Source organism: Cryptomeria japonica, chromosome 3 (assembly GCF_030272615.1).
Source record: "Cryptomeria japonica chromosome 3, Sugi_1.0, whole genome shotgun sequence".
NCBI classification, from domain to species: Eukaryota; Viridiplantae; Streptophyta; class Pinopsida; order Cupressales; family Cupressaceae; genus Cryptomeria; species Cryptomeria japonica.
Window position 1 is genome coordinate 952,107,012 of NC_081407.1, and position 144,179 is coordinate 952,251,190.

Below are 144,179 nucleotides of genomic sequence, written 5' to 3' on the forward strand. Positions count from 1 at the left end.
GGTTTTCATGTGAAAAATCTCAGTGTTCATATGGTGGTTGATTTGTTTATATGTGGATTTGATATCTTTACATTGCTTACATATTGATGAACACATGAATGAGTAGTTTGGTAAATCTGCTTTAAGTGATTGATTGAGTAGCTACCGGTACTGGTTATGAACTATTTTTAGATTGGTGAAAGATTTTAATTTATTGTTTTACTGATTCACACCCCCCCCCCTCTTAGTAACAACCAGATCCTCACAATAATAGAATTATTATATCAAGTTGCCTGTATAAACTTGCTATATCAAAATCCATATAAGGAGCACTCAGGTCAGCTTGAATCATTATGTGAAGTTTCTTGTATTTTCTTACAACATTTAAAATCTCAATGATTAAATCAAGCACTATTATAAGAAAGCATGTGAGGAATAGCAGTATCATTAAGTTAGATCATTTTAAATTAGTTCATTATCATCTGCATTATAAGCATTCGTTATCAGTTGCATTATAAGCATTTCATTCAACATCAACAGTCAAAATAAAGATTGAGTATATTTGGACAAACAAAAACAATTGCATTAAGGATTGCATTAATGTCATTTGCATTGATCATATCATTATTAGTTGTATTAGCTTCATTTCTCATTATCATCTTTTGCATCCAATTATCATTAGTTTCATTTTTTATTAATCCTATTATTATTTCATTATTGTTTATATCTCATCATAATCATTATAAGCATTTACATTTACATCCATAGTCATCAAATAAAAAATCAAATGCATTTCAAGTAAATCATTTCATCATCTTATCATTGCATGCGTATACATCAAGAAATAGAAATAAACATCCATTTGCATATATAATCATTTTCATATAGGTCAAGTAAATCATTTCATATTTTCATCATTTTTATATGGATCATGTCAAATATATATAAATATCATCATCACATCATATAGATCATTGTCATATCATCAAGATTAAATCATGGAATATAAAGGAAAGGAAGGATCATCATTACATCATCCATGAAATCACTGCATATATAGATAAGTAAAGCATCATCCATTTAATAAATGCATATAGGTCATCACCATCATAGTAGAATGCATAATAAATCATGAATCATTAGTATCATATAACGTCCATGACTGCATATCATCATAAAACAATTAAAAGTCCAAGTATACAATGATATCAAAGAAATAATCAATAACATACAAATGTCTCATAATATCCAATCAAATCTCATGGCTTCCCTATACCACTCTCTCTTGACTATGTCTATTTCTATGGCTGTGGGCGAGACGATCCTCCAGATGGCCCCGCTCCTCGATCCCTATTCCTCTGAGGAGGCCCCATAACCCCACCACTTCTAGTATCCATCCTTCCAGATACATGAGTAGTCACATAGCTCCCTACTCTCTGGATCTCAGAGACCAGATACTCATATCATCGCTACCAATACGTTATCTCCTTCCCAACCCGGTACAATGCTCTAATAGTATCAGTTGAGAGAGTGCCAAAACCAACCTGCTGAATATGATCCAAAGTAGCTTGTGTATCCTGGTATCTCCTAACAACTCTGTCTCTCTCAATAGTGAGCATCTGAACCTGTGCCCTGAGCTGATCAATCTATGCTCTAAGGTCATCCTGATGTGGCACATCCTGCTGAGGTATATTCTGCATGGCATCATCACCACCTCCCTCTCCACCTGTTGGAGTCTCCACCCGAGTAGCTCTTATAATACACTACGGAATGAGGGGCACATGATCCTCTGAATCCTCCTCCCCCTCATCCCAACCACCCCGAGTTGTAATCACCCCTGAATCTGGACGAATCTGACCAAAATCAATCCCTCTCCCTCGACCTCTGACCAATCCTCTGCCTTTTCCTAGTCCTCGAGAGGGTAATTCTCTCGTTGCTCCAAACCCTCCTCTGCCTGCATCTCTCCCTGCCATAGGAAGTGGCCTCCTAACTCTCCCAACCTATCCAAAAGGTCCTCCTCGGACTCTCACCTGGCCTCCCCTCCGTCCTCATCTCCCTCCTCGACCATCTCCACCCTCATCCCCCCCATCTCCTCTGGCCTCTCGTGCAACTCTAAGCCTCTGTCACCATCGTCGGACAACAAGATCATCTGAATCATCCTCCTAATCTCCTGAGCTAGGAGGAGGGTCTACAAGATCAATAATGCACGAAAAGGGGTGTGCAAGAAGGTACTGAGTGTAATATGTTATAATCCCTACATCCAAAATGTGTGATCTCAAATCATATGCTACAATCGAAACAACCAAAAACTCTGCATATGCTATCTCAAAAGATAATGACGGCCCCCAATCTCGCCTATCCTTGTATCATCATGCATACATGGCAACACCAGAAGGCATGTGTTGAATAATACCAAACTGCCTCAAAATGTGACCAAATAATTGTCTCTCAATGATATAAGGAGTGCGGCCAATCAAATACCTACTTTGCAAAATCAATGGCAACATCTGAGTGTCCATATATGGCCTCCAAATCATAGTGTCCATAGAATCTAAAACCCATCGCCAAAACTCAAGCTTACCCAGCTTAGGCTGAGTAATGATACCTCTATACAAATATACAAATGGCTAGCCATCACTGTGAACTCTATCATGAATAGGTCGGGTAACAACAATGTGCTCCCAACACCAGACCTGAAGCAATGTGCATCCAAACGAGAGACTAGCTCCGCCATCATAAACAACCTGATGTAGATCATGATATAAATGCGCAAGCATACACACCCCCCATGCATACCGAGTACGATGTTACATCATGCTCTGCAAGATCCCTCCCCATCCAATGACAAAACCTAGAGATCTCCTATCGGGACAAATAAACCCGCTAATCAAGCCTACAAGAACCACCAAGAGAGTCTCATAATGCACGATCATGTCCTCCCATCGAATCTCTCCCCCATCAATAATCTCATCACCAAACACTATCATGCATGCCTTAGTCCCACGAAGATCTTGGTGATCGTACTGGAAGAACTCACCAGTCATAGGGATGTGGACGATCCTATAGACATCCTCGAGCGTCACACTAATCTCACCAGTGGGTAGGTGAAATGTGTTATGCTCACTGTGCCATCTTTTAGCTAATGTAGTTAATAAACCCCTATTATGTGTAATATCTGGCATGCATAAGAGGTGATGCAATCCACAGGCATCAATATGTCTAATATTGTCCTAAGTCAACTCTGGGACTAAATGACGCATTGCCAAAAAAATCCCGACACTAGAGAACATCTAGTTTCTCCTATTTAATCATACAAGTTTTCTATCAATCAAATCAACATTCACTCAAATCTTTTCTATCAAGCAAATCAAGCTATCACTCAAATGATCAGCAAATCAAGCTCTTCATCAAGACTAAATTAGTCTCTTCGAGCTTCTATCAAACAATGAACCAGGAAAACAAACATCAATCTTATCGATTAAAATGTCTATCAATCAAATCAATAATCTATCTATTCAATCAATCAATAATCAAATCAATTGTCAGTCAATCTATCCAAAATCACACATTAATCATCTAATCAAATTCATCTGATTGAATTTTAACATTGCCAAAATCATGAAAATTCAATTTTGAACAAAAGCTCTATCCTATTCAACACATGCACTAAAAACTAACAAAAGTGTTAAACCATAAGTAAAATACGTGAATATAACAAGCAAACGCGCTAAAACAGGTGAATGCGCTAACATAGCAATCAAAAGCACCAATGTATTACGCACATGCGCTAATCAATCATTTGCGTTAACATTCCTAACAAAAGCGAACAAAAAGGATGAAAGCGCTAAACTTTAAAAAACGCTAACCTAATCAACAGATGCGCTAACATTGCAAACAAAAGCGAGAAAACAGAGTGCGGAAACCGTAAAACTTTTACATCTATCCTAAATCATGCGTAAATCACAGAAAATCGTACGAAAATAAAAAACCAAGATCAGGATAGGTCACTCACTGGTGGGTCGTACTCAACAGGTCTCTGGTATCGACAAACATGCTCCAATCGATGTCTCTTGATCGAGATCACCATTTTGCCAGCTCAGCACTCCAATTTCTTTTCTCTCCAAAAGCTGACAAATAAAATTGACCTGGGTTAATTTTATTATTACCTTTTTTTATTTTTGATGGGGTAAATTAATTATTTCAAAAGTGGGGCAATTTTATTTTTTTTCAAAAATGAATTTAATTGAGAGGCCTATGTTTAATCAAATATTTTCAATCAATTATCGTGAGATCAATCGCTTAATGAAAAAAATTCAACAATTTCACGATCAATCTCCCGGGGGGGCACACAATCAGGATTTTTATCTTCGTTAGGCGCATTATCGAGACTTGATTTAATCTTTGAAACAATGTTGTCTCAACATCATTTCAAAGAGGGGCAAAATGTATACACATAAAATTGGCTATGAGCAATTAAATAAATATTTTATATTTATTTAATGATTATTCTTCTATTAAATAGTTAATTTGAAAAGATTAATTTATTTAATTCATTTCATATTCTTCTATTGATTAAGTTAATTGAAACATTTTATTAATTAATTCATTTATCTTTTCTTCTAATCAATTAATTAAATATCTAATATTTAATTATTCTTCTATCCACTATCTTATAGTCTTCTCAATTAAATAATTCCTTAATTATTTAATCTCCCTTTTCCAACTCCCCTCATCTCCACATCACTTCTTCTTTGCCAACTCATCAATCATGTGGCTAAAGATATTAATATTTTTAATATTAATGTATCATTATCTTCAACATTCATTCTATTCTTCAAGTAATGTGTACGTACACACATTCCTCAACCTTCCTATATTCTCTCTAACCTTCCTACATCTTTGGAGGAAGTTGAGTCCACTTGTCCTCTTATCCCTAAATCTTCTCCAACTATCCTATATTCTCCCAGTCTTTATTCTTAGTCAAGGTGAGATGAATAATGTTTGCCCTCTCGGGTAAACGGTTAAATGCAGAAAGTAAATGCACAGAACATAATGGAAATATATTAAATAACCAGCCTCTGTATTAATTCCACAGTCCATGTACAATAAGTGCTTATAACATTACATCTGACACGACTAACCTGATGCTGATTCTCTAAGAAGGAAAGGTAGTGCAATATATAACAGCCGAAGGGGTGCGACACAACCGTCGCGACTCCAACTACCTACCCGTCGGCTAACTAACTGAGCGTCGTAACTCATTATTACCAACGATAACATAAACATAATATGACAATATAACATAATGATTATTCTCGGCAACATCATCCCCCCCAAGAAAAGAAGTCGACTCCAATGACTTAATACAAAATAGAGATGAACGGCAGAAACTACTGACGCCAATCGGGCCCAGATCTTATACACTTGCTGCGACCTCGCCTAAAAACCCTTTTCTGCTACCATCCGATGCTCAAGTGTGGATTTCACCAATATTGCTTCCTTTGCCATCACAGTCCTCCTGTGCCTAACCCAAACTTGTCTGCAAAACACATTTTTCAGTCTCAGCTTCCACCAACTGCTACTCAATTGATACTATCTCCCTAGCCAATTTGTCCTCGATAGCCACCTATGATACTCTCCCAGCATCCAACTCCAGGGTACGTTGAACTGAGTCTCACGCGACTATTGCCTCCAACCTAGTGGTCAGCTCCTCCCGAGCCCTCTGTGCATCCACCAAGGCAACCTCACGTCCAGCCGAGACATACTCCGAGTTCCTCAAAGCGTACCAGTCATGCCTGGAGGTGGCCACAATCCGCTGGCACAAATGCTAGGAGACACCTCAAATCCTCCATCACACTCCCCAAAGGCTAAAAACTGAACTGAATAACTCCCTTGTGTCATACAACTGCGTGGACCTGCAATGCCTTCCCTCAAACTCTGTTTGTTCCCAACCTCCAAATCCGTCTCCCTCTACGACTTATGGCTTCCCGCCAATAGTTAGTTGCAGGTTTCTTTCTCACAGTACGGACAACCACAACACTTCTCGTGGTCTTCTGTAGCTCAACATAAACTGGGGGTTTGGGGGCAACGCCCCCAGCAGGGTCGAGGGGCAGCGCCCTCGCCGCCAACACCAATTTACAACCCTCAGAACCATACGAAAGTCCATGGCGCACAACATTTTTGTGATATTTTAAGATACCAAAAACCCTTCTTTTCCACTTTGAATTTCCAGTGTCCTTAAAACCCTTCTTTTCCACTTTGAATTTCCAGTGTCCTGGCTTCAAACTCCAGCAAATCATTTTTCAATCCGTCATCGTCATTTTTTTTTATTTTAGGCACTGTAATGTCCCCGATGGCACCCCGGCCATACAACCCCCCTATACGGTCAACAATAGCACTGACACCTCCAATCGTGCGACCACCTTCTCATGCGGTCGATTATCGTACGGACACACCTCTGGTCAACAACAGCACTGGCACCTCCAATCGTGCGGCTGCTTGGTCTACCTGTGGCGGTTGTTGTGCCCTTACGTGGCTGTGTGGATTGTGTGGACTTGGTCTCTTTTTTTCTTTTTCCTTTTGCGGCTGCTCCGTGTAACCCTTGCTGTGCGTGTTGATCGGGTCGTGCAGTGCGTCTTCCTCCTCCTTTATCCCTTGCTATGCGGTGTGCAGTGTTGTGCGGTGGTCGGTGCGGTGTGCGGTGGTGGTTTCATGTCTCGGCAATAACCTTCGATGGCTCCCACCGCACGGTGTGACTGCCGCACGATGGTGTCACCATCGGTGGTTCCACCGCACGGTGGTGTCACCGTCGGTGATTCCACCGCACAGTGGTGCCACCGCACGGTGGTGTCACCATTGATGGTTCCACCGCACGGTGGTATCACCATCGGTGGTTCCATCGCACGGTGGTGTCACCGTCGTGGTTCCACCGCACGGTGGCCATTTTCCCTTTTTTCTTTTTTTTTGACCGTACAGTCGTTGTCGTACGACCGTGCGATTTTTTTCAAAAAAAAAATTTTAAAAATAAATTTTTGATCGTACGATCGCCTGTCGTACGACCGTACGTTTCTTTCTTTCTTCCAACAGTACGGTCATCTGTCGTACGGCCCCGTACGGTGGTGTTTTTTTCCACATAATTTTTTTTTTATAAGTTGTCTAGAGAGTCTTCGGCTCGGGTCCCTTGTCTCTGGGATCACCCTTCATCCTTCTCGATTTTCCTCACCCAAAAGTCTCCTGCTTTTGTCCCGTGCCTCTCGAGTTGCTTGCCCAGCCTCTTAGGTCCCCTTCCATCCTCTCGGGTCCCCCTTCAGGCTCTCGAGTGTCCGTCCGGCCTCTCGGGTCCCCTGCGCACTTCGCGTGGTAGGGTTTCAATTTGGGCCCGTTGGTGGCAAGTCTATTTTCAATGGCCATCGGAAGACCTGGAACCACAAATTCTACAGGGACCATGACCTCCTTCCCGTACATAAGAAGAAGAAGAATAATAAAGAGTTTGAAGACTGCAGTCTTCCATACAAGGTTCCAATCGTTGCCAACACTCTTCGGATTATCTACGTCGCCAGGGTTTGGGGCGTCTCCCTTACAATATTCTTTGTATTTCGGCAGGTACACCTCTGTTGGTTGCTCTGGTTCCTCTACTTCGAGTCTGTAGCTTTGGAACATTTCATAATCCTCCATTTGCCAATGGAAGAGCCCATTAAGTGAGCATACCTCATCTTCAGAACATCCCTCCAATTTGAGCACCCCTTCACTGTTCGGCTCCATCGCGTTCTTGCCCTTGCTTTCATCGGGACCCCCTTCCCCTTTATTAGAGTCCTCTGAGTCCGAGTCTGAAGAGGCGAGCTCTTCGCCGACATCTTGGGTGTGTAGGTCAATGGTATATTTCCACCCTCCCTTCTCCATGGAAAGTGTATTTTTCTTCCAGTTGTGGTTTACCCTCGCGTTGATCAACCATGCTCTCTCCCCAGGATGGTGTCATAGCCTTTCTTCTTCGAGGGAATAACCACAAAATCTAACAAGAATGGTTGCGTACCAATTGTCACTTGTTGGGCCATCAACAGGCCAAGTGGCTTAATGCCGTGTTGGTCCGCTCCCACCAGGTTGAATGTGGGTGGCCATAGGGTGGGCTTCCCTAGCCACTTCCATGTTTCTTCTGGTAGTACATTCACCCCAGATCCTCCGTCCACAATGGTGTCCTTCAGAATGGTCCCACGGATACCCATTTCTACCACAGCTGGGTGTCTACCACTGCTCATGGCTAGTAACATCGAGTCAGTCGAAGGGTTGACGGAAACCTCCACCTGTGGTGTACTCTTCAAAGCGGTGGCGGGAACCCCTACCTGTGGTGCACTCGACGATGCGGTGGCGGGAACCCCTACTTGTGGTGCACTCGACGATGCGGTGCTTTGCACATTGGTGAGGATGGCAGTCCTCAATTGTGGCATAGAGTCTAGAAGGTCTTTTACCTTTATCGACACCTCTATCTGCAAGATTTGCCCAATGATGTTATTTTCCGCTTCCGTACGGGATGATGTACTCGCCACCTCGTTGTCCCGTCGTTCGGTTGTCATCTCACGTTCAATATTGGCCTTTGCCTCCCGTAATCTCTCTTTCTCCGTACGGGGGTCGAGATAAGTGGCTTTTTTCATCTGGGCGCGGGTGATCGTCAGTACTTCTTTCTCACCAGTCTTCTCAGCCTTCTCAATGTTGAGGAGATTAACCCCTGCCTGCGGGCAATTTGCGTCCTCATGGTCGCCTGGCCCACACCAACGGCAGAGGTGCTGAGGGGTGGCTTCCTTCGTGCAATCATGAGCGAAGTGCCCCCACTGATTACAGGCCCTACATTGGATAATTGGCCGGCCCTTGGTGTCATACTGGATACAGCTTCCGTTATTGTTATTGTTGCTATTCCTTCCGTCGCTGCGTCTGTTGTCCCGGTATCCTCCAGATGATGCCGTTGTGTTAGTATGTTGGCCGGTACCCGCTGGTGCGGATGTTCTGGCCTGCTCCGTGAACAACACCTGGTTCATTTGCGTACCTCGGGTTTTCATGTTGTATGGGCACTCCTTGGTGGAGTGTCCCATCACTTGGCAAATCTCACAGAATGCCTTCTTTTGGCAAGTACCCTTTGTGTGCCCTTCCTCTTTGCACTCAGTGCACCATATGTCCCCTTCGTTCCGACAAGTGCTTCTCATTATTTTGAATTCCTTTCTCATTCGCTCCATGTCTTTCTGGAGCGCTTGCACCCATTTGCCAGCCTCGTCATCGCTGCTGCTTTCCTGTGAAGAGTCATTGTCCTCAGATGAGGATTTATTACTCTTCTTCTTCTTTGATGTTTTGTGTTCGCTCTCCAAGTCCATCGCCCCATTATAAGCATCGTCATATGACGTCGGGGGTACAATTTTCATCTTCCTCCGTAGGGAGGATTTCAGCCCTTCCACGAACCATCGTTTCTTCAATCCATCTGCGGGTTAGCTTTCCATTTTACTCAAGAGTTCTTTCAGCCTCCGACTGTATGCCCATACTGTCTCCCTGGTACCTTGTTTGGTACTGTATATCTCCGTTACAATTTCATTGTCATCACGGAGCAACCGAAACTCCCCCATGAATTACTTTTGTAGATTGGCCCACGTGGCCACTTTTTGCTTGTCCACATCAGAGTACCAATCTATGGCAACTCCTCATAACGTGGCTGGGAATTGTTGTACCCAGTCATCCTGGTCTGTTACTCCGTTGGCGTACCAAATGGTTTCACATGTACGACAGTGCCGTAAGGGGTCTTCCTTGCCCTCCCCTGTGAACTTTGGCAATTTTTGTTTACTCGCCATCCCACCGCTGGGTCTCACTCCTCTAATTCCTTGTGTGCTTGTACCTGGTGATCCTTCGCCTCCTGCAACTGAACCTCCACTCGTGGGTCCTCCAAAAAAAGTTGCTGACACCAAACCAAACAAATTGCCTCCCATACGGTACCCTTGTGCTCCCTCGGCACCTTCGGTCGTACCGCCACCTTCCGTTGTCTCCCTCCGATTGTCCTCTGAAATGGACAAATTCTTTAGCAAGTCTCTGGTAGCGTCAATCAGGTTTAGACTTCGCCTTGTTTGTTCCACCAACTCTTCACGACTTCTTACCCTACGGTGGTATTCTGGTGAACTGTAGAGTTCTCCTTCGGCACCCTCCGTGACTCCTTCTGGCAGCCCTACAACAGTGTAGATAGTGTAGTTCTCTCCGTCTATCTCTGCCTCCGCAACCTCCGTGACACCTCCTGGGTTCCCTTTGGGCAACCCCTCGGCCGGTCGTCCCTTGGCAAGCTGCCTTAGCCTACGCCTTCGTTCTATCTGCTGTCTGAGATTCAACGCGGTTTGTGCCACTTCCCATTCGTCACTCTGTATCTTTTTATTTTTGTCCTTATTTAGTCTATTGGGCATAAGTCACTTCCATACACAGCAAACACACGCCATGTACACAAAAAAACTTTTATTATTTTTATTTTTATTTTGCCTTTCGGCCACAATTTATATCAGCAGTGTGTCGGGATTATTACAAGGTTCAATTTCCTCCTGGCCTGGCGCCATCTCGTTCCGTTACCTGTCGGCTGTTCTCTTCGTAGCGTTGCAGGATTTGTTGTTGTCGCTCTTCCTGAGCAATCTCCTCCAGGCGGGCTTGTTGTGCTAGCGATGCCTATGCAAGCAACTGGGGGAGGTGGTTCATCAACCGGTCTACTGCCAGGCTAACCTCCAGTGCTATCCACGCGGCACTTGGTGGGATTTCTGCCTCCGTCGCTTCTCGTCGAACGTATGTCTGAATGGCTACCTGGAGCAAAATTGAAAATTCTTGCGTTGCTGTGTCTTCTCCTGTGTAAAGTTTTGTTCGCGCGTCGTCGGCCTCCGGGTTTACTTCACCAATGGGTAGGCCCATTGTGTCTGTGCGCCATCCGTGTCTTCCGTTCCCAAGTTCGTCTAGGCAACGGCGCCAAATGTTTGCCCTCTCGGGTAAACGGTTAAATGCAGAAAGTAAATGCATAGAACATAATGGAAATATATTAAATAACCAGCCTCTGTATTAATTCCACAGTCCATGTACAATAAGTGCTTATAACATTACATCTGACACGACTAACCTGATGCTGATTCTCTAAGAAGGAAAGGTAGTGCAATATATAATAGCTGAAGGGGTGCGACACAACCGTCGCGACTCCAACTACCTACCTGTCGGCTAACTAACTGAGCGTCGTAACTCGTTATTACCAACGACAACATAAACATAATATGACAATCTTTTCCTCCATCTTGTACGTGTAGGAGGAAAATCTTCCACCTTTCTATCTCACATCTCATCCTCTTGCTCATATCCATCCAAATTGCAAGATTTAATCATGATCGTTAATCTCTGCCACCTAAGCTGATGCACTAAAAAATCTATAAATAGAGGTCTCCTAAGCCATTTTTGAAACTAATAGCTAATCTTACAGTCATTCTAGGAGTCTTTATCTTTGCATCCGTGAGTTCATGTGCTTAGCGTTTTTAGTTGTTTTTAAGCAATTTAGCATAAATAATTATCATTAATTTAGCTTTGCATATCATAACAATTACCAGTCCATTCCACACTTGCCATCTTGGAAGCTACTAGTGCTTGTCTGAGACAAAAATCGTTTGCAACCAAGAACAATGGGGTTAGGACACAATGAGACATAAATCATGAAGGTATATTCTTTTATTTGTTTTTTTATTTCATGTTGTTTCATTGGTTGAAACTTAAGTTATATTTGTATAATAGACTAATGAGTTTGTAGGTTTAATCTCTGAGGTGAAACTTAAGTGGATATACATTGTATTGGCTATACATTTTGACTTAGGAACCTAAGTTGCATAGAAAAGAGGAATGAATCAAAAATCTAATATGCTAATATTGTATAAGAATACATAAGATAGATAGGATGGACAAAATGAATTAATGAAATGGAGACAACGGTAGGGAGGGAGGGAGAGGGGGAGGGAGAGAAGGGATGGGTAAGAGTGAGACATATAGAGAGAGAGAGAGAGGATGGATCAAAGGGAGGATTAGATAGGTGATAAAAAGAGTAGAGAGGGAAGGAGAGAGGGGGAGGTGGAGAGAGAGAGTTTATGAGAGGGAGAGAGAGAGAGAGAGGAAGAGTTAGGTAGAGATATAGTGTGAGAGGTGAGAAAAAGATTAGAGAGGCAAGGAGGGAGAAAGAGGTAGAGAGATAGAGAGAGGGTGTGTTGGAAGGAGGGAGGGATAGTTAGATAGAGTAATTAGAGAAAGATGGACTGAGAGATATAGGTAGAGAGGAGAAACATTATAAAGATCGAGAGGGTGTAGAGAGTGAGTGAAAGGTAGGGAGGGAGGGAGATGAAGGTAGGGAGTGGGTTGTAAGAGAGAGAGAGAGAGAGAGAGAGAGAGAGAGAGAGAGAGAGAGAGAGAGAGAGAGAGAGAGAGAGAGAGGTAGAGAGAGACATGAGAAAAAGAGTGGATATGTTAGGAGGGGGAGAGAGACATAAAGAATTAGAGAGGCAAAGAGGGAGAGAGTTAGAGAGGGAGAGATCTAGAGAGAGGTGAGAAAAAGAGTATAGAGGGACGGAGGGATGGAGTGAGTGGTAGGGAGGGAGATATAAATAAATAGAGAGTTAGAGTTAGGTAAAGCGAAATATAGAGATGCGAGAAAAATAGTAGAGGGAAGGAGTCAAGGAGAGAGAGGCGAGGATGGAGAGATAGAGAGAGGTGAGAAAAAGAGTAGAAAGAGGAGGGAGGGAGGAAGAGAAATATATAGAGAGAGCTATATAGAGAGACTTAGAGAGATAAAGACGAAGATAGAGGTAGAGAGGTGGAAAAAGAGTAGAGAGGGAAAGAGGGAGGAAGGGAGTGGTAGAGCTTGAGAGAACGAGAAAGTTAGAGAGATAGGGAGGTAGAGAGAGGAAGGGAAAGAGGGGTTTGGTAAGAGAGAGATAAAAGGAGATAAGGGTTAGAGGGAGGGAGGGAGAGATAGATATAGAGGGGGAGAGTTATATAGAGATATATGTGAGAAAGAGTGGAGAAAGAGATGTTTTTTAATTTTATGAAACATCATATTTCATGTTCCACAAAATGCGATCGCATTTAGTGGAACATGAAATACATCATACTTCATGTTCCACAAACATGCTAGCGTTATGTAATACATGAAATGCACTCATGTTTTGTGTTACACAAAATGCAAGTGTGTTTTGTGTTAAAAGATTTCCCTCCTTTTTTGGTTTGTAATGATACGAATGTGATACCAAAAATTCTTATCTTCTATCTTAAATTTGATAGCCATTTACCAAAATATTTAACATAATATTAAACATGATATTAAAATTTAATAATAAATATAAATATTCACATATGAAATACAAATGATGTTTTTTTTAAGTAAATTATCTTTTTGAGACTTTTATAGTATGATTTAATTACTATAAGAGTAAAAGAGAATAAATAAATATTAAATTTTACTAAGACAATGAAAATTATATAGAGTGAGCTGAAAAGGAACAAAGAAAAAAAATTAGGGTAGTCATTTTTTAATTTGTTTACAATTACAAGGAGTATTAACTCCAAAGTAAAATAAAATAGTTTTGTATTTTTATTTATTTATCAATATATTAGTTTAAATTGGAGTTTGTCTCAATTGGCTTCGATAATCAGATTTGAAGTGTCGGGAGCGAATTTTCGGAGGAGCGAATTTAGGCTTTTTTGTGCGTCATGCATGAGAACATGTTGTGGGGTGATGAAGCGGTGACAGACCCACTTCCCCCCAAGGATCCATTTGGCCATAATTCTGATCATGTGCCTCAATGGGTATTTTGAGGCGAGAAGTGGGTGGATATGGCAGGCAGACATGTGATTTCTTTTGTGGTTTCCTCTGGCCTTCCTCGCTTTGGTGCTTCCGATGGTATTGAGGGTTTGTCTTGGGGTAAACATTTCAGGCGAGATTGTTGCGATTTCCCTTCCTCTGTTTCAAGGGTTTTTTCTTCAGCGGGGGGAGCGGGGCCAACAAATGGGCTCCAAGGCTTTGGGTGCTCGGCGAGTAGGCAAACGGATTGCAAATGCTAGGGCTTCCCAACTCGAAACTAAGGCACGATAGGAAACGGTGAATAAGGCAAAATCAGGTGTTCCATCGCCGAAGCCAATTTTGGGGGAATTTGCTCGCCCTCTGCCTAACCTTGAACTGTCGTCACAGTTGCACTCTATTTGGCTTCTGGTTCCCTTGATTGACGCCTCTAATACTGTTTTGGGAAAGAAGGCTCGTGATCTTCAGGCTTTGGTAGTTATTATTCAGGTTTGAGGTGATTCCATTCCTCTTTCAAACCTCCAGTGTAAGATTCATGCACACTGGAATGGTACCCTATACTTTCAATTTTTATCCGCAAATTCTTTTATTATTGTGTTTCATTCTGCTGAAACTAGGGATAAGGCTCCGAGTGTTCCATTTTTTTGGCTTGGTAAAAACTTGATTTTTGTGGAAACTTGGAAACCTTTTTTGATCCCTTTGGGGTTTCTTCTAAACAGGCCCCTTCCTAGTTTAAACTCCCTATATTGCCTTCCGAATTTGTTGAATCTGATATTTTAAAAAGGATTGGGGACTCTTTTGGTAAATTTTTGTTGTCACATTTGGTTTTCGAGGATGGTTTTTTTGTGGTCAAAATTTGTGTCTTACTTGTTGTGAATGTTTCTCCTCCTAGAACTTGTAATATTCGGTCCTCCTCTGGTATTTGGCGTCAAGGCCTTGTTAGGGACTCGGTGGAGTTTGGTTGCACTTCTGTTGTTATGGATTCACCTTTGTTTTTTGATATGAAGAAGATTAAATTTGTTTCAAGAGCCATTGATTCCTCAATTGATAAAAATATTGATTTTTTCTCTTGGAATAAGGTTCAAGTAGGGGTTAAAGAGTCTCATATTGCTTCTATTATTCCCCCTTTGGATAAAAATGTCTCATTTGGGTTTATTTCAGATTTTCCTAATTTCTATGTTCCTTCTCCTGTTGAGGGCTTTGATAATGTTTCTGGTTTGGATGTGGATATTGTTAATTGTTTGCCGAATGATGATAATTTTTATTTGCTTTCTCGGGGTTTGGAGAAACATAAGAGGGTTGCGAAGGATACTCCTTTGTCTGGTAAGAAGATTGGTGAGCACCCCCAAGAGGTTGATAATTCTATTATTGTTTTGGATGACCATATTATTGCTCAGGTGCAAGATATTGTTAACAATAGTAATATTGCTCTAAACTCTATTTTAGCTGATGGAGTAATTACTTCGATTTCAGCTGACTTAGGCGGATTGGAGAATGACTTAGCAGCTTTCCCTACAAATAACTCTTTTGAACTTCTTAATTCGGAGAGGGCACTGGTTTCGTCAATTCTTTGGGTTCCTTCGAATTCCACTGAACTTGGATCAAGATAAGGATAAGGCATCTATTGATACTGCACCTCTTGGGTTCAATGGTTTACCCTAGATTCAGTTCCCCCTTTCTCTTGCTTCTCCTTTTACTGCTCCTGGTAAGAGGGGCCAGAAGCCTAAGCATGTCAAGACTCAGCTAGAAATTGATGTGGGCATTCAATCAACCCTTCTTTCTTCTTTGGAGTCTTCCAAAAAGAAGCAGTCAAAAAAGCCTTTTAGCCTGCTGGTTACAAGAGCCTTGGCCTCTAAAAGGAGTCTTCATAAGGCGTTTATTGAGGGAAAGGTCTCTCAGGATTCTTTTTGTAAAAAGAGGGGAGTTGAAGCCTCCCCTCTAGGTCAATGAAGATTATATCTTGGAATGTTAGGGGCTTAAATGCCCCTAACAAAAGACGTTTGATTAAGTCTCAATTGGACTTAATGAAGTGTGATATTGTGATGGTGCAAGAAAATAAGTTAAATTTATCATCTGCAGATTTGTTATTTTCATCCTGGAAATATTGGAATTATTGTGCTTCATCCTCGTTAGGGGCTTCAGGTGGACTTGCTTTCCTTTGGAAGGATTCTAGTGTGGAGTTCTCTTTGGTTGCCTCCTCATCCAATTGGATGCTTGGACTTGTTAAGAGTAGGGTATCAAATTCTAAATTTTGGCTTTTTAATGTATATGGCCCTGTTGGGGTAATGGAAAAAAGGAAACTCTGGGAGAACTTAGCCTTAGTGGCTTCTCCTTTGCTGGATGCCTTCTTGATTTTTGGGGGTGATTTTAATGCTATTTCTTGTCTTGATGAGAAGGTTGGGGGGATCATTCCTAATAAACATATTATTTCAGATTTTTGTCACTTTATCAGTAACTTGAACTTGGTAGATTGTAAACCTCTCAATGGTCCTTTCACATGGACCAACATGCAGAGAGATTTCTATCAAATTGCTGAAAGACTGGATCGATTTTTGGTATCTGAAAATTGGTCTAATTCTGATCAGGATTTTGTTTCCTCAATTCTTCCCTTCACTGGGTCGGATCATTTTCCTATAATGTTTTCTCTTCTTTAGGATAGGGCTCCTAGGAAACTTCCTTTCAAGTTTGAACCAATGTGGTTTAGGGATCAATCTTTTTTGCCTTTGTTAAAACAATGGTGGTTGTCTGCTCCGCATATTTCTGGGTCAAGGAAGTATCAGATTGTTAAAAAATCGGCTTATTTAAAAAATAAGATTAGAATTTGGAATTCTTTACACTAAGAATATTTTTGGTGAAAAGGCTAGGATTTAGGAAGAAATGGAGCAGGTTAATAAGCGTATTCCTAGTTCGGGTATGTCCTCTGTGACCTATGATAGGCTTAAATTTTTTAACTTTCAATTGGGTGAGGTCTTGGCAAGGGAAGAATCTTATTGGAGGCAGAAGTCTAGGGATCTTTGGTTATCAGAGGGTGATAGAAAAACCAAATTCTTCCATTCTTCTACTAAGCTTAAAAGGAAACACAATAAAATTTCGCATATTGTTGATTCTAATGGAAGGAGTTTGCTAGATGAGGATGATATTTCCTTTGAAGTCGTTAGGTTTTTTAAATCTCTGCTTTCAAATGAGCTTGTATCCTTAGACAATTCTTTTGTTAATTCGGTCCCCCCTCTAGTGAGTCAGGAGGATAATAAGATTCTTATGGCTCCCTTCTCTTTGGAGGAGCTAAAAGGGCTAGTCTTTTCCATGCACCCGGAAAAGGCTCCGGGTCCGGATGGTTTTACGACTTTATTCTTTTAGAAGTGTTGGGATTTTATGGGGAAGGATGTCCTGCTAGCCTTGGAAGAGTCTAGGAGGAATAAAACGATTTTGAAAGAACTTAATGCTACTCTCATTTCTATTATTTTGAAAGTGGATAATCCTAGCTCCTTTTCTGATTTTCGTCCTATTGCCCTTTGTACTACTTTATATAAGTTTTTTACCAAGGCAATTTTAGTTAGGCTGGCTAGGCTCCTTCCCTAGATAGTTTTCACGGAGCAAGGTGGCTTTGTTCTTGGTAGGGTAACCTCGAAAGGTGCGATTGTAGCTCATGATATTCTGCACTCCATCTCGTGTCCAAAGACTTTGACTATGATTCTTAAACTAGACATGCTTAAAGCTTGTGATCGTGTTAAATGGCAGTCCCTTGTTGTTGTATTGAATCGCTTTGAGTTTGCGCATTATTGGATTAAATGGGTGTTTTCTTGCATATCTTCTGCCTGTTTCTCAATATCAATTAATGGCTCTCCTTCAAGGGTTTTTTCTTCCTCTCGGGGGGTTAGGCAAGGGGATCCTCTCTCTCAATTTCTGTTTATACTTTTGGCAGAGGCATTAAGTAGGGTCATTTCTAATGCTACAACATCTAGCCTGTGGTCTAGCATCAAAATTGATGGGTATCCTTCTTCACAATCCAACTACCTTTTTGCGGATGATACACTTTTGTTTGGTGCTGCCTCTTTGAAAGAAGCTAGAATTATAAAGAAAATTATTTCTGAATACTCTTCTTTTTCTGGTCAGAAAGTTAATGAGTTGAAGTCTAAGGTTTGTCTCCCCCCTGGTTAGGAATAGACTCACTCAATTTTGGGGTTTCCAAGTGGGGGAATTTCCTTTTAAGTACCCAGGCATTCCTTTTTTCGTTGGCTCGGATAAGGTCTCCTTTTGGGATAAAGTGGTTCATGCGATTTCATCTAGAATTTCTTCCTAGAATCATAAGTGGCTCACGTTGGCTAGTAAGATTCTTTTAATTAATGCCATCCCTACATATTTGATGTCTATTTTGAAGGCTCCCCCTAAAGTTGTCCAGGATCTTAAGGTATCCTTAAGGTCCTTTCTTTGGAATGATAACGTTGGGGGCAGGAAGAAGCTTCCTTTTCTAGCATGGGATAAAGTTTGTCATCCTAAAGATCTGGGAGTAGCGGGTATCCATGATTTAGTAGCTAGATGGAAGGATATTCCTCCTCTGCACATTGACAATGATCTTAGAGTTGCTTTTGAGGTAGAGCTCCAGAAAAGATCCCTTGTGTTTCAAGATAAAGAGGATACTTTGGTTTGGACTAAGAGTGCCTTAGGCTCTTATTCAGTAAAGGAGGGGTATAATTCTTTGTCTCAGACTTCCTCGTCCTCTTCCTCTTGGCCCGCTAAGCTTTTTTGGCACCCGATTTGCCTTCCTAAAGCATGGTCTTTTGCTTGGTTGGTAGTTCAGGATAGAGTTCTCACTGGGATGAGATTGGATAGGCTTGGGATTACTATGGTTTTCCCTTGTGTTTTATGTGGATATTGTATGGAAACCATGGATCATATTTTTTCTGCTTTGTCCTTTTTCTCTGGATTGTTGGTATTGGCTATTTAGAATGCTTGGCTGGTCTTCTACTATTAGCCCTAATTTATTGTCACATTTCATGGCTTGGCCCTTATTGTACTCATCCTCTTTTTATTCATCTCTTTGGATTGTGGCACCTTCTATTGTAGTTTGGAGCATCTAGTTGGAAAGGAATTCCAGGATTTTTAAACATAAATCAGCCGCACTTGAAGAAGTTCTTGACAAGATCTGATCCTCCATTTCTGAGGTGGTTCTTTCTTACATCTATAAAAATTTGGATCATTTGAGGTCATTTTCTCACTGGGATAATTGGGTAACCTGGAAGTGGTGCTCACTTCGTGTGACGCCTTCTCATGGGGCCTTAACAGCTAGATTATCTTCTCTTGTCAAATGTAAGATGGCCAAATGGAGGCCTCCCCCCCAATTCTCCTTCAAATTAAATTTTGATGGGGCTTCTAAGGGTAATTCGAGGAAATCTGGAATTGGAGTGGTGATTTTTTATCATACTTCTAAGATTATTAAAGTTCTGGGAAAATATATTGGTGTGAGCTCTAATAATGTAGCAGAATCTCAGGCGTTATCTTTTGGTCTTGATCTTTCCATCTCTTTGAATATTAAAGACATTGGCATTGAAGGGGACTCATTGTTGGTTTTTCGGGCGGTCTCTGCCAATAAATGTATCTCTTGGCATCTACAATACTTGTTAGAGCGTATTCTTGTTCAATTGGAGTGTTTTTCTACCTTCACTATATCCCATTTTTATAGGGAGATTAATGTTATTGTGGATTTTTTGGCCAATAGGGATGATGTTGAGGGTGCTGAGTTCTTAGAGGTTCTCCCTTCAGACATTCCAACCTCTTGCATTAGGATTCTTTCCTAAAGAGAGAGTTGGGTCTTTCTTTGTAGCCTTCCTCATATTCCTTGCTGGATGTGGTTTTTCTTTCGCATATGTCAGCAGTGAGGGTGTTGCCTTTCCTTATGACAACATCTTTGTTGTTGGTATATTCGGTAAGTATCTCCTCATGGAGCCTGGAGGATGTGGTGGCTGCTCTTGCTTGATCTGTATCTTTTATATTTTGGCCTTTTCTTAAAGAGAGTCGGACCTTGCATTGTAGTCTTCTTCATACTCCTTGCTAGGTGTGGTTTTTCTTTCGCATATGTTAGCAGGGAGGATGTTGTCTTGCCTTATGGCAACATCTTTGTTGCTAGTATATTCGGTAAGTTTATCCTCATGGAGCATGGAGGACGAAGAGGCTACTCTTGCTATGACATGTATCTTTCCTTTTTTTGCATTGGCTTTGTGCTTTGGATAAATTTGGCCCTTTGTTGGGTTTATGTGATTTTGGTGGCCGCATGGCAATATTGGCTCAAACCATTCTTTGATTGGAAATATTAATTTATGTTCTTTTTGGTTGTCCATGGTTTTGTCTGGGCACAAATTGATTATTTTAAAATTTTAGGTTGGCGGGAGGTTTGGGAGCATATTGTTATTATGACTCTTTTTGCAGTTTGGTAATGTGATTGGTAATCATGTCTCTTAGTTGGTTGGTTTCTGTATAATTGCTCGGCTTCACTCTGTTCACTTGCACGTTATATGTTGATGTGTTGGTAGTTTTTTCGTTTGGTGCTTTGGTAATGAGTAGGGGATGAGCTTCTAATTTATGATTTCACCTCATCATTGGTTGATCATCATTCTTTGATCTTTTGCTTTCCTCTAGTCATTATGGTTGCTCACTCCTCTTGCGAGTTGCATGTTTATCATGTTTTGGAGTGGGTTATCATTCTTTCGATGAGTCTTCGTGGCTTGGGGATGGTTGTTTCCATTTCTTTTGTATATATTTGTGGATGGCCAATGTTCTTCTTGTATTCATTGTTTCTTTGGTATTGGTATTCCCTCAAAAAGATGATTTGTTTTGTTTAGAGAGGATTTGTTAAAATTGGTGGTTGGTAGTTGTCCTTGAGAAATTGGAAAATGCAGATAGACTGGTGTTTGAGATGGGCTCTCATCCTTCTGCTACTTTTTTGGTTGCTGTTGTGGATTACTCTATGGCTTGGTCTTATTCTGGTTCCTCGGGGTCTTCTGCATCCTTCCCTTCTCCTTATCTGGATTGATGCTTTGCAAAAAGGATTAGAAAATTTGTTCGATGACAACACACACAAGAGAACAAGAAACAAACGTTAGTGTTAGCAACAAAAGATTATCCTAAATAGGCATATCAAGAGAGATATTAAGCATGAAATAGAAAGCATACAAACATAGAATAGATAAACTATACTCCTCCAAATGCTAATCAAGATGCTCATAGTTGCAACTCCCTTGTTCCTCTCCTCTTCAAGTTCCACATGAGTGTAGCTCTCAGCTTTTAGCACCAGCCATGGATGCCATATGGAGATTCAAGATGGTTGAATATGATAAGCAAATGCTATGCAAGTGTAGATAGTGATGCTATGAAAAATCTGTTAGGTCCCGGAGACAACTGAGAGGGGGGGGGGGGGGGTGAATCAGTTGTCAACTAAATTTAAACCAAAAACAACTTAACCAACTTAATGGTAAACTAGTTAAGTATGCCGGTAGACAATGTTAATAGTTAATTGCTATACCGGTAAAGATTATGCATGAAACATACACACAAAGTCATCCACAACACATAACACTAATATTTGTACGTGGAAACTCTGTAAGGGGGAAAAACCACGATGGAAACCTTACCCACAATCAGATGATACTATTGCAGATAGTAAGTGTACATAAATGGGGTCTACACATGCAGAAAGGCCAACAACCTAGAGCTCACTGCTCAATCACAAAATGGGAGTCACACTGACTACAGATGGATGGTTAAATCCAATAAGAATGTATTGCACAAAATAGCATCTTCATATGCTGGATTCAGTACCGATGTAATGCTGATATGTTTTCACAAAAACCTAGCTTCACCTTCAAATGATGTCTTCGTGTATAGCTCTGCTTAATCTCACATATACCTTCACACAATTCTTTTTCGCATTCCACATTCGATCTTACAAATAAGATCTTACATTTATACCATAACCTAAGACCAATTTTAGTAGGTCGGCTCTACAAGATATTACAATAAAAACATTTTACAAACAATATAATATCTGATGCAATAACCAATTAAACATGTCGGCTTAATGCATTTACAACAATAATAAATCATTTCCATAGCGTGCCATACGAATCTAGAAAAGATAAACCTGTCGGTGTAACCCTAGGTAATCTTGGACCTATTTGTCGGTAAAAGCAAATATGCAAATATGAATATACCAATGATTAATTCTTCAAAACAAAGTGTCCACATGATGTCTTCAACATTACCAAGTGTCTTCCATATCATTCCAAGTGCTGGTGATCATTATATCCTGCTGGTGAACTATATACCAATAACTGTGCAATAGTTACTTGCTTGCCGGTGAATGCTGCTGGATCTCCAAAGTGCTAGTGTTTTAGTAGGTGTTGACATCAATGACAAAACCAGACCAAAATACCAACAATCTCCCCCTTTGGCATTGATGGCAACACAAGGTGGAAAAACCATCAAAGTGCCAAAACAGAAATACCAAATACCAAAAACCAACAATCTCTCCTAAACAACAATCTCTCCCCCTGGGAGCAATATGTGTTATCCAAAGTTTTTCAATATCAATCTCTCGTCAAAAGATAATGTGTTTTTCCATAGATATCTCTTCCCCTTTGACATCAAATGCCAAAGTTATAATAAAATCAAGTTCATATACAAAATACCAATCAATTCAATATACCAACTACTCCCCCTGAGAAGTAGCTTCCTCATCAAAGACCGGAGTAAAAGATTTGTCTGTTAATTCTGCCGGTTGATGACAATCATCAACTGTCTAAGTCTCTACCGGTGGTGGTATGACTCCAAGCTGATCTCTGAGATATTCAAAAGTCTCCTTAGGCAAAGATTTTGTGAAAATATCTGCAAGTTGTTCTTTAGTATTCACATAAACCAGTTTTATCTCCTTTTCTTCAACTTTTTCCCTTCGAAAATTTAGTTTGATAGAAACATGTTTTGTTTTAGAATGTAATATCGGATTCTTAGATATATCAATTGCTGTAGTGTTATCACAATAGATAGTAATAGGTTCCTTGCAATTTACCTTTATGTCTTTCAACATTTGCTTAAGCCATAGTACCTGTGTACAGTTAGTTGCTGCTGCAACATATTCTGATTATGTTGTTGATAAAGATGTACAACTCTGTTTCTTACTCAACCAAGTAACTAATCTCTTTCCAAGAAAGAATGCTCCGCCGGTGGTGCTTTTTCTATCATCCACATCTCCTGCCCAATTTGCATTTGTGTATGCACATAGATCAAAATTTTCATCTCTAGGATACCATAATCCAAGATTTGCAGTGCCTTGTAAGTACCGGAAAATCCTTTTTACTACTGATTCACGATTTTCTCTAGGATTACTTTGAAATCTTGAAACAATACATACTCCATTCATAATATCAGGTCTGGTTTGTGTCAAATACAGTAAACCTCCTATCATAGATTTGTATCTAGTTGGATTAACAGGTGTAGATTCATCCCTTTGAGATAATTTGTCATTTGTAGTCATAGGTGTGCTTACTGGTTTAGAGTTCTCCATCCCAAATTTCTTTAGTAACTCTTTTAAGTATTTGGACTGACTCAAGAATATACCTTTGTCAGTTTGTGAAATCTGCAATCCTAAAAATAATTTTATTTCTCCAATCATAGACATTTCAAATTCTTGCTGCATTTTAATAGAATTTTTTTTACATAATCCATCTTCTCCTCCAAAGATTATATCATCAATGAATACTTCTATAATCAAGATGTCATCATTAGTTATTTTGTAATATAAATTGCTGTCTGCATTTCCTTTAGTAAAACCAATCTTTAAAAGATACTTATCCAATCTTGCATACCAAGCTCTTGGGGCTTGTTTCAGTCCATACATAGCTTTTCTTAACCTGCAAACCATATCATTGTCATCTGTCAAAGAAAATCCATCAGGTTGTTCAATATAGACTTCCTCTTCAAGATCTCCATTCAAGAATGCACATTCAATATCCATTTGATAGACTTTGTAGTTCTTGTGAGCTGCAAAAGCCAAGAATAATCTGACTGCCTCAATTCTAGCTACCGGTGCAAAGGTTTCATTGTAATCAACTCCCTCTTTCTGAGAATATCCCTTACACACTAGTCTTGCTTTATTTCTGACAACCTTACCATCTTCATCAAGTTATTTTCTAAATACCCATTTAGTTCCAATTACATTTTTATCTTTAGGCCGGGGAACTAATGTCCAAGTGTTGTTTTTCTCAATTTGTTCTAATTCTTCTTCCATAGCTTTAATCCAAAATTTGTCTTCACATGCCTCATTAATAGATGATGGTTCAATTTGAGAAATAGGACATACCTCTTCATTTGCCAATCTTCCTCTTGTCATAACTCCTTTAAATTTGTTTCCAATTATCTGATCTTCAGAATGATTCAATCTTACATACCGGGGTGTCTTAGTTTGTTGTTGTTCTTCAATTACTGTGGAATCCTTAGATGGTACCGGGGTAACTGGATCTTCATTCTGTATTGGTGGATTTAGAGTAGGTTCATTTGTCAAAATTTCTGTTACCGGTTCAGAGTCTATATACCTTGAAGTTCCTTTGAATTGTTCATCAATCTTTACATTTGTACTCTCAACAATTTTTTGCAATCTCTTGTTAAAACATCTATATGCCTTGCTCTTAGATGAATAACTAAGAAATATCCCTTCATCACTTCTAGGATCAAATTTGCCAACATACTCATCTCTTCTGATATAACATTTACTTCCAAAAATTCTGAAATACTTAAGAGTGGGAGTATTACCAAACCATAATTCATGAGGGGTCTTACCAGTTTCACCTTTGATGTGAACTTTATTGAATGTATAGACCGATGTGCTGACTGCTTCTCTCTAATATACATGTGGTAAATTTGCTTTAGATAACGTACTTCTTGCTGCATCCAAGATAGTTTTGTTTTTCCTTTCAACAACTCCATTCTGCTGTGGTGTCCGAGGTGCTGATAGCTGTCTTCTGATTCCAATCACTTCACAAAATGTATTAAAGTCCTTAGATGCGAATCACCTCCTTGATCTGATCTTAAACATTTGATTTTCTTACCGGTTTCATTTTCAACCATTGCTTTGAACAGTTTGAACTTTCCAAGTGCTTTTGATTTTTCTCTGAGAAAAGTAACCCAACACATTCTAGAACAATCATCAATAATTAGCATGAAATATCTATCACCTTGTAAGCTTTTAGTTCTATCTGGACCACATAAATTAGTGTGAATCAAATCAAGAGCATTATTTGATTTTTCTGGAATACTTTTGAAACTAGCTCTAACTTGTTTTCCAAATTGACATTCCTTACATATTGTATTCTGAGGTTTGACAATTTTAGGTAGATCTCTAACTGCCTTAGAAGTACTGATCTTTACCATGCAATCAAAATTTACATGACAGAGTCTCTTATGCCATAACCAACTTTCATCTATATGTGCAATCAAGCATGTCTTTTCACTGTTATTCAAATGAAAGATATTACCTCTAGTCTAATTACCGGTTGCAATTTCTAAACCAGTTCTATTCATGATTTTGCATTTTCCATTTTTAAATTGTAACTGAAATCCTTTCTCAACCAATTGACCAACACTTAAAAGATTATGCTTTAATCCTTCAACATAGTAGACATTGTCAATGTTATGCCCACCATCAAGAGATATTGTACCCTTACCTTTGATTGAACAGGCTTTGTCATCTCCAAATCTTACTAAACCTCCATTGTATTCTTGAAAGTTCAAGAATTTACCTTTGTCTCCTGTCATATGATGTGAGCATCTTGAGTCAATGATCCATTCATCCTTTACTTCAACTTTAGCTGCTAGGGCTTGTTCTACCGGTTGAGCAGTAGGTACCAGTTGATCTTCTGTTATAGCAACAAAAACCCATCCATTGTCTGTCAGATCCTCATCAGAATCAGTAGTCACACCTTCATCAGTAATGTAACAAGATTTGTCTTTATTCTTCTTAAATATGTATCTCTGATATTCAGGATTAGGCTTATATGTTCTTCTAGCTTCTTCTCTTAGTCTAGCATGTCCATCAGGGCATCTCAAAGCCATATGACCAATCTTATTGCAGTTAAAACATTTAAAGGGTGCTTTACCTTCATACTTACTTCCAACTGGACCTTTAGGCATTTTCCTTGCAAATAGTGCTTCAAGTTCTTCATTCTCCTTCCTAGTTTCTTCAAGTCCTCTTGCATAAAAGCTTTCCAATCTGATTTGTCAAATGATGGAGCAGATGATGTTGATGCTTTAAAGGCCAAATTTGTCTTTATAGTAGCAACATGACCAAATTCCTCAATTTCAAAAGCTGAAAGTTTTCCAATCAATGTATCCCTAGTTACTGATGTATTAGGCATTGTTCTCAACTCATTTATAGCAGTAACCTTCATTTTGTATGCCGGTGGCAATCCTCTTAAATTTTTTGAAACAATTTCATCCTCACTTAAGGTTCCTCCACAACATTTAATACCCAAAACAATTTCATTTACTCTTTCCATAAAAGCAGAAATCCTTTCATCTTCTTCCATTTTCAGATGTTCATACCTGACTCGGAAGCTTTCAAGTTTTGCAATTTTGACTGTGGAATCTCCTTCATTCAATGTTTCCAAATGATCCCAAATAGCTTTAGTAGTAGACCTATCTAATAATCCCATGATTTGTTGATATGATAATACACTCAAAAGTGCTTCTCTTGCTTTGCAATCATTTTCCTCATCTTTTGTCAAGTTAGCAGGACTAGGTTGACCAAGTACAGTAGCAGTATAACCATTCTTTGTAACATCCTAGATGTCCTTACCAATGCAATTCAGATGTGTCTCCATTCTGATCTTCCATATCCCATAGTTGGTTCCATCAAGTTTAGGACTGTCCTTCCTGAAATAATTACTAGACATTGGATCTCCTCAAGTTGTTAAACTTCTGCAAAAGAGGACTATGTTTTGATACCAATCGTTAGGTCTCGGAGATAACTGAGAGGGGGGGGGTGAATTAGTTGTCAACTAAATTCAAACCAAAAACAACTTAACCAACTTAAAGGTAAACTAGTTAAGTATGCCGGTAGACAGTGTTAACAGTTAATTGCTATACCGGTAAAGATTATGCATGAAACATACACACAAAGTCATCCACAACACATAACACTAATATTTGTACGTGGAAACTCTGTAAGGGGGAAAAACCACGATGGAAACCTTACCCACAATCAGATGATACTATTGCAGATAGTAAGTGTACATAAATGGGGTCTACACATGTAGAAAGGCCAACAACCTAGAGCTCACTGCTCAATCACAAAATGGGAGTCACACTGACTACAAATGGATGGTTAAATCCAATAAGAATGTACTGCACAAAATAGCATCTTCATATGCTGGATTTAGTACCGGTGTAATGCTAATATGCTTTCACAAAAACCTAGCTTCACCTTCAAATGATGTCTTCGTGTATAGCTCTGCTTAATCTCACATATACCTTCACACAATTCTTTTTCTCATTTCACATTCGATCTTACAAATAAGATCTTACATTTATACCATAACTTAAGACCAATTTTAGTAGGTTGGCTCTACAAGATATTACAATAAAAATATTTTACAAATAATATAATATCCGATGCAATAACCGATTAAACATGTTGGCTTAATGCATTTACAACAATAATAAATCATTTCCATAGCGTGCCATATGGATCTGGAAAAGATAAACCTGCCGGTGTAACCTTAGGTAACCATGGACCTATTTGCCGGTAAAAACAAATATGCAAATATGAATATACCAATGATTAATTCTTCAAAACAAAGTGTCCACACGATGTCTTCGACATTACCAAGTGTCTTCCATATCATTCCAATTGTCGGTGATCATTATATCCTGTCGGTGAACTATATACCAGTAACTGTGCAATAGTTACTTGCTTGCCGGTGAATGCTGCTGGATCTCCAAAGTGCTAGTGTTTTAGTAGGTGTTGACATAAATGACAAAACCATACCAAAATACCAACAAAATCTCTATGCTAATACCAGTATAACAACAATACTCTAATGCTTCCTTCTTTGCTTGAGGAGAATGGTTCTATTTATAGAAGAAATGGGGAAATGATGGGTTAAGATTGAGTAATCTTAACAAGGGTTAGGATTGAAAGATATTCAATCCATGTGAAAGTTTCAACCCAATCCCATGTTGACAAGTGTCACCATGAGGAGGCTTGAGAGGAGAGATAAGGAGTATTAAATGCTTGAGGGGACATGATGGTTACCCTAGGGGGTTGGGTTAGGGTTAGGTTAATGGATATTCCTTTTATCCAAGGGATAAATGAATGTGCAAGGGTTAAATGGTTACCTTAGTCAAAGAAATAAATGCTGAAGAGACCCATGAGTGAAAAGGATGGTTAAGTTAGAGGAAATTCTCTAACCAAAGGTAAAAGGTGAGTTAACCATAAATGGTTATGTAAGATCCTTTAATGGTTTGGAAGACTTTAGAGATTAACCATTTGAAGACATAAAGCTTTTAATGGTTATTGAAGACTTTGGAGGTTTTTGAGAAGTGACTTCCTTTTATTTAAGAATGTGACAATGATTAGGATAGGATTAGGCTAATTAGAAGGAGTTAGAAGAATCTAGAAGGGATTTAGGCATGCAAGTGAATTTTGTAGGAGAATGCAAGTGGGGGGAATTTTGGGATTTTCAATTGAAATAAAATCATTTATTTCAATTAAATGGTGTAATTTGCATTTGGATAAATATTTAAATAAATATTAATTTATTTAAATGTGAATGTGAATTTTGGATTTTATTTAAATAAATCTTAATTTATTTACATGAGAAAAAGGAAGATAAAACATTAAATGCTTGAATACTTTGAGGGAAACCATTAAAGGCTTGAGAAGACTCTAGAAAGAAGTCATTAAGTTTGAAGACTTTAAGGGAAACCATTAAAGACTTAAGAAGACTCTAGAAGGAAGCCATTAAGTTTGAAGACTTTAAAGGAAACCATTAAAAGTTTCAAGTGGGTGAGGATAAATAGGATTTTAAATAAATAATTTATTTATTTAAAATAGTTGTGCAACTTGCATTTGTAGGAAAATGCAAGTGGGTGGGCAATAAAGGTGATTTAAATAAATGTTAATTTATTTAAATGTGAGAGATGAGATTTTGGGGGATTTAAATAAATATTAATTTATTTAAATGTGAGAGAATATTTAATTAAATAAATATGATTTATTTATTTAATTAATGGTTTGAATTTGGTTAAGTAATTAAATCAAATAATTTGAATAATTTATTTAATTAATAGGAGAAGAGGGTTAAAATGAATTAATTAAATATTAATTTAATTAATTATTGATTGATGGTTAAATAATCAAATAAATACTAAATATTCATTTAATTAAGTGGACAGATTTATGTGACTACATGAATTATTCTATATTTGCTCACAATATTTGTTTTGGCAGGTTCACTTATCGTAGGTTCTCTTCTGGTTGTTGGTTTCATTCTAATCAAAGGGTTGGAGACTTGTGCTTCTTAGACAGGGTTGATCCAGTTTTGATTTGTTTGGGATTGGTGCACTTTTGAGGGATGTTTCATTTTCACAAGTTCTCTTTTGTATGCCTCTTAAGGCAACTTCCTTTATATCTAATGTGGTTGGTTATGTAATTGGGAAGGTTTTCTTGGGGCCTATGGACTTTTTTGTAATGGGTAGATAGGCTTATGTTTTCTTGATCATTATTGAAGGGTTTTCTTATTGGTTCTTTGCATTCAGTGCTCTTTGAATTAGACACATGTAAAAAAAATAAAAAATTATTAATACATTTCAGTGGTCTTATCCACTTTTATCAAAAAAATAAAAATATATTAGTTTAAATTGATAATTCTTTTAATTACTCAAAAAGTTAAATGTATGAAGTAAAAACATATTTGTTTTTAAGAAATCATTATACATGAATGTAAGATACGAAGATATACTATAAATAATTTATTAGTTGGTAATAAATGAACCACTGAGAGATTTAGAATAAAAATAGTTTGATCAAATTTTATAATATTTATTTTTTCTCAAATTTCTATTAGATAAAAGTTGTGAACTAGTGTGATATAAGTTATGATAGACTTTTTAACTTTTTTTCCCCCATTTTGACTATAAAAAGTTTAATAATGCACACTTATTAGTTCCTCATACTTATACATTCATTTTCTTTCAACAATTTAACCAATCATAGCACATAATAAAAAAGTTTGAACAAATTTTTTATAGTTATATTTAATTTTTTTAATTTTAATTGATTGCAAAAATATCATTTATTTGTCTTTCTATTGGTTTATATTATAAATAGTAAGGACAAAAATAAAAAATCTTTTTTAAATAAATAATATGTCTTAAACCATTTAATTCATCAATCAAATGTCAATTCTATTTATGACTTGAATGACATATATCACTATTGTACATTTGTCATTTCTTGACGTTAGTTTATATTTATTTATTGGCTTCTTTTAGAAATGGTCATTTCAAAATTAATTTGTTGTTTAATTTTTATAATAAAGTTGTAATGTTCCAATTTTTGTGTTTAAATTGTTAACCTTATTAATTTATTGAATGACAATAAATAGTGTTATAGATATGACACGGTGACAAAATAATTTAATTCAAAAGTTATTTCTACTTACAATTTAACAATTTGAAATTATTATTTTTATTGATCACAGGTGAATGACATGAAAAAAATCATTTTGTTAATTTCAATTCATCCACCATCTACATATGATTTTTTCATTATATTTTTTAATATATTAAATTATTTTGGTTATATTTATATTCTAATATCTTGTCATATTTGCTATTTTATTGGTGTAATAACTGGATGCTTGTTGTGTCTTCTTCCAATTATTTGATGCTTGTTGTGTCTTCTTCCAATTATTTGATGCTTGTTGTGTCTTCTTACTCCTCTTCGATGTCTGTTGTGTCTTCTTTGTGGCTCAAATGAGATGATTTCATGTTTTTTTGTATGATTTAAATGTAATATTTGTTGGTGTGGCCTTTTTAATGTTTGTACGCTTGCCATTTTGAATTTTGAATGTTCATTGAATTTGTAGTGCCAATTTGATTTCACCATTTATTTATGAGTTGATTGGTTTTTAATGGAAAATGGTGGCCTTATACATTTTTGTTGTTGATGCAGGTGGGAGAGGTGGTGAAGTGACCAATAGATGCGCGTTGAGGTGACCAATAGGTGTGTTGCAAAGTTAGATCTAGATGGGACAAAGGGCTTAATAACATGTGGACTTGGTCATGTAATTGTAGGTACATATCGTCTTAGTTGTAGGGTGTAGTTACCTACAATGGGCAAGTTTTGTGTCAGTGGTCTTTCACATGGAAGTCTATTTTTGATACTTTGGTTTATTAGTAGGGTGGCGGGCCTTAGATGATAGTAAATGTGCTACTTAATTTTGGTTTATGTGGTCACGCATAAGTTATACATAGGGCTCACTGATGTGCATGACAAAAGTGATATGAACAAATGGTGTTTGATTGAGTCCTACATGTTTGACTGCTTTGTTTTGTACTCAATGTACAATTATATATATCAAATATTAACCCAAATGCGTACAAATGAAATCTGATTTATAATTGGGTTGAAATTGATTGACTTTTGGATAATAAGCTGACACGTATTGTGTGATCAGGTGTACCCTGTGAGCCCCTAACCACCCTAGTACCATTGCATGTTTAGGACCCCACACATGTAATGGCTCCTCTCCCTTAGTAAAGACAAAAATCAAAATTTTCTTTAAAAAAAATAAAATGTCTTATCCATTTAATTCATCGAATTAGATGTCAATTGTATTTATGACTTGAACCACATATCACTATTGTATATGCCATATATTGACTTTATTTTGTATTTATTTATTGGTGGCTTTCAGAAATGGTCATTTCAAAATTAATTTGTCATTTAATTTTTATAAAAAAGTTGTAATGTTTCAAATTTTGTGCTTAAATGGTTAACCTTGTTAATTTCTTGAATGATAGTGAATAGTGTTATAGATATGACATGGTGGCAAAATAATTTAATTTAAAAGTTATTTCTACCTACAATTTAACAATTTGAAATAATTTTTTTATTGATCAAAGCTGAATTACATGATAGAAAGTTTTTTTGTTAAATTCAATTCAACCACCATCTACATATGAATTTTTTCATTATATAATTTTAAATTATTTTGGTTTTATTTATATTCTAATATTTTTATTATCATATTTGTATACTTTTATTGGTGTATCATCTTTTGGGATTTTGATCCTCAAAAGTTAAAAATTTAATTTTTTTTCCCCTAATCTTTGGACTATTTGAAAAAAGTAGTGATTTCTAACAAAGTAGTAAGCAAATCGTTCTTTGCACTTGGTAGAACTAATTAAATCTTCAAACTAACACAAACAATCACACTACTAATGGAATGTATCTCTCGTTTTCATGTCATTTTTTAATTTTATTTATTGTCTTATTCAATAAATGACATTAGTTTTGTGGACCATTGAATGCAATCTATTTTTTTATTATATTTGAGTCAATTTTAACTCATTGAAAATGAAAGAGAAAAAAACACAAGATATTGTGATTAAAATAATAACAATAAAATAATTACATCTATTAGTAAAAAATATTTTAATTTTAATTTTTTTATTGGTTGAAGCCGATGAGGCGTACATACCTTACCCCCTTTGTGGGATTTGAACTTGTGACCTCTCTTTCAAGAGCACAAGTTCTCCACCACTAGGCCAACTCAGGTTGCACCATTTTTAAAAAATTAATAATAAGAATAAAAAATATTTATTTTTTATCTATTTATACCTATTTTAACATATAGAATTAAAAAAATTGAGCAACAATCCTATAGTTTACAATTTTTTTATTTATTTTAAATAATTGTAAAATAATCATTTATCTTTTCTTTTATCGATTCATATGGGATATAATCATATATTAAAAAAAAACCTTAAATTAATCTTTTTTAAAGCACATGTTTATTTAATCTTATGCATTAAATCAAATTTCATGTATTTTAATGATTCTAATGACATGAGCACTATTATATACATCATAATAGTCACTCTCTATATCACAAGATAAATTAATGTGAAAATAAAATTTAATACATCACATTAGTCACTTTCAAGTTAATGTGAAAAAAAATAAAAATACATTATAGAAGTCACTTTCTTGTGACAAGGTAAGTTAATGTGAAAATAAATTTTTTCCTTCATAAAATTAATTTAAAATATTTTATCACTCAATTTATTAAATAAAATAAAATTCATTGCACTCACTACAACATAAAAAGAATTGACATCTTGTTAAAACTGTAGATGATATTTTAAGTACATATATTTAAGAAACACCAAACATCAAGAGATCTCACTCATGTCTTATAATTTTAAATACATATATTTAAGAAACACCAAACATCAAGAGATCTCACTCATGTCTTATAATTTTAAATAGACACATTTACAATATCTACACTAATTTTTCCAAAAGGTTGTTTAATTTAATTGAACCCAATTGAAAACGGTGATGATATGTTTCTTAATTAGACTTAAATTCTTGAAAGTGCAATAAATAAAAATAATTGAATAATTCAAACACCTAATATTAACTAATCATTAGAACAACATAAAATTATTATAAAACTATATTTTATAAAAAATAATATACATTTCAAATACAGTTTTATACAATAATAACAAATAAAATACAGAACAGATAAAGTTTTAGTCTGTCACCCAGCAGATAAAATACATAATAGCAGGTGCATAATTAAGAAAGAAGAGCTGTAAAAAGCTTTGAGCATATTGAATTTCTTTTGTGAGTGAGCCATTGATCCAGTCAGTAACACAAAGAGTTTCTTGATAATGGCGTTTTAACGACCAGGGTTGACGTGGAAATCCGTACAGTGTTTTTCATTTCCTCAGCGATAAATTCGCCGATAGGTAGTAAATTCTTGGAGCTTGAGCAAATCGCCGTCATCCACCTCAGACATCTGAATTAAATATTTCTAACTTCTCACAGAAAACTGTGGAATTCGGAAATAAATTCCGCAACGATCAGAACCGCTAGGCGACGAAGATTATAAAGTCAAAACATTAAAAATGATGCAGCCTGAATTCTCTTTCCTACGTGGCCTCTGGAAAAAGCTCAGCTTTAGCGGTGAGGGAGGGAAAAGCACGAAGAGGATTTTTTTCTCAAGACATGGAGGCGTAGCCGCCACGTCGCACGTAAGTACAAAGAGTAATCAAGATATTATAAATCTACTATTGGCTCTTGAAACTTGATTCACGACATTTCCTTGCCTTGAATGTTGAGACAGATGTCTGTCACACAAATCTGCTCTTCTGTTTACGGAGAGCCTATTATGTAGAGTTATTTAATGCCTGACACACAATCGCGCTTTGGCTTTTACGGAGCGCCTGTTATTTAGTATTATTTTATTTATCCGGACTTACACAGCCAATTTCACAGGAGCTTCTGTAATCTTTAGCTTTAATGGAAGCTTGCTCTTCTCATGCATGTCGCGGGTTCAATTCCTTGTATCAGAGTTGACGAGGTACACATATATACACAGCTTCCTTGTGAAATGTATAGATACTTTGAGATGTAATGTGAATGAATCTTGTTATTGTGAGGGTTTGAGGTTGGCTTTTCTTGATTGAGGGACATTGTGGAAATGGAATGCTTTTTCTGAATCCTGGCGTTGGAAATGAGATTGTCAAGTCTGAAGATAAGGCTGGGAAAATTAGAGAGCTCATCATCAAGATTTTAAATAATCTCTCTGTATATCTGGAAGTTTGAAAGACAGAGTCCGATAAATAATTTTTGAGCTTGTAGACATTGAAATTCTTCTATTCTATTATTTCGTTATAGAGGTCAGTTGTACTGATTTCAGTCCAGATTTTGTGCCTGACTTCCTTTTATTGTACGCTGTTTCATTATTTGATTGTAAGTTCCCTGTTCCATAATGAAATGCTTATCTGTTTAGACTTCTTCGTTTCTGTATAGAAAATGCTCTTATCCGCTCCTGGGATGCATAGAATATTCATATCCTCTCTTATTATAGCAAAGGTGAAGGTCGTTAAGCTAACGGACCGTTCATGCGTTGAGACCCTCTCTTAGTAGAAGAGCTTTTTTGAACTCGTTAATCTGTTGTTATAATTCCTCTTTGACGCTGCCCATATACTTTTCTCACATCTAAGTTTCTGTATATTTTACTTCCCTCTGTTTTCTGTCCACGTGCCGTAAGTGGGCTTGAATTCGGTAAAATAGAAGTGCCATTTCTTTTCTACATGATTTCGCCATTGTATTCTAAATTTGTTATTCAATATTTATTTTGATATCTTGCTTAGTGTTTGGGCATTTGTTCCAGCTATTCGTCCATCTGCTATTGTTTTGTTTCGTCCACGTGCCTTTTCTCTCCGTTGTTATATTTCATCCAATTGCCTTTTCTCCTGTGTAATTATTCTTCAAAAATGAATGGGCGGAGGGCAGACAATTGGGATGGAAATTTAGATACAAATTGTGTCAGGGTTCTGAAACATCAAAATATCCAGAAAAGGTGGAGCACCAACCTGAAATTTAATTGTGTCCTTTCATAACTGGCCAAATGGATAAGGTTGAAGATGAAGAGATGCATTCCGAGCAGGCAAAGGTATGTGAATTTTACGGCCTCGAGAGCCCAGGCGATCCTGATGGTGCTGGGCAAATTTATCCCTTACAGAGCCCTCCTGAGCCACACAGCAGTGCAAGAAACTTATCTTCAATTAAGCCGGACGAAAACCAGTTTGGTTTTATCGAGCGTGGCTCGAACCTAGGTCTCAAAGAAGACGAAACAGAGTCGGGTGGTGTGACTCTGAGACAATGGCTGACAAGGCCACATAGGATTGTGAATAGATTTCAATGCCTGCTCATATTTGCGCAGGTGGTAGAGGTCATAAATGCTGCACATTCTCGAGGACTGGTCCTGGAAAACTTACGACCCTCATGCTTACGGATATCTTCTTTCAGTCGAGTTTCCATAACTGAATTTGTAAAGAGTTCAGAAAACATTGTTTACAATGGAAGGGTTCAAGGGCATGCACAACCAGATCGAAGCAGGGCAGTGCAAAAGTCTAGCCGTGATTTTGGACAATACCGAAGAGGACACCAAACATTAAACCTGAATGCTTATTATGATGGGAATCATGATAAGAATGCTACTTCAGTTGCAATGGCATCTTCTTCCCGTGCAATGCTTATGAAAAAAAGTCCAGAAGCAAGGGACATGGAGGTTGAACATGATGAAGAAAGCAATCCAGAGAAATATGGCTCCTTTCAACCAAATCAAATTTCGCATATGGAGCTTACTTGGTATACCATTCCAGAGGAACAAATGGGGGTACCCCGCTCATTTTCTTCAAATGTATACTCTCTGGGACTTCTCTTTTTTGAGGTACTTGACGTTGATTTACTTTGAATTGGTTTTTATTATTCTATGTGTACAATAAATGCCAGAACAAGCAACAAAAGTTTCCATTTGTAAACATTGCAAATTATATAGCCATGGGTTTGGTTGTCAAAAAATTCTGCTTCTAGAAAAGGGGGGAAAAACAAACCTTCTACATGTGGAATTTTAAAAAATGTAAGAATTGCATGGTTTCTTCAATCTGATTTTTTTTGTCGTTCCCAGCTATTCTGTACATTTAGCTCAGACGAGGAGCAATGGAGAATCATGTCAGATTTAAGGCATCGCATACCACCTCCTCACTTGCTTCGGAAGTGGCCTAAGGAGATTACATTTTGCTTATTGTTGCTTCACCCCGAACCAAACCAACGCCCAAAACTAAGGTTAGTAGTATTAACTAATGGTTCATATCTGTTGTTTTGTTATTGATTTGAAAACTCCAAGAATTGTGTAGTTTCTGTCTTGTCGATCTTCATGATGATTAATTGTGAGTGTTCTTGAGATTCTTGGGGTTCGGGTGCTATTTCCACAAGGAACTACTGTTTGGTGCTCATTGGGTTATTCTGTGGTGGATCAAATCGTTGTATAAGTTTGGGAACCGTCGGATCCATAATTATACTATCCCTACCTTGGTATTGGTGATACCCTCCCCAACCAGCCCTAAGGAGGTACACAACAACTAGAGTGTTTTCAAGTAGCATTGTGGGGTAGCTTTTCCATTGTGCAACAACCATTGGGGAGCTGCCAAGTTGAAAGAGACATGGTTTCCATTACCCTATTGGTAGCCGGGCTCTAACACTTCAAATTTTTTATTTAGCTGCAATAACATACTTTTGGTAAAGTCTATTCCTTCCCATCCTCACCCTTTCATTTTGTTAACTAATAATAATTGTTTGAGAGTTCCTGCCTTTTGTAAGAGCTAGTATATTAGTCCTCAAGTGTGTAAGAGTGTAACAAGGTGTCTAATTGAGGTTATTCTTCTGTCAACTTACTTTGGTTGCATGTCTCGCATTGAGATGCCTAATTTCCGTAAACTCAGTTGATCCGAGACAAAATTTCGTGTGCACTGTGATTAGCTATCAGTTTTCAGATTTAAATGCATTTGAATAGCTTGTTTTTCTTTTTGGATATAACATTTATCAGCTTGATTTATGATGACAAGTTGGTCAGATCTCTAACTTTAGGGTTTAGAAGATCAGCATGAAGGCAACATGGACTCCAAAAGAGGTAACCGTTATTATGAAAGAACTAGTGGCTGTAGATCATTCGAGACAAGAAAATTTACTTTTGATGAGAAAAGTAAGAGGCCTGTTCCGTATTTATGCCGAATTGAGAAAACCAAATGAGGAATCAATTGATTTAGTGCTTGTATTGATTTGGAATGTTGGATTTTGCAAATTGTGCATTCTTTAGAGGTAGTTGAAGGAATTAGGACGAGTATTTGGATGGGGATTTTGTTGTTTAGATTTTGTTTACTCATCATGTCTCATGTTATGTGGAATTTGATTTGAAGGCTATAAATTCATATATTATTTTTAACTTTTTGGTTCAAGAGGAAGAATAATTGCTTAGCCTTGGAGGTTTAACAAAAGAGGAAATATGCTTTCATGTCAAATTGAGGTGATATTAAGGGTATGAAATGAGAGCTAACTAGTCTAACTAGTATAGCTATCTTGAATACATTTATCTATTTAATATGTTGAGAAGTATTAGCTTACAGCTGTTTTATTTACTTAAGAGTCATTTTGTTGTACTTAAGAACTATTTTATTTACTACATACATACATGGACACAAATTTTAATTTGTAGTTAAGAAATATTTTAATTTATCTATATTGTTTACTTTTGTATTTTATTTTTTAATTTTACTTATTCAATAACCACCATTCATTATTTGGGTAATTCTTTTGTTTTATTTTTATTTTGAAATCATTAGTGTGAGAACTCATTAACCTTGTTTGATCATATATATGGGCTTTCATATAGTCTCTTAAACATTTCTCAAATATTCTCGAGGCATGTTATGTTTAGATTTAAATGGTATAGATCAAAAGGATGATTCAATATAAACAAAAGTTTGCTCAATTTATACATAAGAAAAAGGATATCATACTTGTATTTCTTTACAATCTAAAATTTCTATCACAGGGGAAAAAATGGGCAGTAGTGGGTCTAGTCTTCACACTCAATTGTGACTCTCCACTTAGCCTAGAAGATTGTGCTTGTGGCTCCACCTTGTTGCTAGATGGAAATGACTCTTGTGCTACATCAGTTATATCCAATGATAATCCAACCATCCTTGCTTTTGCTTCACCTACATCATTCATAGACCGCCTCTTGAAATTAGCAATCTTATCCTCTATAAATAAGGAGGGCTCATCATCTTACAGGATCCAGTCACTACAAGGATCAATGTCATCCAAATTAATAGGTTGCCTTGATTTGTCCTCCGCATTTTTTGTACAAAGCCAAAGGTTGTAATGCACAAAAAATAGGTCATTGAGATGTTGATGGGTCAACTTATTATGTTTCTTTGTGTGAATGGCATTAAATAAACTCTAGTTGCACTTTATAGCTAGAAGCACTACAAAGCTGAGACAAATTGAGAGGGCAAGCTGTTGGAGTATTTCCACCCCAGTCTTCCCACTAAGAATCTACAAATAAGATATTCAAGAGTTTGTAAATAAATAATATTCTATTGATAATTGTTATTTGTAACTTGCAAGATATAAGACTTTACTTTTCTTTACCTTGTGTCTACGTGGATCTTCCTTGGATAGCTAATGGTGAAAAAAGAGCCTCTCCCTAGCTTGCTTATAATTGGCAACTTTGAAACGATGAGGTCCCTCATCTCAACTTCAAGTGCCATTCTCTTAATGCATGTGGAGAGGCCCTCCATAACCTCTCCATTGGAATTTGTGAATCTATTGAAGAAGAAAAACTTGAGGTTGAAGTAGTATTCCACTACATGAATGGGTTGGTGGTTGATTTTTCACCTCCAATCAATGTATCTCATATAGGGACAAATCTACTTGCATCTCCTCTATGGTAGTTTTGGATGGCCTCTTAAATGCATCTTGTCAGCTCCCCATCCACCAAGTGTAAAACCCTCATTTGTGGCTCTAATACTTACAAAGTACTAGCAAATTAAAGTTACGATTTACAATGAAAGTAATATTTCTTTTCTTGACAATCTCTAAAGCTCTCTTGGCAAGGACATCATCAAAAACTATTTTTGAGGTCCTCTCTCCATTAGACTTCTTTGAATATGTTGATTCTAGCCATGCATGATTTACAAACAGTTGTTTCAAGGGAAACAATAAACTAGAAATACTTTGCAATGCTAGAAAATTAGTTTCGAACCTTGTGAGACTTAATCACACAAGCTCTTTCCCTTTGGGTGATCTCTCATCAAGTTAAAAACCCATGGGCAAAATTCTAAACATATTTTGTTATATTCCTTGCATCTTCTACAATTGGTCTCACCTAATCAATTTTTCCAATGTCCTCCAAAAGACAGTCAAGGCAATGGGCTGCACAAGGAGCCCAAAAGAGTGCTGGATGCCTCTTATGAAATAATTGTTCAATCACATGTATGCTGTTGCACTGCTAGTAACAACTTACACAACATATTGTATGCCTACATCTTAAACAACCTCCTCCAATATCAACCTCAGTTTTTGAATTCTTTATTTTGTTGGAGGCATCAATTGACTTCAAATAATCAACTCACCATTTGAAGCCACTGAAAAATTGAATGTGCAGATCCTTCCATTTGTCCACCTACGGAAAGAATTGTGCATCCAAATTTTCGCCATTGCTTTTTTTAATCTTTCACAATTTCTTTTTATGTTTACAACATCTTTGAGCAACTCGCCACTTAATTCTCTTGGAGAGGGTGCCTTGTACCCCTTCATTGAAACTATCAATGCTATTGCCAGATACTCCTAATATGGACTCTTTGCCATGTTGAAGGGAAGGTTGTAATACCAAAAAAATTTGCGCATGCCTTATATTTCTTTGCGTACTTCCCTATTCTATCTTGTATCTTTTAATGAAGGTTGTGCTTCATGTACGTTTCTAGGCACAAATAATCCCTATGATTGAGCTCTACTTAGGCTAGATGAGGTGCATGTGCCATGTATAGATTGCGATTAGAGCCCACAGTGCCTATCACATCTACATTGGATTCTATTGGCAAATTAGGAGCAATGGCTGCTTCTATGGTTGCTTGGTTTTTGACCCTCTCCAATTTCTTTTCATTTATTGATGCAAGAAGTGACATCAATCTCTCGTTTCACATCATTTGGGGCCACTGCATGTGGCTTGGAATTGCGATTAGGAATGCTTGAAACATGGTATTTGAGGCAATTGAAGCCTTCACTAAGCTTCTTTGAGCACCAGGTACAAATCACACTCCCTACTGTAGGTGCCATTACGACATATTTTCAAGTGGGGCCACTACTTCCAGATCCCACATGCTAAGTCTAAACTTGATGCAAAGTTAGTTGCCATTGTATAGCAACTTTAAATATTGATAAGAACAAAAAAAGTCTTGTTTACAAAAAATATATCAATTTGAACATGGATTTTAACAAAACTCATGAAAAGTTTAAATGCTTTTGAAATAATTAAATGTAATATGGTAATATGGAATTTGAATTAATAAATTAGATAAAACATCTTTTAACCCTAAAAAGTAAATTCTATATTCCAAAAAAAAGTTATTTAAATTAAGTGTAAATCATTTAAATTTTAATAAATAAACAAATTTACATAAACTGAATCAATTCAATGCAATGAAATATGTAAATTTTACATTCGTAAAAAATTGGAAACCATATATGTAAATTTTAATGCTTGAAAACAAAGGAAAACAAATGAACTAACTTGATGCAAATAAGAAATTGTAAAAAATTGCTCTTCAAATCCCCCAATTTTTTTTTCCAATTTCCTCTAGAATGCTCTAATGCTATTGTGTGTGTTCAACATGGGAGAATGAGGGTTTTAAAGGAAAAAGAACATGTTTTTCCTAAGTCTACCACAATAATTTAACAAGTCAAATTTGTTGACAAACTTGGACAAGTTTTTTTTGTAAAACTTGGGGTTGAAATCTGGCAAGTTAACCTTGCGATTACTTGGCAATAGAAAAACTTAGAAGTCTGAGTTTCCAATCTATGGTTGTCACTATGGAAAATTCACGATTTAAGTCAGCAGTTTTAGTGTCTATTATAGATCACACTTTCTATTTTTATAAAAAGCTACTTTTTGCTTTTTGTTGAGTTTTGAATTGAGGAGAGAACTTAGAAGTGTTGGAATCAGGGATCACTGAGAGGGGGGGGGGGGGGTGAATTAGTGATCTACTGTTTAGCAGATTTTCAAACTTAACTTTCAACCATCGGAAAGCAATACTTGAAACTAAAATGCAGAAACATAAAACAAACAACCACAAGATCATAACACCGGTATTTTTACGTGGAAACCCAAATGGGAAAAACCGCAGTGGGATTTGAACCCACAATATTATTCCACTATGCCCAGTAGCAAAATAATATTACAAAATGGGAATGCACAGGCATTCAGGCACACTGCCTAGAGCTCACTGCTCAATTACAATAACCTGGAAGGCTACAACCCTTAGGGAAGTCTCTTTGACTTACAAAGTTGATACAATAATGAATTACAATAATTGAACTCTGAAATAGCATCTGCAATGCTTGGATGAGTTCCGATTAAGTGCTGAATATACTGACTGGAGCACCTTCATTGTTCTACTCTGTTCTGCCCTGTTCTTTGTCTCAGTCAGCTATCGGATCAAGAATGTGCACGTGAAGCTGCGCCAAAACGGAATCTCGACCACCTCTCGCTCGCATACAATCGCACCATATATCAAAAAGATCACCCACTCCAAACTTATATAGCGGCAACCACAAAATAGATCATTTACCATGTCGGCCTGAAGATGTAACGCGTAGTCACATGTCGACTAGATCCGATCCAAAAAGATAAGTGCGGATCACCAAAACAATAACAAAATGATGTGTCTATGTCAGCCCAATCATCCCAAACACGCTTCAATGCACCGCAGTCATCGGAAAGCTTCCGAGCCCAAAAATGCTCTATTCTTCCTGAAATACTGGTTAATTAGCTACCGGTTTACACCTGCTTCCGGATAAGAAGAATTACGACCACTGGATCAAATCTCTATGAAGAGTTGCCATCAATGATAACCCTAAACCAATAATCAGCCACCGGAAACCACTAGAGACCACCGAATGAGTGTCAATTGCCAACAAGAAGCCCAATAATCTAACTTTCTATTTTTTCTACCTTTTTAGAGAATGGTAGGGGATGCTAGGAATTAAAGTTTGAGAAAGTATGTTGAAGCTTCATCACTTGAAAGTGAAATTCAAAAGGAAGAAACCTAATGGGAAAAGGAAATTTCATTAAAGTTAGTTGACAAAGTGTTAAAAAATTTAAAATGGAAGAAAGTAAAACAAAGTTTAAGGTTTTGAAGTTAATTTTCTTCAAATTGGCAAAAAGTAGAGATTTCTTCACAACAAGCCAAGCTGTGTAGTTTTCCTCATGATTTTCCATGCTCAAAACTTCCACTTCTTGGCAAGATTAGTTTAAAAGTTACACTTCTTGGCTACAATCAGGAAAACCTCCACTTGGCATTGAGTTTCAAAGGTTCAACTTGGCATTAAGTGATCGAAACCACCACTTGGTGTCAAGTGGAGAATTTTTCACTTGGCATCAACATTAAGGATCTCCACAACTTGATGCCTATGTCAAAAATTTCCACTTGGCACCTATCAATTGAAAGTTATAGTAATGAAGAGAAGCTTAACTTCTTGGCAGGATGTACCAAAAAATCTTGTTCTTAGCATTAATTTCCAAAAGGTCTATTGGTGATATGAGTTGTAGTCCCCCAAATGCCTAAGGTTTGATAATCTCTCAAGCACCAAGGGTGTCAAATTTGGGAAGATCACAAACTTGAATTCAGGTTGGGCAGAATAGGGGTCAAACTGAACTCCGAAGCCTCCAACCTTTTGTCTAGTCAAATTTTAGGTTGAATCACTTGGACTTCGGCGCTAGGCACTAGTGTCTTGCCTTTTTCTGTTGAATTTTGTTTCACTAGGCTTGTCTTTGTTTGCATTGTGCTTCTATGTACTTTGTTTGAACTTGAAACCTGTTTCCAAGCTTGTATTTGCACAAAAGAGGAGAAAATGGTGTTTGGGCTATATAGGGGCTTGTCTTAGTCAAACCATGGGTTGGAATTAACCCTACAACAATGATGATAAAGAAATAGAAGTCTTAAATGAAATGCTTGAATGGAAATGCTTATTTGAAATTATTATATTTTCAATTGATGATGTAATGCTCTTAGGATAAGTCCTCCATGTGTTGATGCAATAACATGATAAACATCTTAAAATCCATCATAAATTCATCATGAAAACATTATTGAAGATGCCTTGTTGTAGCTTGCCGCTCCTTGAGCTCAGATCTGCTCTTGAAGAATAATAATTTCTCTTGAGTTGGAATGATAGCATAATGATGAGATATGAAGAAATGAGTTAGGAATGACATCTTATATAGGGATCTCAAGGTAAAATCACCTTTTGGCCAACTTAGAATAATCATTTTTTTGCATTGAATATAGATGTGGAAATGGAAAGGCAGACATATTATCCTCTCGAAATTTTGGCCAAAAAGCATTGGACATTGTGAGGTGATTGCCATTGTCTCGACAAAAGAGGCCCAAACTTTTAGGGTTGGGAGATAATAGGGCCTTGATACTAGAACTGTAATTTATATGAAAAATGACAATATTTAAGTGGGGGAAAAAGTGCAATGAACTTTAAAATGGCATAGGACCCATATAAGCTTAAAATGAAATAAGATAGAGGGCACACTTAAAATAAGGGCCCAAATAATAAAGTGTTGATGTATTAAAGTGAAATAGGACTCATAATATTGAATCAAATATTAATTTAATACAATAAAAGGTCCTATAATTAAAGGAGTACAATTTACGACACTATTGGTTACAAATGTTATTAAAAACTTAGGATAAACCATATCGTTACAACATCAAAATATCTTTACCTAGAACTAGAATTGTGAACTCTCTAGTTCCGTTGTGCGCTTGTTGTTGCTATATCCTCCTCAATCCAATTTGTTATCCCCCCTCGAAAATGAAAACTTGTTTTGCCTATATCCCATAGTAGGTCGCATTCAAGGGGAGACATGCACTTTGATTTGCCATCATAAAAGAAACCTGCAATTGTTGCTATTGTATTCTAATGCCCATGCCTTCCTGTCAAAGTTCATAGTCATTTCTACCTCTGAGAAAATGCCCCATCATGTCCTCGTTATACCTGTGGATTATAGGAGCCTAAACCCACCTATATAAGTTGTGCTTGGTCTTTATGGCACTCAAAGGAGGGATGGGTTGGTGGATGAACAGCAATGGGTAGGCAGGCGAGTTACACTGCATTTTGTCCTCAATCTATTCAAAATGCTCTTGAAATCATATTGACATTCTGTAATGTCCCCATTTTTAGCAATATTAATTTGTGAACTTTTGTCTAGTTTTCAAGTTCACCCTTAAGAAGCTTGGTGTGTGGTGGGGAGGACTCCAAACTTCTTGGAGTGTTTTGGGTTGGTAAATAGTGAGCTTGGTTCTTAGAAATGAGCTCAGTTAGCAATATGGATCCTCACGTCATTTTCAAAAGTGATTTCCAACATTTCATGTGCTCTCCAAACTTCTTGGAGGAGCAGTCTATTTTTAGTAAGTCACTTGGTTTGCTCCAATCATTATCCTACATCTTCAGTTTCATCTCGACGTGATCATAGTTTGATTCAAATGCAGTTTTATTCTTTCAACAACTTGGGTAAGCTATTGAGTTATTATTTAGTAAATTCATTTAAGTTGTTTAATGTTGTGAAAGATTATCATTAAAAGGACAATTTAGGTGCAATAGATCGTTGGAAAGTGTTAAGTTGTATTTTAAGATGGATGCCTAGCCTTGGGGGTCCTTTGTCATGAAAAATAATACTATTTTTCCTAAAGGGTCTTTGTGAGGGAAAATGAGAAATAAATTGAATATTTCCTTCAAAAAAAGCTATATAAGGAGGTGTTGGTGCTCATTTTGAGGGAAACTTGTGAATGATATAGTTATGTTGTTTGAATGGTCTTGAGTTCTTTCAAAGTTTATTGAGGACAAAAACACTCTTGAGGCTGCTGGTTTTGGGGATGAAAACCCTTTTAGCTGATTTGAGTTGTTTCATATAGGAATCACCATTGAGATGCAAAGGGAAGTTTCAGATTTGGTTGCATTCATGGAATATTTAGATATGTTTTGAATCTTTAGTGTTTTTTATGTTGTTTGTGAGAGATTTGCTGAAGCTTTGATGGGCGATTTGGAGATGTTTTATTGTTGTGGGGCCATACCATTTTGAGGGCGTAATAATCACTCTTAATTATTTTTTTGAATTTTTTACCAGATTAACAACAACATGCACTTGCAAATTAAAGGTTAACTGCTGTTACAAGGTCTGTTATAACAAATTCAACATTCTTTTAGTTTCTGGTATAAGAATCATGTTGGATAAGCATTCATAAGATGCAATTACATATAACAGAGGTACACATGGCACTCCACATGAGAAGTACCTTGGATATGATGATAAAGTCACATGCTGCAGGTCTGAAATTGAATGTAGAATACTGTAGCAGAGATATAGCTTGCTTCTCACAGGTCTAGTTAGCCCAAATCCATCAAATCCGACTTCCAAACAAGTGAAACACTCACCCAAATGACTTAAATCAGCAAGACAATGATCCAACAAGTCCTTAAAAAGTCTTTCATTGTCAAGGTATCGAAAGGGACATGGCTGTCAATGATTTTCAGTCATACATGGGACCGATTTGGCATCTTTTCTGGACATTAAACCTATCAAATACAACATCAAACTGTCATCAAGGTTACCCTACACTGTCACAATGCCCTACAAACACACCAAACAGTGTTTCAGAGGCTACCAAACACGAAGAAACTGGTCTGATATATAAATCTAAGCGTTATCAGGTCTGATAATGGAATGTTACAGTCCCAAACAGCAATGGTAACCTCTGATAACCACCTTCAAACATGCATAAAACACCTCCAAATGGTCACCACTCACCAAATATAAACCCAACTTGTAGTGGGTATTGTAGTTGCAGTGTAGAGAGCACTGTAGCAAGTACTGTAGCTACACTATAGCTTGCAACTTTTGTGCCTTTTTTCTCCAAATACCCTCTATAATTTGCTAAACCAATATTACCAAAAAAATCTTCAATTTGGAAACAGAATGCAAACTTGGAAATATCATTTAAACACAAACCTCCATGAACAGCATAAGACACAAATATTCTAAATCGAATATTCAACTCCAATGTGAATCTTGTATGGATCTGCCATAAACCAGCCAGGGAGGATTATTCGCCACCGAAACTAGCAAACTCAATAGGGTTTTGTCCTCAGGTGTTTGAGAAGAACACAAGTTCTCTCCATATTGTAGAAGCAAAATCATATTCATCCACAACAAATAATGAGTTCTCAACATCCTTTTATAACTTCTTGAAGAAATAAACTATTACTTTTTCCTTAATTGCTCCAAACCTCCTTTTATAAAATGAATAAATTAATTTAAGGAGCCCTTTTCACCTTTTTGAGGAATAATAATGTTTTCTCATGAATAAAGTCCCTTTTCCAAGGTGTCCATTAGAAATAACTTTTTAACACCTTTAAAATGCTTGCAAGGAAGTAGTGTGGATGAAGAAGTTTAGTGATACTATTGGTTTTGAGTGTCATGCAGTGGTGTGTGATGTCCTCATCAGTGACTTAGAACAGAAACACATAATGTATAGTTGTGTGATCAAGGGTGGCAGTCTTGATCAATCAAAGTAGTCAAAAGTAGAAATAATAAAAGCACATAGTAGGAATAATAGGTTATTTAGTTGTATAGTTCATAAAATGATAAAAATAAACAGGGATTAAATGCTTAATCAGCAAGTCATAAAGACTTGCAAACATCCACGGCATACATAGCTGATCTTTCATCAAAGACGCTTCCAAGAATATGCAATAATAAGATCCAAGTCTGATGATCATAAGGTGATTCAAAGTCATCACCAAGACCACAAGAAGAAGATAACAATTACCATCGATCTGATTACTCAGTAATATTCATATGAAGAATGATAACATTTGATATCTTGAGATAAATTGGTCGTCATCAAGAGAGTAACAAACAGGATTATTGCTTTGAAGGAAGATTTGCTAATCATTAGTTACTCTTGACGATTAAGAGAAATACAGATCGATGATCAGTAAACAGGAATATCACTTAGATTATAAGCATCAAGATATCCATGACTAATCAATGATTAGTCTTGATAATCGATAAGCAAAGATTATCACCAAACAAATACTTATCAAGGAATTCAATCATCAACTAACCATTCCATTGGTTAGTTATTCAAATCATAATTAGGTTAATCAACTCTGATTGACAAATCCTCAAAAATGAACAAGATGAAATCATGAGGAAGGAAACCGATTTGTTAATAATGAAGGAGTACGATTAGTGGAGCAAATATAAGACATGGCTTTAACATCGTGCCTTCTCACGTCATAAGCAAAGTATAAAATCAAGTTCCAAACATTCTCAAGAACATAGATGTATTTTAATCTCTTTTGTATATATCCTATTGGATAGCTTGATTTGAGCATTTGACCCCGAGTCAAGAATCGGTTGCATAAGGAATACATTTAATATCAGAGAAGGCATCCCCGTTAATGCAAGCATATAAGACCAATCAGAAATATCTACATCTTCATTACCATTGTGAAGATAATAAGGCAAAAGGCCCAATATTGTAGCATGTAACAATCAGATCATTTATCAGACAAGGCTCATTTCATCACATGGTTAAACTGTCATACTCTGGAACAGTATTATTGTCATCATTGCATACTTAGAAAGTTGTATCAGACATAGCTTCAGTCCTTATTTCTACAAAGGATTAAGCAGTAATATTCATAGCATATTTAATTTAGTGTATATCAGACATTGCTACTCATTTAACATATATATATATATATATATATATATATATATATATATATATATATATATATATATATATATATATATATATATATATATATATATATATATATATATATATATATATATATCGGAACTGGCAATTGATATCTTGGGTAACATCTTTACTTGATTCTAATTGCAATTATTTGATATTGTAAGAAGTCAGAATTAGGTTAATTGCCCCGGCTTTCCGAGATAGCCAAAAAGGGGACATTACAAGTGGTATCAGAGTATTACATTTTGTGGTTATGTTGCATTGTTCCTAAAAAGGGACATTACATGGTGAAATATAATTCACATAGTGCAATTTGTTTGGCAAGAAATATTGTTTACCATTCTAGAACATAGCACATTGATGTTCATTACATTTTTTGAGGGAGATTGTTGAGAGCAGGAAAGTCTAGATGGAAAAAATTGACACACACATAAATATTGTTTATTCTTTGACAAAATATGTAAGTATTCTTAAGTTCATGTGTTGCAAAGATGAGATGGGATTGTCCCATTCCCGAGCATGAGGTTAACTTTTTGGATTGTATGACACAATCTCTCTTGCAATAATTATCAAAGGGGAGAATGTTGGGACTTGGGTGATATTCACCTATAGAGAGTTTTTGAAGGGAGAGTTTGTCTACACAATACAATGTGGTGAGTTTCAAATGTTATGATACAACATATGTATTGGCTTACATGTTATAGAAGATGACACAAGGTATCACAAATAGCCTAAAATGATGTTGTGTGTATGTGCTATTGCAAGCATGGAGTTGATAGTAGTAGCTATATAGGAAAATATGAACTCATGGACAATGTTAAGTAACTATTGATTCATAGCTTGCAACAATGGCTATACATGCAAGGTGATTATCCACATGGAGACATGTTTGTTCATATGTGCAGTATGTTGATGTCATAATATGGTCAGAATGTAGTTGAAGGACTTTTGGTGTACCATATGTTGGTTGGACAATTAGATGCTTGGGAGTCTCCTTTATAAGTTTATATGTATCATCTCATGGGAAGGCACCAATGTTGCACAGTTGTACAAACTAAAAGGGTGGCATTGGATTGAACATTGTTGGTGTAATAATATAGAGTGATTGCATAAGAATATATTGTTGATTGAGTTTTTGTAAAAGGAAAGGCCTTGTTGTATTGAATTCTTGATTTTGATTAATATAACTAAGAATGCCTTTTGAATTATAAACGACAGGCCAAAATTGGGGTAGAAAATAAGAAAGATTTAATATTAATAACTGCAGTGTCATAGATTGTAACGCTTTACAATTTCATGCTCCTTTTTGGGCCCTTACTTTAGTGTGCCCGTTTTCCTATATCATTTCAAGCGTCATAGATTGTAACGCTTTACAATTTCATGCTCCTTTTTGGGCCCTTACTTTAGTGTGCCCGTTTTCCTATATCATTTCAAGCTTATTTGGGGTTTTATCCTATTTTAAATTTCAAAGCACTTTATTGCCCACTAGAATGTCGCCAATCCTAATATAAATTCTAGATTTACTATTAGGGTCTTAATTTTCTTGCTTTGCTTAAAATTTGGGCATATTTTGTCAGGACTATGTGGCTAACTTTGTGGCTGAAATTTCGAGAGAGTAACATGTTTGCCTTAACATTACCGAATCTGGTCTTGAAATTGGGATATGACTGTTGTAAGTCGGCCTAAAATACAAATTAGCTTGAGAACCTTATATAAGGCATCATTCCTAATTCATTATATCATCTCATCTTTACAATTCAAAAGAAAATATTCTTCCTCAAGAGCAGATCTGAGTATAAGGAGCATGAAGCTACAACAAGGTTGTCTTCAATTATGTTTTGATGATGGATTTTGTTATGATTTATCCTGTTATTGCATCAACATTTGGAGTACTTATCCTAAAAGAATTGCATCATCAATCAAAGGTATAATCATTTCAATTCAGCATTTCCATTCAAGAATTTCATTTCAGATTTACTCTCTTCCCTACCAGGGGTAAGCTCTCTTTTTCACCATCATTGTTGTAGGGTTAATTCCAACTCAAGGTTTGACTTCCCAAGCTCACATACAACCCAACACCACCTTCTCCCCCTTTTGCAGTTTCAGAAACAAGTCTCAATTTAAGTTTGAAGATACAGAAGCACTCAGGTCTCAAAATCAAAACTTCTCAAACAATTTCATCAAAAAGGGCCTGAACAATGGCAACAAGCGCCCGTGTCCTTTGGACTAGAATTCAGAGAGAAGACAATACAAAAACTCAAGATATTAGATTCTCCTTCCATACTTTGCTGTGTATCTGACAGGACTAGGGCGCCTAGCTACAATTTCCAAGCATTTTGGGGTTTTCTTTTTGTTACAGGTTCTTTTTTGCATCCCCTTCCTAGTTTTGTACGCTATCAGTTCATTTCTAGTTTTGCAATTGTCTGTTCATGCTGTCTATTGCATCATTTAACCTATTTTTGCATCTATCTCATCCAATCAATTAAATCAAAAGAGAACAATCAATTATTGTGCCCAACTCTCCCAAGGGTTTCAAGTTGGGCTTATTTGGTTGTGAAATATCCTCTGTCCTATAATGACTGAGAACAAGGATTATTTGCTGCCCAAAACTGCGTGTTATGCTGTTATGTGTTTGTGTGTTATGCTGACAGAGTGTCTCAGTAATTTTCAGTCTGATATAAAGATCTTCAAACATAGACTTCTCATGAATTATCAACCATAAAAGCCTCCTAATATGTTGGTCAATCATTAAAGATGTATTTTCTATTAAATTAAAGAGTTCTATGCTATTTTAGACACATTTACATACTCCAACAGCTTGCTGTAATTTTGACAAACAGTTGACATGAGTCCTCAGACAAGCATGATATATAAATGCAACCTTATTTTCTTTTCTTTCATTCAAAAGGAGGTTTCAATAAGTTCTTACAACGATCATGAAATGACCCAAACTCAACCTGTTATGGACTTATAAATTCCGAGTACAAGGACAGCCATGATTGCATACATAAATATCATCATATACTCATTGAAAGACAACACCAAAAGAACCTGGTAGTGACGCCTTGATGCAAGGATGAAGAAGCAATCAATATCCTATGTGTTGAGCCAATTCCACCATCAAATGAAAGGTTCCCAAAATCGCCCCTGCTGCTGCTGATGGAAGTCTGATGCATTAATGATGACAGCAACTAGTCCCCAAACTCTTCTCTAAAATGTTCGCCTTCCCTACACAAATATAGCGATATCTTCATTGATGAGATTGGATGCTAATTGAGTGTCATATGAGCAAAATCGAGGTTATGGGCTGACTGCACGATTTTTGTTTTCAGACTGATATGGCATCACTAATCACCTTCAAAATGTCTCAAACAGAATCGCCTAACTCCTCCAAGAACATTGCTGGCCTTAGTGTGAGTGTTTGATGAGTAAATGATGAAATTTGACTCAAGTCGAGGGTTTGGAGGCAAAATACGAACTTGACTTCAGACCTGCTACACACCACAGCAACTCACAAAATCTTTCTTCAAATTACTTTCCAATAGGATCGCCTTTATCTCCTATATCCAGCGCTGTCCTCCTAACTGTGATACAAAGCTGCAGTGATGGAATATGTAGCAAATCGTAGGCTTGTAGCTGAAGGTTCGATTTGATCTCAGATCTGAAAACTTACCAATCTTCACTCAACTCCACCTCCAATCATCTACTAATGGATTTGCCTTTTTGCTTCAAATAAAAAATCAATGCAAATGGGCACTCAGTCTGAAAAACTGCGTATACCATGAATACCCATACACCATGAAAGAGTAACAAACTCGATGAGCACACTTATGAAGACTGATTTGTCTCCCTCCCTAACTTGCAACCCCTCGGGAGGTCTTTCACTCCCTCAGTTATGCTATCTATGGGAGTTCTCGTTTCCCAAGACAAAGTCTGCAGACACCTCTCAGCTCCACAAAACCCAAATCAATTCAACTATCAACTCCTGGCTCATTAGAAGCTCAACTTGATCTCCTTAAATACTTTTTTCACCCCAACATCCAGAAGCTTCTAGAAGTGACTTTATGAAATAATATTTAATTAGTCACTTTTATTAAATTAATTAAATATGAAGTCATCTTTTAATTTTAATTTATTTGATAACGTTATAAATAATTAACTTAATATTATTAATTAAAATAATTAATCAAGCTATCCATAAAATATATCAATAATGTCGACAACTTAATTAATTAAAATTAATTAATTAATTCTTCTTCAAAATGGGGGCATTACAGGTTGTTCTCCAATGTAATTTATGGGATTGGGTTTGATTCCTAGTTTGTATGTCTCAGCTAGTGAACCCCATTTCCACCACATTACAATAACTATATTTGAGTTTGGTCCAAGTGTCAATCCGAAGGCATAAACTTGCGAAAGGTGTTGTGGCTATATGTGCAAGGGCCGTAGGTAGTGAGGTGAGTTGTGGATGAAATGCAGCTAAATACATCAACTAAAATTGCTATAGGAATTATATGGTAAAAACTGCTATAAAAATTGCTGCAATAGTCTGCTATATGACAAACCAACAACAGGAACAAAAATTAATTTGTAGCAGAAATTAAACCCAGAACTTAAAGTCAAAGTGCAATATGACATGAATAATAATCAATTAGTTCAATTCTGACAATTCATAGTTAAATTGTAAATAGTAGATGTAAACAATACCCACAAACAATGCATAAGCAACTTCTACGGATTCAATCAAAACAGAAATATTAACACATTGCTAAAAACAACAAAGATCACCAGACGTTCCAAGAAGTGGGCCCTGCCTCCTCAGTCCGCCTAGTATTGAAATTAAGAACACTCTTTTACTCTTTTTCGATCAAACGAAAAGTCTTTTTATTTCTCCAAAAACTTAGTTACTTCTATATCCTTTCTTATGCCCAGCTCTCGCTGTATATAATAAATTGGCGTAACAAATTTCAGGCTGTTTGCTATTTTACTCCACCATTTTATCGCTGCCTCTCATTCCTCAGCATGTCATTAATAACAAAATGAAGGTTGTGTTCTATTTTCATGCCATACCTTTTGATACATGGTTTATAGTTTATGGCTTCCCACAAATATAGGGATATGCAGGTGTACAATAATTTCAAATAATAATTTGTTTTATCCTTGCAACCTGTCATGTCCCCTCCTTGATTGTCATATATATATATATATATATCAATTATTGTTATTAATTAATATAATAATTACCAAATAATGACTATTTGAAATTTATTTATTTATTTAATTAATATTTATTAATGTTTATTACTAGTAATATCTTGAAATATTCAAATAAAAAATAAATTAATATTATATTATAAACATAATTTGATGGAAAAATTGACATTGATGACAAAGAAGATTGTATGCTTACTATGTTCCGAGGATGCCTTACACATACATATGCAGTAATATATATGCGGTGATAAAATCAGTATACTGTATAGTGATAACAGCAAACAGTGGTCAAACTAGTGATAAATATAGGTGACAAAAACAAATAATAATATATTTCATAATATTTGAAAGATATTCGTATAAATAAGATTCCTCTTCACTTTCTACGGTGGATGCAAAGACTGTCAAAACTGACATGGAAACAGTGGAAAGCCACGTCTTAAGAGTCTTAGCATGGTCAAAGTTGGTTGAAGATCGGTGGTAACCAAAAACCAAAGTCTAAGATCTTTGATAAAAACAAAGGAAATATACTTATCGTGGTCAAAACATAAATCGCATAAGATTGAAGTTGCTTTTCTCCTATGCGCTGATAATTACAAATCATTCCATGAATCGTTTTTTAACTAATAGTTATGAATAGCAGCGATGCGTTTATAAAAAGTTAGAAGGGACTTGACTCTTCATGAAAAGGTAAGGAAGAGTACATGTATATATTCAGATTTCGGTCCCAAGGAGGGGAGGAGATAGAGAATAATACAATTCTGAAAAAATATATTTTAGACGGGAATAAATGAATCGAACAGCAGAATAAAGAGACCAAAGATCTATACAAATCAGATCAGAACTATTATTAATTATAGGCAGTAACATCCTTGTTCTTGGTGGTATGCATGGGGTGTGCTTAATATGTTTGCTGAATATATAAAGTCTGATAATATTCTTATGCAGAATTTAATAATAATATAAATGTAGATAGTAATACAATAGTTATATATATAGATATTAATATAATAATTATAATTATTATAATATTTTTTTTAGAAATTAATCTGCAGTAATGCATAATAATTTATACAATTAGTAATTAATAAATATGTAAATGATTTATTATGAATCGGAATAAAATTAATTATTTAGTATGATAGGGTTAATTATCCATTGGGGTAGATGAACAATTTACTTAGTAGCTAATTGATCGATTGAACTATGGAATATCACCGATTCACATTAAAATAGACATGTCTTCTAATCAACCCAGTTTAAGTCCATAAGTATATTGAAATAGCTTAATTATGGTTAAAACAAGCCTAAACCTAGTAGGGGACATTACACAATCAAATACCATATGCAGATTTATTTTTGGCCTGTGGATATAACAATAAAAGAATTATTTATGATCTAGAAATTGCTTCTTTCCTCCAATAGAATGCTGCAAATTATTTTCCATGCTGGAAGGATAATGCTTGTTAGTAAATACAACCCAATAATTAGTTTTCGCATTTTACTAGAAAACTAAATTAAATATCTTATGTATATTTAACCATATGCAGCATAAAGGTGGTAAAATGGTATGGAAATGGAATATAAAATTGGGTACAAAGGCATATGAATATGGCATAAATGTTAGTGTAGGTTTTTATTTTCTCTTATGTTAGGGAATAATTATTTCTCCTACACATTATTAAGCTCGCTTAGGTTATAATATAATGGTTAGGGTGAGGACATGTGGCAGAATCCTACATTCACATTTGTCATTCACACCCACATTTGGGTGGTTGAATGTCACACCCTCTTTTGGATTTATTTGCCACCTCCCCATAACCATTTCGTGTCTTTACCTGAGTTGGCATTTACTAAGTAGGTAAAAATCCCTCCTATTTTGGGCTACAAGGAGTTATTATTCCTCTTGGTTTCATATGCCCATATTTTCTTATATAAACAAGCCCTCACCTCTCCCTATATGAAGTGCTGAGATGAGAACACTAGCTCAGATTGTGAGACTAGTTTAGTGCTAGGAGAGTGTTGAGTTTTGTTCATCTCTTCGATTCTTGTCTTGCTTTCCTTCAGTCACATTGATCCTGGGTGGCTTTACAGCTAAATTTAACATGGTATTAGAGCTAGCTGTGAGTTGTAGGTTAGCAGTTTTTTGAGAATCTAGAGTCATTCATCCTTGATAGCAAAGTATGCTCTTCTCTCGCATTCGATGATAGCATTGAGAATCATAAAATATTGAAGGAATTACAGCTTCTGGGGGGTTCCTATTTCTTGCTTATTAGTGTAGGTGTTTTGGAGCTGCCTGGAACAAATCTGAGTTCACCATTGAGTCCAAAGCAGCCGAGAAAGTCAGATTTGCCTTTTGTTTCGTCCATATTGGATACCATATGCGAAATTGGTGAAGGTGTGAACCAGAGGTTTCCTTAGCTGATCTGGAGGGTAGCTGATTTTTTGGAGCATTTTGAGGTCAAACAGATAGTGCCATTGTGTCTAGAAGGCCCAAAAACGCTATGATTGACTATCAATTTTGGTGATAGTCAAAATTTGAAGCAAAATTTTTTTAGCGGATGAGCCCTATGGCCCACCTGCCTAATACGAATTTCGTGCTCTTCGCAGTGAAGTAATCAAATTTTGCTCAAGTGGTCCTAGTTTTTCAAAAATTCAGTTTTCTCATTAGAACTGAAGGGCATTCCTCATTTTTTCAACTTCAAACATATGTAACTTTCACATATGACCTCGGATCGAGGTGATTCTTTTTTTGAAAGTTGATATTTTTCTAAGCACTACACATTGGTGCTAATTTGAGGTTCTCTTCTTGAGATTTAATTGTACTTTTAGTATTTGAGTCCACATTTGGACATTGTAAAACTCTGGAAAACAACTCCAGCGTTGTAAAAGCACTGATTTATAAAGTGCCAAATCATTTTTTGTTGGGGGGATTCTTGATTGAGTGAAAAAGGGGGGGTCTCTCTTGTGTTTGTGTTTTATGATCTGCTTACTTGTGTTCTTCTTTTCCTGTTCACATGGATCATTCTAAGCTTCCTTTGCTAACACCTTATAATCATGCAACTTTGCATCAACATGCTTGGAATGCACTAATGCAACTTGGGTACACTCCATGTGTTGAACAAAAGGTAGCTGAACCTAAGGAAGATAAGGAAAAGATAAAATGGATGCTTGAACAAACTCAAGCTCTTGGATGTCTTCGTAGTTTTGTTTCCCTTGATCTAATGTTTCAGACTGAAGCATGTAAAACTTCACATGAAGCTTGGGAAAAGTTAAAAACACTGTATGGTACAACTGATGAAGTTAGAGGCTAGTAGATTGATAATGATTTGATGAGCCTTGATCCAAAGAACTTTGACAACATCCAAGATTTCATAACAAAAGTTAATGATTTGAGAGCACAATGTAAAGAATGTGGCATTGAGAAAAAGGACATTCAGTTGGTCTATAACGTATTGAACAAACTGGGTCCTGAATATGCATCTTTTGTTTCTAGCTTTCATACTCATAGGCTAACTATGGGATCGGCTTATGTTAATCCTTCATTTGCATCTTTTTCTGAGATGTTGATACATGAACACCAAAAGCTTCTTTCTATGGGTCTCATCAAGCCATCAAATAATCAAGCCTTGCTGGTTGGTCAACCTAAGGGACAGAAAGAGTCAGGACAATCTGACAAGAAACAAAAGAAATTAAAGCCAAAGCCACATACAGACCAAGCACAGAATAAATAATCTTCAAAAGGTGATTCATCTAAGAAGGAGAAGTCTACTTGCTCATATTGCAGAAGGACTGGACATGAAGAACATTTTTGTTATAAGGACATTGATGAGCTGAAACATCTTCTTAAGAAAAATAACATTGATCTTCCTTCTAGAATGTCTAAGTCAAGTTCTTCTTCCAATTCAAAATAGTCAGGATCGACTAAGGTAAAAGGTCATGTAGGACTTGCTTCTAAAGAAGCTAAAGGTAAAGGTAAAGCTCCTTTTTCTACTACAAGTTGTGAATCAAGGAGATGGCTCCTAGATTCAAGAGCTTCTCATCATATGGCTTCTACACAGTCTATATTCTCTTCTTTTGAGCCTTGTGCCATGCCACCTATTTCTGATGGGCAACAACACTTACATGAGTGTAATTGGGAAAGGTTCTAATGATATTGGGGATGTGTTGTGACCATTTCACACATCGCCACATTTAAAATGGGGACCCCCTCTTTTTGCTCGTTTTTGCTCGCCTTTCGCTTTGCTTTTTAGGGTTTTGGTAGTTCGTCAGTTGTCTGGATTTAGGGTCAAGCCTTAGGGTTTCCGTTACTGTCTTTTCAGGCCAGAGTCCAGTCAGTCTTGAGAGCTTTTTAAGCTTCCTTTTGTAGGATGCAATTTTGAATGGAATGAATTCGCCAGAATGGTCTATTTTCAATTGGAATTTTGAGTGCATAGTCTTAATTTGTCTTAAGTGTTGATGATGAAAATGTGAATTTTATTCAATTGAGTAATTTTGACCCAAATTTTGAGTTTTTTGATTTCTGATCCTGGGCATGGGGAATGATTTGTTTTTGCCTTGTGAAGTGATTAAACTTGTGAAATCATGATATTTTGTCCTGTAGGAGCAAAATCGCTCCTGTCCCTCAGTGAAGGACCGGAGCTCGTTTTCAAAAATCTTACTATCTCTGCAGGATCAAGATGATTTTTCGAATGGAAGTAGTAAAGAAAGGCGTGATCTTTCCGTTGAGTATAAATTGAAGAATTTCACGAACACAGAAATGCCTCAGGAAGCAAAATCGCTCCTGTCCCTCAGTGAAGGACCGGAGCTTAAAATCAAACATCACCTCGTCCTTGCAGGATTTTAACAACTTGACAATTTGGAGAGATCCAAGGGAGTGCATTTTACCAGATGAATATAATTTGAAGGCACAAACATGAAGAAAAGTGGACCAGAATGCCAAGATCGCTCCTGTCCCTCAGTTAGAGACCAGGGCGAAATCCATTGTAGCTCTCGTCCCTCTCCCAGGGACCAGAGCGAAATTCTTCATAAGGCAAAATTCAGGCAAAGATCAAGCAAGTTTTAGGTTTGAGGCAAGCAAAGACAATGAATTGAACCCGTTGAAGACAAATTGAAGATTACAAAACATCTACAAGGGACCCAAATGCCTAAGTTCGCTCCTGTCCCTCAGTCAGGGACCAGAGCGATTTTTACCTTAGACAAATTTCTTGCCAAGTAAGAGCAAATTCCAAGGCATGGATGAGTGAAATGGAGCACTACAAGACCATTGAAGATAATTTTTTAGCAAAGTGAGATGAAGCCTACAAGAGCAAGATCGCTCCTGTCCCTCAGTCAGGGACCAGGGCGATATGATGGTTATATTGCCTTTCCTCCAAGTTCAAGACACTCCAAGACGAAGTACAAGGTGGTGAGGACGTTTTAAGGCATCTCAATGAAGAACGAAGTCTCCAAAGTCGCCAATGTTGAAGGAATTACACCAAGACACCCAGTTCGCTCCTGTCCCTCAGGCAGAGGACCAGAGCGAAATTTTCATAAAGGCCTAGATTTTGAAAGTTTAACAAGTATTTAGCGACCAAGAAGGATCAAAGGACTTCATTTTACACGATGAAAGTAATGGCAAGTTGTTAAAAGCAAGCATGAGCCCAGGACATTGAAGTTCGCTCCTGTCCCTCAGTCAGGGACCAGAGCGATATTTACCATATTGACCAAATCCTTCAAAAGATCACGTTAAGTCAAGGTTATGTGAGATGATAAAAGGTCTAAGGTGTCTTAAGAAGATGATATACAAAGGTTTCAAACGTCAAATGACTATCAATTGAGCCAAGGAAGCTATATCGCTCCTGTCCCTTAGTCAGGGACCAGGGCGATTTTCACAGGATCCTTCATTTTCCTTCAAAATCAAGACAAGGCAAGGATAGGCAAGATCAAGGACATCATTTAGGAAGCAATGAACGAAGAACAAAGGTTGAAAGATGGCGAGTTTTGACTAGAACATGGAGATCGCTCCTGTCCCTCACCAAGGGACCAGGGCGATAATCCTCCAAACATCTATATGCCTTGTGGAAGTCAAGTGAAACAAGCGTGGAATGGAGAAACTATGTCATTGCTTGCCATATAAAGAGGATTGGTGATTAAAGAAGCGAGATCAAGGAGAGAAACACCAGGATCGCTCCTGTCCCTCACCAAGGGACCAGGGCGATATTTGCTAAAACACTTGTTATCCTTCGAAGATCATGTCAAAGCAAAGTTACAAAGGGTTTAAAACGTCGTTTGGAAGGCAATGAACGAGGAGTTAAAATCAAGAACGAAGAATTTCAAGTAAGAACATAGGGATCGCTCCTGTCCCTCTCCAAGGGACCAGAGCGATATCACCTCAAGAGGCACTCATTTGCAAAGTCAAGTCACCCAAGTTCGAAATTCATAGCAAAAACGCCAGTTTCAACGTAAGGATGGAGACTTTGAACGTCAAAAAGCAAGAATCAAGACCAAGTTGATAGATCGCTCCTGTCCCTCAGTCAGGGACCAGGGCGATGAGGTTTGTATTTTTTCATCTTCAAATTTTGGCACCAAAGCAAACATTTTTTTGAATTTATTTTAAATGCTAAATTCGATAAATTAAAAAATTCAATTAAAATAGCATTTAAAATTTGCGCAAGATATTAATTAATTATTTTTGCCTTGTAAAAAATCGAATTTGTTAAATTAAAAAACAAAGGCAATTATAATTAATTATTAATTAATTTAATCAAAGGGAGCGCTTGGATTGAAAGGTCGGCCTTATTATTTATTTAAAAATCATTTTAATTACCTTATTTTTACCAAGTCGGCCTCAAGGTAATTGTGGTGTGAGCGCTTATAAAGGGTGGTGAAGATTTTCATTTTCACATTATCATTTTATCATCCACATTCAAGTGCGATTTGGAGTATCCAAAGGTGGTGCGAAATTATCATTCAAGAGGAGGTGCGAGTGGTGTTCAAGGTGCGAATTTCATCAAAGGAAGGCGTAAACATCATCTAAGGAGTGCGAACGTGAAGTTTGAATTAAGGCGAAAGACATTGAAGAATACGTCAAAGACTCCAAGGGTGGCGAAGTTGATAAGAAGGACGTTTGTTTGAAGATCACGTTGAAGGCTTCTAACGTTAATTTTGCCTAGGCGAATTCCATTTGTTTTGCATTCTAGAGTTAGCTCTCTAGTGAGGTATGGCGATATGGTTTTATTGTTTTAATTTTGAATTGTTGATCGTCATAGCTTAAATTTTGAATTTTGAAATTTTGAATTCCAGTTGCTCAATCGTTTTTAGGAAATGATAACTCAAAGACTTATCATGAAGTTTCCTAAAATTAATCTAATCTATGTTATGCATTGCAATATCTAGTTACTTATTATGAAATGTTGTGTAGGTATGGCGACCCCGAAGGCGGGAGCATCCACCAGTCGTCCAGCTCTCATGAAGGAAGATCAAAAGACCGAAGAAGTGGAGACGAAGATCGTGTCGAAATGGAGCAACATTGGAGATTCCAACTTGGGTAACTTCAGCACGAAGAAGTTTCGAGAGGTCCCTTACATTGGCAAGCCATCACCTGTCGCCCGGAGAATAATCGAGAGTGGCATCATTAAGGCGGCCGGCTTTCCTCCAGCTGTTCAGTGCCATGAGTTGATAATCGAGTGTGCTCGTCATTATGATCCTCAGTCCAGAACGATCGTGTCCAAGGAAGGAAACACTTTGGCGTATCTTTCAGAGGGAGCTATAAGTGAAGCTTTCCATCTTCCAGAGCACAGAGATATGGTCTACAAGAGCATAGAAGGAGCCAGGTCAATGTATGAAGATGATCCAGATGCTTGCCTAAGCATTATTAACAAGAGCTGGTTACTCAAGAGTCGTCCTCGCCTGAGCAAGGTACCGAACACACCACACAGGATTGATTTCCAGGAGGAGTACAGAGATTTGATCACAATGCTCAACCGAGTTACAGGAGCCCCTCACGCCTTCTATTTTGAGAAGTGGATGTTCTACTTCATCCAGGTGATCGTTCAAGGGAAAGGAACAATTCATTGGGCTAGAATGATTAGCCATTGCTTGGACGTACAGTTGAGGAGACTCAAAGCTACCAAGTCCTTCCACATGAGTTCATACGTCATCTATGCCTTGATCAGGAGCTTCGAGTACGCAGGACTACCTCACAGAGGAGTGATTGGAAGAGGACCCGGCGAGGTCAGAGTTTGTGATTCCTATGTTCACTTGCATCATCCGCCAGGAAGCAACTACAAGTTAGTTAATGATACCTTCACTATGAACATCACAAGGACGTTGCAAGGCAGGATTCACAACAGATTATCTCAGGATGCACAGGAGCTAGTAAAGAGGTACGGTGCTTGGTTTATCCAATTTCCGAAGTTTACTTATATTAGAGTTCATGGATGTCCTTCACCTCCATACATGTTGCCAAGATATCCGACAGATAGAATTGTGTTACTTGAGGTAACAAGACAGTTGGCAGCTTATTCAAAGGCATTCAGACACAGACATGGAAATGGAGTTCCGGTACCTATCATATTGGGCAATTCAGTTGAGGTATGTCCTAATGCTTTAGCCATGGATGACGCAGAGAAGGAGTTAGCTTTGTATTCTTTTTCATTCTTTGCTTTGAGGGAGAGTTTTGATCCACATGGATATATAGAGGAGACAGTCGGTAGGAAGTTTAAGCATGAGTTTCAGATTGAAGATTTTATGATGAATCTCTTGGATGATCTTGAAGTAAAAAGAAAGATGCATTCTAGATTGCCTTTGGATTTCATCAGGAAATGCAAGATTTACAGAGTGGCCGACCAAGCACAGGACAGTGGCAGACATCTCCAGTCATCCTATGATCGAGAAAGCAAATCAGTAAGGTTAGATTGGAATGAGCCCGAGGTCGTGGATCTAGATGCTTTGATGGCTCCGGTCTTGTCTTGTACTCGCAGATGGGTTGATGTGCAGCATCAGAAGTTGAGAGAGCAAGGCATAGCTATGACTTTCACTTTGGAAGAGAAACCAGCCGAAGGTGGAGCTAGTGTAAGCGAAGGTAATCCTAATCCCAGAAATGCAAATGAAGGCAACCTTCAAAGTGCAAGTGAAGGCGATCTCCATCCAAGAGGCTCGAAGAGGAAAGAGAGACCTGGAAAGAGAGAATCTTCCAAGAAGAAACAAGAGGCCAACCGAGATCGTTCATCCGGTACATCTTCTCGACAAGAGAAAAGGACACTTGAAGTAGAGGAGTCTATGGAGTCTATGGTTCAGAATGATAAAGAAGGGCAGGTACCTCAAGGGTCGCCAAGTGGATCTCTCCAAGATTATGAGTTACATGAAGACAAGAATAATGATGAAGTAACATCTCCTCACAGAGAAGAAGAAATATTGCATAAGGAGATTCAGGTTAGAGAGACAAGATCAGCCATTCCAGATTGGTTGAAGGAAAGATTAACAAAGGTGATTGTGATCGAGGACGAAGACAATGTGATTGATTTAGAGAGCCTTGTTGGACATTCCCAGGAAGTGACAGAGAAGAGAAAGGCTACCAAGATGTCCAGAATGATTAGAGATGAGACTGGATCCAGAAAACTGCAAATAGCTACACCGGCAGTAGACAAATATGAAGGTGAGATCCTAGCAGAGGAATATGATATACAGACTTTTGAGCTAGGACCATCCACAGCTGAGCAGACACTAGATGATGCCACCGATTCATTTGAGGCATTGAAAGACAAGCTTAGAGAAGAAATGGAGAAGAATAGAAAGCTTGAGAGAGGTCGGTGCATGGAGGACTTATTTCAGTCATCTCAATGAACCTTTGGGACGTCAGGATCCAGCTAGATCACCAGTGCAGGCACTTCCACTTCAATCAATTAATGAGGTAGAAAGATTCAGGAATATGGTACAGCGTACAAGTACTTGGATGGATAAATCTCATACAGTTGCCGTAGAATTTGTAACAAGGATGATGAAGACTATTCATAGGGCTATTCAGGTTCTTGAGATCATCCACAATTTGATGATAACGGTAGCCGCTTTTGCTCATACCAAGGATGTTATCATTCCTGTCTTGAAAGTAATTAGACAAACATCAAGGAAGGTCTTAGCGCAGGAAAAGATTATGGATGGAGGACCTCACAGTTTGCTTCAATGGTCAACCTTACTTCATATGAAGAGTGTTTTCTTTGAGGACATCAGTACTAGATGTAGCCAAGTGGAGGAGGTGATCAATCCGATCCAGGACAGAGTATTTGAGGTACTTCGTACCATTCTTGGCAGGAGGATCGAGGTCGAGACAGATGTGGATATGCAGGAATTAGAGGATAGAATCAAGGTCATCTTTTGTAAGGACGCTAATATCACAGACGAGCAATATGATCAGATGTTTGCTACCATGCTCCTGATTGAAAGAACAAAGGAACTTGAATCTTCATGGGACGCAGCTCTTCTAGATGCATTCGATCAGGTCATCCACTTGGAAGAAAGTATGAAGAATCTTCCCGAGTTTCCAATTGCAGAGATCGAAGGAATCGTATCAAGATTCATTGCATATGCTAAAAAAGAGAATTGGAAAGGGAATAAGATTCTAGATGAGAGGTTGTTATAGATGACATGGCACCTTAATTGTCATTGGTTTATGTCTCCTAGGTTTTTGTGCCAAATTTAATATTTGGCTATGCATTTAATATTGTTCAGTAAAAATTAGGCCATTTGTAACAAACCCTAATTAGGGTTTAGGTGTCATGATCTTGACCGTTGATCTGCTTTCAATCTGGACCATTCATTGTAATTGAGGATGCTATTTATACCCTCATTTTCATTTCATTTGTAATAGAGATAGTTAAGAGATTAGAGAGAAAGTTTGATGTATTAGAGAGATTAGAGTTAGAAGCAATTTTACTTTTGTAGCAAGATTGAGTTTGAGGAAAGGAATTCAAACAAGTGTTGTATATGATGACTTTGAAATCAATGAAATATTGAAGTTATGGTGTTTTGTTGCAACTTTCTTGGTTATCTTCATGGTTGTTCAATTTACTTGAATCATGCTCAATCAAAGTAGTGTGTTAATTCGAAGGACATAGTGTGAGACTTGATCTTTGGTAGGATTCGCTTTCCATACCACTAGCTTCTTGCTGATTGTAGGAACGCCTTGCGTGGTCAACTGGAGATATTTGAATCACTTAACCTTCAATCATTATTATATCTTGGATATGTACCTTCGTGGTAGTGTCTTTGATCTTTGATGCATTGAAAATCATTTCGTTACCTTAGAAGATTGCACCAATTTCAATTAAGTTGTTATTTTATGGCGAAATTGAAGTTGGTAGAATCTTGCCAAGTCTTGTCTACATGAAGTCATTCTTAGGGTTAGAATAGATTAGATCTCTTGTAAACCCTATCCTTTTGTTATTTTTTGAAACCTTCTTTAGTTTAGTAAGACTTTTGGAGTGTAAGGCCCCTTAAGAACACAACAAATCACATCATACCGCTGGAGCTTATCCACACGTAGAGACCCTACTAACCAGAACATTGGAGTCATCCTAACTGATCCTTCATGCGAATCTTCAGCAGTTAGAGACTTTATTCAAGAGAGGATAAGATGCCTTTAGGTATTTTATTCTGTGTATGATGGTGTACAAAATACACGTCAACAGGATGACACTTCAATGATGTGTTGTGCGTACCTCATTTGTCAAACAACCTTCTTTCCATCTATCAAATCACCCATGGTGGAACAAGGAAGTTGTGGAATTCACACCTGATTTAGTCATCATTCGTGACATGGAAAGTAGAGATATAATTGCTACTGGGATGGTGGATCATGCATCTCGGTTATATACCTTTTCAGAATTTGCACCCGATCATGGTTCTGATCCTTTGGTTGTTGATCACACTCGTAGTGTGAATTTTGATTTTGAGGAGAACTTTGGTTACTTGAATCTGGGTATTCTCACATCAGATCTAGTTGAAAAATTGATTGCTCAAATAATTGGATAATCTATTCAACAATATACAAGCGTATATATAGAGATTACAAGACGACGTTCTAAATTAAGAACAAGTCGTTTAAAGTGAACTACTAAAAAGCTAAACGCTAAATAAAGCTTAAAAGCAAATTAACTAAAAAGAAAAAGCTAAACGCTAAATAAAGCTTAAAAGCTAATTAACTAAAAAGCTAAATGACCATTAAACAAGGAACTAAATATAGGTGACTAAAATATAATTAAATATTCTACTACCCTCCCTTAATGGTCATTCTATCTACTAACTACCCTACAGAAGACATTGCAAGTCTTTTGATCACAAACGAAAAGAACACTCTGCTGTGGTGGAGACCCTCCCTGGACCTGAAAAGTGTTAATGACCAAGAATACCATAATCCATCCAACCTGATGTTGGGTAACCAAACTGAAACCTGAAACCATGATTGTGAGGAAAAATCAGCAAACCCTCCAAAGCTGAAGATACAAATCATCATTTTTTGTGGAAAAAAAATGGTAAAAAAACCTGAAACGTCGCGTGGTAAAACCCCAAAACATCACACGGTAAAACACTAGTCATCATGCGGCAGGACACCAGACATCACATGGCATAACATCAAACATCACATGGCAAAACAACAGACATCATGTGATAAAACAACAAACCTCACGCGACAAAATAGCAGACATCACGTGGTAAAACAACACCCTGATTTTTGAGGAAAAAATCAAGTAAAACCCTCCCATGATTTTTTGTGGAGAAAAATCAGAAAACCCATTCGATGACAAAATCAAAAAGCATAGAAGGCTGACTTCTCTTTAGAACGCTTTGCAACATGAGCTTGCACTTGCTCCTGAGACCCTCCCCGGTTGGACTTCTGATCAACCAACCTCTTTCTACAGAACTTTTGGATATGCCCAGGTCCACCACAATAGTGACATGTGAATCTCTGCATGAACCTCTCCTTAGAGTTGTGCTGCCCTTTCTGCTGTGCGTACTCACCTTTGCCCTTGTCCTTGGCAGTAAAAGCTTGTTCCGCACTAACATTGTTACTACCAGACTGCTGCTTCCATCTATCTTGTTGTAGAAGCTTGGTGCAAAGATCAGGAAACTTCAGATCAACACTAGTAGAAGAGATATTAAGCGTGTCAATGAAATGCTCGTAAGAGTGAGGAAAAATTTTCAGCGTGATCACTACCATATCCTCTTCCACCATGGTTCGACCGATAGCTTCCAACTGGTCACGGATCTCCTTGATCTTCGTAAGATGTACCTGGATAGATGTCTTGTCATCCATCATGATAGAAAACAACATATTCTTCAGAAAGAAAGCTTGGCTCTTGTCGGACGTTTCATGAAGATCCTTCAAGAGATCCTAGATCTCTTTAGTTGTTTTACCTGAAAGCACCTGAGGGAGTTGATCATCTGTGACGGATAACTTGATAAGCATGGCAACCTCTCGATTCTTCACATCATGTTTGTCTTGATCATCACCTGTTGTTGTAGGACGAGATTCCTTGCCGAAAACAATCTGATCAAGACAACGATACTAAAAAATGGAGAGCATCCGCTCCTTCCAGGTATTATAATTCTACCCATTGAACTCTTGACTGCTCTCCAACATGTCATTGGTCAAAGATGCCATTCTAGAAATTGAGGTCAACTCTAGTCAACCCTGTGAAGGCATGAAAATCAAGGCAGAAGCTGCTGATGAAAAATCAGAAGAGAACTAGTCGGCTCAAAATTTGAGCACTGAACCCAAGGCACAAATTCTGGAAAACCCAGAAAACTAATGTTCTAAAAACCCAGAATAGTTCGTAGGAAAAACTCTGATTTTCCGAGAAAAATCTACAAAAGCCCATTTTGTCTCTGTAAATTCAAAAAAGATTATTGGTAGAAAAAAAGGTTGATTTTTCTTGAATTCCTAGCCAGATAAGAACCAAAAAATCTTGCCAAAAATAGCGAAACCCTAGGAGAGGATTACAGAACCACGTAGAATCAGAAATTTTCCAGCAAAAACCCCATATTTTTCTATGCAAAAATCGTGGGGAAAAAAAAAAACGAGTGCAGAAGTCACTATGCCAAAAATGAACACAGAGAAAAGCCCTTTTCGCACCCAAAAAAAAATCATGAATTGAACGTAAAAAATTGCCTTAACCCTCCAAAAATCGAGTGAAATTCGCGAAAAAAAACCGAGGCGGGAGAAAACGCAGGGAAATGCGATTTTCGGTAAAAATCGCATGGAAATACCAGATGTTGGCGCCAAAAATCTGCAGAGAGCACTCCTGCTGCCCAGAAGACCCTAAAAAACGCAAAAAATAAATGTTGCGGTGCCAAAAACATGTAAATCGTGAAAAATAAAAATCGCGTCGTTGTGCTGGTTAAAAAATCTGAAACAATCTGCCGCCGTCGGAAGGCACATGAAAACGCAAAAAAATTGTGTGGGAACCCTCGGCTCAGGATGTGCAAAAAAATAAATTATGCGCCTTCAAAAAACCTTGCCGGAACGTGCAATAAATTTTGCCCAGAATAAAAACTTTAAATTTGATTTTTTTTTCATAAAAAAACTCTTAAAAAAACTTCTGGAAATTAAATCCAAGTAATCGGGCACAAAATTTTTGATGGCTCGTTACCCGCTCTGATACCATGAAAAATTGATTGCTCAAATAATTGGATAATCTATTCAACAATATACAAGCGTATATATAGAGATTACAAGACAACGTTCTAAATTAAGAACAAGTCGTTTAAAGTGAACTACTAAAAAGCTAAACGCTAAATAAAGCTTAAAAGCTAATTAACTAAAAAGCGAAATGACCATTAAACAAGGAACTAAATATAGGTGATTAAAATATAATTAAATATTCTAATACTAGTTCTTGAACCTTGTATTCCTTCTCCTCCATCTACTGTTGCTTCCGAGGATACTTGTGTTGCTACATTCATGGCTACTTGTGATTCAATGCAACAAGATATACATTGTCTTCTAGATCTGGTTTCTTGGGATGACCACTTGATAGACATTGCAGGTTTTTTTGTGGAGTCTCATATTTCAGACTTGGGAGACACTATTCAGGGTATTCATCTTCTCTTTGATGAAGTTGATTCTTCTTCGGTTGTTGTGGAGGAACCTTTGGATCCTCTTGTTCATTCTCCACATGAGAATTCATCACAGTTTGACATGAGTGAGGATACTATTGAGCAGCATTTGGAGGAGGCGTCTTTATCTTCAAAGGAGATTCAAGAGTCTTTGGATCTTTTTCGACATACATCTCTACTAGGTTTTGGATTGGCATCTTCATCAGTGTGGTCTAGAATGCCTTTTGAATGTGATAGCTTTCGACATCGACATGGAGATACCTGAGCAGTATTCACAGACTTCATTCATTTTGCACTTTCTTCCTTCATATTCCTTTCAAGAATGGGAAGATAGTCTACATGCACCTTTGGTTTTATTTCTTCCCAAGGGGAGGAATGTTGTTTGTAGTATCCCGGATAATTTTTTTTTTGGTTTTAGGAGCAATAAGAATTATCAACCAACACATAACCCGTTAAGGTTAGAAAGCATAAACCCAAAGCTTGCTGAAAATGCAACCCTTCCACTTTCTGATCACCAAGTGCCCAATGTGGGAAGGTGAGAGCATACGGTGAAGAAGGGATCGTTAGATCACAAATCTGTTGGAATGATAAAGTAAATACAATACTGGGCGGCAATCCAACCCCTTCCGCTTATCCAACAGGAAAGCAAGAAACTTGGCGGTGAACCAACCAAGAGAAACATACAACAGACACAAATTACTCAACCGCAATATTTCAGCGGGAGGACTGAATTACAAAATACTCAACTCAACCGCTTATGCAATGGGAGGACTGAATTACAATTTAATAGATGTAGGTGGCAAGTCTGCCTCTTCTACTTTTCAACGGGATGAGAGATTACTATCCAGAATGGGTTAGTAGTACTACTACTTAACCTTACAATGAAAGGGAAAGTGAGAGAAGAAGAATAATGCTGAACATAAAGATAATGATCATGAAACTCTTCTAACATAAAAAAACAGCAGGCTAGAAACGCATAACCAGCAGGCTAGAAACACATAACCAGCAGCCTATGAACTCACTAAATCACTCATATCTCCCTCAATACTCACTCAAAACACCCCAAATCACTCCCAAACTAACACTATAACAGCAGCGACTAAAAAAAACCAAATGGACGCCATAAAAAACACCCACATTATTTGGCATGCATCCCAATGCACCCTCAAAACCCCACGCCTAGCTAAGAAATTTCGATTTGCTTTAATAAATTCAATACTCCATGAAAGGTGCCACAAACTTATAGTATTAATCGCCAGCAGCAGGAAGGATGAATGAGCCGATACCCAGAATGACCAGACACTCAGGTAGAGAGGTGTGATAAAAAATGTGCTTCAGCCACAGGGAAACCAGCAACTCCAGAAATCACCCCAAACACCAAAAAGACTAAGATATGCACTAAAAGCATGGTAGATTACAGCACACAGCTAGGTACTATATTTCAAGTACGAAACTGGAAAGCACTAGGGAACCGAACTCCGAAGCCTCAAAGTTCTGACGCCAATTCGGTAGCATAACAATGCAAATTTTCAAGATGTCAGAATGAGAGCCCAAGGCTCATATTTATAACTCCACGCCTTCCCAAATGCAAATGCAAATGGCGCCAAACTTCATTCAAATTCAACTTCATTTCGCCTTATGTCTCCCCACTAACTTGGCGCCCACTTACCTTTTCTAAGCAAGTTCGAACTTCCTCATGGTGGCGTCTTTTTTGCAATAATAAACATTAGACCAAAGATGTTTAATCCCCTAAATGGCCACCACAAATTCGCCCTCTGACATAGGAGATAATCATATGAATATTAATTAATTATTTTTCCTAAGTCTCTCCACAATAAATCAGTAACTGCAAATATTTAAATATTAAACCTTTGACAAGGATATAATATTTAATTAAATTACTTATGACTCCCATACTGATCATTAACAGAAACCAGGATGAAGCGGAGTGAAGAAGACCCACGAACTGCTACAAGACCAGGACCCTGTCCACTGCCAAAAATAGAAATACTCCATATTGCCACTTACTAAAAATAGCAAGTCATGAACTATTGCTCCGAAAAGCATGATCTTCGCATCCAGGGACAGAGCATGGAAAGCTCAGTAGGACAGTATCATCAAAACAACCAACCCCTAACTTACTAAAATTAGTAAATTCTCGCCTCATCAATGTTTGAAACCCTAATTCTTCATTCCACATAGCCTACGGGTCTCAGGAACAGGCCAATGGACCATTGAAAGTACATCATTGAGAAGGGGACATTACATTGTTCGACAATTGTGGTCCATCTTCTACATCCTGTTTCGAGCATCAACCATTGGTAAAGTTGATTACTTTTGGGAAGGCTACATAGTCTTTCTTATCCTTTCTATCTTAGAGAGGATTTCTTCCTTGCATGGGATTCTTTCTTGTGTTGGGAAACTTGTTGTATTTTCTCTCTTTTGGGGAGGAGTTTTGTCCCATTGGGTTTTCTCCTTTTCTCTGTTTGTGAGAGATTGCTTTGTACATGGGTACCTAACATGGTCTTGTATCCGGGACCCATCTTTGTGTGTTACACCCACCTAAGCTACGCTTAAGGGGGGGTGTTAGTGTAGGTTTTTATTTTCTCTTATGTTAGGGAATAATTATTTCTCCTACACATTATTAAGCTTGCGTAGGTTATAATATAATGGTTAGGGTGAGGACATGTGGCAGAATCCTACATTCACATGTGTCATTCACACCCACATTTGGGTGGTTGAATGTCACACCCTCTTTTGGATTTATTTGCCACCTCCCCATTGTTTGCCCTCTAGGGTAAACGGTTAAATGCAGAAAGTAAATGCACAGAACATAACGGAAATATATTAAATAACTAGCCTCCGTATTAATTCCACAGTCCATGTACAATAAGTGCTTATAACATTACATTTGACATGACTAACATGATCCTACTTCGAAGAAAAGGTACACAATATATAATACCCGAAGGGGTGCGACACAACTGTTGCGACTCCAACTACCTACCTGTCAGCCAACTAACTGACCGCCGTAACTCATTATTACCGACGACAACATAAACATAGTATAACAACATAACATAATGATTATTCCCGTCAACATCATCCCCCCCAAGAAAAGAAGTCGACTCCGATGACTTAATACAAAATAGAGATGAACGACAGGAACTACTGACGCCAGTCGGGCCCGGATCTTATACACTTGCTGCATCCTCGCCTGAAAACCCTTTTCTGCTACCATCCGATGCTCAAGTGCGGATTTCACCAATATTGCTTCCTTTGCCATCACAGTCCTCCTGTGCCTAACCCAAACTTGTCTGCAAAACACGTTCTTCAGTCTCAGCTTCCACCAACTGCTACTCAATTGATACTGTCTCCCTAGCCAATTTGTCCTCGATAGCCACCCGTGCTGCTCTCCCGGCATCCAACTCCTGGGTACACTGAACTAAGTCTCACGCGACTATTGCCTCCAACCTGGTGGTCAGCTCCTCCCGAGCCCTCTGTGCATCCACCAAGGCAACCTCACGTCTAGCCGAGACATACTCCGAGTTCCTCAAAGCGGACCAGTCATGCCTGGAGGTGGCCACAATCCGCTGGCACAAATGCTAGGAGACACCTCAAATCCTCCATCACACTCCCCAAAGGCTAAAAACTGAACTGAATAACTCCTTGGTGTCATACAACTGCACGGACATGCAATGCCTTCCGTCAAACTCTGTTTGTTCCCAACCTCCAAATCCGTCTCCCTCTACGGCTTATGGCTTCCCTGCCAATGCTTAGCTGCGGGCTGCTTCTTCACAATACGGACAACCACAACACTTCCCGTGGTCTTCTGTAGCTCAAAATAAACTGGGGGTCTGGGGGCAACGCCCCCAGCGGGGTCGAGGGGCAGCGCCCCTCGCGGGGTCTGGGGCAGCGCCCCAGTGGGGTCGAGGGGCAGTGCCCCTCGCGGGGTCCACTTTACAACCTTCAGAACCCCACGAAAGTCCATGGCGCACATCATTTCTGTGATATTTTATGATGTCAAAACCCTTCTTCTACACTCCAATATTTTCAGTGTCTAGGCTCTAGACTCCAGCAAAGCATTTTAAATCTGGCCGTCGTCGTTTTTTTTTTTTTTTTAAGGCACTGTAATGTCCCCGATGGCACCCCGGCCATACAACCTCCCTGTACGGTCAACAACAGCACTAGCACCTCCAATCGTGCGGTCGACACCCTTCTTATCGTACGGACACACCTCCGGTCAACAACACCACTCCAATCGTGCGGCTGCTTGGTCTACCTGTGGCGGTCGTTTTGCCCTTACGTGGCTGTGTGGATTGTGCGGGCTCCCGCTCTCCCTAAGCGGCGGATCAATCTGTAAGAACCCTCGACCCCATCCGTCCGCTTCACTCCCTGCGGTAGCTCGTGGGTTGTGTGTATTGATCGGGCCGTGCGGTGCGTCCCTTTCCTTGGTTGCGCGGTGATGTGCCTTCGGCCGTGTTCGGTGTCTTCTTCCTCCGCGGGGTTTTATTGCCAAGGTCGGCTGTGCGGTGTGGTGGCTTCTTCCTTTCCTCGGCGGTGTGCGGCGTGGTGTCTTCTTCCTCTCCTCGGTGTGCGGCGTGGTGTCTTCGTGCGACGTTTTATATCCTTGCGCGGCCTTTGGTGGCTCCCACCGCACGGTGTGACCACCGCACAATGGTTCCACCGCACGGTGGTGTCACCTTGTCACCTTGGTCCCACCGTACGGTGGCCATTTTCCCCCTTTTTTTTTTTTGACCGTACGGTCGCTGTCGTACGACCGTGCGATTTTTTTTTCAATTTTTTTTTTTTTGAAGTTGTCTAGAGAGTCTTCGGCTTGGGTCCCCTGTCTCTGGGATCGCCCTTCATCCTTCTCGGTTTTTCTCGCCCAAAAGTCTCCTGCTTTTGTCCCGTGCCTCTCGAGTTGCTTGCCCGGCCTCTTAGGTCCCCTTCCATCCTCTCGGGTCCCCCTTCGGGCTCTCGGGTGTCCGTCCGGCCTCTCGGGTCCCCTGCGCACTTCGCGTGGTAGGGTTTCAATTTGGGCCCGTTAGTGGCAAGTCTATTTTCAATGGCCATCGGAAGACCTGGAACCACAAATTCTACAGGGACCGCGACCTCCTTCCCGTACATAAGAAGAAGAAGAATAATAAAGATTTTGAAGACTGTGGTCTTCCATACAGGGTTCCAATTGTTGCCGACACTCTTCGGATTATTTACGTCGCTAGGGTTTGGGGCGTCTCCCTTCCAATATTCTCTGTATTCCGGCAGGTACACCTCTGTTGGTTGCTCTGGTTCCTCTACTTCGAGCCTATAGCTTTGGAACATTTCGTAATCCTCCATTTGCCAATGGAAGAGCCCGTTAAATGAGCATACCTCATCTTCAGAACATCCCTCCAATTCGAGCACCCCTTCACTGTTCGGCTCCATCGCATTCTTGCCCTTGCTTTCATCGGGACCCTCTTCCCTTTTATTAGAGTCCTCTGAGTCCGAGTCTGAAGAGGCGAGCTCTTCGCCGACATCTTGGGTGTGTAGGTCAATGGTATATTTCCGCCCTCCCTTCTCCATGGAAAGTGTATTTTTCTTCCAGTTGTGGTTTACCTTCGCGTTGATCAACCACGCTCTCCCCAGGATGGCGTCATAGCCTTTCTTCTTCGAGGGAATAACCACGAAATCTAACAAGAATGGTTGCGTACCAATTGTCACTTGCTGGGCCATCAACAAGCCGAGTGGCTTAATGCCGTGTTGGTCCGCTCCCACCAGGTTGAATGTGGGTGGCCATAGGGTGGGCTTCCCTAGCCGCTTCCATGTTTCTTCTGGTAGTACATTCACCCCAGATCCACTGTCCACAATGATGTCCTTCAGAATGGTCCCACGGATACCCATTTCTACCACAGCTGGGTGTCTACCACTGCTCAAGGCTAGTAACATCGGGTCAGTCGAAGGGCTGACGGAAACGTCCACCTGTGGTGTACTCTTCGAAGCGGTGGCGGGAACCCCTACCTGTGGTGCACTCGACGATGCGGTGGCGGGAACCCGTACCTGTGGTGCACTCGACGCTGCGGTGCTTTGCACATTGGTGAGGATGGAAGTCCTCAATTGTGGCATAGAGTCTAGAAGGTCTTTTACCTTTATCGGTACCTCCATCTGCAAGATTTGCCCAATGATGTTATTTTCCGCTTCCGTACGGGATGATGTACTCGCCACCTCGTTGTCCCGTCGTTCGGTCGTCATCTCACGTTCAATATTGGCCTTTGCCTCCCGTAATCTCTCCTTCTCCGTACGGGGGTCGAGATAAGTGGCTTTTTTCATCTGGGTGCGGGTGATCGCCAGTACTTCTTTCTCACCAGTCTTCTCAGCCTTCTCAATGTTGAGGAGATTAACCCCTGCCTGTGGGCAATTTGCGTCCTCATGGTCGCCTGGCCCACACCAACGGCAGAGGTGCTGAGGGGTGGCTTCCTTCGTGCAATCACGGGCGAAGTGCCCCCACTGATTACAGGCCCTACATTGGATAATCGGGCGTCCCTTCGCATCGTATTGGACCCTGTTTCTGGTGGAATTATTATTATTCCCCCGTCCGCCTCGTCGGTTTCCTCGGTAGCCTCCGGAAGATGCATTATTGTTTGAATCCGATGTGGAGGGCTGCTCCTGGGCAAAGAGCACTTGCTGGTTACGTGCCTTCAGATTGTATGGGCATTCCTTCGTAGAATGTCCCATGATCTGGCAGATGTCACAGAATGCCTTCTTGGGACAGGCACCCTTTGTGTGGCCGCTCTCCTTACAATCCGTGCACCACAGTTTGTCCTCCTTGCTTGTGGTCCCCTTCATTGTCTTAAACTCTTTTAACATCCGTTCCATATCCTTCTGAAGGGCCGTGACTTTCTTCTTCGGCTTCTCATCACTGCTACTCTCCTCTTCCGATGTATCATCTTCAGAGGATGACGAAGATCTATTCTTCTTCTTTTTGGCCGTCTTATTTTCACTTTCCAAGTCCATGGCCCGGTTGTATGCATCATCGTAGGATGTCGGAGGCACGATTTTCATCTTTCGTCGTAGCTTAGGGTTCAAACCCTCGACAAACCACCGCTTTTTTAAGCCATCAGCCGGTTGGCTTTCCATCTTTCCGACTAATTCCTTCAGCCGGCGGCCATACGCCCGTACGGTCTCCTGCTTTCCTTGCTTTGTTCCATAGATTTCGGAGACTATCTCATTATCATCTCGGAGAAGCCGAAATTCCTTCTCGAATGCTTTCTTCAGTTCATCCCACGTAGTTACCCCGGTTTTATCCAAGTCTGAATACCAGTCAATAGCCACTCCTCTCAGTGTGGCGGGGAACTGCTTCATCCATTCATCCTGGTCAGTCACCCCGTTGGCTGTCCAGATGGTTTCGCATGTACGGCAATGCCGTGCGGGATCATCTTTGCTATCCTCTGTGAACTTTGGCAATTTTTGTTTACTCGCCATCCCACCACTGGGTTTCGCTCCTCTAATTCCTTGTGTGCTTGTACCTGGCGATCCTCCGCCTCCTGCAATTGAACCTCCACTCGTGGGTCCTGCGGAAAAAGTTGCTGACACCGAACCAAACAAATTGCCTCCCGTACGGTACCCTTGTGCTCCCTCGGCACCTTCAGTCGTACCGTCACCTTCCGTTGTCTCCCTCCGGTTGTCCTCTGAAATGGACAAATTATTTAGCAAGTCTCTGGTAGCGTCGATCAGGTTTAGACTTCGCCTTGTTTGTTCCACCAACTCTTCGCGGCTTCTTACCCTACGGTGGTATTTTGGCGAACTGTAGAGTTCTCCTTCGACACCCTCCGTGACTCTTTCTGGCAGCCCTACAACAGTGTAGACAGTGTAGTTCTCTCCGTCTATCTCTGCCTCCGCAACCTCCGTGACACCTCCTGGGTTCCCTTCGGGCAACCCCTCGGCCGGTCGTCCCTCGGCAAGCTGCCTTAGCCTACGCCTTCGTTCTATCTGCTGTTTGAGATTCAACGCGGTTTGTGCCACTTCCCATTCGTCACTCTGTATCTTTTTATTTTTGTCCTTATTTAGTCTATTGGGCATAAGTCAAAGGTTCAATTTCCTCCTGGCCTGGCGCCATCTCATTTCGTTTCCCGTCGGCTGTTCTCTTCGTAGCGTTGCAGGATTTGTTGTCGTCGCTCTTCTTGGGCAATCTCCTCCAGGCGGGCCTGTTGTGCCAGCGATGCCTCTGCAAGCAACTGGGGGAGGTGGTTCATCAACCGGTTTACTGCCGGGCTAACCTCTAGCGCTGTCCACACGGCACTTGGTGGGATTTCTACCTCCGCCGCTTCTCGTCGAACGTATGTCTGAATGGCTACCTGGAGCAAAATTGAAAATTCTCGCGTTGCCGTGTCTTCTCCTGTATAAAATTCTGTCCGCGCGTCATCGGCCTCTGGGTTTACTTCACCAACGAGTAGGCCCATTGTGTCTGTGCGCCATCCGTGTCTTCCGTTCCCGAGTTCGTCTAGGCAGCGGCGCCAAATGTTTGCCCTCTAGGGTAAACGGTTAAATGCAGAAAGTAAATGCACAGAACATAACGGAAATATATTAAATAACCAGCCTCCGTATTAATTCCACAGTCCATGTACAATAAGTGCTTATAACATTACATCTGACATGACTAACATGATCCTACTTCGAAGAAAAGGTACACAATATATAATACCCGAAGGGGTGCGACACAACCGTCGCGACTCCAACTACCTACCCGTCAGCCAACTAACTGACCGCCGTAACTCATTATTACCGACGACAACATAAACATAGTATAACAACATAACATAATGATTATTCCCGTCAACACCCATAACCATTTCTTGTCTTTACCTGAGTTGGCTGCAATGTCCCTAGTGGGACGTTGTCTATCCGAAGCTTAAGACTTGCAAACAAACGTTAGTGCTCCAATAAATATGAAAGATAAGTAAACATGTGTATTTAAATATGCTATTTATACTAGTAGTAAAGGCATGTTATTCTATACATTCAATAATTAAATACTCATTGTTTGAATGCTAACTACGAAAAATGGAAACATTACTTAGGTTGATTTTTCCTTGATTGACCCAACCCTCTATTGAGAACTCTTTTTCAGTTAGGACAATCCAGGTAATATCCGCCTAAGGTCTCTATAGGATCTCTATTAATGAGTGAACTTATTAATGCTCTCAAAACTTGGCAGAGATCCCACCCCTGTCCAAGCTTCTCTATCTCTAACATATGCACATGTTTAATCTCTACAATATAAATATTGCCTCTAAGAGATTCATTACGAATCTCTCTCTAGATTCCTGAATTGGAACCATGACATTCAAGGAATGCCCTCTAGCCTTTTGTTTTGTGAATTCTCTTAAGAGAACTCGATATTTCTGTAATAATCCCTAATTCTACTCTATCCCCCCTGAAATTATCCTTTATTAATCTTGGAATGATTGTATCTGCTTAATGCAGTATGCACTATAAAATTTTATGAGTAACAGTGAGTCTGGAGATGGCGTACCCCCTTGTTATTCTCTGGCGTTTACACCCTATGTGTCTTCTTCTGCAGTTTATTGGAGACGCAGGGCATAGGTGTGACCACGCACTCCTTGCTTGTCCGCCTATATGCTGGCCGCGTGGTTTGCGTGGAGTTCTTTCTCCCGAATATCCCTGGCTAACGTGATGACCTCCTCCGCTATGTGCGCTTCTTCACGTTCCTGTCTCCTACGTACAGCAACGGCGGCGTTTACTGGTCTGCCTGTGTGCGAGGATACACGCAAACCCCAAGCTGTGACGCTGGTAGTATTCCTTGGTTTCTCTAACTCGCTCTCCTACCCCCTCCCTTCCCTCTTCGTTCGTGCTTATATGTTTGCGTTATTAATCGTGACTTTTGGAAGTCATGTTTGGGTTTTTTTTTGTATCTTTGCTATTTTATTATTTAATCTTTTTATCATTTTATTATTTGGGTATGCTTAATTAAGAAAATCATGATTTTTAATAATAATTATTATTTACCCATATTGTCTAAGAACGATTATTTATCAAGCAATTTATGATTAAATATATAATATTCATTATTTACTAGATTGTATAAAAAAAATGATTTTATTATTTATCATTTATTATTTTACACATTAATTAATATATAACATTTATTACTTGATTTATAATAATAATACTTTATTATCTATCATTTATTAATATTTAATACTAATTCATGATTAATGATTTATTATTTTCTTTGTCAATGAACAATGTGTCTTTGATAATTTAAGTCTCCGGGTATATTTATTAATCGGGGGTCATTAATCAAGGGTCATTGCAGTCCTTCCCTCCCGAATTTGCTTGTCCTCAAGCATTTTAAGAGCCTCTTCCTTCTCCCAAGTAGCATCTTCATTGGAAAGTCCCTTCCATTTGATTAGGACCTCTTTCACTGTTCGGTTCCTCAACTTTTTTTTTTCTAGTATCCATGATGATTTCTGGCTCTAGAATAAGTTGTCCCTCATCGTCGAGTGGGGGCAAAGTTTCACATGGTACCACTTGTTGTCCCAAAACTCTTTTCAATCTGGATACGTGAAATACATTATGAATTCGGTTGTCTTTGGGAAGCTCTAGTTCATAGGCCACTTCTCCTACCTTCCGTGTTACACGGTACGGTCCATAGAATCGGGGTTTGAGTTTCTCTGTCCCATTCTTCTTGATGGATGTCTGTTTATATGGTTGCAATCGTAAGAAGACTAGATCCCCTATTTCAAATGATCTCTCTACTCGTTTTTTGTCTGCATAGAATTTTTGCTGATTTTGGGCATGATGTAAATTGTCTCTGAGTGCCTTCATGAGGTCAATATTCTTTTGGATAAACTCTTGAGAGCTAGGTACTTTGCTATCTTGGGTGTTCAATCCTCCAAAAGATGGGGCCTCATAACTGTAGAGTACTTTGAATGGACTCATCCCTATAGACAAATGGTGGGTGGTATTATAACAATATTCTCCTAGATGCAACCATCTAATCCAACTTGTTTGTTGGCCCGTGACATAGTTCCTTAAGTACCCTTCTATCCATTTATTTACTATTTCTGTCTGCCCGTCAGTCTGGGGGTGATAACTGGTACTTGGTGTTAATGTTGTTCCTGCTAATCTGAAGAGTTCCTGCCAGAACTTGCTAAGGAATTTACTATCTCTATCACTCGCAATATTCTGGGGAAGTCCGTGGAGGCGGAAGACTTCTCTAAAGAATAGGTATGCTATTTGCTGTGCTTTAAACTCTGAGGAGGTAGGAAAAAAGTGAGCATATTTTGTGAGTCTATCCACCACTACATAAATGCTGTCTTTTCCCTGAACTTTGGGTAATCCTGTTATAAAATCCATAGATATACTTTCCCATTTCTGGCTTGGGATAGGGAGTGGCTGTAATAGTCCTGGCGGGTGTGATAATTCTGTTTTATTCTGTTGACATGTCATACATTCCCGTACATATTTGTAAACGTCCTTTTTTAGTCCTTTCCATGAGTATTTTTCTCTTATATGTTTGTATGTTTTATAGTACCCTTGGTGTCCCGCTAGAGGGCTGTCGTGATACTCCCTTAGAATGGTGTCTTTTATTTTGGATTGGGGGGTTAGATATATCCTACCTTTGTAAAGGATAACACCATCCCAAACTCTAAATTCTTCGCTAGGCATTTTGCCTTCCATGATCTCGGCGGTCAGGGGGTCTTTGGCATATTCTGCTATTATATCTTTTTTCCAATCCTTTGTAATTTTAGTGATAATGTTGATGTGAGGTCGTCGGGACAAGGCGTCTGCGGCTCCGTTATTCACCCCTTTAACATACTCTATGTCAAAATCATATGCTTGGACCTTGCTCACACATTTTTGTTGTCTATCATTTAGGTCCCTCTGGCTCAGGAAGAAGCACAAGCTGTTATGGTTTGTTTTCACTAGGAACTTCCCACATACTAGGTACTGCCGAAACTTTGCTAAGGCGTGCATTATGGCCAGCATTTCTTTATCATAGATGGAATAATGTTTCTCTGTTTCTGTGAGCTTGCGGCTTTCGAAGGCTATCGGGTGTTTTCTTTGCATAAGAACGGCCCTTATACCTTACCCTGATGCATCACACTGTAGTTCAAATGGTATGGAGAAGTCAGGGATGGCCAATACTGGGCATGAACTCATGGCTTCCTGGAGTTGTTCAAAGGCTTGTTGGGCTCTGTCACACCATGAAAAAGCCCCCTTTTTGGTCAGGTCTGTGAGTGGGGCTGCTATCTTGGAGAATCCTTTTACGAATCGTCGGTAATAACTGCACAAACCCACAAAACCTCTAAGTTGTGTAAGAGTTTTGGGCCTGGGCCATTCTTGGATGGCTCTGATTTTTTCTTCATCCACACTCTCCCCTTCTGCATTAATTTTACGTCCTAGGTAGAGTATTTCTTTAAGGCCAAACTCACATTTCGAGATTTTGGCATATAGTGACTTTGTCTCTAGTATATTCAGCACTTCCTCAATATGTTTGAGATGTTCCTCCCATGTTTTGCTGTAAATGAGAATGTCGTCAAAAAATATAAGCAAAAACTTTCTTAATTGTTGCCTAAAGGTGTGATTCATACAAGATTGAAAGGTGGCTGGAGCGTTCGTAAGTCCAAAGGGGAGCACTAAAAATTCGAAATGCCCATAATGACATCTAAATGCTGTTTTCTGCACATCTTCCTCTCTCATTCTGATTTGATGGTACCCTGATCTTAAATCAATCTTGGAAAAATAACAAGCTCCATGTAGTTCATCCATCAGCTCGTCGATCCTAGGAATAGGATATCTATTTTTTATGGTTTTTTTATTTAAGGCTCTATAATCAATACACATCCTCATGGTTCCATCTTTTTTTTTACTAACACCACTGATGAGGCAAAAGGACTGCTGCTGGGCTGAATGTGACCTATTTCTATTAGTTCCTTAATAGTTTTCTCAATCTCCTCTTTAAACTTGTGGGGGTGTCTATAAGGTGTGGTAATCACGGGTTTTGCTCCTTCTTCTAATTCAATAGAATGTTCAAAACCTCTTTTCGGGGGAAGGCCGGGTGGAATGTCTCCAAAAACTTTTTTGTACCTTTCAAAGATGGGCTGGACATCTATATGAATTCCCTGTTCTCCTGAAGGAATTTTTCCTAGTATCATACATTGGGCTACCCATTCACCTTGATCATGTCTAAGGATTTGTTCAATTTTATTACAAGAAACTAGCTTGGGACACCCATCCGGCATGCCTCTTAAGATTACTTGTTTCCCTTCATGTTCGAAACATAACTCTAAATTAGGGCAATCCATAACAAACCGCCCCAAACAATTTATCCACGACATTCCAAGGATAACATCATTTTGTATGTTTGCTACATAAAAATCTCTTTTGATCGTATGTTTCCCAAAAGTGATTTCTACTTGAGGTACTATCTTTGTACATTGATTTATGGATCCATTTGCGAAGGTGACCTTAAATCCTGGAAAGTTCTGGGTTTTCAGTCTTCTCTTTGCCACCAAGTGTTGGCTAATGAAATCATGCGAAGCGCCTGTGTCTACTAAGGCAACCACTTTCTGTCCTTTAAGAGTTCCCTTAATTCGGAAAGGTCTATTCATGTTTTGAGTGATGACTGCCAGTGATCCCTCTATTTCGTTGGTCCTAGACCTCTTGCTCAATTCTTCTATCTGGTTTACTCTGCCTCTCTTACATTGATGCCCTTTTTCCCAAGGCTCTCTACATTTGACATTTGAAACATAAATTTTTCTTCATTAATTCATCCCTCTTTTGGCACCTATGTCCTGCACTCCAGGGCTCCATACATAAATAACATGGTTTCTCTAAATTGTTTTTGCTTGAATCATCTCTTCGGTAGGATGGTTTGGAGGGGTAGACTTTTGTCTTTTCCTTGGATTGGTTAGACTCAACCCTTCTTGCTTTTTTGATAGCCTCAGCTAAATTTTGGGGTTCGAATGGTTTCACTACATTTTTGGTTAGGTCTTTGAGTCCTTCTATAAACATGTGAGTTAGCCGCTTCTGGGATAGGTCAGGAATCATAACTGATAATTCTTGGAATTTGCTAATAAATTCATCCACTGTGCCCCTTTGTTTGAGGAGCACTAATTCTTGAAAATACCATTTGGAGTCTTTTTCGTCAAATCTGCTGGTCAGTTTCTGAGAGAATTCTCCGTAGGTGTTAATACTTTGATGACCTAGGGAAATAAGTCCATTATGCCACCATTCGTGAGCTGCTCCTTCTAGATGGAGAATCACAAATTGGAGGGCATTCTCTTTTGTCATGGGGCTTAGGGTAAAATAGGTATTTAGTTTTTGTAACCATGCATGGGCTGTGAGTTTCCCTGATCCGTCAAAATTGGGAAGGGATACTTTATTCACTTTGTGTTGGAGTCCTTTATCCTTATGCTTCCGGGGTGCTTCCCTACGCTTGTCTTCACAGAAATCTCTAAAGGATACTACTTCCCTGATATGAGGGTCTAGATCGGCATATGCTCTGGCAATGTCCTCGGTGCTAATTCTGTGTTGTTCTACTCCCTCCTCTTCCGGAGATGGTTCATTGTGAGGTAAGAATTGTGGTTGAGGCACCTTGGACGTTGAACATTCATTATTATTTTCTGAATGATTAGAGTTAGTATCTCTTTTATTGGTGGTATGCCCTTTATTGGTTGAGTTCCCCATAGATTTTAAAGCTTGTAGGATGGCCTGATTGGATTCTTTCATTTCCTTAATCAGGGTGTGATTTGTTTGTTCCAAATAAGATCTCATCTCATTGGCGAATTCGTTCATGTTGGGTTTCTTCTTCCTCTGGTAGACTAACATAAACTCCACAGGATGGCAGGATTTATGCTCTGATACCTCTATAATGTCCCTAGTGGGACGTTGTCTATCCGAAGCTTAAGACGTGCAAACAAACGTTAGTGCTCCAACAAATATGAAAGATAAGTAAACATGTGTATTTAAATATGCTATTTATACTAGTAGTAAAGGCATGTTATTCTATACATTCAATAATTAAATGCTCATTGTTGAATGCTAACTACGAAAAATGGAAACATTACTTAGGTTGATTTTTCCTTGATTGATCCAACCCTCTATTGAGAACTCTTTCTCAGTTAGGACCCCCCAGGTAATATCCGCCTAAGGTCTCTATAGGATCTCTATTAATGAGTGAACTCATTAATGCTCTCAAAACTTGGCAGAGATCCCACCCCTGTCCAAGCTTCTCTATCTCTAACATATGCACATGTTTAATCTCTACAATGTAAATATTGCCTCTGAGATTCATTACGAATCTCTCTCTGGATTCCTGAATTGGAACCATGACATTCAAGGAATGCCCTCTAGCCTTTTGTTTTGTGAATTCTCTTAAGAGAACTCGATATTTCTGTAATAATCCCTAATTCTACTCTATCCCCCCTGAAATTATCCTTTATTAATCTTGGAATGATTGTATCTGCTTAATGCGGTATGCACTATAAAATTTTATGAGTAACAGTGAGTCTGGAGATGGCGTACCCCCTTGTTATTCTCTGGCGTTTACACCCTGCGTGTCTTCTTCTGCAGTTTATTGGAGACGCAGGGCATAGGTGTGACCACACACTCCTTGCTTGTCCGCCTGTATGCTGGCTGCGTGGTTTGCGTGGAGTTCTTTCTCTCGAATATCCCTGGCTAACGTGATGACCTCCTCCGCTATGTGCGCTTCTTCACGTTCCTGTCTCCTGCATACAGCAACGACGACGTTTACTGGTCTGCCTGTGTGCGAGGATACACGCAAACCCCAAGCTGTGACGCCGGTGGTATTCCCTGGTTTCTCTAACTCGCTCTCCTACCCCCTCCCTTCCCTCTTCGTCCATGCTTATATGTTTGCGTTATTAGTCGTGACTTTTGGAAGTCACGTTTGGGTTTTTTTTGTATCTTTGCTATTTTATTATTTAATCTTTTTATCATTTTATTATTTGGGTATGCTTAATTAAGAAAATCATGATTTTTAATAATAATTATTATTTACCCATATTGTCTAAGAATGATTATTTATCAAGCAATTTATGATTAAATATATAATATTCATTATTTACTAGATTGTATAAAAAAAATGATTTTATTATTTATCATTTATTATTTTACACATTAATTAATATATAACATTTATTACTTGATTTATAATAATAATACTTTATTATCTATCATTTATTAATATTTAATACTAATTCATGATTAATGATTTATTATTTTCTTTGTCAATGAACAATGTGTCTTTGATAATTTAAGTCTCCGGGTATATTTATTAATCGGGGGTCATTAATCAAGGGTCATTGCATTGGCATAACCATGTACTTGGCATTTACCAAGTAGGTAAAACTCCCTCCTATTTTGGGCTACAGGGAGTTATTATTCCTCTTGGTTTTATATGCCCATATTTTCTTATATAAACAAGCCCTCACCTCTCCCTATACGAAGTGCTGAGATGAGAACACTAGCTCAGATTGTGAGACTAGTTCAGTGCTAGGAGAGTGCTGAGTTTTGTTCATCTCTTCGATTCTTGTCTTGCTTTCCCTCAGTCACATTGATCTTGGGTGGCTTCACAGCTAAATTTAACAATAAAATGGTTAATGAATGGCTCTCATCAGTGGGTATTCTCCAAGAAGAGTTTCCCATATAAAATTTTGTCTGGTGTAATCTTGTGTATGCATACTATTCCATTTACCTATGTGAATTTTGTCAGATAGATTTTAACAAATACTATTGACTACTTTTGTGTCAACCCACCCTACTCAATTTTTTTTTTTGCAATATAAAGATGCAATGCAATGTTTTCAACACTTTTTAATTGGCCCAGGTCTCAAAATGTGCTAGGTGAGACCATACAATGCCTCCAACCACACAGCTAATCTAGATGAATGCAATTACATATAAAATAGTGGCAAGATGATTAGAATATGCAGGTGGTAGAACCAGCCTAATCAACACCTCTTTTGCTGATTGCATGGTATGTCACACGGGCAGCAAAGCCAACCTATCAACACATCCTTGGTGGATTGTGTGTATGTGTAATGTCCCCTAATGGGAATTTCCTTAATTTAATCTTGAGACAACAAATCTAACTTAAGGTTAGAATTGTAATATAAAATTTACCCAAACTGATGACATTTTATTATGATATTTAACTTAAAATTTTAAGAATAGTTCCAAAGATAGAACTTATCTTCCCAATTAATGCTATCATTTCTCTTCTTCTATATTTGTCCAATGTCTTTCCTTTATATCTTCAAAATCCTCCTCCTTTAACTCAGCATCAATACTGCATAATTCTCCTTCTATATTTGCATATATCTTCCTTGTCAATTCTTCATACAGAGTGCTTTATATATGACCATCTTGTACTGTTCTGTACAAAACTGATACGACCACTTCAGACCTATTCCTTTGAGATATGCATATACTACTTTCAAATCTGCCTGTTCATGTTCATATGTCTGTTCGTATTCCTCCCTTGCTTGAATGAGTTTGAACTTCTTATATATCTAGCAATACCGAAGAGATTGCACCCTTTGACTGTTAAAGAGACACATCTTTTCCAAATTGCTCCTCTTCATAATAATCAATTTGTTAATGATTGTTTGTTATTTCTTAATTGCTGCCACCCATAACTACTGTAGTAATTACTTTCACAAATTGGCTTAGCATGCAAATCACACCTTTCATCCTCAAAAGACATCTGTTATCTCTAGAACCCAAACACTACTCCTTATACTCTATGTTACTGCTTGTTAAGGAATTCCTTAGCCACACGTTAATTTCTGTTACATTGTATCTGATCGCAATCCTTACGTTCATGAGAGAATAGTGGACACTGTCTCTGCTGATTTAGTACCTTAGTCTCATGTGTCTATGACCTCACTGGAGAGTGGATATACCCCCTTCACCTGGCTTCCTTCAATTCTGCTTTTGTCAAATAAGAATGATAAAATCCAATGATATCTTGGCAACAAGTATCGATCCATATGAAATAGCTTGGGCATTGTATAGTTACACCCCTTTGGGAAGGGACACATCTTTATATATCTCTTAATCATACCTTCCTGTTATTCAAGGACATTGGTTACTCATACAAATCATGCTTTTATTCTTAATCGTACCCCTTTTAACATCTATCTTCATTTTATTTCGAACTGATTATTAATCCATCTCTTAATTCCCGTGATAATGTTAATTCTTTATGAAAATTGATGCTATGTATATAGTGATTGTTGCCCTTAATCATTGGATGCTGGTCAGCTCCCTTTTTTTATTGATATTATCAATCCCGCAGCACTTTACTGAGGCATCAACATTATAATCGTTCCCAGCTATATAGTCGCTGTTCTGAATCACTGCTTATTATATTACCTGGCCTTTGAACTGTTGTCTAAAATATCTTATCAAATGATCGATGGGATGCAGCTCGCCTGTTTTCTCTTGCAGTGTTCTTTCCAGAATCAATTGTCTGTCCCCAAAGAACAATGATGATACTGCCTGTAACTTAATAACCGTTCTGATCTGATATGGTCTGTGGTGACTCCTCTATTCTCCGCTATATCCTCTTAATGGATGATCTCCAACCTCCTTATGTATGTCTTCCTTATGTGACCATTCAGTTATGGAAGCAACTCTTATAAGAAAGTTGTGTCTCTTCTTAATGAACAGGAGACTTTTTTTTAATCACATCCCTTATTATTATGAATCGATCCTTAAATATTGGTAACTAACAATTCATCTACCATTAATTATTGATTCTTTAGAGAATCGTTTATCATTAACCTGTCATCTTTTTGCTAGCAATTTATATGTAATCTGCTGATCATAACTGCTGTTATGTACCATGGGACAATGATTTATTCTCTGTTGTTTATGACTATTGCATATTATATGAAAGGAAATTCGATCCTATTTCTCCAATACTCTCGATTAGTATGTATCTTCAAACTGTTACTTAATCTCTGTACTCTTTTTTCATTAGCTCAAACAAGTCTAACTCAATCAAATAAGTTTATATCTTTAATTTATATTTCAATATATACTTTGCCAATAGAGTTGTCTTGCTATTGTCTCCAATGAATCACTATGTAAGGCTGACCTATTGCTTAAGTTTTGCAGACTTATAATCATATATAAAGATAATACAAGGAGCTTTCTCAATATCAACAATACTTGATGAGGTTCAGTTTGGGGACATCACAGTATGCAATGCAAAGCCATTGGTAGAATTTCTAAGCTTGACTTAGACCAAATTGTCGATAATGCCAACTTGTTCATGCCAAAACAAGTGGAATGAAAATGCTATAATTCTTGGCATTAAAACATCAAACCCACAATATTAAAATGCATTCAAATGATAGAATTTGGTGGTGCTATCATTTGGGGGTTTACAAATATATTTAAAATGCATTACAAATTGACATTTCAAGAAGCAAATTGTTATATTAAATTGATATAAAGTTTGGTTACAAGATCAAATTATTGCAGCATCCAGAACTTCACAGCTAGCATACCCAACACATACATAAACCGTTAAACTATAACAATTGCAAGAAATAACTCCAAACATACTAAAATAAATATTATATCAGATTGATAATACTTTCAAATGTGCACGTCTGAAAGAAGGTATTTCGTTGCTAGTACAAATACAACAGATACAAAGACAACCAAATTCACCCAAAACACTAGTGTCCATCTTGTTAATGATTTGCAGCATCAATTACCCATCAGCTGCCTAAATACCAGTCATTATGAACATCCAAATAGGGGTGATTCATCTCCCAAACTCCCACACCCTTCATTAGGTGTACAACCTCAATGACAAAACACCACACTCTTCCAAATTGGTATGTCCTGCATCAATTAACAGTGACAGTAGCAAACTCATAATAATTTAGAATTTAATAGCAGATTAGCAATAGCCAACTAATGGGTATGACCGACAGCCATATGGTACAACCTCCATTTGAAGGTCTTCTTCATATTCCCAACTTGTACGACCTGCAATAGATTGTTATTTGAAACCAAACACCAAGGAAAATAGTATCAACAAACTCTAAACATCTATGCCATCTGGTATGCCTAGTATAGGATCTTGTATGGTAGTACAACTAGCAAGAATGGTATGTCCTGCCACCCAACTCAAAATCTTCCTCGAAATCCTTCAAAAATGCCACTAAAATATTAAAAAGGAAAAAAATTGAAACAATTTAAAATATATCAGAGGAATCCATCTTCAAAAACCAAACAATAAAAGCTCCACTTTCAGCATAGTTTTGACTTCAAGTGAAATCACCAAATACAACCAGCAGGGTTTTCGTTCTTGAAATTGGTATGTCTAGAGGGATTTTGCTTTCAAGAAGTAAGAAACTCAAGTCTCTTCAATGAAAAATGTAGATACAATATTCAGTCTATCCCTTCTCTACACAAGTCCTTTAATAGGCACTTCAGGGCAACCAAATAATTACCCTTTTAAAAATTTAGTTTTCCCCCAAAATTAATAAAATAAAGTGACTTTTCAAGATTTTTAAATTAAATCACTTTTTAATTCTCCATTTCAATATCACTTTTTAATAATAACCTTTTAAATCACTTGTACTCCACGCCTAGTACTAACATGTTTTGGCCCTCTTTTTAGAACAATTTTTGACATAGGCCACCCTTCTTTAAAATAAATAAATAAATCAATAAACAAACATGGTTTGTTTTTTCAAAATAAAATCACCTTAAAACAAATTACTTTTATCCACACATCACAAGGTCTTTGAAAAAGTTGGAGCTTCCAAGGATGTTGGAAATCTCCAAGAATGTCAAAATTGCACCCGACAAGAATTATTGGACTCCTCTTAGTCTCTTGAACTCACCGCCATTGTCATAATTCCTTTCTGAATAAGTTGCCATTCTCCAAGAATCTTGGAACTTTCCAAAAATGTTGGAATAGACCGAAAAAGGGACATTACCACATAATTCCTTTTTGAATAATCTTAATTTTTTTAATTCTAGTATATGCATCATTTGCAATAGGGGCACAAATTCCCAAAAGGTTAATCATATAATCCTGAAGCTAAATAGATTTATCATCTTGCAATACTTGAATCATCTTAGCTCCCTCTTGTTTCTTGTCATGCTGGACAATTTTTTCTCATAACTCATGACAATCTTTAGTTTTGTGTGCTTTTGTGCATTGACCACTTTGTGGAAACTTAGGACAATTTCTATAAATGTGATCAATTCCCTCATACTTAAAATACTCTTTTTACGTTTGTTTGCATCTTTTCCACCATTTCCTCTTCCATAGTACTTTCCCTCAAAAATTGCTCGTCATCCTATTAGACCAAAGTAATGATTATGATTGTGATATTGCAATTGATTTAATTTACCATAATTGTTTGCACTTATTGATGCAACTTGGTTTTTTGAGTTGGTACATCGAGGAAAATTAAATTGTTGCACACAATGCATCTCTTCTAGCATGCAACAATCGATAATTTCATGAGCTGGATTGCCACATAATTTGCACCATACAAGTACCTTAATCAATTTCACTTTTTAGTGTATAGGACATTGCTTTGTATCATGCTCCACCTTACATCTTTCACAAGCCATTGTTATTGCTTTTACATGCTTTCTTGTACCATTAGCCTTTGTATGTCCTCCCTAGCAATCCGTACACCATAGTCTAGTTTAATTTTGAACCATTGTGTTGATGCGTGTTTTGTGACACTTGCCTACACAAAATAAAATACTAAGTATTCTATCCTCTCTTGAACAAGGAAACCTCAAATGCTAAACTATGTGATCAAATAAGGCAACCCCAAGGTTTACAATGCGACTTTGCAATGGATAGACTCAATGAATGATGTGATTTGCTGTTTACACAAAGGGACTTACACTTTTCACTAGAACTGGAATAATAAACTCGTTCAAACTTCAAATAAAAGTCAAAAGGATAAGGTTAGAGAAATCTAATGTAAGAACCTAAGGACAATGATGATAATGGATAGTGCTTTGATAGACGGATTCCTTATGGAACTACTTTCTACTTAACCAAAGATAGCTCACAACGCCATAGAAAGAGTGCAATCTTCTAAGGTAGTGAAAGATTTTCATATTGCAAACATCCATTCAAATACCCAGTGATACCGCAATCCAAATGAATATCAACAATTTATTGTTAAAATGAGGTTCATACTAAACATACACTGCAATTTACAATCAACAAACTGCAAATGGTATGAACCAAGGAATTCATCACATATCTTCACATTTCTCCATCATAATCAATGAACTTTAACTAAAACTTGAGAAGTAGAAACCATGCAAAATGGTGAAACAACACACAAAGTATTGGCAACAATTTCTGATCTCCTCCTCCTATTACTACTTCTCCCACTTCTAACTATTAACTATTAACCTTTACAAATGAAAAGGCCAAGCCTCTTATAGACTTTGAGTTACAAAATGAAGGGCCTGGATTAATTTTAAATCAATGGCCAAGATAATTCTATGAAACCCTAAAGTGAGGTAGTTACAACTACCACCCCCTTAGATTTAATTCCTCCAATGAGGAAATTACAAGTCCTTAAATACACATCCTTTTGAGGAAAAGGACCAATGAAAATTAACATAGCCCTAATGGCACAATTTACAAGGAGTAGATGATGACATTTCATTCAATGCGTCCACATGTCCACTTGTTCTCCTTTGGATGAGTCCGGTTCAATGAATCTGGACATATTGACCTTGAACCATTTGATTGGTTGAAGATGAGTAGATGCCACCTCAGCTTTCATATCTTGTAAACTTTCATCTCCTTGCATTTCTAACAATATCTCTTGATACTCAACATATGTCTCCATCGGATGAGTTTCCAACTTTGATTGACTCTTCTAAAGCTATCTTGTCCTTAGGTTTCATCTCTTTTGTACTTTATCTTCATCTTTGGAATCCTTCATGATGTCTTGATATCTTCGATATCCTTGATCTTCTAGTCATTTTCCTCCATCATAGGCAATCCTTCTTTGGTGATCTTGAATGTCTAGGCCTTGCTATCTTCTTGAATGTTTCGATGTTGTCTCGCCATCCTCTTTCCTTGGATATCCTTGGCCTTGATTTATCACATAGTTGTTGACTTGAACCTTGATTTCACTTGCGTCATTGTTATATCTTCCATGTTTGAATTGCATTGCTGAAGTTGTGATGTCCTTCTCCTTGTTATCCTCTTTCTCCATCATCCCATACAGTTCCTTGCACCACATGAAAAAAAAGAACTTTGAATTTCAATTATGAATAGACTCGTAAATCAATTCCAAAATTATTTAAGTGAAATGCAAGAAATTCAAGATGAGGAAATGAAAGTTCAAACATCTTACATTCCTATTTCCTCTTGAATCATACTTCAAGAGAAACTGTAAAACAAATTGTTCTTTAACGAAACAAACTCATTTGGATTTTACAAATTTCATCAATATTGGTTCATAAGAAGATTCACAAACCCCTTTAAAACCCTTTCTTTCACCATTTTGCAGAAAATTGAACCTTAATATAGTCTGATTTTCATCCTAATGATTTGGACATGGCACCTTCAGACTTGGAAATTCTAGAAATGGGGTTTAGATCTGGAAAATGCCTAAGCTAGTGAGGAAATCCACTCAAATCTGCTTATAAATTGCATGTATTTCCTTCAAAAAGTTACCTTCCTTCAGCCTTTTCCTCTTTACAACTCTTGGCTACTTAGGTCTCAGACCTGATTTTCCTCACAAATTTGTACCTCTGGTGGAGAAATTTTCTCTCATTCTGCTCCTTAATTTGCTGATCTGCCTTTGCTAGTATTCGCTCTTTTGCTCTTGAATTGTTTGCACTGAATTGTGAGGAAGTAATTCTTAGTTCTTGTTCTTATATACGCTCCACCCTTTCTCTTGCAAGGTTGGGCAAGGAGACTCGTAGTTTTCATTGTTTTATCATTAAAATTTCACCATATTTGGATTACAAGTTGGCCTTCTTTCTCTTACCACATGTTTGCCTTGTCTGTACACGTTTTTGAAAGGGGTTTTTAAACTTTTAACCAAATCGGCCTTCAATTGTTCCACACGTTTTGGGAAGGATTTAATCCAAGCCAACCTGGACCTATTCCTTGGCGGGATTCATACTTATACAAGGATTCTTAAGCGCATTTTGGAGGTGATCAGATTCTGCTAGGCACGATTTTACCTTGTGCAAGGACCTCTGAGTGTGTTTTTCATGTGTTCAAGGACTCTTGAGCAGGTTTTAAGGTTGTGCAAGGACTGTCCAGTGCATTTTAGACCTAGACAAGGACTGTCCAGCACATTTGAGGGGTGGACAAGGACTATATGGCACATTTTCACCTTGTGCATGGATTTTGCATGAAATTTCCCTCTAAATCTTGGATTTTTTGGAAGAAATCCAAGAGGATTTGAGCACATAAAACACAGATTTTTCCTTTTTTCCAATCCAAATTTTATGCTTGACAAGGATTTTCCATAAAATTCCAAGGGAAATTGAATCTTGAGAGAGATAATCACCTTGGATTTCACATTTCAATTTTAGATCTTAACTAAGGATTTTTTTGAATAAACCACATTTCAATTCCGGATTTTGAAGGGGAAACTTGATGATGTCTTGGATTTTTCTTGCACTTCTTGGTGGAATCACGACTCAAACTTGGAACTCTCAAAGGGAAATTCGACCTCCTGGCGAAATTTTAGAATGAAATCCAAACTTCAAGCATGGATTTTGAAAGGGAAATTCAATCTAGACAAGGAGAATCCAAGGAAAAATCGAACCTGTTGTGGATTTTGCATGAGAATTTCAACTTTATCCAAGGGTTTTGAAGTTATTCTTAAAATCTTCCCTTATTTTCCTTCTTGTCAATGTTGGAAATCCAACCTTGACAAGAAATTTTCTTGTCTTGATATTACATCTTTGGATTTTCATTATTTTTCTTTAACAACATTTTTGACTTTGTGAAGTCTCTCACAATTTTGCCCTCAAATCCCAATCTTGAAGTTCACTCATGGATTTTGGACTTGAATTCCTAACTTGACCTACCCGATACTACCTTGATCATACCTTTTCCAAGGACAAACCTTTGCACTCTAACTCATTTCATGGATTGATCACTATTTTCTCCCAAACTATCAAGACATTACTACCTTCCCCAAGAGCTACCTGACTGAAGCTACTGCCAAGCTAAGCAAAACTAAGCCAAGCAAAACTAAGCCAAAACGACTAAACTACCAAGCGAAAAAGGGGGGTCCCCATTTGCAATAGGGCGTGTGTGTTTACAACACAACACATTGTAGATAATTGCTGCAATTGTGAAGCCATGTTTAGAATTTGTGCTTCCCAAAATAGGTTTACTCCAATGTTGAAACTTCCATCTATTTCCATTTTTAATGTAGCTTCCAAAGCTTCCATCTAATTTGTGTAGACCTTTGAGGTAGAGAAGTTCAATAAGGAGTTTGTAATCTTTTAATAAGCCATTGTGTGTGTTGCATTGGGTGGAGCTCGTAAGAAATTTCGACACTAAAGTCTTGCATCATATGCCTTTACGCTTTTAGATAACTCTTGTTTACTTTCAAATTCCTTTAGAAATGTTGCTTTTAATTAGTCATAATCCATTGTCGATTGGGTGGATTATATTTCCAATTCCAAGTGTGCGCATGATCAATCAAAGTAGTAGCAAATGGACTAGCTTGTAATTTATATGCAACACTTTTGTCCCTACACAATAATTCACACTTGTAGATATATTTATGTGTTTTCTATTCCTTGATACTTTAGCATTTCATTGACATCTCGGAATGCACATGTGCTAGTGGTTGAATTGAACTATTTGTGGAACATATATTATAGGGGCTGTAGTAATAGTTGGTCCCTAAATACTTTGCATAACTTGACTTGAACCTTGTACAATTGACATAGACACCACTGGAGGATTGGTTGCAACAATTAAGGACTATGGAAAATAAGAAACAAGTGTTACGTTTGTTGCTTTGTTAGTTAGAGCTATGGCATATCTTGGTTAGATTTTTGAGCACTTACATTGAAACCAATTTGTATTTCAGCCATAATTTGTGTATATCTCAAGCTTGACATACTTCTTGTGCTGAAGGGAATTTCTCCTAGGTATGTACCTCTACTTGTCATAATTGTTGTCCAAACACTGAAACTTTATATGGAATGACTTGTTCCATTACATCCTCACCTCCCAACTAATATGGAAAACAAATTCTATAATTTCTCAGTTTTAAGAAAAAATGATTTTTGAACAATTAGCCTAGTTTTTGAGTTCACTCAAAGGCTAATTGGTAAGGGGAGGAATCCAAATTTCTTGGAGAGCATAATATTGATCTTGCAGAGTTGTTGTTCATGGCAGTGAGCTCAGTAGGTCTTGGTGACCATTGTGTTGCCTTCAGAATTGATTTGTGACCTTGTGGGGGCTCTCCAAACTTCTTGGAGAAGTTTTCTATTTTTAGAAAGTCACCCAATTGCCTCTGATCATCGTCCTATGTCTTTAGGACCACCTTGGTATGATTAGAATGAAAAGTTATAAAAGGAGGATGACAGCTCATTTCGAGGGTTAGCCATGAAATGTTTATTTTTTTGTTGTTGGACAGAACCTTAGTTCTTTCATTATTTCTCAAGGACAAAAAGCCTCCCAGAATTGCTGGTTTCTAGGACGTAAACCCCCCAATTGGTTAAAGTAGTTTCATATAGAGATCACAGTTAGTTGCAGAGAAGAGTTTCAGTTATTGGGTTGCAAGTATGGAGATTTTTAATGTGTTTTGAGTGATTAGTTTGTTAATATGTGTTTTTGAGCATTCAGTTTGTTGAAGTTTTTGGAGACAAGAAAGGCCGTACCATTCCTCATAGGTAGGTTGTCCCTTGCCTGCAAGTAATATCCATTGAGGGCTGTACCTATTTAGAATTTTTGGAGTGTTATTCCTTGCTGCTATCAATCCATCTACAGTTCACAGAGTCCTGGAAGAGCAGATTGAATGAGAATGTGAGCCATACCATATGCTAGTTTGTGGCTGTGGAGGGGGTGTGAGAGTTTCTTGACCCAAGTGCTTCTCTTTTTTAGCTTGTTCCCTGCTGAATTATGGTGCCCAGCTTCCTAGAGATTAGTGACATCCATTTTGGATTGTGTTGATGGTGTTTTTATGCACTATGCAACACAAAATAAAATACTAAATTTTCTATCCTCTCTTGAGCAAAGACTCCCTAAATGCTAAGCTATGTGATCAAATGGGATGACTCCAAGGTTCTTGATGTTAGGTCTTGACGTGCTCTTGGATAGACTCAGTTGTTTGATGTGATATTGCTAGAATCATAGGGTGGACTTATGTTGAATGCTCGAATGCTTGGATATTGCTGAAACATGGAAATTAACTTGATTTGAAAAAAAGGAAAAAGGATGAGGGTTGAGAGAGATCTAATCTACTCCTAAGAATGCAAGAGCAATGGACAATCTTTGGTGGAACTCAACTAAACTTTGCTTTGACATGAAGTTAACATCTCTACAAGGCTAGTGTGATCTTCTAGGTATAGCTTTATGATTTTCAATCACTACCACAAGCATAGACACCTTCAAGTTGAAGCATATCAATGATGAAATAGTAATTGAAGTTAAGCTTGGCTAAGATGGATCCAGTTGACTACACAAGACACTTTACAATCAGCAAGGTGCTAGTAGTATGGATGTACGAATTTCACCATTGATCATACACAAAAATCTTCCATTCATCTAACAACATGAAAATTAAATGAGAAGTAGAGACCATGCAAATTGTCGAATCAACATATGAATTTCACAATATCTTCAATGAAGTTTACATGCTTCTTACAACAATGTTTTGGCAACAATCTTTGCCTTCTCTTCCTACTCTACTCTAACTGCTTGTTGTTCAACTATTCTTGAACTACTATCTATTATCTGCTCACTATTAACTTTTACAAATGAAAGAGTGGAGCCTTATATAGTGCTCTCATTACAATTGAGTGGCTCAGATTGATTCACAATCAACGGCCAAAATTGAAAGATAGAAACCCTAATTAGGGTTTGTTACACCCATTGCAAAACATTTAATGCTTGACCAATGACAAAATTACATTTGATGGGACACATGTCCTTTTTTGAAAATTTGACCAATAGATGACGATGGTAGGTGCATCGAACTCTGTGCCCACATGTGGTAGTTATCCTCTTTGATGGATGAGTCAGGTACATTGAATTAGGACACCTTAGCTTGAAATGATATGATTGGATAAGTGATGACTAGGCGCCACCTTAGTTTGCTTGATCATTGTAACTCATCACAAGTTTTAATTGTAAATGAATGAGGCATATCTCTTCTTGATCAGTTCATCTCCTTGTTTGGGAATTCCGCCTTAGTGCTGCATTTGATGTAGATCTCGTGATGCTTATGCTTGATCCTTCCTTCTTGCCTTGAATGCATTGATCCTACTCCTTCTTGTGTGTTCTTGCTTGAAGTTCGTTATGATGATCCCATCAGCTGCCTTGTATGAGCTTGAGGCTTGAAGTGCTGCAATGTCTTCCTTGGGCTCTTGTCTTTGCTTATGAGGTGAAATCTTGACGTTGTATGTGAGCTGATGAGCCCTCCACGCCTTGAAGTCTTGACTCTCTTCACATTCCTTTGCATGTTTATCCTACTTGCATCAAACCTGGAAACAAACATAATTTGAATCAAGACATTGCAAAAAAGTACTTAATCAAACTTCTGACTACCTTCTCTAAATCTGGAAATGAATTTTCTGATCATAGAAACATCTGATTTTGAGTCTGATTTCTCTCCTTATATGCCTGATTTGATCAATTCACTGATGTGGGAAGTCAATTCGCTATGCTCTAAAGACTTTGCCTTAACCAAAATCATCTTCAACAATGAATGAATTCGCTGTGGTTTGCAATAACAATCTTGGCGATATCTGGTTAGAAGTGGAATCACTGCCTTTGATAACAATTTTGCTGCTAATTGGGATAACTCTCAAATTGGTTCATATTGTTGATCAAATGCAATGATCAACTTACCTTTATAGTCGCTGCAAGGGAAATCGTACCTCATCACAAGACCGACTTGTGATCATAATTAAATGATTTGCAAATAAAAACAAAAGGCCGACCTGAATCTTTGATTCAAAATTTTAAATGAAACGTCTTTCTTCCATCATGGTGGGGTCCAATCAAAGCAGCGTTCATATCAAATAGATATCCCTTGCAAATCGCATTCATTAAATCTCACTCTTGAGGTAGTATTGGAGGTAGCATTGGCTAGGACGCACCCTGTCATTGCCAAGGGAGGTCCTAAATCCTTAAGTCGCTGATTGTCATTGCCTAAGGACGGTATCAATTCCTTAAGTCGCACATTGTCATTGCCTAGGAAAGTATCCAGTCATTGCCAAGGGACGGATGCTGAAGCTAAAATCGCTGATTTCCATTGCCAAGGGAATTCCACCAAGGCTAAAGTCATTGATATCCATTGCCAAAGGATGGAAATGCCTTAGGTATCTAAGCAAAGGACGTCTAAGATGGTTATATCGCACTTCTAGACCCCAAAGGAAATGAAATCTGACTCTTTGAAACTTGATTGAAAAAATAAAATCCCTTAGTTCGTTGATCTTGACCATCAAAGCAAATGAAACATCTTAAGTCGCTGATCTAGGCAATCAAAGGAAATGACCAAAATGCTCATTTGGGGGGGAAAGGAAGTGCTCCAAAAGTTTAAGTTTCACTGTCTTAATCCATTTGCTCCAAGCTTCTCATGAGAATTTGAACTTCAGCTCCTTCCTTAGAATATTGACTCTCCAAAACAAATCTGTCTTAGCCAAATTTGCACTTCAACTCTGATTTTGCAAGCAAAAGATTATGATTATCATGAATCATAAAACTACCAACGACTAAGCTAAGACAAAAACTACCAACGACTGAGCTAAGACAACTAACCTAGCAAGCAAAAAAGTGGGGGTCCCCATTTGCAATGGGGCGAAATGTGAAAACGTCACAACAGGTTGAACTTTTGACTTTGGCATGATCTTAAGGGGGTTGTATAGTCCATAGAACCTGTTTTACCAGTTGGTAATCCTCTGTCTCAGACCTGCATTCATTTATTATTTAATGAACACCAGCTTGTTATGGGCTCATTTTCAGTGACAGTTCGAAGATTTTTGAGGAATTTGATGATATCCTTTTAGTCATTGCAATTTGGGTATGAATTATGCTTCCATTTGTGTCCTGTGCATCACCAGCAAGTACCCCAGTCTGATTTGACAGATAAACAGCAGCACGAAGGGTGTTAAGTATTGCACTTCATTTGTACAAGGTATCTTGTTGTTCTTTCTTAGTTGGGTTCGTTTGTTCATGATATTTGACACTATTGTGGAGTGTTCAAGCAATTTTACTATTATCAACACTTTATATCAGCAGTTATTCCTCTTATGTGGTGTTATGATGCAGATGAACTAATCTTGTAATACTTCAGATGGTTATATCACCAAAGATTTGTCATCTCTATGCATTTTATATTGTATACATTGAATGGTAGTACTGCTAATGGGTTTGATTAGTGCTCATTGATGTATGTACTTACCCCACTAAACAAGCGTGGTTACTTTTGTATTTTGCTTTCCCACTTTATAAGTGGAAGTGCCCTTTATTTCTCACTGAATAAATGGATGATTTGTAATTGCACTCAACTGAATAAGTGTGTAAAGTTCTTTTAGTATTGCATAAGCACTCTCTTGAATAAGTGAGATTGGTTGGTTTGCTGACTAGTGCATTTCCTTTTTAGCTGTAGCATTCTGGTAATTGTATAATCTTGAACACCGTATGCTCTCACCCTGCCCATCTTGGGAACTGGATGATCAGAAAGTGAAAAAGATGTTGCATTGCATCTTACTTTCAGTTGGAAGTTATTTCTAAAAAATAAAATAAGGGTGTATATTACAAACTCCTTCCTAATTCCATTCAAATAAAAATGATATGTGAGCATTCTTTATTTTAATCATAAATGCAAGACTTGCAGAGTACTTGCCGAGTCTTGAAAAACAGGTGAGTTTTTCTGCTCAACAAGTATTTACGCCAAAAACTTGCTAAGTCCCTGGCAAAAATTCGGCTGCGTTAAAAAAAAGAGGCCCAAATGCGTAAAAAAATTATCTAATTTTTTTTTTCAAGTCATTCTTTTATCAAAATATATACATGAAATATAACATTTAAGTATAAGTCACATTTTAATATTTCTTTTTCCTTTCTTATACTTAAATGTTATATTTCATGTATATATTGATAGGATGTTTGAGAGTGGTTTCAGACTCTAGGAGTTATAATGCAAATTATAGGTTTTAGAAGATATTATAAATATTTAGACAGTCAAATTTCAGTAATCATTAGGCTCCTATCAACATTCTCTTGCTCTCTCTATCTCACTCACTTTATCTGTCCCAAATTCTAGAGCTATCTATCTCCCTACCACTCTTCCTCTATCCCTTCTCTCTACCGCTCTCTATCTCTCTCTCTCCTCTCTCCCCCAAGATCTAGACCTATCTCTCTACCTCTCTCTCATGCTCAAAGCCCCGCGAGGGGTGTTACCCTCAACCTCATTTTGGTGAGGTGGAGGAGCCACATCGGACTCCTAGGACTAGACTCTCTAGTTCAACCTTCCCCTAGTTTTTCACTAGAGCTGGGAAGAGGAAGATGTAAACTGTTTTGATGTAGTATTTACTTTTAGTTTTACAAAAACAATTTGCTATTTTCATTTTGTTTCAAACTATCAGTCATCAGCATTCCACATGAGGATGCCATTTTGTACCCAATTTCCATTTAAATCAATCAAATATAGGTAGATTTATCATGTGTCTTTTATGTACTCATTTATTGACTCATTGGATGCATTTCCTCATTGAATTTTGCAAAAAAAAAATGCATTTCTAATGAAATTTAAGCATTTTTTTAAGTTGCTGAGTTTTTGTCGAGTTTTCACCAGGTTGCATTTTCGGGCCTTGTTGAGTGTTTGCTGAGACTGAGTTTTCCAACTATGAGATTAATAATTACTTGGTATATTTTTGTGCAATTCCTCATTTCCCAACCAACATATATCTTCTCCTTCAATGCCACTCATTCATATCTTGGAAAATGTGGATGTGGTATCCCTCTATTGGTATTATTTCAAGAATCTCCCCTTTTTCTCTAGGTCTTCATGATTTCTTGTAATATCCATTGCTCATCATAATCCACTTTTGCCAAAAAAGCGGAATGCTTTTTTTCTTTACGAAACTAATATTTCCTCCTTTTCACTTAATCCTTGTTCATTTTGATTTTTTAATTCTGCACCTTTGTTATACCAACGTGCTATTCAACACAACTCTTAGTACAAAAGAATTTTAGTCTTCCATCTCTAAATTTTCAATTCCTAGACACGTCATCAACTTCTTTATGTAAAGAGAAATGGAATAGATAAATCTACCTCTTTGTTTTGTCAAGAACTGAAAACTGCATTCTCTAGACATCAAAATATAGGAACCATAACCTCTAACAGATAGCTTTTCAACACACTTAAATCAACAACTCTGGTCCATTCTTCATCAAGTTTACTTGACCTTTGTATCATGTGCTCCATAAATATTTTTGCCTAAAATTTCTACAATTATTTTGACTATATGCAAGAGTCAAGTCAAATATTACCTTAGATAATTCAACAAAGAAAATTGCATATAAGGGATCATAAATCTCCCTTTCTAATTGTATTTTAGGCTTCAACTTTTGTCCAACAACATATTTGCTTAGCAAATTCCATAAAATCTTTCTGGAACCAAGCTTTGACCCTATTTAACAACAAATAATCCATACATCTTTGCTTCCATTTTACTTTTGACACACTTATTTTTTGATCTCAACTTATCTTACAAAATTTTAGGACACAGCGCCCAAACATTCCTGCATATCCCTTTGTCTTTACAATCTCGAGCAAAGTCATTAGATTGTTTATAAATTTATCAAATGCTTTACATCACACCCTTATAAAACTCTTGATCTTCATTTCTATCTATGTTCTTCTCAACCTTTACTTGTTTACATCAACTTTTATGAGAATATAAATTTAGACTACATGCATATTTTCTTTATATTTCCACCATGACACATGCAGCTTCAAACTTTTTGATCAAACTTTGACAATTTCCTCTACTTGGTGCCTAGGGTTGAAAAGATCCAACATGGAATAGAATAGAACATTTTTAATTGTTAATCAAAGATGGAATGGAGAAAAATTGACTTCCCAAGTTTTCTTGGACGCCATGGAAGGGTAAAACCAGTTCCAAAGCATAGAATTTGCCTATTTAGGCATGAAGCTTGACTTCATGCTTTACATTTTCAAAATCTTCTTGCTAACATGTCAAATAGAATTGTCACATCTAGTCTTTTTGCATGTTTAAGAAGGAATCCATTCCAGAAATTAGAGGTAGTGGTGATCAAGGCGGCTTCATCAAATTTTCATAATACTTAGTGCTTTGTCATCACTTTTCAAGTACAAGCTTGACTGTTGACAATTAAACCAACAAATTTTGGTGCCACTCAAGATATCCAAGAGGAAACAATAGTGATGATCATTTCTTGTCAAAATCTTACTGTATGTAATCCTTCGAGCATAAATTTGATTGTTTGTAGGTTTGTTGTTCAAGTTTTAGCACCATACAAGGAAAAGGACACAACAAGGTGTTAATGCCTATTCCACATTGGTTATACTAGTTTCCAGCAATTTCATGCTTGCCAAATCATTACTACAAGGATTGGACTTGAAAAAGATTCCTTTCTAGTCTGTTAATATGGCGATTTTATATTGGCACAATCATTATTTTTGAGTTGTGATAGTGAAGGAGGGTGTTTGAAATCATGATCTGTATGAAGACATTACACAACCTGAGGAATCATTGATAGATGGCTCATTTCATGTCTAGACATCCATAAAAAGGTAGGTAACACAAGGATGAGTGCCTAAGTTCTATTTTCGTGTTAGTGTCATAATTCTTTCACTTTGTCAGCCTTGAGATAGTTCCACTTTTTGACAACCAATGCCCCAAATCTCCAACTAGTGCGAAGTTTTATTAAACTTGTTCTTTTTGGCTTTAGTGTCATGAAATCTCCACTTGACATTAATGAACCAAAACTTTTAGCAAAAAGCGAATGGGCAACTGAATAAACTAGGGACCAAAATGTCATGTTTTCTCGTTAAAATGAACTGGAAAACAAAACAAAAGTGGTGCCCAAGTGAAAGATGAATATCAAATAAATTAAAATAAAGGAGAAAAAATGATGAATCTAAGCCCTCCTTCAAAGTGACGCCCAAGATGAAACATATCAACATTTTATGATTTTCAAGAGTAGATGAAGATTAGTTGAAGCAAATTAAAGACAAAATCAGAAGATTAGAGCCCTTGATTCTAATGGATGCTTAAGATGAGAAGTAGAAATACAAAGAAAGTAATATTCTATATTATTTTTAGAGGATGAGGATAGAATTGCTTTCAAAGCAATTATTTTTTATTATTTTTGAATCTTCAAGAAGCTACAATTGGAAGGTTATAGATGTGTCATTTCAACATATAATGTAATGAGAATTGATGCTAGACTGATGTGAAAATTGTCATTCAAGTTCAGAGGTAACTAAATTGTTAAGCATTTGTGTATATGAAGTTGAAGCTTGCTAATGTTGTAATGTTCCCTTCCTAAACACTTCAGCATGGTGGACGGTTAGCCTATTTCCTGTAGGCTAATGAGTTTGGGTTAGGGGATTCATGCTGACAATTTAATCCAGCTTTTGGCAATGAAAATTGTTTTATTGAGCTCGGGCGGTTGAGATGTGAATGACATCCTGTTCTAAGTGGTTTTGGATAGTTTTCCAATACTATGTTTAGTAAGTGTTAGGTTAGAGTCTTAGACACTGACTGGGTCAGTTGACAGTGTTTCTATCTTGGGAATGTCGGTGGATACATAAGATGTTGATATTTCGGGTTTTAATGCAGTCTAGTGTATTTAGTTTAAATAACGATTACGTGAAAAAGTTAAATTAAATATTTAATTTAACTTTATTTTTATTTAATTTATTTAATATTTGACTATATGAGTGCCCAAGTTAAAATTAATTTAACGTGATTTTGTTATCTGGGTATTTCTTTTTTGATGAAACATTGGATTTTCAGTTATGGGTATAAATCTGAAATATCATTAGTAGCGAGGTTTTCTAAATATTGTGATTTTGTACGTTATTTCATTCTCTATATTGCTGCAAGTGTGATTGTTGCAAAATAAACCCTCTCTACATTTTTGTCTATTTCTTTATAAACAACTCAAACAGGAAACCAAACATAAAAAACATGGGTGTATATTACATATGTTGCCAAGATTTCTATTCAATTCCAATCCCTAGTGTTATTATTATTGAAGGAAGAATCTAATTAATAAGAAGATCAGTTTACTTTGTGTGATATCAATGTTTGAATCCTTGAAGCAACTTTGAAAGTTTCTTGATAATTAATTATCTTCATCCATTCTTTTTCTAGTCATTATTTTCATGTGTTATGCTTTCCTAAATATAAAATTAATTATTGATATAACTTCAAAGATCTTTGTTATAATTTTTGGATAAGTGTTATTATTTATGTTTTATCTATCATAAATTGAGAAACCTCGTATTATAACCTCTAAGATTAAGAGATATAGGTCAACTTTGTCTTAAATGATTTCATCATTATGCATAACCCCGAAGAACAAATAATGCATCGTATACAATAGTACGGTCGTTTATTGTTTTAGATTTAAGAGTAGACTAAATCAAGGAGCATTCCTTGTGAATTTGAAGAGAGGATTCTCTCATCCACTATATTGTCTTGTGTTGTCACAAAAGTGACAAATTGAAGTGCAGCTAATCCTTAACGTGGTTTGAGCATTTCCTTGACCTTTTTTCATCATTCATTAGTTGTCTTTGGTCTTCCCCTAAAGTGGACTTGTTTTCAAGGTACACTTTCTTGCTTCTTATGGTTTAGGTGACCACCCAAGACCCACACCTACCAGCTATTGTTAAGTTTGGGCAATGATATCATCTGAATAAAATCGAAGTCATCGGGTTCTCCCCTTAAGGGTCCCAATCCCATACTCAACTGGACCAGGCTTTGCAGTGGCCTAGGAGCGGACAGGGAGCATCCTTGCTGCCTCAGGAATTGAATATGTCTGCAGTTTTGATTCAGGGAATATGCTCGATTGATTAATCATATACAGGGAAGCAATGTACGAAAAAATTGAACTGAAGACAGCTAACTTGGAGAAATATTTCAAGGATAGAAACATTTTTTATTTCTTTGCATATTCTGTTTGGGGCTTCAAAGTAAACAGTGATCTCTAATTTCTCAATATATTCCATGTTGGCACCAAGAATATCATGTATTATGTTTTGAGTATTGTAATCATGTGCCAACAATAGGATAGGATAATCATGTGCTAGAATTAGAAGAAAGTGTGCAGGAACAAGGATAGACATCCTAGAAGGATACTTTTTAGTGCAGGATAGGATTGATAGCTAGATATAGCACAAAGTGAGCAGTGATCTGTAATTTTTTAAGATATTAGTGGGTGCCAAAATTATTATGTATCATGTCTTGAATATTGTTATCATGAACCGAGAATAAGAGAGGATAAGCACCTGCTACAATTAGAAGAAAATGCACAAGAACAAGCATGGATGTCCGAGAAGGACATGGCTTGCCCATAATGTTTTTAAGCTTGCAGGATAAGATTGATAGCTAGCTTTTACACAAAGCATGTACTAAAAATAGTTTCAAGCAAAGCAATCCTATTATAGACTTAGTTGGCGTTGGGGACAAGTGCCTATATAAACCCCATCTGCCAACATTTCTAAGAGAATTTCCCTTCTTTCTTTAGGGTTTTCTCTTTTGGTTCCCATTGATCTGCTTTGTCAATCATGGACAACTAATACAATTTATTTCTATCTAGTTTATATTACAAGGTTTATCATTTCTAGCAAGCTCAAGCTACAAATCCTCTTTCCCTGAAATATCTCTTACCACTCTCTATTTTGTCCTATTTATTCTAACCCACTTTAATAACGTATATAATGGTTATGGTTTTCTTTCCTGAATCTATGCTAGTATGTATTCATTTCTTGTGAATAATGGGGTCACCTGTATAATCATCCTGACTGCCCGTATAATTCTATTGCAGTCTGCCAAGTTTAGAATGTGACAGATTTCCAGTCATATCAGGAGTAATGCCTCTTGCTGCATGTTTATTATTCTGTATGTCTTTCTATGATTTCTATTTGTCATTAAATTGTTCTCCATTATTTGTTTTACCCTGTCTGCCCATATGTCTATGGGTGGGTTTCATGCTTAACTGCTTAATTTTAATTGTGTACCTACTGTTCCATTTAATTCTTGCTGCATGTTATTATTACGTGCAATTCCTAGAAATGAAAGTATGTCTTTCCATGATTTCTGTTTGCTGTTGAAGTATTCTCCATTATTTGGTTTCCCCTGTCTGCCCAAATGTTAATGGGTGGATTTGTGCTCCTGCTGTTATATTTGATTATTCCCAAACCTTTAACAGCAACCTTAGTATAATAATCATTGAAAATGATTTAGGTATACCGTAGTAAAAAATAAAACCTGAGAAATCAGTACTATATATCTTCCCTAGACTATGGCCGTGCATCTGACTGGAAAACAATAAAACTATTCCTCTTTTTTGATTGTGTTGTTAAAAACTAAGAAAATAAAAATATTCCTTTATAGTAATAATTTCATCAATTATATTTATTCAAATTTCCTGAACATATGATTAGAATCTTTTCTGTTTTTAGTGCATCGAATCATGTTGTGGACGAGTTTGAAGTTCTATAAATTGTTCTGCACAGTGAAGTATTGCAAAGTGAAATCATGAACGAAGCTAGAGAGATTCTTTTGGAATGGAAAGCAGCTGGGAAGTTACAGGAGGAAATAGCAGATAGAGAATTATTGCTGGATTTTCTGATTCAAGTTCAACAGCAGAAGCAAGAAACAGCTGAAAAGTTGTATGAGGCAGTTGCTTGTGTGACATCAGACATTGAGGTTGTTCTGCATCAGCAGTCTTCTCTAAAGCATAAAGGTGTAAAACCTTTTGACTTTACAAAAGAAAAGCTTCTGCTAAAAAGGGGTAAGAAACCTAGCTGTTTATCTCCCCATATTGAACAAAATGATGGAACAAATATCACCAATCGAACCAATATGCTGAATATTTTTCCAGATAAAACTGGAAAAACAATTATGCTTGGAAAACGGTTTCAGAAAGGATGCGAAAATGATGGTATGAATATTGGGAAGAAGCTGGGAAAGTCAAATTTGCAAAGTGAGAGTAAAGGAGATTTTATAGAGAGAAGTGATCGCATGCTGAAAGATTTCAAGGAATTAGAGAAAGTCTACTTTTCGACCAGAGGCATGGAAAAGCAGCTTGCAAGTGATTCGTCAGGAAAATGCTTTAAAAGTAGCTTGGGGCAAGGACCTGTAATTAGGACTGGAGGATCCAATATAAGCCTGGTGAACAGCCTAGCTAGTATTTCACATCCAAGTGGAGGAAGTAAGACCGGTCGGCTTGGCTCTTTCTTTGACAGCTTGTGCAAATACTTGCGGTTCAGCAAATTTAAAGTCAAAGCAACTTTAAGGCAAGGGGACTTGCTCAACTCTTCTAGTTTAGTTTGTTCCCTAAGCTTTGACCGAGATAAAGAGTACTTTGCAACTGCAGGTGTAAGCAAGAAAATCAAAGTGTTTGATTGTGATACAGTTTTGGATGAGGTTCTGGATATACATTATCCCGTTACTGAGATGACAAGCAGATCAAAACTAAGCAGTATATGTTGGAATAGCTATATAAAAAATCAGATTGCATCGAGTTGCTTTGATGGTATGGTACAGGTAAGACTCAAAAGCTACTTGTCTAATTTTACATGTAGAAAATAGTGTGTTGTTATTGTGGAACCTCTTCATTGTCAATCGTGTCACTTCATTTCACTTGGAAGATCATGCATGACTGTAATAAAATAAAGGTGGTATAGTAATTTTATAGAGTTTCTAGTTTTGTGATTTTTGTCAGTTGAATAAGATCACAGCTTTATGATTTCTTCTTCATAATTCAAAATATTGGCAGCTATGGGATATTACTAGAAACCAGGCAATCATGGACTTTGAAGAGCACAAGAGGCGAGTTTGGTCAGTTGACTTTTCTCAAACTGATCCAAGACAATTGGCCAGTGGGGGTGATGATTGTTATGTAAAGCTTTGGAATATCAATCAGGTGAGCATGATGATTTGTTTTGTTAGAATTGTTCATCAGGGCCTTAATCGATTACAAATGAGCAGAATTTTATTTTCATTTGACTTAATTTTTTTTACATTTTTCCTGCCCCCGCCCTTTGAATGAATAACCAGGGAGGAAGCATTGGTACTGTCAGGACAAATGCAAATGTCTGTTGTGTTCAGTTTCCGCCAGATTCTCCATATCTGCTTGCACTGGGATGTGCAGATTATAAAATCTATTGTTATGATCTTAGAAATACTAAAAAGCCATGGTGCTTTTTGGCCAATCACAAGAGGACTGTAAGTTATGTCAAGTTTCTTGACTCCTCAAATATAGTCTCCGCTTCCACAGACAGCACACTCAAACTTTGGGATCTTGCACGTAGTACAGGTGGGGTACTTAGCAACCCTGTCCGAACGTTCGCTGCACATAAAAATGAAAAGGTTTGTTGCACTCAGATTTAGTGAAAGAAATTTACTTTGAGATTGACTTTACAAATCACGACAAGAGGATTTATTAATAGTATATTCTTTCCTGCAGAATTTTGTTGGACTATCTGCTGCTGATGGCTATATTGCTACCGGCTCCGAATCAAATGAGGTAATCTCTTATATACAGCAGAATTCTCTGTTATCATGATCCACTCATAACTACTTTCTTAACAAGATTTTTTTTCATATTAGTTAATGATTTGCTGGGTATGGCCCTCTTCTAGAATGTTTCATTCTTAATATTTATGGATTCTCTATAATAATATTCCTAAGAAAGAATTCTATATCTCAAGTTACCTTTTTTCCTTTAAATTTTCAGAAAATTTAGTTCTTTAATTTTCAAATTAGGAAAGTAGATTGTGCAACTTCACGGTGCTGCATAGTGGTGAAATATTTCTGGAATCAACTGCATAGTTATTTGTCTTGTAAGCATGATTTGGTAACTTGCATTCGTTTGTTGTCTTCAGGTGTTTGTTTATCATAGATCAATTTCATTACCCGTTGCATGTTACAATTTTAATTGCATGGACATAACAAATGATTTCAAGGTAGATGATGATACTGGCCAGTATGTATCTTCTGTATGCTGGAGAGGGCAGTCTCAAACTTTGGTTGCTGCAAATTCGAAAGGGACCATCAAAATTTTGGAGATGGTTTGACTTTTGAAGTCTCAGTATCTTTGTACGATTGGAAACATGGTGGCAGCTAACTTTCTAACACATGCATTGGGTCGAGGTTTAGAGCAAATCCCTGAATTTGACCAAGCTTGCTTAAAAACTTCAGGTAATGTATCTTGTAAGAAAAGTTGTAATCTGTCGAACAAATTCCTGAAATTGTTCCATGAAATACCCAATATTCATTTATTGGAACAAATACAAATTAGTACAATTCACCAACTCCAATTGAACAATTAATTATATCAATGCACATTTTTATGATTAGAATCTTCTATATTTCTGGAGAAAAAATGTTTATTTAAATACATGTAAGAAAACATGTTTATATAAATACATTTCAATGAGTCAATAAATGCTCAGCCATTATCATGCTGATGATAATTCCACAAAAACTTAAGATTAAAATCATCTTCAATTGCTTGATAATAATTATATTTTCTTATAATTTGTAAAACAGTCAAATGCGTAGTCATTTGGCCAATCTAGGTTTGACTTTCATTCTTCCATCTTTATGGACAAGGAATCTAAGAATTTTATATGTTATCATTAATTTGAATTTTGAAATAATTTTGTTATATATATATATGGTTGAAGGAATATCAAAACAATAATGAAACTGAAAATACATAATACACAATACAAAGAATATATCAAACTTAAATTATTTTATTGTATCCATTCTTTGTTACTTTCCTTTATATATATATATATATATATATATATATATATATATATATATGAATATTACTAAAATCTCCAACTACTTATTAACTAACTAAATATATTAATCAATGTTTATTATCTTTTATTCTCCCCCATAATGGAAATTGATTAAAAAAATGGTCATTATTATATCCTCTCTCTCCCATATTGAACATTTTGAAGAAAAACTCTAAAATATGTGCTACAACTTGGGGCTTCTCCCTAACCATCTTCAAATAATGGTGAATCTGCATTCTCCAATCATCAATGCAATCACATCAAGAGTCACTCTTTTGCTGCTCACTGCAATCATGACCATACATGGCCATCTCTTCTTTGTCTGCAATTCCCAAACTCTAGAATCTGCAATCTCAAAATTTGCATCCCATAAACTTGCAATATTGAGGACTAAACGATGTACAAAGCTATCACCAACGACTTATACGAAATTTTAAATAAACTGACAATGTCAAAGTATCAATTATCTTAGTGAAATTTCCACTCAAATTAGTTATACACATGCCAATAAACATCCCCTTTGCAAATAACAATTGCATTAACATCAACGAAACAAGTCACAAAAATTACTTCCTCAAACTTTCTATGTGGACATTGTGCAAGACAATGATTTCTTTTTCATATGGGAACAATTATACTTGATTAATTTTCTTATCATACTTGTTATCTTGTGCCTACTCAATCCATAACTGCATCCATAATCCATTTTGAGACATCCTAACATAAATTCTTTGTTCCAAAATGTCTTTTCACAATGATTCACCAATCCACATAGGGTACATAGATGTAAATCCCAAGGCTTGTCCCTTGTATGCCCTTTCTTGTTACAATGAGAGTATTGCATATCTTGAATTAATTTTGCAAGAACTTGTAACATTTGTAACATTATTTCTTTTACTTTGTGACTTACCCTAGGCTTTAGTACTTTGGCCTCATTGTTGGCTCGATTGGCTTTCTCATTCCTTGTTCATGATTTCCTAGTCCCCGACCTTTGTATCCTATTCTTTTTGTGACTTTCAAACCAACACTCTCTTCAAAACAACTAGCAACATTTGCATAATCACATATTTGAAGATTGCAGACTCAAAACATATTATCACCTTGCTTACTAACAACTCTACAAAATTACAATTATCAAATGAAGAACATAAATCCTTTGTGCCACATGAAACATCACACAACAATGGTTTCGACCTTAGATATTCATTGCATGCTACTAATTGTTCATTCACTTCTTTCAATTTTAATATTTCTTTTATTTGTAAATTGTGTTTTTCTTCTAATCTTTTTAACTTTTCTTCCAAATCATTGTTCTTTTCCTTGACCTCATCAAATAATTTTACCCTTTTTTCTAACTTTTCATTTTTCTCATTAACTTTTTCTAATTCTCCCATTGATTATTAATTTCTTATAAAAATTGACATTTTTCTTTCTGTCTCTCTTTTATATTTGTTATCATTTCTAAAGTGTATTTTTTAACCTCCAATAGTTCTTTTAAAACATCCATCTCACAAATTAAATTTTCATTTTCTACTTTCACTTTTTTTCCTATCTTTTCCATTGAAACAAGTGATTTCAACTCATCTTGTTTGTGCTTGAATTCATTACAGTGATTTACCTTTCTGCAATAGCTATGCATGCCTCTCTATTTTTTTGCAATGTCTTCAATTGTGATTTTCCTCTAAACAACTAGTGATTTTGTTGTCCTTAAAACTAACTTCACATCTACAACATTTTCTTGATCTTTTGATTCACTTTTATGCCTTATTTTCTCAATCAAATAAAAATTGTGATACTCTTGAGACAACTTGTTATTTATTTGCAGCAATCTCATAAAATAATGAGACTTCAATTCCTTTGCTTAACTGTTCTATGTATGACAATTTTTTTATTTCAAATAAATTGCAATACTTTCATACCAACCACCAAACATGTATTAAATAACCTTTGAAGAGATGTGCAAAAGGTTAATCCTCACAAATAAAACTCACTGTCAATCACAAAAATAGATTCTCCTCCAAACACAAACTTTGACAATCTTTAATCCCCACACATGATTTACAAATTTTATTTACTTTTTAACCTTTTTGTTGTCACAAAATTAGAATATTCACCTTTTAATATATCATCCAAAACTTTCATAAAAGTGTTGGTGCAAATTATGTCTCATAATTACACTTAAGATGACTTAGGATAATGCATTCATTGTAGTTTGCATATGAGACACTTAGGGAAGTGTGCATCTAGGGAAAATGGTTGTAGGATAAATTCCACCTTTTGTGGTGATATCTTGTTGTCACATTCCACCTTTGGTGGGTGATCCACCTTTAGTGGAATATTCTATTATTTCTCCTACCTACCCCTACCTAACTTTGTATCTCATTGGGCCACATGTCATGATTGTGTGCTTTCATTTTCATATAGTCTTGCCTTTATAAGCAAACTCATCTTCATTGTATGGTTTATCTAGTTGATTCTTTTTTGCTTCTCGATGAGTATACAATTTGTTCTTGTCTATCTTTGTCTCTCTTGTGTTGTGCTATTCATTGGGCTCTAGATCTTTGCTATTATTGACAAATTCTTACATGGTATCAGAGCCATTGGAGCATCATTGCATAGTCATTTTGGAGAGATCTTGGTGCATTTTAGATTTAGATTTGAGGAGCAACATCAATTGGGAGCATCCTACACCAAATCCAACATCACCATTGAGTATGGGACGTTGTTTCCATAAATTTTGACTATGAATTCAACTATATTTGGTCAAATTCATTCCAGGGCATCAGGAAAAAAAATTCGCCTCTTAGGCAGTATGGTACAAATTTTTCAAAAAAAAAAAGCAATATAAATTTTTCTACAAACTTTGTTTTAAACAATAAAAATCATTTGTTATTCGCAATTTTTATTTGTAATTGAAAAAGTTTTTTCCAATATTAAAAAAAAAAAGTCAAAAAATATATATTATGGGGGGGTTCGTTGACCATCCCCCTCCCCGTACTGTACCCCTGCCATTGTTTGCAGGGTCGTACTTATTTCTACACTCTTTGTCGGCCCACCATACTTCTGTCGGTCGTTGCCTGTCCTTTCGTTGTCGGTCCACTTGTCTCCACCGTGTTGACGCCTCTAGTTTTCATCAATTGTGATCCTCGGTTGTTGCTCCCGTGGCCCCCAGCACCGCCACCTCCTTGGCCACTGCTCTCGTGGCTCTCGCTATGCCTCCAACAGTCACAACCACCACCCCCGACTTTCTTGGGCCACCCTCTACCTGCCAACCACCATGCGACTCCCAATGACTCGACCACCGACAACCACCTAGTGACACAACAACTGCCACACGATACTTTTTTATTTGCCCCCTATCTGCCATGTGGCACCTTATCATTCGCTGACAAAGTACAGTTAGTAGCCAACGAGTATGCCACGCAGACTGACACGTCAATGACTAGTCAACACTTACTCAACAACCACACAGTAAGATCGTACGACATAGTCAACATCCATCCATCGTATTGACAGTGACTCAACCTGCCATGTCACTCGACACGTTATTGTATGGATAGACTAGTCAGAAAGGTCCAGTCAATTGTCATGTTATCATTCGTATGATCTGTAAGGTGCCACGAGGCCTGCCACATCAAATTCTGTAGACCCAGTCAGTTGCCACGTGTCAACAGGTCGTGCTACCACGTCAATAGTCTGTACAATACAGATTGCCATGCATGCACGCAGGTTTTTGGCGCGATGACCATATGGCTGTCAAATTTAGCCCAGTGAATTGCTAACATCAACATCGCGTCAACACTTTTTGAAAAAAAATTGACCCCTCTTTGTTGAGCTTTTTGATTTTGCAGTCCAGCTTTGAAGACTCATAACTTGGTCATTTTGAGGCCTTTTTCAGCGCAATTTTTTTTATTTGGGTTAATATTTTGTGCTCTCCGCAATGATGTGGTTAGTTTCTAATTTGGATGGATGACTTTTTCAATTTTTTAAGTTTTTCACAACTGTACTTGTCCAATCTACGATTCTGCAACTTCTCGGGCTCCTTTCAGGCTCGTACGACCTCCTTTTTAGGTGCCATTTTTTTAAAGTGCTTAATTTTTTGTCTACTTTCATGTGGTGCTATCAGTTTTTCACCATTTTGAGTAAAAATATCACTTTCAAATTTGGTCTTTTTTGGGCTATTTGGTACTTGTAATTTGTTTGGATCTCAACTTAGATCTTGTGCATTATGGGTTTGAGTCTTCTATAGCCTTTTTGAGGCAGTTGTAATCTTGAAATCAGAATCCCACTTTGCCTTTGTTTTCAAGTGGCCCATTGTACATGCACTAAGTATAAATTGCCAAATCATCATTTTTTAAAAATATTTTTTTTTTGGGGGGCGGGGGTTTCTTTGATTGAGTGAATTTGGGGAGGTGTCTTGTGTGATTGCACCTCTCTCTATCTTGTGCTCTTTCATTTTGTTGCTATGGGTTCTCCAAAATTTCCACCTCTAACTCCACATAATTATGCATCATGGAAAATTAAAGTATAGAGTAAATTAATGAAAAAATGGACTCATTCATTACATAAATGGAACAATGACAGTGCCAGTGGATCCTAAAGCTTATCCAAATGTTCAATTGGAATGGCTCACTAAAAATTCTATGGCTCTTGGAACTTTGAGAAAGTATTTATCAGATGAACTCATTTTACACATTGATAAATGTACTACAATTAAAGAGGCTTAGGATATATTTGGCAAATTGTATGGACAAGTTGATGAGATTAGGGGCTAGAAGCTTGACAATGAACTCACAATGTTGGATCCAAAGTATTTTGATACGATCCAAGATAATGTCAGGAAAGCAACTGAGCTAAGAGCAAAGCTTAAGGATTGTGACATTGACAAGAAGGATGCTCAATTGGTTTACAATTTGTTGGATAAGCTTCCATCAAAGTATGCAACCTTTGTTTCTATCTTCCAAACCCATATGTTGACTTTAGGTGCCTCATTCACTACACCATCATTTGATGCATTCATAGAGATGTTGATACTTGAGCAAGCAAAGTTGATCAAAATGGGGATTCTCAAGTCTTCAAAGTCCAAAGCTTTGGTGGCTAGTCAAGGGAATCAAAGGATTCAAGGAAAAGGAAAGAACCAAAAGCAGTCTAAGTGAAAACCACAACAAGATAGATCACAATCATCCTCTCCACAACAAGGCAATACCTCATCCTCTTCCGAGAAGGGAAATACACCTAAAAAGGAGAGGCCAACTTGTTCATATTGCAATAAATTTGGTCATGATGAGCATCATTGCCACTCAAAGCGAATTGATGAGTTGACAAACATCATTAAGAAGAACATCAATTTGCCATCTGCCTACAAGAAGAAGGATTCATCTCCTTCCACTTGCTCATAGTCAAAAGGAAAAAGGGCAAGCATTTGTGGCTAAAACAGGTTCTTCACAACAATGGATACTTGACTCGGGTGCCTCTCATCACATGTGTTCTACAAGGGAGTAATTTTCCTCATTGGAGCTATCTAAGGTACCTCACATTTTCATTGGTGATGATACACAAGTGGATGTTGAAGGGAAGGGTTCAACTGTCATGGATGATGGAACTTTTCAAAATGTTCTCTATGTTCCTAACTTGACAAGTACCAACCTCCTTTCTATCTACCAAATCACCCACTATGTAAATGAAAAGAAAGTTGAGTTTACACTTGATTCCATTGTGGTAAAAGAACTTGAGAATGATGCCTTCGTAGCAGTGGGACAATCCAATCACAACTCACAATTTTATTAATTTTCCCACTTTGTGCCTTGATATCCTTCTATTGCCTTGCTCACTCATTTAAATTTAGAAAGTAAGCTATGGCATGAGCGGTTTGCTCACCTCAACTACTGCTATCTTCAACAGCTATGCTCTAGGGACATGGTCACAAGTCTACCCCAAATCAGTTTTTCAAAAGGTGTATGTTTAGGGTGTTCCATGGGAAAGCATCTCGAAGAGAAGTTTGATAAGGTGAAGTCTTGGAGAGCTTTGGAAGTTCTTCAACTGGTTCACAACAATGTAGAGGGCCCATTTCTAGTGCCTTCTTTTAGCAAGGCTCTCTATGTCCTCACCTTCATTGATGATTGTTCTCACTTCACTTGGGTTTAGTTTCTTGTTCACAAGAGTGAAGTATATGATAGATTTCTAGCCTTCAAGGCTCATGTTGAGAAGCAATCAAGGAAGTTAGTCAATATCCTTCACACAAATAATGGAAGAGAATATGTGAACAATAGAATTTATCACTTGTGCCACACACATCCAAAATCGGGTTCCTTACAAGGCTTTGAAGTGTATCACTCCTTTTGAGGCTTGGTGTGGTAGAAAACCGATTGTGAGACATTTCAGGTCTTTGGGTGTCCAACATCGGCTCGCATTCCTCCACAAAAACACAAGGCATTGGAACCTCGGAGTAGGCCTTGCATATTTGTTAGATATCCCAAGGTTGTTAAGGCATATCGACTTATGGGTCCAAAGACACATGAGGTATCCATTGAGAGCAATGCTCACTTTGAGGAAAGCTCTCCTAGCTTAGCCTTTCATCCTCCTCCTCCTTCCTCCATTGTGGATAGTGATGATAGTCACTCAGATGATGATTCTCCCTCAACTCTGACTCACAGGCTCATACCTCTGTAGGGTCCACTTGCAGTTGAGGAAGCCTGTCCTTCATCTCCTCCTAGACCTCGTTGGGCTTGACAAAATCTTGAGTTAGCGAGTTCTCTTGTTGGGTATCCTTCAGACACTCGAAACACTCAGTCACAACATCAAGAGCTTCCACATGCTTACATTGCAATAGCTTCCGATCCAAAGATCTTTCAGGAAGCATTAGGAGTTCCCGAAAGGGACTTAGCCATAGATGAAGAGTATAGTTCCTTGTTGAGTAACAACACTTAGGAGTGAGTCCCTCTCCCTAAGGGGAGAAAGATCGTTAAGTATAAGTGGATCTACCAGACTAAGTTTGTAGTGGATGGTAGTGTGGATAAGTACAAGGCTCGTCTTGTTGCAAAAGGTTTCTCACAGGTTCCTGGTGTTGATTATATTGAGACTTTTGCACCCATAGCTAAGATGAAATCCATTCGCTTGACACTTGCTACTATTGCAACTCATGGTTGAGTTGTACATCAAATGGATGTGAAAAGTGTATTTCTTCATGGGAATCTCGAAGATGAGATTTACATGGAGAATCCGCAAGGATTTATTCAGGATTCTTCTTTGGTTTGTAGATTGAGGAAGTCAATCTATGGCCTCAAGCAGGCCCCTAGTGCTTGGTATGCCAAGATGTATTCCTTTCTTCTCTCCGCGGGATTCACCAGGTATCATTCCAGTCTGAATGTCTACATTTTGTGATAGGATGACTCTCATTTGATACTTGTGTTCTATGTTGATGACTTGATCATTACGGGGAGCACCTCATCCATCATTGGTAGTATCAAATCTGCTTTGCATGAGAGATTTTATATGATTGAATTGGGACTTTTGCACTACTTTCTCGACATTGAGATATATTAGTCTTCTTTCGAGATTACACTTGTGCAACCCAAGTATGTTGTTGATCTTCTAGCACAGTTCTAGCATGGTTCCACATGGTTGATTGTAAGCCTGTGTTGACTCCCTTTCTTTTAGGAGTCAAGATTGAGGCTAAGTGCTCCACTCCACTTGTTGGTACCACATTGTATTGTCAGCTTGCTGAGAGTCTCATCTACTTGACTCACACACACCCTGATATTTCCTTTATGGTTGGCATGGTTCGCGCTTTATGCAGGAACCACATGAGCTTCATTGGAGAGCTGCCAAATGCATCTTGTACTACATACAGGGTACACATCACTATGGGATTCACTATGCAACAAGCACACGACTTACCTTAGTTAGTTACATAGACTCTTATTGGGCTAGAAATTTTGATGATCATAAGCCCACTTCAAGTGATATCTTTTATCTTGGTTTGATCCCCATTTGTTGGCAAAGCAAGAAGCAACATGTTATTTCTCTTTCTTCGATTGAGGCTAGTATAGAGGGGTTGTTAATGCAGCTACTGAGGCTATTTGGCTTCAACATATTCTCATAGAGTTTGGCTTCACCACTCCACGACCTACAGTTCTTCATTGCGACAATCAGAGTGTCATTCAGATCTCCAAGAACCCCATTCACCATCAGCTGACCAAACACATCGAGATCCACATGCACTACATCAGGGAGCTAATTCAACAAGAAGTCATTGACTTGCAGTATTGTCCTACAACAGAGTAGGTTGCAGAGATCTTCACCAAACCCTTCACTGAGAGTAAGTTTCATCAATTGCGAGCTCTCTTGGGGGTGCGAGATATTTCATTAGAGAGGGTCAATTGACTTCTCCTTCCTCTCTTATGGGGGGGACTTTTTCCTCTCTCAAGATTTTGTCCTTCTTCTTTGAGAGTTCTTTTGTCTTTTCATATCTCTTTTGGGGGGGAGTTTTTTCCCGCTAGGTTTTCTTCCTTTCTCCATTTGTGAGAGATTGAATTGCATTGATTTTGTTCATGGGTACCTAAGATGGCCTTGTAGCCAAGACCCATCTTGCATTGTCAGCTTGAGTCTGCATTCCCCTAAGTTGCACTTTAGGGGGGGTGTTGGTGTAAATTGTGTCTCACAATTACACTTTATTGAAGTTGATTTAGGATAATGCATTCATTGTAGTTTGCATATAAGACACTTAGGGAAGTGTGCATCTAGGAAAGATGGGTGTAGGATAAATTCCACCTTTTGTGGTGATATCTTGTTGTCACATTCCACCTTCGATGGGTGATCCACCTTTAGTGGAATATTCTACTATTTCTCCTACCTATCCCTACCTACCCTTGTATCTCATTGGGCCACATGTCATGATTTTGTGCTCTTATTTCCCTATGGCCTTGTCTTTATAAGTAGGATCATCTTCATTGTATGATTTATTTAGTTGATCATTTTTTGCATCTTGATGAGAATACAGTTTGTTCTTGTCTATATTTTTCTCTCTTGTGTTGTACTATTCATTGGGCTCTAAATCTTGGTTATTATTGGCAAATTCTTACAAAAAGAAACACTTATCTTCATCTTTCCTACCTCCAAATCTTTAACAACAACAACAAATCACATTTTTATATATTCAAAGAACTACACTCATTGTTATGGGGGCTCCGATAAAAAAAAAACAATACAATCTCTCTTTATGCTTAGATGTTGCACCAACATTTATATCCATCCTTTCTCAAACTGTGATCTCCACCATTTATATTCAACCTTTCTCAAACTGCAATCTCCACTCTTCATAGCAATTCAGAGATCTTGCATACAGTTGCTACTATCTTCTTTCTTCAGATCCAAACTTCAAATTCCTATCACTTGTGCTTTGATACCAATTGGAGGAATATAAAAATAACAACAGAATTGGAAAAACAAATAATGCACAATAAAATGCATAAAAAATTAAATTATTTTATTGCATTCATTTTGCATTACTTTCTTACAATACATTTATGTATATATATAAATATATGAATATAACTGAAATCTCCAACCACTTATAACCTAATAACTAAATATATTAATCAATATTTATTATCTTTCAATTGTTAAAGACTTAAAAAAGAAGAAGAGAAAAAAACAAGTTTTGGATGATTAGAAGCTTATCATTGCCTCTTAAAGCAATCTATCATTCTCAAACATCATGTCTGCTTGGATTTTCAAATAGGCCATTTACAAGTACTAAAAAATGAAAACATGTTTTAATTATTCTTAGCCACGACAATATTTTCAAGAATATTAAACATGTTACTGACATGAGACAAATCTTGTTTGTTAGTGAAATAACAAAGAAGCACGTGGTGCCTCAAGGGGCAACCTAGGACCATCCGGAGTAGGATGTGTGGCCAGAGACAATCAGGGTAATATACTTGCAATTGTAGCGCATAAACTTAAGGAAGGCACAAATAATGAAGTGGAGGTTAATGCGGCTCTATTAGTAGTCCATCTAGAAAATAAACTATCAATATCTAAGATACACTTAGAGGGCGACTCACAAATTATTGTAAATGGACTAATTAAAGGAAAAACATCGAACTGGAAAATCAATAAAGATAAAATTTATCAAGAAGGTGGCAGACACCTTATCAAAATGGGCAAATTTCATTCAATACAAACAATTATGATTTTTGTTGGTTGGATTTGCGAGATCTGAATCGGGATGCTTGGGAGATATGTCAAAGGAAGGATATGTGCATATGATTAAAAGCCTAAGGGATGAGTGTCTGAATTCTCAATAGATGTGTGCAAATTTTTTGGGAGAGTGCAAATGTTTTTATGGATTTTTTGCCTATTCATTAAATCACAAAACGAGTTCGACATGCATTTTTCCCAAAGTTTCTAATTTGTGTTTGCTTTAACCAATGGTGAGGTGTTGGTTTCATTTCTTCTCTGTAGAGGCTAAGGACTATGGGTGGGCACAAAGAGCAATCATAGCTTTTTTTAGTTTAAGGGCTACAAAGTGACAAATCTCCTATATAGGGGAGAGATCGGATTTGAGGATGAAAAATATTTTTAAATTCAATGATCCCATTTTTTTCAGATGATTCAAATGCTTTTGGGTGATGGGTTTATAAAAGCAGAGACTAAATATTATTCTAATGTGGACATTTCGTCCATGGTGCTCGCCTGGTGTCTACAATTGCGAACAAAGGAAAACACTTGGTGGGTGATGGAAGCCTATGTCAAAATAATATGGAGCTTGGTTATGGGTTCCTTTATAAGCATGGCAAAGTCAAGTGAAGGCTTCATTGCTAGAGGAGGGAGGTGGGTGTAGATGACTGATTTTACCCCGCCGCTAAGGGCATTCATGTTTGTTGGGAAAATGGTGTTGTACACTTGCATAATAATGTTTTATTGTTGTATTATTTTATTATTTTGTGAGGTGGACATGAAATTATATTGTAATATCATATTGTATTGTTGCACCTAGGAACACCTAGATGGACATGCAACATGTAGAGATTCCCTTGGAATATTCTTGTAACCACTTGATGAGTTGTATTGACACATTTGTATTATTATATTGTATTTATTTAATATCGGGGAATGTAATTGTGATGAAGTACCCAATATTAAATGTGGGTCAAGGGTAGGTAGGAAAAATATTATATTTTAATGTCACATGGTTTTGGGCACATGGTTTTGATGTAATACCACTTGGTGGTTTTGTGGGAGCTTGTGTTTATAAAAGCAACCACAAGGGTAGTTTTTTGGGTTGGCCATGTTAGCATTTGTGAAGGAGGAAGCATAGCATGGGATGTGTGGATTCATGCTTGGTCACATGGAGTGCTTGGTTATGGCTGGGTTTTTGAAGGCTTTCCATAGACATATTGTAATGGACGCATGATTGATAATACATAGTGGATGATGATTGTGGAGGCTGGGTTTTTCTCTCATGAGGGTTTTCCCAACATATATCTTGTGTCACATTTTCGTGGGTATGTTGTCTATTCTTTGCACATGGCTTCTATGTGTTGATTTTATTAAGATCTAAATTGGGTTATGTGGAAATTGTCATAAAATTGGCTGCAAGTTTCCTTACAAGTGGTATCAGAGCTATTGGTTTAATGGTGTTTATAACCCTAGTTGGAATCCATGAATGCATGAAAGAATGAAAAGACAAGGCAAGATATATGGTTTTGCAGGTTGTTATTGCAGATCTATGTTATTTGGGTTTGTTGCTATGATGTGTTGTTTGCAGATTTGGGGTTGGAAGATTTTTGGTCAATCTAGGGCATCATTGAAAAATGCTTTGAATAAGGGATTTGGGGGTGATCTTTCATAAATGGCCTCGTGGGACAAAATGGGCATCATGGATGGATTCAGGTTGACCAAGAGACAAAAAATGATATATAATTCGACCTATTTTGGTGATAGTGGAAAAGATTACAATTTTTTTTTTTGTTTTGAGGCCCTGACGATTGTCAAATTTCATGTCACAGTCTACAGAAAATAAAAAAATTATTATCCTGTCGAAATAAAAAAAATCCCTGCAAAATTTCAAAAATTAAAAAAATAATAATAAAAATTTGCAAAGGGGGCCGAAAGAGTAATAAAAAAATTACATATATTTTACGTGGGGGGGTTTGACCCCACCCCACGGGCCTCTGACTTTGCAGTGCTACGCAGTACCATTGTCGTAGTACTGCGTACTGCGGTAGTGGTACCGCAATACCACCCCAACCTTGGGTTGTCGGGCCGATAGGGCTAGGTCCGACGGTGTCGGCTCCCCACCGCCAAGGCAGCGCTTAAAACTGCCTTTTTAAAAATAAAATAAAAAATCTGCCATGTATATTTTTTAAACATTTTTAAATGTTTGAAATATTTGAAAAATTATTAAATTGCCACAGTTTTTTATTGGAAGATGGGTGGTGGGGTTTGGCCAGTGGGCCCCACCCAGAAATTGATTTTTATTTTTAAATTTGGAAATTTTATTGTCTAATTGGTGAAAAAAATTGGAAAATGGACTTTAGGGCAATTGAAAAAAATAAATTAAGTCCATGTATTGCCCATATAGCAAAATTGGACGTTTTCTTCCAATTGGCATAACTTTCACTCGGGGAGTCTGTTTTTCGACTTCTTATACTTGTTGGAGAGGTGATTCTGAGCACTACCATTTGGTACAGGTTTGGTTCAGTTATTTTGTTGTTTTGACATGTTTTGGGAGCCTAGAAGCCTGATATTCTCTTTGATGCATTTTTTGTCATATCTTTTGCATACATAATCAATTTTTCGATTTCGAATAGGCGTTGAAGAGGGTGTTCAATGTACTTCAGTTTAGTGTTGTTATTATATCATTTTGATGAGTATGGAGAGGTTTACAAGTGTGTTTTAGAGTTGGACTTTGATGTCTACAAGTGCACAGTTTGTTCTTGGTTTGAGGACATGATTGGACTCGGTTTGAGACTTGGAGTTTTATGTGGGTGATAGTTGGATGCAGGTGATGATTATGGTGTCATGGGTATGTAGGTACATTTTTTGCATTGACATGACAAAGTCATGATTGTGGTGATTTGGTTTGATATTAGGAGGTTGTTCTTATCTCCTTGATGCTTATTTAGTTCTTTTCACTATGGTACTAGTTTGTGGACATGTTTGGCAAATCAGATCAGATGGTGATTCGATGTTTGAGTCATGATTGTTTACATGGATTATTCTCTTTGATATCTCAGTTTGTAGTTTACTAATGTGATGATGAGTTTTCATGTTCAGTGATTGGATCTACGAGTTATGCAGGTTGTGGATTAGCTACCCATTCACTTGCAGTAGGATGACTCGGATGTGGACTATCTATATCCACCAGGTTTGATTCATTGTGGTGCATACATGTTAGTTGACCTTGTCCATGGTCATTTGTGCATTGGTATGGTTGTTTTGAGATGAGAGGATGGATGATATTTTGGGTACCTGGATAGTTGGTATGGGACTTGTAGCATGTATTTGATCACGATGTCATGATAGATTGGTTATTTATTTGATTACACTTTTAGTGAGAGATTTTGACAGTAATGAGTTGGTGGTGTAGGATTGATTCCTGATTGGTGGTGGTTGTATCTTCTTGATATGGAGTTCATTGTTTACTTGTTATTATTGACATTTCAGTTGATGTGTGTAAACTTGGATGTTGTTCATTTAGGAGATGGTTTATCATGATGCTATGGAGAGCTCGGTATCACAATTCAATGGGTGTTGTAGCAATGATGTGTATTCACCATGTTGGTTGGTGTATGATCTTCTTTGTGTGCAGATGTTGGAGGATGGCTTAAAACCTGTTGCTACAGAAGGGTTCTCTTGCATTTACAGGAACATTGTTAGGAGATGGTTATCTTCATGTTATTTGAAGATGTTTTCATCTTGAGGACTCACGAAGTTCTTGGTATAGATGTGGTTTTATGCTTTCATTTGACATGTTATCCTTGTTGTTTGGATGGATTATATTATGTCATGGTACACTCTTGATGTACATTTAGAGTTTTGGCATGATATGGTCATTTGATATGTTCATATGGAGCATGTTATCTCTTTGAGATGGATTAGATCATGTTGTCATGTTTATGTTCCTGATTCGGTCGTTGGAGATTTGACATTGATCTTGGTTGGTTCTCTTTGTATTGGGTACATGATCTTTTGCTTGATACTTCATGATATTGTTGGGTTACATTTGGAGTTTGGCATGGATTAATCGGTTACAAGTACTCATGGATACTTGGAGGATGTTGGTGATGCTAGTAGTCTCTTGTGATTAGAGGCAGGTTGTTGTTTCAACTGGAAGTTCGAGGAGCATTCACCTGGTTAATGGGATTGAGAGGAGATTTTTCTTAGTGTGAGTCATGATGACTTGGATATATTGGTGAGCATTCTCATTCCCCACTCTTAGTCTACTCGACAGTTTACTACTTGAGAGGTATTGCCCATTGCTTCCTTTCAGGTGCATTATGTTTATGCTTATCTTTCATAGATATGGATCTTGAGCTATGGATAGATGGTTAGTTCTGGATGAGTCAATTTGAGAGATGTATGGCATTGGTTATCTCCTTGTGCATTTGAGTTATTATTATGATGGTGGTAGTCATTGATATTAGTTTGGGGGATGGTTTATTGGGTGTATTCCCTAGACTTGGGAATTGATATTTAGTTTGATCTTCTTGGTTATGAGAGGCTTACATCCATGTTGATTACATGTTATATATGTTTGTTTGGTCCAAGGGACTAAACGATGTTTGGGTGTTGTTATGCTTTTCATGTGGGGGTTTTATGGAGGAGATCATGCTTGACATAGGTAGTATTTAGAGGTGTGTGTAGGACATACTGCATGATTTGATTTGCAGTGTTTCTCTCTTTGTTTCGGTTATCTTCCTGGATATTCATATTCACTATACATTTGATTTGAGGTTGTTTGGAGCTATGTGCTGATTAGTTTGTATTCATGTTTTGTCATGTGGGAGATGAAATGGTGGTTCCTTTATCTCTTTCTTTTGTTGGTGTGGAGAACATGGGAGAATGTTGGAGACATGGTGTGAGAGTAGTACTTGCAGGTTATCTGTTTACATGATGTTCATATTGATGTGGATGTTCTTGTATGTTCATATTGATGTAAACAGATAACCTGCAAGTACTACTCTCACACCATGTCTCCAACATTCTCCCATGTTCTCCACACCAACAAAAGAAAGAGATAAAGGAACCACCATTTCATCAAGTGGACACATAATATATTGTACTTTGTACACTCCATGGTCAAGTGGAATCATGGAATGGAGGAATGTGATTGTTATGGAAATTGTGAGTTGCATGCCACAAAACTAAAATGTACCATATCAATTCTGGATGGAAGAAGCGAATACAACAATTTACATCCTTATTCAAAGTCCATGCAAAGCATATCACTACTAATGAAGTGTAGTTAAGTAGGTCATCATGAAGTAACTTGTGTTTTTACTTATATTGCATTTGCATTAATTCCTATAAATAAAAGAAGGTCCAAATAGCAAATAATATATATTTGTTGGCTATAAAGAGTTGTCAAAGACATACAAGTTACTTGTGTTGGAAATATTGTTCCCATTGATGTCAAAGGAGACCAAAATTGGGCCAACCCTCTTTTGAGAAAATCTAATTTAATGTTAAATGAGGCCTCTTTCATATGGGTTGACTCCCTTAATGTGTTCACCAAATGTGTGAATAATTAAAATAAAATAAATATATTTATTTTCAATGCTATCCAACCCTTGGCAAGATTAAATTAAAATTATTATTCTCAAAGTTGGTTGACCCTCCATGAGGAGGTTGACCTTATTGGGTGAAGAGGCATTACTAGGGTATAAATATAAGTTAGAGTTCAGGTTAGAAAGCAATCATTCAATGTAATATCATTCAAAATAAGAGCAAATCAAATTTATTATAGTGGACTTTTGAAGAAGAGCATATGTGAAAAAGTTGTAGCAAATCTTGTGAAGTATGAAAGTGCAGATTTATTACAGCAAATTGTATAAAGTACAAAAGTGAAAATTTGTGAAGTATAAAGTGTAGATTTATTGCAAAAGTGAAAGTGTAGAGAGTTATGTTCATTATCCATTGAAGAAGCAATTTTCAAGAAGGCAATAATTGTGTTCATTTAGGGGTTGGTGCCTTTCTATAGAAGGGATTTGTGTCTCTTGCTACGTTGGTGCTTAGTAATGAGGATTGGTATCTCTAGTAGATTAGTGCCCACAAATATTTGTAAGAGTATTTTTTTTATTGTGGTTGGATTTGGACAAAAGATCCTAGTTGTCATTTTTTGTGGTTTTCTCTTGAAAGGGTTTTCACATAAATTTTGTGTTTCCTAATTGTTAGATCTTATGTGGATGCTTTATTGTGGTTGTTGAATTTTAATAATTAAAAGTGTATTGTATTGATTCTCTTATGCCCCCCTCTAAGTATAATTGTGTTCTCATCAATTGGTATTAGAGCAAGTTCCTTCAATAATAGTCTAGAATCGTTAGAAGGTAGATCTCCTAAGCACACTTGGCTAGTCAAGATGGTTTCTCCTCAAATACAACTCCATTGTTCAACAAAACAAACTATGCATTTTGGAGCATATAGATGCAAACTAATTTAATGGCTCTTGACTTTGATATTTAACAATCAGTGGTGAATGGTTATGTAGCTCCATCATCTCCACCAACAAATGTGGTTGGAAGGAAGGGTAGTGAAAATGATGCAAAAGCCATGAATATTATTTTGTGTGATCTATCTGAATATGAGTTTGTCAAGATGATACATTGTGAATCAAAAAAAGAAATTTGGGACAAACTCAAGAACATCTATAAAGGTGATGATAAAGTTAAGAAGGATAAGCTATAAAATCTTGGAAGTGAAAGACGAAAAAATATTGCATCCTATCTCCTTCATGTAGATGAAATCATCACCACCACTCAAGGACATGGTGAAAAGATTTAAAACTCAGTAATTGTGCAAAAGGTGTTAAGGTCTCTCCCTTTAAGATTCGATACCAAAGTTTTCACTATTGAAAAATTGAATCTAGTCTAGACAAATTGACAATGAACAAATTGCATGAGTGTCCTCATGGTATATTAAATGAGGATTGGAAAATGAGAAGCCATCTAAGTGAGAAGTAACCTTCAAAGCTTCTAAGGAGATGAAGAATTAAGAACCTGAATCAATCTATAGCTCCAACAATGAATTAGATGCAAAGTAATTTCAATTCGTAAGAAATCTTAAGAAAGTATCCAACAAATAGAAACGTAAGTGACCCTTTAAATGTTTTAACTATGGATAATGATACAAGGGCATCAAAGGGTGCCATTTTGGACGTTTTGTCATTTCTTGTTTTTTGGGTTGTGTAGGGGTTTTTGGGTCCAATAAGGTCATTTAAGACCATTTGGGAAAGTTTGAGACCAAGTTGTTGAAAGTTGTCAAAGTTGCTCAAAAGTTGTCAAGCAAAACTGTCAAAGTTGTCATATTTGTTGTAATAATTAATAACTTGGTTAGTCGGTTGGTTGGTTGGGTAGTTGGAAAAGGTTTTTGATGCATAAATATGTGATCCCAACTCAAATTGAGGGGTTGGAGAAGTTTTATTTTGAAATTTTGGTGAACGAAGCATTGAATTTGGAGAAGAATTACCACGTGACAGTCTAATTTTTATTGTTTGTACGACCTGCACCATCTTGTTATGAGTTTCTCATGATTGTTGATGTTAATTATGTAAACTAGCTTCCATTTGCAATTGGTTTGGTTGATTTTCATTGAGTTTTGCAAAATTTATATCAAATTCTTTGTTGATTGGTAGAAACCCTACCTAAGGTAATCAGTGAGTGAATAAAATGTATATATTGGCCCTCCACTACTGAAAAGTACTAAAAATGGGTGGAGAGGACCATGACAACATTTTTTATCATATCCCAATGTTGCAGGTCTAATGATGAATTTTTCATGTGCTTTGAGGCGACTATAGATCTGATTACATTGCATAGATCAGACAATCAGGACAGTAAGAGACAAAAGTGGATAAACCAAAGTATAGAATAGTTGTTTGGAACAAGTAGTGAAAGGGGAATGTGGAGAGAAGTCCCACAGATCTGATCCAAGTGGTTTTGATCACCTTTGAAGGTTTTATACAAGTTATGTTTTGGTTGTCCTAAGAGGACTATTTATGACAATCATTGTAACATAGGCAGTCTCAAAACAAGTTAGAATTTTTGTGTGTCTTAGTATTGAAAATTCAATGAAATCACCTTTAAGATGCCATGAGAAGGCCTCCAAGTCAGAGTTGAGGGTTTGAAACAATCTATGCCTTTGTTTGGCCAAGTCCATTAAAATTGTAATTCTTAGTTGGACAAAACAAGAGCTATAAATCCCATGAGTTTGTTGCATTATTGAGAGCCATCACAAGGAATTTTTTCATGATCTTTTAAGCACCATGATAGGTCTGCCCATGATATTTGCATTGACCAAAGTATGTTGGTTCAAATCCCCTAAAGGAGACAAATGCTAGAGGTCTAGAGAAGTACACCTAAGCACACCTACAGTGATGTGTGAGAAACCCCTTGTCACTTTGTGTTGTTATCCTAAAGAAGGTCCCTCCTCTGCATCGGATAAGTAGAACATTTTGCAGATAAATATTCATATGTAGAAACTTAAAGTAGTGATGTTTAAGAAGATCTTAACATAAATAAAGGATGCAAACAACATCGATACAAAAAGAGCTACAAACAAGGTAAACATAAAAATAACTTACATAAGCACAAGAAAATCTCCTCTACTCAAAAGAGGTTAGTCGCTCATCCAAGAAGAGAAATGAATGCATCTTTGATAGTTACAAAGAAGAAACTCTCTTCATGTCAATAGAAACAAATAATGATGCCTTGAAAAATGAAGATAAAGGGAAAAAAATATGGATTCTGAAGAGGAAGAATCATTGGAATGGATGGGGAAGTGAACCCTGAAAAAAAAAATCATTTGTGCCTTAATTGAAATAAGAAGCTTCAGAAAATTAATTGGAAACAAAAGTTACAACTGTAAAAATATGAAGAAGAGGATTGTGATTCAAGAGCAAAAATATCAAAAAAACCTTGAAGAATGGGAGAAGATTGTCAACCTAAATATATTCAATTAGAAGAGGCAAAAAGGATACAAAAGAAGGTGATAATCCAACTAAAGACAAGGGAAGAAAATTGTGAGAAGCTAGATTCTAAAATAATTTCCTTAAAAAAGGAATTGAAGAAAACAATGGCTCAACTGAACAAAAGCATAAAGTTTGAGAAGATCACTTAAGACTAGATGAAATGATCAATTTGTAAAGGTTACCATTCATTAAGACTAGTCTTGGCTATTAAAAAAATCATAAGAATACTAAAGAAGATCCAAATTCGAAGGCTACAAACTTACCAACGAGATAAATGAAGAAAATCCTAAAGGCTATGCAGATGCACCTAAGAGCTCCATCAATAGTGATAACAACACTTGAGAAGAAATAAAGTTATATCCCACAGGAAACCAACATTCCTCACAAAGACAATAAGGAAAAATTTCAAGGATTGCTCCCTCCAAAGCAATCTCACATGATAAGGTTCCAATACTAATTCTTTGGTTATTTCTTCTTTTGCAATCAGTTTGGTCATAAAGCAACAAATTGTAGGACACGTGCAAGAAGTAATTTTAATGGATGATTAATTAGAAACTGCAATTCTCTTGCTCGAATGGATTGCAAATTTATGTGTTATATTTGCAACAACTATGGTCATACAACATGATTTTGTAGAAGTGATTTTGTGGAACCTCCTAGACAAAACAAGAAGGTGGATACCCTTGGCAAGAAAAAAAGATGATCTTACAAACTTTTGGAAGAGGAAACAAGAGAAAGAAAAGTAAAAGAAATAGAATTGCATGCTTGTGCAAACAAGATTTTTATCCCCAAAATGAAGGAAATCAATGATACATTGAGGAAATGCTCACAACATATGATAGGGGACAAGAGCAAGTTTCTCACTTTGAAATAAGAAAAAAAAGGTATGGTAAATTTTGAAGATAATGCCATAATTAGGATTACTAGAAAAGGTACTCTTAGTCTTGATAATGGGAAGACAAAAACAAAAACATCTTGTATGTAGAAGATTTGAAGCATAACCTTCTCAGTGTTAGTTAAATGTGTGATTAAGGACACACCCTTACTTTCATGTTCAAGGTTGTGAGATAAGGAAGGAAAGTACAGGAAAAGTAGTTGTTGATGCAAATAAAATAGTGAACAACCTATAAATTCTTAGTGAGATCAAGGGAGAAAAATCCTATATGGGACAAATAGTTGGAATTTGGATATGACATAGAAGAATGGTCCATTTAAACTTTGGTAATCTGGTAAAAATCAATACCAAACAAGTTGTAAAATATATATTGAAGATTTTTAAACCTTAAAACAATCTTTGTAAGGAATGTCAACATGGGAAATATACAAGAGCAAGGTTTAATTAAAATGAGTACTCGACAACAAAGCCAATGGAACTTATCCATACAGATCTCTCTAGGCCTACAAGAACACAAAGTTTGCAAGGTGAAAGTTATTATATGTTTCTCATTGATGATTATTCAAGAATTACATGGGTTACTTTCCTAAAAGAAAAATATAAAGCAGTCAAGAAGTTGAAAGTATATAGAACCTCGGTTGAAAATGAAACTGGTTTGAAAAATTCAGTACTTGAGATCTTATCATCAAGGTGAATTTACCTCAAATGAGTTTGAAGAATTTTGTGAGCATCATAGAATAAAGAGACATTTTTTAGCTGGAAGGACTCCACAATAGAATGAAGTTGTAGAAAGGAAAAATCAAGCCATTCAAGAAATGACTTGAACAATGTTAAATGAATCTAAGATACTAGACAAGTTTCAGAGATATGTAATTAACACAATAGTCTACATTCTGAATAGAGGCAAATTAGGGTCAACAATAGCAAGATGCCTTATGAATTATGGAAGGGAAAACCAACAACAATTAAATAAATTTTTCAAGAGTAGGTGCTACATAAGAAGAGATGATGAAGACTTCGAAAAATTTGACTCTAGATTTAATGAAGACACTTTTCTTTGTTATTTCTTAAGAAGAAAGGATTAAAGATGTTACAATAAAAGATTGCAAATGATTGTAGAAAGTGCCAATGTAAAGGTGGATGAAACAAGACATCAAAGGGAGAAAGTACAAGCTAATGATCACCTAGACGATAAAAATAAGGATGAAAAGATACAAAGACACCATCTATATTTATTCGAAGGAATAATTCAAAAAAATTAATTCTTGGTGATAAAGATATTGGAATTTCAGAACATTTAAATTTATCCTTACTATCTAAAATTGAGCCCAAAGAAATCTAGATTGTCAAAATAAATTATGCAAAAAAATTAATTCTTGGTGATAAAAATACTAGAGCTTAGACTAGAAGAAAATTAGTAGGTGCATTAGAACATGCAAATTTATCCTTGCTATCTAAAATTTATCTTGGCTTACTCAATTTTTGCATTATTGAATAAGCTCTAACCCCTTTGTGTCTTCAAATTTGTTTAGGCCTTATATTTTGTCGTTGACCCTTGTTAGTTGATTCCCAATCCTTTTTGTCACATTTTGAGTCTATGAATATCATGTTTTGACCAACCTCCTAAGCCCAACACTTTACCCATTTACTGACAAAAGAGCTTAATTTTTCCAAATTTTTTCACTTTCATCTAAGTTGAAAAATATACATGTACAAATTAAAATCCCTTAAGTCACTAATAGCCTTGCAAGCAGCTTTTCTCATTACTTTTAGCCCCCCTAGTAAGGTGAGGATCTCCCCTCTTTCCAACTGCTAAGTCATTTGATCTTGTGTACCCCAACACCCCCACAGGTACCTTGTCCTTTAGATTTTAGCCCCCTCGAGTGGGGCAGGGAGCCTTGATCCTAACTGTAAGCCTAACCATAATCGTTAAACCTTATGTCTCATATATCCCCATGAGAGTCGACTCGTCGTCCTTTAGAGTGTTGTGCATCGACGGGCAAAGGGAAAGTGTTACTGCTAGGGTAACCATTGACTACTCCTGACATTCTCACAAGAGTTAACTAGTAGTCTCCCAAACCACTATGGGATTGCAAGAAGAAGGTAAATGACACCCACTTGGTAAGTGATATGACAACTTGTTTACAATGACTGAGATCATAGGATGGAGGATTAACATCTCCCCACACACTCATGGGAGAGACTTGGTGGGATCCAAGATACCAAGGCCTAGTTGCAATGAAGTGTCATCCCATGTGGAAAGGTGTAGGCTGGCACTAACTCATTTGAGGTCAAAATCCGACAAATTTTTTTGATGAAAGTGAATTAACTTATTGTTTCATCGGGCACCTTTCAATTTAATGTGAGATTTTCAATTTTTTTAAAACTGGTCCCTGACATTCATCGAAATTTTGACGAACAATAATTATTGTCGCTATTCCGATGATATTTCGACTGATATCAATGACGACGACGATGATATGACCAATCCTTACAATGTCAAATCTGGATCGGATGATATTAACAATGAGTTGGATGAAGAAGAAGATAAATGATATATTTAGTACCTTATAATAATGTGTTAATGAGATCAACACATCTCCAAGCCACAAATGGGAAGGGCATACAAATGCAAAACAACAAAATGGGGATTTTTTTCTTCCTTCCTTAAATTATAGAGTTGCCTTTCTAGGTAGTTTCATTGGCCTAACCAAAAAACAAATTCTCTATATTTTCACCATAAATATTAATTCTAGAATGGCTTTTCATCTACAATTCTATTGTGTTCCCACTTTTGAAGGTATTATAGATAAGGGGGTCACCATCTAGAAATCCCTTGTTGCCAACATTTTGGTTGAGAACTATAATAAAGACAAAGATAACATAATAACTAAACCAATGAAAAAACACACTTGGGATAAAACAAAATGTTATCAAATGATGGGGTAACTAACTCCAAATTCATTTAGAGCCCGAACATGTACCTAAATAAAAATATCCTAAAGTTTCAAAATGTCCAACAACTAACACGTGTTATACCACAAGGATATTCAATAATCCAAAGTCATCCAAAACATATGTACACTTCCTTGGGGGAGCTTATCAAAGTAGTATTTCAAAAATCAGTTGAAGCTAACCTTATTAAATTCCCACCTACCATAGTTTTCAATGACAATGCACCCAATCTTGCATTATTATTAGATTATTATTTTTAGGCATTCATATCTTCTAGGAGGTGTTCAAATAAAGTGTTTTGTAGACTTTTTGTGCTTCAAGTTTACATACTAATTAAAACAAAGGAAAATAATTGGTTCCAAATTGTATTTTAAATTTGAAATATAAAATTTTATTTTGAAAGTATAAAATTGAACTTTTAGTCTATTTGGCTTGTTTTTATTTGAATCTCGCACGCGCAGGATCGGAGAGTTGGGGCTACGATACATAAGGCAATCCCAACAGAACCCCCATTGGCATAATGACTGCAAGGATCAATTGAAATACCAAGCCGCCCACAAAGCATCTAGCTAGTCAGAAATTAAAAAATGGAGGGAGAGAGAGGACGAACAAGTGCAAGTGCCAACAAATCCACTGTAAGTGTTGCATTCTATATTTTGGTCAACTCCCATTAATCATCAAATCTACTATAAAATCCTTCCAATTTACTAATCAAGGTTGAAATGGTACTGTGTTTTTTTACATTGAGTGGGTAAGGCTTTTTGGGGCAGAAAATTTGTATCATCTCTCATGGAGTCCACAGGCACACATCTCCTTCATGAGATTGCCTAACTTGTATGATCTTGGGCATACAACTCTCTCTTTCACAGAATTTGCCCAAAATTTTTATGGTTCTTACATTTTTTTTTTTATGTCAATTTTTGTCATTAGATTGTACAACCACGCTTTGCATTCCTTCCAACTTCAACATTTTGTTACAAGAGAAAGTACCCAACGGTGTACTACAGAGCATAATGCTCAGAGCATATTAAAATAGTTTATCACAACACTAAGACATCAGTCTTATGAAATACACCATTACTAATTATCATATGGGTGTTGTAGCATCCTTAAAATTCCTTTGCATCCTCATCAAATATTTTAGTATGTATATGTTGTCTTGCATAAGTGATATATGAAGTGAGGGTTGGGAGGTCCAATGCGTCCAGTGTTTGGTCCTCAAGCTCATCATAATGCAATGCAACAAGATGCCTTGCAAGGCGCCGATTTGTTTGTTCATTAGCTTTATCAAGCACTAGGTAGATCAAATCAAACCCGGAAAGCAATGTTGAAGGAAGTTCGATGTTATCAATAACTGAAAGTCTAGGGTTGTAGCGTGAACTGCTAGGATAAGAACAAGCTAAAACTGATGTCCTTGCATTAAGAGATGCTATGATCCTAGCCTTTGCAATTGACACTCTTTGTTGTTCCATAACCTCGTGTAACATGCTATGAGCATTATCTGACATCTTGTCAAACTCATCTATGCAACAAATACCCCTATCACTTAATACCAGTGCTCCACTTTCTAGAGCCGTTTCACTAGTTTCAGGGTCCTTTGGTACATAAGCATTCAAACCAACTATAGAACTTCCACGACCACTTGTATAAATGCCTCGAGGAGCCAACTTATACACATACTAAAGTACTGTATTTTTTTACATTGAGTGGGTAAGGTTTTTTGGGGCAAAAAATTTGTATCATCTCTCATATAGTCCATAGGCATACATCTCCTTCACGACATTGCCTAACTTGTATGGGCTTGGGAATACAACTCTCTCTTTCACAAAGTTTTCCCAAAAAAATTATGGTTCTTAGATTTATTTATTTAATTTTTATGTCAATTTTTGTCATCAGATTGTACAGCCACGCTTTGCATTCCTTCCAACTTCAGCATTTTGTTACAAGAGAAAGTACCCAACGATGTACTATAGACATAATGCTCAGAGCATATTAAAGCAGTTTGTCATAGCACTAAGACATCAGTCTTATGAAATACACCATTACTAATTATCATATGGGTGTTGTACCATCCTTAAAATTCCTCTGCAGCCTCATCAAATATTTTAGGATGTATATGTTGTCTTGCATAAGTGATATATGAAGTGAGGGTTGGGAGGTCCAATGCATCCAGTGTTTGGTCCTCAGGCTCATCATAATGCAATACAACAAGATGCCTTGCAAGGCATCGATCTGTTTGTTCATTAGCTTTATCAAGCACTAGGTAGATCAAATCAAACCTGGAAAGCAATGTTGGAGGAAGCTGGATATTATCAATAACTGAAAGTCTAGGGTTGTAGTGTGAACTGCTAGGATTGGCACAAGCTAAAACCGATGTCCTTGCATTAAGAGATGCTATCATCCTAGCCTTTGCAATTGACACTATTTTTTGTTTCATAACCTCATGCAACATGCTACGAGCATTATCTGGCATCTTGTCAAACTCATCTATGCAACAAATATCCCTATCACTCAATACCAGTGCTCCACTTTCTAGAATTGTTTCACTAGTTTCGGGGTCCTTTGATACATAAGCAGTCAAATCAACTACAAAACTTCCACGAACACTTGTATAAATGCCTCGAGGAGCCAACTTATGCACATACTGAAGTACTATGTTTTTTTACATTGAGTGGGTAAGGCTTTTTGGGGCAGAAAATTTTTATCAGCTCTCATTGATTCCACATGCATACATCTCCTTCACAAGATTGCCTAACTTGTATGGACTCGGGCATACAACTCTCTCTTTCATAGAGTTTGCCCAAAAATTTTATGGTTCTTACATTTTTTTTTTAATTTCAATTTTTGTCATTAGATTGTACAACCATGCTTTGCATTCCTTCCAACTTCAGCATTTTGTTACAAGAGAAAGTACCCAGTGATGTACTACAGAGCATAAACAAGTATAGTCAAATTAGTTATTAAAGAAAGATTCATACAATGAGAGTGTTGAAAATATATTTATGTAGGGTGCCTTATAGCAGTTCTCCCTGTTCAATGCTATCTTGTAGGGTGCCTTAAGGTTCTAACTAAATAAGGTTCTGATTTGACAAATTTGTAATGTCCCATATGGTAAATGACTAAATAAGGTTCTGATTTTAGATGTTGATCGGATTTTGGAAGCAAAGACCTTTAACCTCTATTGATAGCAACTGCAAAATAGAATCAGAAGATACTAATAATTATATTAAGGGTTTCTCATATAAACAAGTATAGTCAAATTAGTTATTAAATAAAGATTCATACAATGAGATAGTGGTGAAAATATATTTATGTAGGGTGCCTTATAGCAGTTCTCCCTATTCAACACTATCTTGTAGGGTGCCTTATAGAAGATATCCCTATCCAACTATTAAGTCCTTGCTGGCAAGATACTCATTAGATTTTGGCCAAAAGATAAATTCATCCAAATCTAAGGTATATGTCCTTAACTCTAATTATCTTGTAAAAGCTAATATTACTAGGGTCATACGCTTCCAATGATAGAATTACCTTGAAAGCACTTTGGCATTCCTTTCTTCATGGTTCAAAATAAACCTTCAGACTATCAAAAATCCATTCAAAGCTTACAAAGTAGGATCTCTAATTGGAAAGGAAAATGGTTATCAATGACATCTAGAATACAAATGATAAAATCAGCTCTTGACACCATTCCCAATTGTTACATGCTTGTTTTTAAATCTCCTAAATCAATAGTCTCAACATTAGAGAGTTATGAGAAATTTCATTTGGAAAGTAAATCTAGATAAAAAAAATTAAAATCTGTCTAATATCATTAGCAAACATGACTTTAGATAAGTCTAAAGGTGGATTGGCTATTCAGAACATCTCATTGATAAATTTAGCTCTAGGTACAAAATTGGTTTAGCACGTGTACAATAAGCCTCATGCCAAATCGTGTAAATTTATGCAAAGGAAATACCTTTCTAATCAAGGAAATAAGTTTATAGTTTCTAATCCTTAATTTTATTATTATTATTTATTATTAAATTATTAAATTATATTTCAAAGTAGGGACATTACAGTCCACCCTTCCCAAATTTTCTTGTCCTCAAGCAATGTTGATTTTAATTTTCTCAAACAAAGGTGAGAAGCATGACACATCTATGACCTTCATATCCCCTTTGGTTCACTCTTGCTATTCTCATATTCTAGATTAACTAAAAATATAGAGCCAAACACAGAGCATACACATGGATATATGAAGACACAGAGCATACACAAAGTATACACATGAATATATGCAATGTTAGACCCTTCTTATTGGTTAGAATGCATTCATTATTGTATTGCTTGGAAATAAAATATTGATCCATAATTTATGTATTGTATTGCTTGGAATAAAAATATTGATCAATAATTTATGTATTGTATTGCTTGGAAATAAAATATTACAAATATGCAAGTATAGGTGGTATTGAAAAACCACCAGAGTTTTGCCACCCCCAAAAAAAAACCCCAAACCACCCTCAAAACCACCATCCCAGCAAAAACCAAACCCTACTACATGTAGAATTGGCCTACCAAAACTACTAGCAGAAATCCCCACGTACATACAAAATTGGGGAGAAAACAGACATAGAACAAAAAGATACAAACATACAACACAAACTCCACCAGCCATGGCAGGATTAACCTAGAAGCGACATATACTCTGGGTCCTCATAGAATTCTGAGAGCCGCTTCATTGCTTGGGAAGTCTGGGGTCTCAGCCCCAACTCCCGACCCACCTCTGCTCGTGCCACTTCATGAAGAACCCCTAAAACCTCATCACATTGCTTCAACCTTTTAAAAGTTTTGAATGCTTGTCACCCGCGAAAAGTAAGAGCTTTGCATCTTGTCTTCAAATCATCATCAGCCCATCAAATGAGTGGTAGCGACGCCACCAAACCAGCCACCCTTGCCTCAAGAACAATTCCCACCATTGGGACCACATGAGCACACACACTATCCAGGTTTAACAAATACCTTGAGTCAATTACAACTCTCAAGGCATTTTTCACCTTGTCCACCTCAGATTCAAACTGGAAACCCCAGGCTGCAATCAATGAATATGCCTCCATGTTTGTCTTGTAGCGATGACTTACATGGACAATTTCCTCTCCCAACAACATCTTCACAACCTTATACAGGTGCTCATCCTTAAACAAAAATAAACGTTTCAGCCTCCTGTCTATGAATCCTCTAAGAAATGGGACTAATTTATTGTCAGTATGGAAGGATAAATTGGCTTCCATGCTACATAAGGCACCTAAGACAACTCTGCATACAATATGATACCAAGAAAATGGCACTCCATCAACACTCTGCCAATTCCACTCAAGCTTTAAACATCTCACACTCAATTATGGCAGCCATCCGTCGTTGACATTTATCACAATCTTTGCCATCATTCCTCTGAATATTTTAGTTCATCTGCACAATTCATTTGTACAATCCGACATTAAAGCCATCTAAATATTAGCCATTCAGTGTGTATGACAAGGAAATATCTCTGCTTATCAACATTCTCTATCACCATAAGGCAATAATGCAAGAGAATTCATTCAAATGTATTCAAGTTAGTTCGCAACATTTAATTCTTTTCGAGCCAATCCACATGTGTGCACTGTCCCATTAAAGGTTCTAATACCATTTCACAAACCCACTTTATTCCTCCTTCCGAAATGGCGACCTTTTTCGCCAATTCCGAAGCGGTAGTTGATGCCCTTCGCGAAATAGCACCAAGTTTTCTATTTGGCAATCCTCACTTTTTGTCTTTCGCGAAATGGCGATGTATTCACCATTTCGCAAATCATTATTTTAGCTTTGCGAAATAGCGATAGGTTCGCTATTTCACATCCTTCATATTTAGATTACGCGAAATAGCGAAAGATTCGCCATTTCACATCCTTTGTTTTTTGACTCTTGCGAAATCGACATCCGACGATGTTTCTCTATGTGCGATGATATTTTTGTCAAACTGGCATGCTCTACATCGTCACAATTACAACGAACCACTTAAATATCTGACAAAGTTGTTGTATGTGCGATGATTTTTTCAATATAATCACCAAAGTTTTGTGTTGATTGTTCGTCGCAAGACTAACGAAAGTTTCGTCGATATTCCGATGAAAACCGCTCGCATTTTTTTGCGACATCATCGGATGACACTTCGTCGAGAGTTTGACGAAAATAGGAACGTTGGACAAGCGACAAAATTTTGTTGGGTATTTCGTCGGTAATCCGACGATAGTTCGTCAAAATTTCAACAAACATGCGTCAGAAATTGGTGCTAAATACAATAGTGTGGTGTCATCTTTTCCCACTTACCTAGATAAGTTCAAATACAGACAAAAATGGTCAATTAAGTCTCAACCATTTGATCAAAATGATGTCAAACTTGTCTGGTGTTTGTCACAATTAGTTGATGTAGTTGATCATATTCATAGATGCTAAATATGGTCTACCTATCTGGTGTTTTTCCATGTTTAGATCCAGTTGATGATTTGTCTGATGTGCAACTAATGTGTTTCGGTTGATGGTCTAATGATGTTCAGTTGATGTGTTTTAATTGATGATTTGATGATATATCTAATGTTCATTTGATATATTTCAGCTCATGATTTTTCTGGTGATCAGTTGATGTGTTTCAGTTGATGGTATGGTGATGTTTAATTGATGATTTTTTTGGTGATCAGTTGATGTGCTTGTTTGGTTCTTTACTTGTTGGTCATTTGTCTGGTTCTTAGTTGATGATCAGTCATGCAGTAAACATGGTTTAAAAATATTAGTGTAGATATTGCTAATTATGGGTTCATATGTTGATGCTTTGTTTGATGGTGGTGTCGTTGTTTATGTACAAGTTGATTCTCTATTTGATGGTGGTGTTGGCTTTATTGACATCTATAGTTGTGGATGTTTCAATATGGAAAAAAAGAACTAATATGTCGTTTGATAGTTATGTTGAGTAAGCTTTAATATGTAGGTAAGTGTACTTACATCCTATGTGAAAAAAATGGTACCTTTTCTGGTTTTCCACAATCACTTGTGTAGAATATGTAGCAAATATTCAATTATGATAGGGATGTATGGAGACTTGGAGATCATGGTTGTCAATGCATTGTGTTGTCATGAATACGAATCTTATATGGTTGTCCTTTGTCTTTTATTGTAAATATTTAGTAAAGATCCAAGATTAGATGTTCAGATATCGTCATGTTGCCTAGTACTAATGTTTTACATACATAAGTTGGTTTCAGAAGGTTACAATACAAGAAGTCTCAATATGGGGGAAAGTATTTAATGTTCTAGTGGAAGAATGATTTGCGTCCTTCCAAATTATGAAGATCATGATGTGTGGATTTGGATATAATTTTTATGTTCTATGAATAATGCACTATCAAGTGTGCAGGTCCTTTGATTGCCTAGATGATGAGGTTAGTTGTTGCTATTTTTTTATAGTAAGGTTGTTTGTCTAATTGGTTTGAAAAATTACCTAGTGGTTTCCTGATATGTGGATTCAAGGGTTGCAATTTGAAGGACATGTTCATTTGGTTTGTGCAATATTCCAATTCAACTTTCAAGTGTTGGTTGTGTTCCACAAGTTAGTTATGTTAGTATGTGCTTGACATTCTCTATTGTGTTGAGTCTCAATTGTTCTAGTTGATCTATCTTGCTTGGATTATGCTCTTTCAGTCTAGATAATCTTTGGAGGATGAGTTAGATTGTTGATATGAATCTCACCATGGAGTGAAATGATCCACACTTAGTAATTTGCATTGGAATATTTTTTTGGGCATATCAATTGATATGTTTCATTATCTTTCTACACGTTTCATTTGGTGTTGATCTTGGAGATTATGGTAGCTTGTGTGGTTCACTGGAATCGACTTAAATGAATGTATTATAATGTGTTTAGGTCCCCTTTATCTCCTGGAGAGGATCAAAGTGATTTTATTAGGTCTGGATGTCCTAATCTATGTAATATTGCTTATTTTATCTTTGGTCGATCTAATTGAGGGTTTTGATGAAGAACTTTGTCTATAAGAATGTGTGGTTATATGTGCTGAAGTATAGAATGTGTGTGAATAATTGTGAAGTGAATGTAAATAATATTCAAGAAAATTTTGTGTTGCTGATGTGCGGAATTTAGTTGAGAAGTGCTTTTGATAGCAATATCTTCAGAGTGACAGTGGTCAGAGATAGTATTTGTGATCAAATGTACTTTCCATGATATTGGTCGCTTGACACCAAGGTTCAAGGTCAATTTCATGATTGGGAGATCCTACTCATTTCAATTTCAGTTATTTCTCGTGTATGTCAATGGACAATGAGTCTATTGGTAGACTTGTTTATCTTTCCTTGAGATAGTGCATCTTGGTTCTACAAGTCTCTTTGTATCTTTCCCTAAGGTTGTGCAGCTTAGCATTGCAAGTCCATCAGGTGCATATTGATCCTTGGCAGTGAGCCAAAAACCTTGTAATCACTTTTATTTATTGTGAGTGTGATTCTCACAATGGTTTTTCCCTTATAGGGATTTCTATGTAAATCTAGTGTTCATGTGTTGTATGTGCTTTGTGCTTTCATGTTTTGCAATTGCAATATAAGATTAATTGTTATATAGATATGAAAATAATTGATTTGGACCGATTCACCCCCCCTCTCAGTCCTACGGTGTTTTCAATAGATCCAGTGTTGGAGATATATGTGGGATAAACATTATAGTAATGCAGATTTTGTTGTGCTCCATAATTGTTTTGTTATTAGAATTGTAGTCACGTAAATCTGTCCATTTTAATTAAATGAATATTTTGTATTTATTTGATTAAAAATCCACTAGCCATCAATTAATTAAATTAATATTTAATTAATTCATCCCCAAACATTCTTCTATTAATTAAATAAATTATTCAATTTATTTTAATTAATTCATTAAAATCAAATTCCCATTAATTAAATAAATAAATCAATTTATTTAATTAAATCCCCCTTTTCCTCTTTTAAATAAATTAAATAAAAACATTTATTTAAAACATTATCCCCACCCCACTTGCATTTTCCTACAAATGCAACTTGCACATATTTATTGAAATAAATGAATTTTTATTTTAATAAAATCTTATTTTCCCTCACCCACCAAATCCACTTGCAAAATCTAATCCCCTTCTAGATTCTTCTAACCCCTTCCTAATTAACCTAATCCATCCCCTAATTATTGTCACATTCCTAAGCAAAATGGAGTCACTTCTCAAATGGCCCAAAGTCTTGGATAACCATTGAAGGTTTTCAACCTTCAACCACCAAAAACCCCAAAGTCTTTGAAAACCATTAAAGGCTTCCAACTTTCAACCACTTAATCCCCCAAAGTCTTCAATAACCATTAATGGTTAATTCAACCCTCCCACATGGTTAAAACATTTGTTTTGACTCAACCTCTACCCAACCCAAGGGTCTCATCAGGTCATTAATGCTTTGACCATGATTATCTCTTAATCATTTGCACAAAGGTTTATCCTTGGATTAACTCCTAATCCAGTGGGTAATCCTAACTTAGGCTTGACCCTTAGCCTTTAGATAACCATGAGGTCTTCTCAAGCCTTTAATGCCTCCAACCTCTTCTCTCAACCCAATCCTGTGTTGACACTTGTCACTATTTTATTGGTGCCAATTGTGCACATGGATCCCCAACTTTCAAGCTTGAGCCTTGATTAAACCTTTCAATCCTGGCCATCCATTGCTCCATTTTTCCTATAAATAGAGCCCATTCCTTCATAATCCAGATCCTGAAAACTTGTATGCATTTAGACTATAGCCATTTTAGAGAGCATTTAGCAATAGCATAACTAAATATTGTCTTTTTGGTTAAAACACATCATTTTAGCATAAAAATAGCTTTTCATTTCATGTTTAGAGCTATTATATAAATCTCAATCCTCCATAAGCATCCATAGTGCAAAAAGCTGCTGAGAGCTACACTATTTTGGAACTTGGAGAGGAGAGGAACAAGGGAGAAGAAGCTAGGAGTATGTTAGGAGGTATTTGGAGATGCCTCATCATGTTTGCTTTGATAGTTAAATATGCTTGCATGCTTTTAGTCTCTCTTTTGGTATGCCTTTTTAGATTAGTTTTCGATTGACTAACACTAATGTTTTGTGTGTTTTGTGTTGATTGATCTTGGACTAATCTTGTGCCATTTAGGAGGGCATCATTTGGTGAACCCGACGTGAATCGAACACGCAACCTTCTGATCTTCATTTTTGAAATTAACATTTTTTCTTGTTGAAATTGCCACACAGGTCGCGCTTCGGCGCTATTGAACGCGTTTTAGCGCTATTGAAAAATTTCTTTTAGCGCTATTGACAATAAAGTAGCGCTATTGAAAATGTTTCAGCGCTATTGACAACATTCTAGCGCTATTGTCTCCGTTTCAGCGCTATTGACACAATTCTAGCGCTTCTGTTTTCTCGGGATTTTCTTTTCTTTAAGCGCTACTGTTTAAATTAGCGCTTCTGCACACGCAGACTAGCGCTTTTGTATTAATCAGCGCTTCTGTAAAAACACAGAATAGCGCTATTGCGACAGAATGTCGCCCAAATGGACTTGTAACCGAAAAATCAAAAATTAGGCTTGTGGAAGCCCTCCCTTGTGAGCATTAATTTTCTTAACTTGTTTCTTTTCTTTGTGCAGGTTAACAACACAACAAAAAAATCACAAAATTTTTTTTATTTAGTGCTTAAAAAGAACTTAAAAACACAAAAAAATAGTTTCATTGTTTTCTAGTTAGGGATACATTTTGGTTTTGGTGCTTAAAATCAACCAAACAAACTTTATTTCTTGCATCAATTGGGACTTAAAAATCACAATCCACACTTCAAATTTTTGGTGCAGTAAAAAGAACAATCCACTTGTCTTCATTTTGGCAAAAAACAAATTTTCCTTCATGCAATCGTGTTTTTCATTAAGTTGACCAGGACTTTCAACTTCTAGATTACAAAACATATTGCTTTGAAGTTAAAAAGAACA

The 144,179-nt window shown here is 37.1% G+C and overlaps 3 protein-coding genes across 5 annotated transcripts; 1 reads left to right on the forward strand and 2 right to left on the reverse strand.

Moving 5' to 3' along the window:
• Window positions 1-34,160: 34,160 nt before the first annotated feature.
• On the forward strand, window positions 34,161-109,737 carry LOC131048168 (protein SPA1-RELATED 4). Of its 3 annotated transcripts, XM_057982046.2 has the most exons (8): window positions 34,161-36,318; window positions 36,556-36,713; window positions 106,789-107,066; window positions 107,157-107,821; window positions 108,054-108,200; window positions 108,335-108,646; window positions 108,744-108,803; window positions 109,162-109,737. In XM_057982046.2, the coding sequence occupies exons 1-8, from the start codon at window positions 35,494-35,496 to the stop codon at window positions 109,351-109,353; spliced, it is 2,637 nt and encodes an 878-aa protein (XP_057838029.1). In that variant the 5' UTR covers window positions 34,161-35,493; the 3' UTR covers window positions 109,354-109,737. The 3 variants fall into 3 exon arrangements, with proteins under 3 accessions (XP_057838029.1, XP_057838027.1, XP_057838028.1); XM_057982044.2 differs by having other exon boundaries at window positions 106,789-107,821; XM_057982045.2 differs by having other exon boundaries at window positions 34,161-36,288; window positions 106,789-107,821.
• Window positions 109,738-134,245: 24,508 nt separating this feature from the next.
• LOC131048171 (DNA replication licensing factor MCM4-like) lies at window positions 134,246-135,072 on the reverse strand. The gene is made up of 2 exons (XM_057982054.2): window positions 135,040-135,072; window positions 134,246-134,803 (listed from the first exon to the last, which is right to left on the reverse strand). The coding sequence occupies exons 1-2, from the start codon at window positions 135,070-135,072 to the stop codon at window positions 134,246-134,248; spliced, it is 591 nt and encodes a 196-aa protein (XP_057838037.2).
• A 138-nt stretch (window positions 135,073-135,210) lies between these two features.
• LOC131048172 (DNA replication licensing factor MCM4-like) lies at window positions 135,211-138,412 on the reverse strand. The gene is made up of 4 exons (XM_057982055.2): window positions 138,144-138,412; window positions 137,829-137,960; window positions 136,001-136,061; window positions 135,211-135,780 (listed from the first exon to the last, which is right to left on the reverse strand). Exons 1-4 carry the CDS (start codon window positions 138,410-138,412, stop codon window positions 135,211-135,213), a joined length of 1,032 nt encoding a protein of 343 aa, XP_057838038.2.
• Window positions 138,413-144,179: the final 5,767 nt, after the last annotated feature.

Excerpts from the sequence above, each read along its gene's own strand:
- LOC131048172 (XM_057982055.2), bottom strand. The coding sequence starts at position 138,412 with ATGGAAGCCAATTTATCCTTCCATACTGACAATAAATTAGTCCCATTT. Across the intron at positions 137,961-138,143 it reads AGAGTTGTAATTGACTCAAG|GTTGAAGCAATGTGATGAGG; the intron begins GTATTTGTTAAA and ends AACTTTTAAAAG. Across the intron at positions 135,781-136,000 it reads TGGAAGGAATGCAAAGCATG|TATGTGCATAAGTTGGCTCC; the intron begins GTTGTACAATCT and ends ATAGTACTTCAG.
- LOC131048171 (XM_057982054.2), bottom strand. The coding sequence starts at position 135,072 with ATGCTGAAGTTGGAAGGAATGCAAAGCGTGGCT. Across the intron at positions 134,804-135,039 it reads AAGGAATGCAAAGCGTGGCT|TTGGCTCCTCGAGGCATTTA; the intron begins GTACAATCTGAT and ends TATGTGTATAAG.
- LOC131048168 (XM_057982044.2), top strand. The coding sequence starts at position 35,494 with ATGGATAAGGTTGAAGATGAAGAGATGCATTCCGAGCAGGCAAAGGTA. Across the intron at positions 108,647-108,743 it reads CTGCACATAAAAATGAAAAG|AATTTTGTTGGACTATCTGC; the intron begins GTTTGTTGCACT and ends TCTTTCCTGCAG. Across the intron at positions 108,804-109,161 it reads CCGGCTCCGAATCAAATGAG|GTGTTTGTTTATCATAGATC; the intron begins GTAATCTCTTAT and ends TGTTGTCTTCAG.